The 144179-nt window shown below is 41.4% G+C and overlaps 5 protein-coding genes and 1 non-coding gene across 6 annotated transcripts; 4 read left to right on the top strand and 2 right to left on the bottom strand.

Moving 5' to 3' along the window:
* Positions 1–26367: 26367 nt before the first annotated feature.
* LOC107385533 (keratin, type II cytoskeletal 8) lies at positions 26368–30418 on the bottom strand. The gene is made up of 9 exons (XM_015959474.3): positions 29900–30418; positions 28811–29019; positions 28594–28654; positions 28401–28496; positions 28149–28313; positions 27222–27347; positions 26871–27091; positions 26745–26785; positions 26368–26656 (listed from the first exon to the last, which is right to left on the bottom strand). The coding sequence occupies exons 1-9, from the start codon at positions 30329–30331 to the stop codon at positions 26415–26417; spliced, it is 1593 nt and encodes a 530-aa protein (XP_015814960.3). The 5' UTR covers positions 30332–30418; the 3' UTR covers positions 26368–26414.
* Positions 30419–37530: 7112 nt separating this feature from the next.
* Positions 37531–42930, top strand: LOC107385534 (keratin, type I cytoskeletal 18). The gene is made up of 7 exons (XM_015959475.3): positions 37531–38076; positions 39120–39202; positions 39339–39495; positions 41766–41930; positions 42007–42132; positions 42328–42548; positions 42698–42930. Exons 1-7 carry the CDS (start codon positions 37615–37617, stop codon positions 42735–42737), a joined length of 1254 nt encoding a protein of 417 aa, XP_015814961.3. The 5' UTR covers positions 37531–37614; the 3' UTR covers positions 42738–42930.
* A 2684-nt stretch (positions 42931–45614) lies between these two features.
* LOC107385914 (eukaryotic translation initiation factor 4B) lies at positions 45615–61583 on the top strand. Its single transcript, XM_054750727.2, has 15 exons — positions 45615–45702; positions 49839–49991; positions 52009–52214; positions 52558–52674; positions 52818–52872; positions 53562–53708; positions 53844–54047; positions 54169–54318; positions 54438–54702; positions 55001–55077; positions 59170–59428; positions 59537–59574; positions 60935–61055; positions 61266–61332; positions 61445–61583. The coding sequence occupies exons 1-15, from the start codon at positions 45690–45692 to the stop codon at positions 61511–61513; spliced, it is 1941 nt and encodes a 646-aa protein (XP_054606702.2). The 5' UTR covers positions 45615–45689; the 3' UTR covers positions 61514–61583.
* Positions 61584–65135: 3552 nt separating this feature from the next.
* On the top strand, positions 65136–95367 carry LOC107385535 (tensin-2). Its single transcript, XM_015959476.3, has 27 exons — positions 65136–65473; positions 72665–72770; positions 72910–72947; positions 81902–81934; positions 82021–82070; positions 82241–82412; positions 82529–82579; positions 82660–82782; positions 82859–82923; positions 83493–83576; positions 83649–83761; positions 83842–83902; positions 84181–84256; positions 85271–85400; positions 85955–86020; positions 86114–86230; positions 87737–89140; positions 89221–89371; positions 89480–90318; positions 90404–90535; positions 90890–90982; positions 91130–91207; positions 91314–91391; positions 91491–91659; positions 92422–92490; positions 92742–92771; positions 94992–95367. The coding sequence occupies exons 1-27, from the start codon at positions 65357–65359 to the stop codon at positions 95134–95136; spliced, it is 4590 nt and encodes a 1529-aa protein (XP_015814962.3). The 5' UTR covers positions 65136–65356; the 3' UTR covers positions 95137–95367.
* A 1775-nt stretch (positions 95368–97142) lies between these two features.
* Positions 97143–97214, bottom strand: trnaq-uug (transfer RNA glutamine (anticodon UUG)). The gene has a single exon. It is a non-coding gene; the product is annotated as a tRNA-Gln (tRNA).
* Positions 97215–105306: 8092 nt separating this feature from the next.
* Positions 105307–136399, top strand: LOC107385536 (vitamin D3 receptor B). The gene is made up of 10 exons (XM_015959480.3): positions 105307–105539; positions 105811–105883; positions 124246–124393; positions 125182–125312; positions 127890–128086; positions 128412–128511; positions 128649–128829; positions 130769–130920; positions 133560–133676; positions 135920–136399. Exons 3-10 carry the CDS (start codon positions 124248–124250, stop codon positions 136171–136173), a joined length of 1278 nt encoding a protein of 425 aa, XP_015814966.1. The 5' UTR covers positions 105307–105539; positions 105811–105883; positions 124246–124247; the 3' UTR covers positions 136174–136399.
* Positions 136400–144179: the final 7780 nt, after the last annotated feature.

Genomic DNA, 144179 nt, shown 5'->3' with positions numbered 1-144179 from the left:
GTCATCCCCAACCAGTTACCAAAGCTGAGTGACAGGTCTCTCTCTCTCTCTCTCTCTCTCTTTCTCTCTCTCTCTCTCTCTCTCTCTCTCTCTCTCACTCTCTCTCTCTCTCTCTCTCTCTCTCTCTCTCTCTGTGTGTGTGTGTGTGGTTATCACATCAAATCCTGAACAGACAAATTTTGAAAGAGACAAATTAATGTGGCGACTTACTGCATAGCCCCTAGTGAAGTTTTGATGCATTCAGTCTATTAAATCTGACAGTTAACACAACTAAAATATCAAACCCTGGGGAGGTTTCATGAGCCATCATGTTGCTCTACTGGAATATGTTATAAATCATTCAATTACAACATAGGGTAATTCACAAATGTTTTTAGTTACGTGAGCTGAGTTAAGGATTAAGACTTCCCCAATATGCTCTCATTTACCTACAGGACCTTTCAAAACATGGCTTGATGGAGACAGTTGTGGAAGAGCCTTCAGTTTAAAGAGAGCAATCATGTAGCTACACTCTTAGCAAACAAGAAATACTCCATATGTCCAAAAGTACAAACAAGTGTATTGTTTATTCTTTCCTGTTTCTCTTGTCTGCAGTTTCTGCTGCTAATGTTTAACTATGTTCAGATTGCATGTAATCTGCCAAATCCTCCTGATTGTGAGTTTAGTGTCTTTAAAAAATACCTCGGGATTATTTAGTGAAGCCTACCGAAAGGCGTTCACTTTTCTTTCTCATTCAGGTGTAAAAGTATTTACTCTGCAGAGACTTCAGTGTACACAGGTTGACAGAGACCTGTTGTGCAGGTCTCATGACTTATAGGTGAAGCCTGTTCATATAACATAACTAGGTTACTTGCATAATCCCAGTTCTTGAGGAGCAGGAGTGAGTAGGAACGCCCTAGGGATGACCTCATCAGGCAAATGTGACCGTAAATACTGGTGGGAATGTCACTCTAGGGTTCTGCGAGTACCCTAAAGTTCTCCTTCATAGCCTTTATTTTAAATCTCACCCTTGAAAAACTATTGAGTCCCAGCTGCAAAGCAGAATTGCACCAGAAGTGGTTGACTGTTTTACAGATTTACACATGCCAGATTGAGTAATCTAGCGATGGTGCTGTGATATCCAGCTCAAGGAAGCTCAAAATAATTCTCAAAAGACCTCATTTTGAGTATTTTTTCATGCATTCATCACATCCAGATTGGACAGTGCAAACTCACTTCTCTTATGTGTTAACAAGTCTGCTCCAGACCATCTGCAGAAAGTCAAAAATGCAACTGCTTGTTTTCTAACCAATAACCCTCCCTGCTAATCCCCTTTTTTGTTTTCAGATCCCTTCATGATGTAACCTTATAAACCAGCTTGTGCACTGAGATCTGCAGAAACCTTCTTTTACAGATAATTAAAGTCCGCTACAAGGTTTGTGGAGTGGTGCATTTTGTTTTCCCTGACTTATGGAACAAACTACATCTGGTGGTGAGCATAACTGTGTTTAACTCACATCTGAGGACCCACTTCTTTAAGCTAGCTTTTAGGAATTGATGCATTTAAACTTTGGAGCATTTTATAGTTGTCTCATCACAATTGAGGCTGTGTTTCAAACGTGCTTTTATGTGTTGCATGTTGATGGGAAGAGGTCAGGTGTTGGTCCTTGGTGATAGTGTCTAAGCCTGCATCCTCCTTGGCACTGACGTGATTATTTCCTGCAAATCCTGACTGACAGTGTGAGATAGGAACTTCTGATGAGACAAAAAACAAAAGCTATAGAAGAGAAAAAGGTTCTCCCAGCCACCAATCAGGAATCAAAGTTTCTTACTTTCTTTTTTGTCCTCCTTTATTTTATTCATCACCTCCCACTTGACTCACACACTCACGTCTGTCATGTCGGGGACTCTTCAGGCACTCCCTACAGAGATTTTATTTGGATAAGACAGTAGGGTGTGCTGGTGGCACTGCTTATTCACAATAACCCGAAGCACTTAGTGAATGTTGTTTCAAGAAACTCTGTATCCAGGTCCAGCTGTGGTTCAGCCAGGGAGGAGTGTGAGTGGAGTAAGTTTAGTTTGTCATTTGCTGTGTAATGTTGTTCCATTCCTTCTTTGGGCAGATCACACAAATGCTGTTTGAGCTACTGAGAATGAATGTTAAATAATTGACTAAGAATCTGTGTTCAAACCCCAGTTTACTGTTCCAGCTGAACAGCACTAGATATAAGTCAGTTGTGTTACAGGTAGATTAAAGTTATTGACGTGCACTGATTTTTTTCTTTTGTTTGTCTTTTATTTATTTATTTATTAGGGGGGGGGGGGGGGGGTCATAAAAATTTAGTAATTACAACTTTCCAAATTTTTGACGTGTTTTCGTCATCGTCGTCATCCTCCGCTTATCCGGGTCCGGGTCACAGGGGCAGCATCCCAACTAGGGAGTGTCACGAACGTGCATGCCTGGTGAGTGGAGCGGTGATCAGATGAGGATCCAAATGCGGGGAGGAAAAAGGCAAACAGGTGAGTCCGTTTAACATATGTTTATTTGAACACACGCGCTGGACACTGAAACAATGACTCGACATGGAACACAGAACAGAAGGGGTTTAAATACACGAGGAGCGGGAGCTATGGTGATTGGGAAACAAGAGACAGGTGGGAGCAATTAACAGAGACACAGACTAAAACCTAAGAGAAGACAGGACAGGGTGTGACCGTACCCCCCTCCCCCCCAAAGGGCGGATCCCAGACGCCCACCAGAACAAGGAGCAGGGCGGGAGGAGGGGGACCCGGAGAGAGGGCCCAGAGGAACCGATGGAGAGAAGGCAGGGAACCGCAGAGTCCGGGGGCCTGCGTCTGCGGCAGATGAGGAGGCGACGGGCCCTTGGAGGCCGGCGCCTGCTGCAGAAGAGGAGGCGACGGGCCCTTGGAGGCCGGCGCCTGCAGAAGAAGAGGAGGCGACGGGCCCTTGGAGGCTGGCGCCTGCGGCAGAAGAGGAGGCGACGGGCCCTTGGAGGCCGGCACCTGCGGCAGATGAGGAGGCAATGGGCCCTTGGAGGCCTGCGTCTGTGGCAGATGAGGAGACGAGGATGGGCCCGTGGAGGCCTGCGTCTGTGACAGAGGAGGAGACGAGGACGGACCCTTGGGGGCCTGCATCTGTGGCAGAGGAGGAGGCGACGACGGGTTCTTGGGGCCCGGCTTCTACGATAGAGGAGCTCTGCAGGCTGGGCCGGTGACAAAGTCTCTGCAGGCTGGGCCGGTGACAAAGTCTCTGCAGGCTGGGCCGGTGACAAAGTCTCTGCAGGCGGGGCCGGTGACAAAGTCTCTGCAGGCTGGGCCGGTGACAAAGTCTCTGCAGGCTGGGCCAGAGCGACCTTCAGAACCACCATTGGAACCGGAGACGGAGGAGACGTCGGACCAGAGGGGACGTCGTCCTCTGGACAGGAGGAAGCATCGACCCCTGGAGTGGAACGAGCGTCGACCCCTGGAGTGGAGCGAGCGTCGACCCCTGGAGTGGAGCGAGCGTCGACCCCTGGAGTGGAGCGAGCGTCGACCCCTGGAGTGGCGCGAGCGTCGACCCCTGGAGTGGAACGAGCGTCGACCTCTAGGGTGAATAAGGCGGCTTCAGACACGTCGACCTCGGAGACGACTTCAGACACGTCGACCTCGGAGACGACTTCAGACACGTCGACCTCGGAGACAACTTCAGACACGTCGACCTCGGAGACTACTTCAGACACGTCGAAGTCGGAGATGACTTCAGACACGTCGACCTCAGAGACAACTTCAGACACGTCGACTTCGGAGACGACTTCAGACATGTCGACTTCGGAGACGACTTCAGACACGTCGACTTCGGAGATGACTTCAGACACGTCGACTTCAGAGACGACTTCAGAGGAGACGTCGACTTCAGAGACGACTTCAGAGGAGACGTCGACTTCAGAGGAGACGTCGAATTCAGAGGAGACGTCGAATTCAGAGACGACTTCAGAGGAGACGTCGACTTCGGGGGAGACGTCGACTTCGGAGGAGACGTGGACTTCGGGGAAGGCGTCGACTTCTGGCCCGGGGGCGTCGACTTCGGGGTAGACGTCGACTTCTGGCCCGGGGCCGTCGACTTCAGAGGAGATGTCGACTTCTGGCCCGGAGGCGTCGACTTCTGGCCTGGGGGCGTCGACTTCGGAACAGGGTGAGGCATCGACCCTTGGAATGGAGGCGTCGACCCTTGGATTGGAGGCGTCGCCCCTTGGACTGGAAGCGTCGCCCCTTGGACTGTAGGCGTCGCCCCTTGGACTGTAGGCGTCGCCCCTTGGACTGGAGGCGTCGACCCTTGGACTGGAGGCGTCGACCCTTGGACTGGAGGTGTCGACCCTTGGACTGGAGGTGTCGACCCTTGAACTGGAGGCGTCGACTTCCATCGGCTTCTGGTACTCCAGCTTCTGGACCGCGGGTCTACGAACCGCCGGCTTCTGGGCTGGTACCGTCTGCTTCTGGGTCGGAACCGGAACCGTCTGCTTCTGGGCTGGTACTGTCTGCTTCTGGGCCCGCGCCGTCTGCTTCTGGACCTGCACCACCTGCCTCTGGACCCCCGCTGGAACAGGCATTGAGTGAACGGGTGGTGCTGGAGACAGGGAGCGCAGAGCGTCCAGTAGGAGCTTATTAGAACTGGAGAGCTGTTGGATCTGGACCAGCTCAGCCCGGAGACTGGCAAGTTCAGTTGGCTGGGTTGTAGGTGTTGCTCCACCTTCTGCAGATGACGGATGAGCCGATCGGACCGGAGGCGGGACAGCTGGTCCGACTGGGGGCAGGTCCACACTGCTGCGTCCAGCCGAAGCAGCGAGCAGATCCTCCAGCTCGAGCCTCTCGAGAACGAGGGTCTGACGCATCTGGACCAACGGAGCTCGGAGATTGGCGAGGTCCGTCAGCTGGACTGCGGGCACAACTCCTCGACCTGCAGACGCCGATTCGGCCGGAGACGGGACCACTGGTCTGACCGGGGGAGTGTCCGAACTGGCGCGCCAAGCACGGCCAGCGGCGGGCTCGCAGCTCCGTCCTGAAGCGCAGGGCTGCGGTGGATTCCGGCGTCTTTCCCCACGCCGTGGACCGACTCCGGGGGAGCAGATAGCCAGCCTCGTGCCCTCAAAGCCGGAGCGATCCAGGAGCATCTCCCCAATCAAACTCCCGTCCGGTTCCGGAAGGGCGGCGAGGAACGCCGAGGCAGAAGGTCGGGGACGCCGTCTGCGGCGAGGCGGAGCTGGAGCTGGGGAAGGAGAAGGAGAAGCCGGTCGATAGTCGGCAGAGAGGAACTGGAATAGATACTTCCATGGGAGGATCTCCCCGCTGGATCCTTCAGAGGGTCGAGTCATTCTGTCACATACGTGCGTGCCTGGTGAGTGGAGTGGTAATCAGATGAGGATCCAAACGTGTGGAGGAAAAAGGCAAACAGGTGAGTCCGTTTAACATATGTTTATTTGAACACAAACGCTGGACACTGAAACAATGACTCGACATGGAACACAGAACAGAAGGGGTTTAAATACACGAGGAGCGGGAGCTATGGTGATTGGGAAACAAGAGGCAGGTGGGAGCAATTAATGGAGACACAGACTAAAACCTAAGAGAAGACAGGACAGGGTGTGACAGGGAGCTCCAGACTGTCCTCTCCCCAGCCACCTCCACCAGCTCCTCCGGCAGGACCCCAAGGCGTTCCCAGACCAGATTGGAGATGTAACCTCTCTAACGTGTCCTGGGTCGACCCGGGGGCCTCCTGCTGGCAGAATATGCCTGAAACACCTCCCCAGAGAGTCGTCCAGGATGTATCCTGACCAGATGCCCAAACCACCTCAATTGACTCCTTTCGATCTGGAGGAGCAGCAGTTCTACTCTGAGTCCCTCCCGAATGTCCGAGCTCCTCACCCTATCTCTAAGGCTGAGCCCGGCTACCCTATGTAGGAAACTCATTTCTGCCGCTTGTATTCACGATCTCGTTCTTTCGGTCATTACCCAAAGCTCATGACCATAGGTGAGGATCGGGACGTAGATCGACCGGTAAATCGGGAGCCTGGCTTTCTGGCTCAGCTCCCTCCTCACCATGACAGATCAGCTCAGCGTCCGCATCACTGCAGACGCTGAACCAATCCGCCTGTTGATCTTCCGATCCCCCCTACCCTCACTCGTGAATGAGACCCCGAGATACTTAAACTCCTGCACTTCAGGTAGGACCTCTCTCCCGACCCGGAGTTGGCAAGCCACCCTTTCCTGGTCGAGAACCATGGTCTCAGATTTGGAGGTGTTGATCCTCATCCCAGCCACTTCACACTCGGCCACGAACCTACCCAGCAAGAGCTGAAGGTCAGAGCTGGATGAAGCTAGGAGGACCACATCATCCACAAAAAGCAGAGACAAGATTCTCCTGCCACCAAACTCGACACACTCCACACCACGGCTGCGCCTAGAAATTCTGTCCATAAAGGTAATGAACAGAACCGGTGACAAAGGGCAGCCCTGGCGGAGTCCAACCCTCACTGGGAACAGGTCCGACTTACTACTGGCTATGCGGACCAAACTCACGCTCTTCTGGTAAAGGGACGGAATGGCCCTTAACAGAAAGCCACCCACCCCATACTCCTGGAGCGTCCCCCACAGGGTGCCCCTGGGGACACGGTCATAAGCCTTCTCCAAATCCACAAAACACATGTGGATTGTTTGGGCAAACTCCCATGCCCCCTAACCCTTGCAAGGATATAGAGCTGGTCCACAGTTCCACGGCCAGGACAAAAACCACATTGCTCCTCCTCAGTCTGAGATTCAACTATCGATCGGACCCTCCTCTCCAGTAACTTGGAGTAGACCTTTCCAGGGAGGCTGAGGATTGTGATCCCCCTATAGTTGGAACACACCCTCAGGTCACCCTTCTTAAAGATGGAGACCAATACCCCGGTCTGTCACTCCACAAGAATTGCCCCCGATGACCACGCAATGTTGCAGAGACGTGTCAAACACGACAGCCCTACCACATCCATAGCCTTAACATACCCAGGACGAATCTCATCTGCCCCCGGGGCTCCACCACTGTGTAGTTGTTTGGCTACCTCAGCAACTTCTGCCCCAGAGATTGGACAGTTCATCCCCAGGACTCCCGGCTCTGGCTCCTCCTCGGAATGTGCGTAAGGATTGAGGAGCTCCTCAAAGTATTCTTTCCACCCCCCCACTATAGCCCCAGTTGATGTCAGCAGCTCCCCATTCCCAGTGTAAACAGTGTGAGCGAGTTGCTGCCTCCCTCTCCTGAGGCGCCGGATAGTTTGCCAGAACCTCTTTGGAGCCGATCAATAATCTTTCTCCATGGTCTCACCAAACTCCTCCCAAGCCTGAGACTTTGCCTCGTCAACTGCCACTGCTGCACCCCGCTTGGCTCTCCGGTACCCATCTGCTGCCTCCAGAGACCCACAGACCAGTCACGCCCTACAGGCCTCCTTCTTCAGCCTGACGGCTCCCTGAACCTCTGGTGTCCACCAGCGGGTACGGGGGTTATCACCACAACTGGCACTGGCCAACTTGCGACCACAGCTAGCAACAGTCGCCTCAACAATCGCAGAGTGGAACAAGGCTCACTCGGAGTTGATGTCCCCCACTGCTCTCGGGACACGGTCAAAGCTCTGCCAGAGGTGGGAGTTGAAGATCGTCTTGACAGGTTCTTCTGCCAAGCGTTCCCAGCAGACCCTCACTATGCGTTTGTGTCTGCCAGGTCCACGCAGCATCGTCCTCTGTCATCTGATCCAACTCACCACCAGGTGGAAATCAGTTGGCAGCTCCGCTCCTCTCCTCACTCGGGTGTCCAAAACATACGGCCGCAGGTCAGATGATTTGACTACAAAGTCTATCACTGACCTGCGACCTAGGCTGCCCTGGTACCAAGTGTACCGATGGGCATCCTTATGTTCGAACATGGTGTTCGTTATGGCCAAACTGCGGCTTGCACAGAAATCCAATAATGAAACACCACTCGAGTTCAGATCAGGCAGGCCGTTCCTCCCAATTACACCCCTCCAGGTCATGCTGTCATTGCCCACGTGAGCATTGAAGTCCCCCAGCAGGACAATGGAGTCCCCTGATGAAGCACTATCTAGCACTCGTCCCAGGGACACCAAAAAGGGTGGGTAATCTGAACTGATATTGGCACATAAGCACAAACAACAGTCAGGACCCGTTCCCCGACCCAAAGGCGCAGGGAAGCTACCCTCTCGTCCCCCGGGGTAAACCCCAACACACAGGCAGAGAGTCTTGGGGCTAACAAAAAGCCAACCCCAGCCCTCTGCCTCTCACCCAGAGCAACTCCAGCAAAGGAGAGTGTCCAACCCCTCTCAAGGACTTGGGTTCCAGAGCCAATGCTATGTGTCAAGGTGAGTCCGACTATATCTAGCTGGTACCGCTAAACCTCTGCCACAAGCTCCTGCTCCTTCACCACCAGTGAGGTGATGTTCCATGTCCCAATAACCAGTTTCCTTGTCGGATTGGACTGCCAAGGCTCCCGCCTCTGTCTGCCACCCGATCCACGCTGCACCAGACCCTTCATGTTCCTCCTGCGGGTGGTGGGTCCACAGCTGGATGAGCCCATGTATCCGGCTCGGGCTGGGCCCGGCCGGGCCCCATGGGCGAAAGCCCGACCACCAGGCGCTCACTCACGGGTCCCAACCCCAGGCCTGGCTCCAGGGTGGGACCCCGGTAACCCTCCGGGCCAGGTACTCCGACTTTTTGTTTTTACATCCATGAAAGATCTTCTGGAGTAGTGCATTTTGTTTTCATTGAGTTATGGAACAAACTACAACTGGTGGTGATCATAACTGTTTGACGTGTTTTATTAACAGGGGAATTGAAACTTTGGAAGTAAAAAAATTCAGATTTTATTTATTTTTCAGATTGGCCATTTATTGATTAAGTAGATCATGTTGGACAGTCACAGAAATCTTCTAATCATTGCAACAACAACAAAAAAAGACATTTTGCAACAAAGGAAGGCTTTGGGTTCCCATCCTTGTAAAACTGCAAGGATTTAATTAAATAGTTAATTTAGAATTAAAAATTTTAACTTTGTTTCATTAAATGAGAGAAATTTTTATTTTTTCCCCAAGCTCAGATCAGACTGAAAAATGTATTCATGCTTACCTAAACTTGCCTTTGTGTACTTTTTTTTTTTTTTTTTTTTTTTTTTTTTGCTAAAGGTCAGCTTTCCTCATTTTAAATAGAACTAGCCGTTATCTGGGTAAAAAAGCTCTGGTGCACCTGTTTGAGGACGTACAATTAAGCTGGAGGAGAAAGTAGCTGACAACTACTGGATTTGTTTTTTTTTTCCTGATATTTGCGCATCTCTCATCTGACTGGATAACAGCAACGTGACTCTACCACTGACTATGATGTTTATCTACATGAATAATACAAGCATGGAGGAGTTCCGCCATGTGGTGGAGTTGCTAATGCTAAAAGTTAGCTTCTACTAGCCAAGACGTTCTCTCCTGTTTCCTTGATGCAAAACCAGCAACAGCCTTTCCCGTCACAAGTCTAGATGGGTGATCCATGAATGTTAAGTGATAGTGTGATGTAGATTGGTCAGGCTTTTCTGAAATGAACACTTTATTGTCTATGTTCTATCAGACGCTAATGCAGGAGATAGGCGTAAGAGACTATTTTTATGTTCGGCCTGTATGAAAAACTCAGAGTGACTAATCATTTTAGAAAATGGTTTCTCATGTCGAACCTTGAGCCAGATGGGCTACAGCAGCAGAAGACAACACCATGTGCCACTCCTGTCAGTTAAGAACAGGAAACTGGTACTACAGTTCACACAGACTCACCAAAATTGGACAATAGAAGATTGTAAAAATGTTACCTGGTCTGATGAGTCTCAGTTTCTGCTGCAAAATTCGGATGGTAGGATCAGAATTTGGCGTTAACAACATGAAAACATGTATCCATCCTGTCTTGCAGGGGTTGTATCAACTAGTTGACTAATCAGCTAGTCGACTTCACTTCTCTGTAGTGACTTTTTATGCCTTTCATCAACTAGTCGCTGTCACGTGATAATGACCGACAAGATGCAGTCCTCGGAAAAGACAGCAGGTGACGAGCCCCAGCGCGTTGGGAGGTGACGCGCTGTGCCAGAGCATCGGTATATATATGCCTGCCGTAAAGCAGACATTTGACCGAATTGTGACCTTTACCCTCTTGCAATTTAACCTTCCCCTCACCCCCATCCTTAACCTTAACCAGCTTGCGCATGCAAAGCTCTGATCGTGGACATGCTCCAGACATCTACGTCCTGAGCACGGCCACAGTAACATTATCAAATTAGGTGTCGCCACCTCAAAAACAAATATAACACGTGATCGTTCATGGCGGCTCATTTCCTTTTATGTTTTCTGTCTTTTATTTGTGCCTGATGCGTGGAGCGGAGGCACATCATCTGCTTTGTCCTCCGGTGACGCACCTCACCGGTGCGGCCGGCGCGCAGCGCACACTCCGCTGTTTTTGCGTTGGGTAGATCTTTTAGAACTGCAGTTCAAAGGTAACTCATAAGGTGAATATATATTAACCCAGGTAGCAGATTTTCTTTAGGATTGAGAGGAGATGCAGGAAGATAATAAACAGACAGGACAGAAAAATAGTCAAATTAAAACTAGTTTTTGTGGTGGTTGCAACAAACAGACACCATTGAAGGTAATCAGAAGTGAGGAACAGAAAATGAAATAATTATTTTAATGTTTAGAGCAGCAGGAGAGGCTGCAGGCGCATCAGTGAGTTTGAGGCCGCTTGCAGGGGGAGGGGGGGGAGGGCTGAAGCAGAAACTACCGTTGTTAAAAGAAATGTGTTTAACTTAGAAAATGTGGGCGCAATTTGTCAAAAACTGTGTGACGTCATCAACGACTAGTCGAAGTCAACTCGATTTTCATTACTTGATGGTCGACTTTAAAAAAAAAATTAAGTCATGCAACCCCTACTGTCTTGTATTAATTGTTGAGGTTCTGCCCTCATGAGAAATTGCTACGCAGCATTTCTACAAAAACGGTGTCATCTGAGCTCTGAAAAAGCCGAAAATAAATTCCAGCGCCAGCAGACTCCATGTCCCATGATTCTTTGCGGCCGGAAGCAACGTGATGACGTCACCAAAGCGACGTCGAACCCCGGAACCTACAGTTTCCTCCCGCCCGCTGAGAGTCTAAAGCCCAACGAGAACAAAACTTAACTCTCTTTCGTCCCAGTTTCAACTGGCGTGAAGAGGAACTCGTTTTGCTACCGCACAGGACAGCGTGCGGAGGCCTGACGGCTGAAAAGCAACGGAACCGCCATCTGGTTCGTTTGAACTCCGAGGGACGCTTCGGGTTCGATAAGACAAGAGTTTTTTTTTTCCTCTCCCTTACTCGTTCTCTTCCGATCTCTCTTTTGTAGTACCGAACAAGCTGTCGACCACGCCACTGCTTTAAAGTAACAACGGTTTCTCTTCCGTACCAAAACACGCTACCGGATCATCTCAAGAGTAAGCCCTTTTTTTTGTCATTGTTTAATATCTTAAGTTTTATGCTGTGGCCAGGCTGACAAACTATTAGATATTTCATTTATGATTGATCTTTTGTTTTCCTTGAGCTTTGTGAAGCGGTTTAAGGTTTTGAAGTGTTTTGGTTAAGTTTTACTGTGATTGAACGTGCTTTGGAAGTTAAAGTGAAAGTTGCTCACGTACACACACACACACACACACACACACACACACACACACACACACACACACACACATTCTGGTTTTCAGTGTTTGGGAGGACACACACATCCCACATACATTTTGGGTCCTTGCTCCCTCAAACAAAGGGATCGGCCATTTTGGGTTTTCAAAACTACCTCCATCTTGGATTACCCCATATCAGATTGTCAAGTCACATTATTATTTCATTTGTTTAATTGTTTGTTGATAAAATAGGTTGGTTGATATTGATTGGCTAAACGCTTTGGAAGGAGCTGAAGTGAATATATTAGTTAATAAATGTTATTGCCAATTCAGTTTTGTCTCAGTTGAATTTGTTTGTGTCGATAAAATACAACTGCTGCTCGTGAAAATAATTTTTACTGACTTTAGACAGATTGATTAGAGGTGTGGATTCATTTTTTCCCCTGTTAGAAAGGGGTGGTGCCCCATAAATCGGTAAATATTTCCATATTTACGAATTTATTGATTAATCCAAAAAAGTAAGTAAAGCTTACAAATTATTTGTTGACTAATAATCACAACATAATGGTTCAGGCTGGTGGTGGTGGTAATGGTGTGGGAGACATTTTCTCAGCACACTTTTGGCCCCTTAGTGCTAACTAATCATTACTGCTAAGCCACAGCCTACCTGACAAATGTTGCTGACCATGTCCATCCCTTTATGACCACAGTGTAGGAAGTAGCCATCTTCTGATGGCTACTTCCAGAAGGATAAAGCACCATGTCATAAAGCTGGAATCATCTCAGACTGGTTTCTTGAACATAATAATATCACTGTACTCAAATGGCCTTCACAGCCATGAGATCTCAATCTAATAGAGTATCTGTGGGATTGAACGACAGATTCACATCATGGATGTGCAGCCGACAAATCTGCAGCAACTGCGTGATGCTATCTTGTCATATGAACCAAAGTCTCCGAGTAATGTTTCCATTACCTTGTTGAATCTATGCCACGAAGGACTAAAGCTTCTTTCCGGAGTATTTCTCTTGACCGATGGCACCATCTAGTGGCTGACAAGCATCTGACAAGCTTATCACACTCCTACCATTTTTTTAAGATGGTGACTTCACGTTTCTGTTTATAAATGTGCTTCTGTAGCCGACAAACAGAGCTAAAACATGCTGTTTTACAAGTATTATTCTCATGTCATGTTGTGTTCTCATACTTTTATATTTTAGAGATTTTCTTGTCCATGAAAAGTTCATCAACTCTGCATCAGCCGAGGTATTCGTTAATTTGAAGCAAGTAAGCGGTAGTCTAACGCTATTGGTTAGTTCTGGTCAGCGCTCAGTTTCTTATGGTACGGAGCTCTGCGGGGCGGGGGCGTGCTTAGCAACAAAGAAATGATGAATCGCTTACACTTTATCACAGTACATGATGAGACAATTGCTTTTATGGATTTCTGACAAATCATACATCATTTCTGAAAGGGGAAAACTCCAGAAAGATAATTTAAGGCAGTCCTGAAGGCAAAAGGGGGTCCAAATTGGTACCAGCAAGGTGTACCTAATAAAGTGACCAATAAGTAGTATGTAAGGTCTTTAAACTTTCCTTTCTTTGTGTGTTTTCAACAGGCCAAGTTCAGTTTTGTTCTGATCTCAATTCCGAATTTGTGTCTTTGGAATTTCTTCATCTGCAGCAACTGTATCCTAACTTTCAAATAAAGTATTTTTTATATTCTTCACCTTGTTCTGTTTCCGTTACAATCATTAGAACCATGCAAAATTACGGAAGAAAATGTTAACAAATGCTGAGATCTAAAACAAAATATTTAATATGCTTGTTTTAATTTAATCCGAGAATTAAGCATTTGCATGTGGAAGGCCCATAGAAGAACAGAAACACTGATGAACAGGAAAGACTCACTGACACTGTTGCCAGAAGCATCAGTAGTTCTTAGCTTGACTATTTTAAACAAAAACATTTCATCATTGTATTTCATCATGAGCCAGTGGTTCCTGTTTGATGGATGCGTCCTTCCTACATGCACTTTGTGTGTTCTCTTCTTGCCTGCATGGTTTACTTTAACAGCTCTGGCTCACTTTCAAACACACTTCAAAGACATGCCTTCTGGGTTACTTGGGGATTTGGAAACAGCGGTGTGTGTCTGTTTCTTTGTGCCAGACGTGTGATCAGCTGGCCCATCAGATGTCAGGTGAATCCCACTGACATCCGCGCTGTGCATGTGTGGAAAAGTTTCACTTCTGAGAGAAAATCCATATTTGCTGCTGTCATTTCAGCTCATCTCTAAGTTTTGTTGTGAACTGATTATGTTTACTGAGCATCCTTTCTCATTTTGTTTCAGTGAAGTAGTCAAGTTTTCCAATCTGGTCCGGCCCAGTGTGTGTGTGTGTGTGTGTGTGTGTGTGTGTGTGTGTGTGTGTGTGTGTGTTTGTGGGTGTGTGTGTGTGTGTGTGTGTGTGTGTGTGTGTGTGTGTGTGTGTGTGTGTGTGTGTGTGTGTCATCAACACATATATATGGGGATGAGCTACGATGTAGTCACAGCTTCCCTGGGGCACACTGACAAAGGCGAGGCTGCAGAGCACTGGCGCCACCGGTCCCTCTGACCACCACCTGCAGGCAAGCAGGGTTAAGTGTCTTGCCCAAGAACACAACAACAGCGTCAGACTGAGCAGGGCTCAAACCTGCAACCTTCCAATTATGGGGCGAGCACTCAACTCCTGTGCCACCGTTGTCCTATACTAGCTGCATTTTTCCATATATGTGTCACCCATGTATTTCTTCACTAGTACATTAGTGACACTAATTAACTGATTAGCTAAGTTAGTGGTGCTTTATGTTGTCTTTTGTTAGATTTAATCAATTCTTTAATCAAAAGAATATCTGATTTATAAGGTTAGATGTTCTAAAAGGCAGGTTTCCTCTTTGAAAGCTGATTCTTGTTTTGTAATAGAACACAACCCAGGGAGAGAACATACAATGGGAGCTGCCATACTCCAATAAAAGAAGAAAAACAAGATGCAGATTATGAAATGTGTTGGAAGGCGGAGCTTCCTGGAAATGTCCTTAGAGCTCCTTTTTATAATTTTCTATAAAAGAATATTCATTCTGAACAAATTATATATTCTGACATATAATAACCAAACAGAAAAAGACTAATTGTCTTGCCTGCCCATCGAAACCAGGTGATCTGAGACATTTTGGGGAGACAGGTGCCATCAATCATGGACGTAATTTTCACTTTAGAAGTGGGGGGGACACGGGGGAAGGGTATCTTTACGGTATGCTCTAATGGGAAACAGACTTCAATACAAACGGTTGTTTTCCGCTTGGTCCTAGAGCTCATCCAGTGTTAATTTAATATAGTGTAATATTGTTTTGGATGGTAAAAAGTGCAGGGGTCAAAACTTGACTTTGGAAAATGTGGGGGGGGGGACATGTCCCCCCTGTGCCCCCCCGAAATTACGTCCATGCCATCAATAAACTAAATGAGGAAAGAACTAAGCAGAGGGGGAGGTAAACCATAACCTCTAAAACACTAAATAACTAAACCTAAAGACTAAGGGCAAAGATAAACAGCTAATGACTAGAGGAGCGAGGAAGACTAAGAAAGTGCAGAACGAACACAAAAGGAGACTAATGCAAACCAATAGGAACTACAAGGGAGTGACGAGGTGGAAACACGAGGGAAGCCTAGAGAAAGCTGGGGAACACAAGGGGACACATGAGGGGAACGCAGAACAGGTCACAGCTGTGGCTTCCACTGGGAGTCCTTTGCCATGTTCGCACTGGCCCCAGGTAAGAGTTTGACTTTCTGCATCAGATAAACATCCAATAATAATCTATTTTACTCACACTTATCAAGTCTCTTTGTAATTTAGCGTTTTCTGCACTAAGAGATCTCAATGGCTGGCGGCACAACGTGACAGTGATTGGAGCATTGCAAAGCATCGCCATCATCTGCTGTGCTCTTCTTCGACCTATCATCATTAGACCCAAAGCGAGCCAAGACACAGAAACTGACACTTTGTCCTCCAAAAAGCTAGAGGCACTGGCGCCACAGGATGCAGCAGAACATGTAATGTTGGAGAACTCTGTGACAAGGATGATATTGATATGGTAACAGTAAAAACAGTTATTGATGGTATTGTAAAACCATTAACATGTATATTCAATTTGTCATATATTGATATGGTAACAGTAAAAACAGTTATTGATGGTATTGTAAAACCATTAACATATATGTTCAATTTGTCATTGCAAAAAAGGTTTTTTCCACAAGATATGAAAGTTGCTAAAGTTATTCCCATTTACAAAACCGGTGAAAGGCATTTTTTTTACAAACCATAGACCAGTGTCGATACTCTCCCAGTTCTCTAAGATACTGGAAAAACTGTTCATAAAAAGATTTGACAGTTTTGTGGGAAAATATTAATTACTGACAAATAGCCAATTTGGGTTCAGAAGCAACAGATCAACAGCTTTAGCATTGATAGATTTAATGGAAAAGATAACGGACTGTATGGATAATAAGATGTATGCACTCTGAGTATTTTTTAGTCCTAAAAAAGGCGTTTGATACTGTTAATCATGAAATTATATTTAAAAAATGGAAAGGTACGGGTTATGGGGAATCAATGGGGACTGGTTAAAAAGCTATGTAGGGAATAGGAAACAATATGTATAAATAAATGAATAGAAATCTAATTTGATGGATATAGCTTGTGGAGTACCTCAAGGTTAAGTACTGGACCAAAATTGTTTATTATGCACTTTAATGATATCTGCAGAGTATCAAAAATTTTAAAGTTTGTAATATTTGCAGATGACACAAATATACTGTGTTCGGGTGTCGAATTTTTTTTATTTTTGTTCTTTTTTTTTAACCGTGTCCTGTCTGGCTGTGAAGCAAACAGAATTGATGTCCGAATGCTGGTAACAAGCCTTACAGATTTACTCTCGGGGGGGGGGGGGGGGGGGTTCCACAAAAATAAACAATAATGAACATGAGTCTGCTCCTAGACCTGCAGAAAAAGACAAAAAAAAGCAAAAGAACAAAAAAAGTGGGACGCAACAACAATAAAACTAGATCAAGCTATCACTGTGTCAACTTGATGAAGAAATATATAATCAACATTGTTTAACTGAAGAATCACACGATAATAAATCACAGCGCTTTAAGTGCCCACCATAGTCTTAAGACCTGTGTTTAACGTGCCCAAGCCCATACTTTTGAGAGCACCATGTGAGCACCTGTGTGTGTACACGCGCTTGCTTATGTAAGGTTTCTCTATAGGAGCGTCCAAGAGAGAGTGTGAGGGACCACAGATCTGCCCCCCAAAGATACACATGCACATACAACCCAAGACTTACAAAAATGCACGCCGGACACCCACTCATGCTCCACATACACACCCTATTCACTCTGGTCCCGGTACTGCTGCACTGCTGCACATTGGGTACAACCATCACCGGTAACCAGAGTTTGACCCTTTCTGCTGGGGTGCTGATGAGCAGGCTCCCCCGCCCAACGCTGAGCACAGCAACCCACCACCCCAGACCCCAACCAGACGGCCAGATCTCCCTCCTAGCCTCCAGCCCCAGGAAGCCAAGCGACAACAGAGGTGTGCTAAGACCCCTAGTCTCCCTCCGCCTGCTCCAATATAGTGTTGTGTGATCATGAGGTGTATTCCATGGCTGTGGTGAGCGGGCAGTGCGGGCATCATCCGACCTATGCCAGCTGATGCCACCACACCACCCCACTTACACCCTCAGCCCTCGGTGTCTAAGTGCGGTTTAAAATTGGAAGTGGGCACCGGCACCCGGGAGGAGGCTGAGATTTCCCCCTGCCAAATGCCGTTGAATGTGCTCACTCCCAAGGCCCTAAGTGTGTGTTTGTGTGGAATTTCATCAGTGGAAGTGTATAAGGTGCAAATAAAATTGGGGGGCAGGTTGCTACAGGAATGCGGAAATGGGGTCCATACCCGCACTCCCTGACTTGCCCACCCCCCAAGGCCCTATGTGTATGTTTGTGTGATGATGTGAGGGAGCAGGAGGAGACAAAATATGCAGGGATGGGGTAGGAATGGCTGGTTGGGCTTAGCCCTCCAGGGAGCCAGCTCCCCTACTGGCCCCAATAGGCACCTCTGTTGTCAACCGTCACCCAGGGCATGGAGACCCCAGCCCATCTTGCCAGGGCCCAAAGCAGCAGCATTACAGAGCCTCACGAAGTCTGAGGGCACCAACCCAGCCCACCCCAGCAGAATATCTATGCCCATCCCTACATTTGCACAACTTCCAGAATATATAAGACATGGGACATCCAGGTAAGGTTGGGTCCTCCACCTCCTGGACCCCCCCCCCCCCCCCCCCCCCCCCCCGTGATGGAACTGCAGAGGAGCCAAGGTCTGCCTGAGGCCCCCGAACCTGGCCAGGCACTGCTGCATGTTCCTGCCTTCTTCCCGGCAGCATACATGTCAGGACCCGACCCCCAAGGCCCCGCCCAGAACCCCACACAGGGCCGGCCACCCCAAACCCTGAGCCCCCAGGCCCCCACCCTGACCTGCCATGGGGCAATGCAGCCGCCAGGCAGTGACCCATGGTCGCCGCCAATATCCCCAAGGGGCCCCACTCACAACTACCAGTAGTCCACCCCCCGAGGCAACCCAAGCACCTCCAGAGGGGGGCAAAGGCCCCCCAGTCCCAGACACCCCCCAGTGAACCCACCTCCAGGGAACATCCGGATACTCCAAACTCAGACCCCCCAGCCCCCACTCACACCATCCCGCAGGACAACATCAACGGTCCCCCACCCTCGCTATGTGACGGAACCGATCAAAGGAGCCCAGAGAGATTGATCTGAAGTGGAAGCAGAGGCTAAATAAAGTGTAATATGATCTAACAAAAGATTTCTATACTGGTTAATGCAGAGAGTTTCTCTATTTTTCCAATTCAAGAGGATAGTTTTCTTAGCGATGCATATGGCAGTCAGAACCACGTGAACCACAGATGTTTCAATCGGGACATCGTCCAGGTTTCCCAGTAAACAAAGAGAGGGGGTGGTTGGGATATGACATTTCAGAGACTTTGACAGGTCTTCACACACTCTACCCCAAAATTCCTGGACAGGTGGACAGGACCACAGTGCATGAATGTAATTGTCAGGAACGTTGTTTTTGCAGTGTGTACAGGTGTCAGACGACACAAACCCCATCTTGAACATCCGATGACCTGTATAGTGTACTCTGTGTAGAATTTTGTACTGAATTAATTGTAAATTGGAGTGTCTGATCATTTTAAAAGTTTTTAAACAAGTTTGGGACCAGAAGTTCTGGTCAAAGCTGACTGATAGATCCACCTCCGATTTTTCAATAGGGATTGCTATTCTATCGTCTATTTTGGACAGTGTCTTATATACTTTAGACAGTAGTTTGGGGGGTTTGAGATTATAGAAGTCTAATACCCTTGGTGGTGTTTGTAATTGTATTTTACTTAGCTTAAATGTTTTGTTTGGCTACAGATTTAATTTGGTGGTATTCTAAAAAGCTATTCTCATCTATTCCAAATTGGGAGACTATTCTATTAAATGGGATGAAGTCCAATCCTTCATATATGTGTTCCAGGTAAAGGATTCCTTTATTTTTCCAGTCCGGAAGGTTCATCATTTTATTATTTTGCAAAATATCAGGATTATTCCAGATAGGTATGCGTCTGCATGGTATTAGTGAAGACTCTGTCATTTTAAGATACTCCCACCATGCTGTCAGAGAGGTGCTGATACTAACACTTTTGAAGCCTTCATGTTTTCTCATGCTTGAGCTAATAAATGGTAAGTCTGAAAGCTCTATTGTATTGCAAAGTGTCTGTTCTATGTCTAACCAAGACTCATCTAGAGGGTTATCTTGCAACCACCTTGGTATATATTGCAGCCTGTTTGCTAAGAAATACTAATAAAAGTTGGGTAGATCCAGTCCTCCTCTATCTTTGGTCTTCTGAAGCTAATTCGTGGAGGTTTATCCTGCCAAAGGAATTTGGTAATTGAGGAGTCCAGAGATCTAAACCAGTCAGCTGGTGGTTTGTTTGGGATCATTGAAAATAAGTAATTTATTCTGGGTAAGACCATCATTTTAATTGTAGCAACTCTCCCCATGAGTGAAATTGGTAAGGATTTCCATCTTGCAAGATCATCTTCCACTTTCTTTAAAAGTGGGATGTAGTTTAGTTTGGTTAGATCTGCTAACTTGGGAGAGACATTAATTCCCAGGTATGTGATATTCCCTGACTCCAATTGTGTATTAAGTAAATTGAGAAATCAGTTGGTAGAACTGTGGATTTTAACCAGTTTATAAAGTAATCTGAAACTTTTGAAAAAGAGTTTATCAGTTCTATTGAATGAGAGAGAGACGATTGAGAATTCTGGAGAAAGAATAAAACATCATCTGCATAAAAACTGATGTTATGTTCTATTTTCTTACACTTTATCCCTTTAATACCTGTTGTTTGCCTAATTGCTGCCGCTAGTGGTTCGATAAAGATAGCAAATAGTGAGGGGGAGAGTGGGCATCCCTGCCTGGTCCCCCTCTGAAGACAGAAGCTAGCTGATATTTGGTCGTTTGTCCTGACACGTGCAGTTGGCAAACTGTATAATGTTTGTAGCCAGTTTATGATGAAGTTCCCAAAACCAAATTTATGTAAAGTGGCAAATAAGAACTTAAGTTAACTCTATCAAAAGCCTTTTCTGCATCTAGAGATAATATACTAGTTTCTATGTTTCTACTGTAAGAGAAATCTATCAAATTAGGTAACCTACGTGAGTTTGTGGATGATTGTCTACCCTTAATGAAACCAGTTTGGTCAAGGTGTATTATGAAGGGGGTTACCTTCTCTAATCTTTTTGCCAGGGCTTTACAAATTATTTTGAGATCAACATTAATAAGGGAAATTGGGCGATAGCTGGTAGGAAATGCAGGGTCTTTGCCTGGTTTTAACAAGAGACTAATATTGGCTGAGTCAGGGCTGGACTGGGACAAAAATTCAGCCTGCGCATTTTGACTGGAGACTGGACCATCACCTGGTTTTTTTGGAAAAGACATTAAGCCTTACGCTGTTTCTGACACACACCAAAGTACACTTTCTCGTTGGTAATATTTATGTATCAATCTAATAAACATAAACCTACACCATCCTTCCTGTCCTGGTATTCTAAAAAGTACTTAGTAAAAGTTTTACTATACATTTAAAGTTTTACTATACATTTAAAAAAGAAAGGAGACAGAGAAAGGTGAGATAAAATAACTTAATTGACCATTTGAGGTTTTTTTAGAGATCGTACTGGTGCAGTATCCAGAAAATGTGGGGAAAATGCTGACATCATATTCAGTATTTACTTCTGTAACTATTTGTTAATAGCATAAATCCTCAAATATTGGCCTGCATTCAATTAACGGCCGGGTATCACATTTTGGCCAGTTTCGGAGTCGGCGGAGGTGAATAATGGCCGTTTTTTTATTGTGGCCAGGTGGAATGTGGTAACAAGCAAGTACCACAGGGGGGCGGTTGTGTCATCCGTCTCACTTTTGATTTGCTAGTGATAGACCGCGAGGGTAACTTTAACCATGGCAGGTGCTGAGACAAAGAGACAAATTTGATATCAAGTTCAAAGAGAACGTGCTGATTATGCTGCAGAACACTCTGGGGAGCAGTAGCAGGGGTTGTATGAACTAGTCGACTTCACCGCTCTATAGTGACGTTTTATGCCTGTCATCGACTAGTCGCTGTCACATGATAATGACCGGCAAGATGCAGTCCTCGGAAAAGACAGCAGCCTGCTGTCAGCAGGTGACAAGCTCCTGCGCGTCGGGAGGCAACGCGCTGTGCCAGAGCGTCGGTACTGACACCCGCCGTAAAACGGACATTTAACCTAATTGTGACGTTTACCCTCTTGCTATTTAACCTTCCCCTCACCCCCATCCTAACTTTAACAGCTTGCGTATGCAAAGCTCTGATCGTTGACGCGCTCCAGACATCTGCGTCTTGAGCACGGCCACAGTAACATCAAATTAGGTGTTGCCACCTCAAAAACTAATTTAACACGCGATCGTTCATGTCGGCTCATTTCCTTTTATGTTTTCTGTCTTTTATTCTTTTATTTGTGCCTGATGCTTTTCACTGCTGTGGAACGGGGCGCATCACTTTGTCCTCCGCTGACGGACCTCACCGGAGCTGCCGGCGAGCAGCGCGCACCCCGCTGTTTTTGCGGTCGGTAGATCTTTTAGAACTGCAGTTCAAAGGTAACTCATGAGGTGAATATGTATGAACCCAGGTAGCAGTTTTTCTTTAGGACTGAGAGGAGATGCAGGAAGATAATAAACAGGCAGTACAGAAAAATAGTCAAATAAAAACAAGTTAGTTTTTGTACCTGGTGGTTGCAACAAACAGACACCATTGAAGGTAATCAGAAGTGAGGAACAGAAAATGAAATAATTATTTTAATGTTTAGAACAGCAGGAACTCTGAGAGGCTGCAGGCGCATCAGTGAGTTTGCGGCCGCTGCGCAGGGGGAGGGGGGAGAGGGCTGAAGCAGAAACTACTGTTGTTAAAAGAAATGTGTTTAACTTTGAAAATGTGGGCGCAATTTTAATTGTCAAAAACTCCAGTGAACCATTAGTTCATTTTGCTCAAATAGAAATTGAGGCCTGCCTCTAATTCTGGCCTTCCTTCCAATAAAGACCTGGAGCTTGATGAGCTTGAGTAAAATACAGGCCTGTATTAGAGGATTTACGGTATGTTGTTAATACGAGTTGCAGTATTTATAGCTATCCTGTTAGGGTGTGTAATTGTTACACGGAATCTTTAACAAAACACATAATTAATAAATTATTTGTGTATGATTGTGTGCATTTAGAATATCTATATTAAAGTCTCCACAAACACTAACTTATGATTATTTGTATTTAATTCTACGGTACATTTCTTTAAATCTGTTCAGAAAAATAATTCATTATTAATAATTAATTATGAAATATTTTGTTTACAAATGAAATTCTTACCTTCTTAACTAAATATTTAACTTTAAGTTAATATTTATCATCCAAACTCAGTATTTAACTTTTTAACTATATATTTAGCATCCAAACGAAATATTTAACTATTTAACTAAATATTTTGTTTACAAACCAAATATGTATCTTCTTACCAAAATATTTCACTTTTTAACTAAATATTTCACTTGCAAACTAAGTATACATGTTTTTATAAATGTTAAATGTTTTACCAAATAGTTTGAAGTTGAAACATTTCTTAATGAATAAACAATGACTTTGAAATATTAATCCCCTTTTAATTTCTCATATGACAGGCTAAATAACCAACATTATTGTTAATTTTAACTGTGTAACTTTACAAACAGCATCTCATGGAGGACAATATAAATAGAACTTTGAAGTTCTATTCATGTCCAATTTATAGTCAAATCAAATTAGTGTTTATTTGAATAGTCGTAAATCACATCATTGGGAGAAGATTTTCACAATTATTTCATTTTAAGTAGTACTGCTAAAATGCAGAGACATATTTATTCATATGTTACTAGTCTATTAATAGTTTTTTCAATACTTTCTGCATAACCGGCCCTTTAAGAGCATTCATGATCTTTATGTGGCCAAAAATGAAAATGAATTTGACATCCCTGATTTAAGATCTACACATTTAAAATGAAAATAAGAAATAAAAGTATTCTGCCTTATACCTGCCCCCAGGCAAAACTTTTAGAGCCTACCCTGCACAGTCACCAGCCTTCTATCAGCTACGTAAAAAAGAATCCTGGTGACATTTGTTCATAACTTTTCTTCAAGTCATTCATGTAATCTAAAATGTAAACAGTTTCTCCAGTAACTGTTCAGCTGCTCGGGTGATTGAGTCTGGACATCTTCTATTTCTTCTCGATGTTTCTCTCTCATCAGATGCAAACTGACATCATAGCCAGCAGTGTGTGTGTGTGTGTGTGTGTGTGTGTGTGTGTGTGTGTGTGTGTGTGTGTGTGTGTGTGTGTGTGTGTGTGTGTGTGTGTGTGTGTGTGTGTGTGTGTGTGTGTGTGTGTGTGTGTGTGTGTGTGTGTGTGTGTGTGTGTGTGTGTGAGCAGAACAGTGGGTGGGATGTGGATTTGGGAAGTTTTCTGTTCCTGACTACAGGATGGTTTATGTGTCCGTGGGTGGGGTGGCGCCACCCTTTATTCATGTTCAAACCCGTTCTTCAATGGACCTGGGAGGCTTTTTAAGTGATTTCACTGAAAGAGAGAACAGTCATGTCCCTGAGTAGTGGATCACGTTCAGTTTAATAAATACTGCCACAGATTCCAATCCTAGCTTCTGTTTGAGTCGTTTTTTGGCCCTCAGTAAATCTCCTTCTGGATGCACGTTGCACTTTTGAGAACTAGAGTAAATGTTTTGCTACAGTCATGGGTTAAAGGAGTGAAATGCAAAAGTTTTCCAAGAGGTGTGGTGGCGTCAGCGGGTGTAGGCCAGACGACGCCTGACTCTGTCAGGTCTCCAGTGGGGTTGGTCGCCCATGGGTCCCAGGCCGCTGTGTGCCGAGCTCAGCCAGCTCTTGGGTGGGCGTCTGCGGGCGGGCCTGGGGGTTTGCTGTTATCTCCCATGGTTTTGGCGGCTGCTGGTTATGAACCTCGGGGTAATCCTCTGCGCCTCTCAGGAAGGGGGTTGACGCTTCTCCGGCAGCTGTCTCCTTGGGGTTCTTGCACTTCGGCGAGACCCCTTAGATCTCTAGGGCTTGGAACTCCTCCATCTTCCACACGTCTTTGGGGGCAGATCTGTGGCCCCTCACACTCACTATTGAACACTCCTATAGAGAAACATTACATTTACAAGCATGTGTACGCACACAGGTGCTCTCATGGTGCTTTCACAAGGATGGACTTGGGCATTTTCAACACTTCCACTGTGTGGTGGCTGTGGTTGGCACTAAATGCACAATGCTGTAAAGTGTCCTTGTGTCCCTTGAAAGGTGCTTTTAAATAAAATGCATTATTATTATTATGAATAATCACCATGTGTTTCTCAACAAAAAGTGTTACTTTTATATATCCTCATGTTGTTGGTGCAGTAATATTTTGGTTGTTGTATTTTTATGTGCCCCCCCTCTCTCTCTCTCCCTCTCTCTCTCTCCCTCTCTCTCTCTCTCTCTCTCTCTCTCTCTCTCTCTCTCTCTCTCTCTCTCTCTCTCTCTCTCTCTCTCTCTCTCTCTCTCTCTCTCTCTCTCTCTCTGCCGGTCTAGAAGCAGATTATTTTTATCATTTATGTTTAATTTTCTGAACCCCTCCCCCACCTCTTCCTTCTCTCTCCCCCTTTCTCTCACTCTTCTGTCTCCATGTGTGTTGGTATTTTAAACAACCAAAAATATTTCTAATAAAGGTTTGGTATCAGGTGTGGCATTATAGCAGACGTTCTAATGCTCCACCTGTGAGAATAAAACTTCAAGGCTTGTCTTCGGCATTCAGACATCAATTCTGAGAGCTTCACAGCCAGACAGGACAAGGTAAAAAAAATTAATTTTGAAGTTGATGACCAACTGTTAAAGGGGAACTAGGCACTTTGTGCTTGCTTTTAGCACCCCTAGTGTACGTTTGTAGAACTGAAAGCAAAACCAACAATCTTCTTGCGCATTAGTCTTTTTAACACCTTAATCTAACAGCTGAAATGTCTCACAACCTTTATACTTCTACAGGAGTGGTTCATCACTAAACTAAACAAATCAGATGTGTTCATGATCTAAAACATGCAGGAAATGGGCTGGAACCAGACTGCAGCGCCAGGTATGCCAGCTCTAGTGATGTGACGTTCACGAATGAACCAAATCTTTTGAATGGGTTTTCAAAGTGAATGATGAGAGCCGAGTCTCTGAAGAGAGCCATTCATCTTGTCTTCAGGTAACAAACCTCCCTCTGATCACGGGGTAATAAGGGCTGGGTGGCCTTTCATTTACTCTGTGTAAAAAGGGTCGTTTTAGCACATACTGGCTCAAGAAAATGATTTAAATATATGAAGAAGTTGCAAAGTATTCCTTTAACTTTGTCAAAGAGACATCATCTGGGGTAAATGTGCTCCTGGAGCAAGGCAGGGCAAGGCTGAGACTCGTCAAAGGGAGAGACTGACCGTCATCCTCTCCACTGCCAGCTTCCTGTTTCAAATTATGAAAAACAGAATGTGTGTGTGTGTGTGTGTGTGTGTGTGTGTGTGTGTGTGTGTGTGTGTGTGTGTGTGTGTGTGTGTGTGTGTGTGTGTGTGTGTGTGTGTGTGTGTGTGTGTGTGTGTGTTGATGAACTATCCAAACAGGAAGTGTTCTACGGTTGCTCCGTTTGTTACTTTTTTTCAGAAAAATATTTGTAGGTGAAAGTCATTTAGACCCTAAATGTGAATTTAATCAAAATCAAAACCATTGTTGTTTATTATTGTTGAAACAAAATAAAACCAGGAACAAGAAGAAGATGTTTATCGTACATTTCCCTTAAATTACTCCTCATGGGTTTTTAAACTCTGTGAACTACCGGTTCAGATGACAACGGTGCCATCTTCTGGTTATGCAAGTGTAATGCAGCTTGGTTTACCACTGTCAAACACAAGCTGTATTTTTAGAAGACATTAAATAGAAGGACAATAGATAAAGAGAGTGATGTTTTTATTTAATCTCCAAAATCATGAAGAAATTTCACTCTTCAGCCACAGCTTCAGCCTCCACCTTCTCTGGCTCCTTCTTCTCAGCAGCAGGTGCCTCCTCTGGTGTGACCTGCTGCTCCTCCTTCTTCTCCTCAGCCTTGTGTGCCACTACTTCGCTTTTGGTGATCTTTATTGCTCCTCCTTCCAGTGCAGAGGCAAGAGCCCTGTTGGAGGATGAGGTGATGTAGGAGGGGATGCGGGAACTCTCCAGGCTAAAGGCGTTGTAGTTCAAAGCTGTGGATTCACAGGAGGAGTTTCATGAGGATAACACAAGACAATAGTCAAAGGTTTCGTGGCTTATTTTCACACAGCAGGGACTCACAGGTCTGCTTGGTGACACTGGTCTTGATTCCTGCCGCTAACCTGCACAGAAAGCAGAAAACAAAAAAAAACGTTCAAACACTTTGTTCTATTACAACATGAAAGTCACATAATGCTATAAGTTCACCTGGTCTCCTCCCCCTCAAGCAGTTTTTTATAAGTAGCTATTTCAATGTCCAGAGCCAGCTTCACATTCATCAGTTCTTGGTACTGGCGGACTTGCAGGGCCATATCCTGTTTAGCCCTCTGAAGGGCCTCTTCCAGGTCTCTGACGCGGAGCTTAGCATCCTTCACAGCCAGCTCACCCCGTTCCTCAGCCTCTGCAATCTGGGCCTCCAAGCTGTTTCGCTAAAAGGGGAAATGTAGCAGCAAAAATCAGGTGCAGGTTAAAAGGTAATTAAAAACAGAAAACACGGTCTGCTTAAATTATAGAATTATAATTAGGAATTAATGAAGTTAAAGGAAATTGAATCCTTACCTGAGCTTTAACCATATCTATTTCAGATTGGAGCCTCATTATCCTGCGGTTCATGTCAGCAATCTCAGCTCTGGTTGACCTTAGGTCGTCATCAAACTTCCCAGCTGACTGCTGCATCTCTGCATACTGGAACAAAAAGACTAAATATTAACCTGTAGTCATAAATCAACTATGACCTATTCTGACATGTGTACATACTTTAGAGTTTTATTGTCTCCACCTCTTCATTTTTAGGTGTTTTGGTTAGTATTTTTGAACTTTACTCAGTGATGTAGAATATTCTCTGAGTTTGTCCATTAAAAATCATTTAAGTAAAAAAAGTTTAGTCTAGAGTGTAACTGGGCGATAAAGGAAATGAGTGGAGAAATTTGCTACACAAATATGGGAAACAAAACTGAAGAAAAAGAAAGTTTAAAAGTAACAAAAGAGCACAAGACAGTTTATTTGTTTAAAATGAACTGATGCATTTCAAAACCTCCACAAATCCTGAGCTCAAAGGAGAAATTTTATGCAAAACTCACCTTTTGCTAAATTTTGTGCTGCCATGTGGGTCTCTACTGCCCCTATAATCACTCCAAATGGAAAAAATGTATCCATCTGCTTTCAGTCAGTAATTGGTTTAGGGAATTATGTGCCTAAAACAAGTTGTTTCAAAAAGTCCTCATTTGTGATGTCACAAATGGGGAAATTAATATAGAACCACCTCTCGCATGCAAGTGAGAGCTGATGATAAAGGAGCAACAACTCTACTCTGAGCCCCTTCCAGATTTCAGAGCTTCTCAGCCTATAGCAGCCTGAGAAGGCAATGGGTGTGGCCAGCTCTAGCCTGTTTTCCTAAAGTGAAAGAGCCCTGAAAAAGCTCATTTTGGAAGGTGCTGGAAGGTTCAAGCTGTAAAAGTTTGCTTTAAAACATTGTTTGCCACTGACCTTGTTCTGGTACCACGATTCAGCCTCTGCTCTGCTCCTGCTAGCGATCTCTTCATACTGGGCTCTCACTTCGGCAATGATAGCATCCATGTCAAGGTCACGGCTGTTGTCCATCTCCACCACCACAGATACGTCCCTGATCTGACTCTGCAGCTCATTAATTTCCTAAAAAAGTTGAATAAAATACTCCATATTGGGGAAAAATACACAACAATGAACTTTTCATGAGAGTTGAAAACATAAGTTACTTACTGCATCGTAGATCTGCCTCAAGAAGTCAATCTCATCAGAGAGCCCATCCAGTTTGGCCTCAAGCTCCACTTTGACCATGTAGGTTGCGTCTGAGTCCTTCAGTGAAGGGACCAGAGAATATTGTTGAATTTAGCACCCACATGCTAAAATCACTACTGTTCGAGGAATTATAATATAATAAATTTCCACAAACCTTCTTCATGAGGACAAAGTTGTTCTCACACTCATTGCGCTTGTTAATCTCTTCTTCATACCTGGAAAAAAATTAACCTAGTGGAAATTTGGCCTTACATTTCCATATTTTCCTCGCTTCTTTTTACAACTTTGGGTACAAAGGTGAAGATTTATTAAAAGCAAGTTGGGAAAAAGTCAAATTTCATAAAATGTCTCAGGAGCAAAAAGGAGCTCACTTGTTTTTGAAGTCCTCCACTAGGCCCGTTGTGTGTTGCAGCTCTGACTCCAGTTTGACTCTTTGGTGACCCAAGTTGTCCAGTTGCTTGCGAAGACTGGCGATGTAGGCCTCAAACATGGAGTCGATATTGGAGCGAGTCGTGGTCTGCTCCTGCACGAGCTTCCACTTGGTCTCCAGCATTTTGTTTTGTTGTTCAAGGAAACGCACCTGAAGGCAAACCGGTCCATGAGTGTGGCAAGACAGTGAGCGAAGACTAAATGAATTACCAGTACACACGTTTGCTGATGGAGTCTCAGAGAAGACAAAAAAAGTGACGAATATAACAACTTCTTCTTAGAGAGATCTAAAAATGCCACATTGTTCCCTTTTCCTAATCCTCCTGTCCAACACAAAGAGGCACTGTGCCTCAAGTGCCTCTTTACAACCTTTCTCTACAGCATCCCGACTCTGGGTGGGGTCCCACTACCACTCATCAAACACAAGGACATTCAATTGTGTGTGTGTGTGTGTGTGGGGGGGGGGGGGGGGTGGTAAACTGTTTTACAATCTGAAGGATTACGGGAGAGTTTATTTACAATTCCTACTTCATTTCTCATGAAATGTGCAAACCTGCTGCACCGTTTTATGTGCTATGCTGGTACGTCATGGTTAATGTTTTAACGAGGGAGTTAAAACAATCGTCTATTCTTCCTTCAGCTCAGTGGCTTTTGGTTTGCATGGGCAAAAAACTTGTATCATGCATCTTTTTAACAATCCCACTCATTTTAGCTACAGACTCAAAATCTCAGAACACATAAAGATACCTCAATCTTATTCTACTGGATGTGAAATAGATCCATCCTTTGGCTCTTCACTAAAGTCCAGGATTAAAAGTGATTCTCCTATCTGAGCTCCATGATATCTCATTGTTGTATTAGTCCCAAGGATGATCTGCATGATGAAACCATGCTCTAGTCATGTCCTGTAGCATATTAGTTTCATATTAGTGTGTTTGAGCTGCAATAATGTCAACAGATGCTTTAAGTGTTTTTACTGTTTCTGTCTCTGCCGTTTATAAATCTTGAATGTGTGTCTCTTCAGGACTGACCTTGTCAATGAAGGAAGCAAAGCGGTTGTTGAGGGTCTTGATCTGTTCCTTCTCCTGGATGCGGACCGCCTGGATGGTGGGGTCGATCTCCAGGTTCAAGGGAGCCAGCAGGCTCTTGTTCACAGTCACGGCCGTAATGGGGGCCACCACTTCGTTAGCCATGCCTCCACCAAATCCCACAATGCCGAGCTCCATTCCACCTCCTCTGTGTCCCGATCCCCCAAACCCACCGACCTTGTAGCTGCCAATGCCCACAGCAGCCCCGCTGCTGCCCACGCCTCCGTAGGAGCTGCGGACAGCATAGCTCTGCCTGGTACTCCCCAGGCCATGTCCCCCGTAGCCTGAGAAGGAGCGGCTGCTGTAACCTTGGGCGGGGCCCCTGGAGGTTGACACGGTGGACAGGGTGGTGGTCTTCAGGGCTCTTACAGACATGGTCACACGTGGAGTCTGTGGGTGGTGTGAGAGGAGAAGAGACTCTGCTGAGGAGAGAGTCGGGCAGATGGAGCCTCCCTGGTCCTCGGTGGTATTTATCAGAGCAGGGGAGGAACCCTGCAGAGGTGGGACTGGCTGGTGTCCTCGGTGGGGGAGTGAAGGATGAGGGGCAATGAGGCTATCTCAGGGAAGAAGATGACATCATGTTACACATTTACAGCAGAACAAGAGCACAAGAATAACACTGGTAGTCTATAAAATGACTGTAGAAATAAGTGTGTCCACTTTCAGACCAACGTTAAGCTACACAAGGGTGATAACCACGCTCTCAACACGTCAGATCACATACTGTAAAGTCAAAAAGTTCAGCTTTGGATTCGATAAACAAGCTTCTCATTTTACTGCCTTCTACTCTACTTTGCAAGAGTTCTCGTGGGCATGACAAGTGAGGAGGTAAATTATGGTTTTCCCAGTGTGAGGTCCTTCACATGCTGGTGGGCAGTGGCCCAGTGTCTCACAGCTGTGAGGAAAAAAATTGTTTTATTTTATTGTAACAAGAGGAAACAAACACAATAAAATCCCAGCTTGTTTACTGTTTTGGAGGCATGGACGTAATTTTGGGGGGGGGGGACAGGGGGGACATGTCGCCCCACTTTTTCCAAAGTCAACTTTTCACCCCTGCACTTTTTACCATCCAAAAACAAAATTACGCTATATTAAATTGACACTTGTTGAGCTCTAGGACCAAGCAGAATACAACCGTTTGTGTTGAAGCCTGTTTCCCATTAGAGCAGGGGTGTCAAATATGCGGCCCGCGGGCCGGATGCGGCCCGCAAGCGGGTTAAATCCGGCCCGCAAGATGGTTGTGAAAACTTTATTTTCATACTTTACAATGTAGAGTGAAAATAAACTTATCATTGTGAGCAAGTTTTCTCTGTAACGAGTATAAATAAAACAAAGCTGCGCTCAAGGCTCACACAAGAACTTGAATCCCATCCTGAAGTTGGCCGCCACTCAGGATGTGACTTCTGATATTGATGTGCTGGTGAAAGCTAAAAGATGTTAAGTAAAATGAGTCAAATATGCTTTAAGTGCTGCATGAAACTGATCTTGCCATGTGATATGTAAGCTCTTTGAATCACTAAGGAATGTTTTTTTTATTTATTGATTTTTTTATTGTTTTCAAATTTTCAAGTACACTTCAGGTGTTGTACTTGTACTACACTGTCCTCAGGCTCCAGCCTTGTTTCATATTGATTGTATTAAAACAAAGAAAACAATCTGAAGTTTGTTTTTTTTTAAGTTACCGGTCCGGCCCACTTGGGACTAGATTTCCCTCAATGTGGCCCCAGAGCTAAAATGAGTTTGACACCCCTGCAGTAGAGCATACTGTGAAAATAGATAGATAGATAGATAGATAGATAGATAGATAGATAGATAGATAGATAGATAGATAGATAGATAGATAGATAGATAGATAGATAGATAGATAGATAGATAGATAGATAGATAGATAGATAGATAGATAGATAGATAGATAGATAGATAGATAGATAGATAGATAGATAGATAGATAGATAGATAGATAGATAGATAGATAGATAGATAGATAGATAGATAGATAGATAGATAGATAGATAGATAGATAGATAGATAGATAGATAGATAGATAGATAGATATACAGACAGACAGACAGACAGACAGACAGACAGACAGACAGACAGACAGACAGACAGATAGACAGATAGATAGATAGATAGATAGATAGATAGATAGATAGATAGATAGATAGATAGATAGATAGATAGATAGATAGATAGATAGATAGATAGATAGATAGATAGATAGATAGATAGATAGATAGATAGATAGATAGATAGATAGATAGATAGATAGATAGATAGATAGATAGATAGATGTTTATTCACATCTCCATGGTTCATAAACACTTTTTAAGCCCTCAGTAGTTTTTCTCTCATGTGAGACATGAATCTTGTCAAGAGTCTCATGTTGAAATGATCTTTTCAGTCTTAATCAGTTCCTTCTGCTAAGTCAAACCAGATTTATACTCTACTCTTCTGGTGAGCCCTTTTTCACATGAACACCTTCTGTTGTTTTGTATACAGTAAATTTATTTACCTTACAAGAAAATCAGCCCAATCAAAGATACAAGAAGTGTAGCAGCAGATGAGGCATCGTCCATCCATTTTCTGCATAAGGATGCAGGGGACACCCTGATAGGTCGCAAGTCCATCACAGGACCACACAGAGACAAATGACCAGTCAAACACTCGTTTATGCTTTTAGGAACAAGGAGAGCACCTGCCTGCAGATAAACGGAGGTGACACCACCAACATCGGCTGCTTTGACAAAGGCGGCAGTAGAAGTCCAAACATGTCAGCAAAGGTAAAAACGAGTGTGCAAGACAAAAAATAACAAAGACAAAAAAAAATTACATCGTGCATGCACGGCCAGAACATGTAAACCCTGCACATAGACGTCATGCAGGCAGAATTCAAAATAGCAACTTTATTGCTGCAACTGTGCCACCATAGCCAGATGGGTACATCTGTAAACAAATGCATGCCAACCTGTTAGGAGTTCTCAAGTTGATGCAATAAAAACATATATCATGTTTTACTTGGTTGATGTCACACTGCGACATGATTCATCACCTGGAAGCTCTCGTGCTGAACGCAAAGGCAACCATACATGTAGCTTAAAGCAACAGACAAATTCCCAAGTTTGATTCTCCGAAGAGGCCAAGGATGCGGGTTTGGGTGAAGCTGCTAACTGACACGTCGAGGCAGGAATGTGCTGAGGGAGACACGTATGTGCGACATGTCAGAGAGAGTGGACGTGAGACGGGAAGCAGGTGGAGGTTCACAAAGACAATTAGCAAAGATTAGAGACACATCTGTTGCAAAACCGCTGAGTGACTCACAGTGCTGTTCAGTAGAAGCTGGGTGGGGTGGGAAGCATCAACCAGCACACCACTGTCAACCAATAAAACTGCGTTTCACGTGGTGCCTTGGAATTGTGAATCTCTGCAGAGTTTAATTAACAAGGATGGACTAATATTAAACTGAATTATGTGTGGTTTTATGAATAATATGAACGATACATGAAAATAAACACAAATATAACAACTCAACAAGTCCTAGGAAAAGGTTTCAAGTCAGAAAAACTAATAAATGTCTAAATGATATTGGACATTGCCGTTTTAAGGAGGTTCTCGCCAAGTTTTTAGACCTTTTAGAGGGATTTGGAGTAAAGGTTAACTTCCTGCTTCACCCTGCTCACGCCAAACACACATACAGAACACCGACAACAGACATGAACGACATGCTCACCACGCTCACAGCTTTGCACACACAGAAAATATAAAATGACTTTTACAATGTGAAGTATTTAGACTTTAACCTTGTGTTGGGGTTTTAACTGTGAGACTTACTCCCCCTTGTGACAGGATCGTGCTGGTGAATGTTTTCAGCAGAGACCAGAGTCATGAGCAGAACTTTATATGAATGTTATTCAATGATACATCAGCTCAGATAAAACAAAATATATCAAAATATAAAAAAAGTCCTCATGAAAAAATCCTGATTTTCCTAAAACATCATCATGAAACTGAACTTTGTTGCACATTTCTGCAAGGCTAGTTTGTCTATAACAAAACTAAAGGAGTGGTTCCAGACCGCAAAACTTCACAAAATTCAATTAAATAAATGCAGATTTATAAATTGAGATAAATGAACAAAACTGAATATATTTTTAATTGTTTTATTCCAGTCTGACTGTAAGTTTTTACGCAAAGGCTCACTGGTCATCAAACAGTAAACACAGCTGGAGCTAACATCACTTTAAATTCGTGGTCACCATCTTATCCACGTTTTTAACTTTGTAAATTAAAATTTGATTTAAAAAATCTGAAACAATAAGAAAAAAAAACTAGAAATGTCGTGAAAAGTGTTTTTCTTTTTTTTTATTTTCAAAAGAAGAACAATTCCCTGAATGTGTGGAAGATGTTTATTTGTTTATTTAGTTTTTACAAATTTTGAACAAATACATAAAAAAGTTTTACAACTGGGGGTTTGGAGAGGCTGTATGACTCACTTATTATTAAAAAAATGACTGATTTAGCTTTCATTTGCATTTATTTTGCAAGAAAATTTAAATTTAATCTCTTATTTGCCTTTTGCTCAGGTATACTCTTAAAACATAAGTTCAGTTTTAATATTTTCATTTAACTTGCACCAGCACTATCTCTAAATAAATCATTAGTTTTTTTTCTTTTCAAATCAACTATCTCTGTTCATCAGAGTCAGATATGTGACTCCTCGTGGCCACAACTCGCTCCTTTTATGTCTTTCTGTGAAATGTCTTTGAGCTCAATTTGGACATGACATCTGACGGAGAAAATGTCTCTTAGACGACACATTTCACCAGCCTCTGAGGTGTGACCCCTCAGTCGACTGGCTGTAATCTAAAACTGATGAGAGATTTTAATGAGTAAAAGGAGTAAAAGTGTTTAAATAACTGATTAAATGAAAAAGGGATTTGTTTTTATTTTTCAGGGTTTTCTAAGAAGGAAACGTGGGAATGAGCATAAGAGAGAGAATGCAGAGAGGTGAATGAGTAAGAATGTGTCACACACACACACACACACACACACACTCACACACACACACACACACACACACACACACACACACAAAGCATGCAGAAACATAAATTAGCCAAGAGAAGTAGTAAACTACAGAAATAATTTAAAAGTGCTTCTACTAGATTATCAATCACTCAGCGGCATGAGGCCGTTACATGTTGGATCTCCTTGCAGTATACATCCAGCAGAGCTCTGAGACCCTTATGGAGCAGTCAGCTGGTAGAACCCGGGTCAGAACTAGCCTGGTCTGCCAGACTCATCCTCTGTACAATGGTCTTCCCATTGCCTCCCATAAGTAAGCATGGTGCTGGCTGGTCAGGCTAGGTGACAACCAAACAGGGTGAAGCTGCTTTTAGCTACTATGTTGCACATACATTAGATGGAATCAGGTTCCCCATTACCTCAAATGTGCCCCAACTTCAGTAACTTTTAAATTAAAATTGAAAACGTTCATATATTTATCAGCTCGTGAATGACTGATTCTGTTATGGTCGGCCATTGTATCGGAAGGTGACACAAATAGTCATAATTCCTTTCCAAGCTTTGTGCAAACTTGAGTCCCATGTAGCAGTCTAGCAGACATCCATCTTAACTTTTTCATTGCTCTCAAGCACTTCTTCTCATCTACTGCCCCCTAGTGGTAGACACAACAGATTCTTATGCTGCACCTTCTGCACTGTACTTGCTCAGCCTTTCATTTTGTCTATTTTTTTATTCTTAAACCTGAAATTAATTTGTGTATTTAATCTGGTCTAAATTTATTTGCGTATTTTATTTGTGCTGTCATGTTTTTTTAATGTTGGGCTATTCTCGCTAATGGAAGCACATCAAGTTGCCTCTTTGTATAAAATGTGCTCTACAAATAAAGCTGCCATGTTTTCCGTTAGCATTCTTTTAGAGAACTTCTATCATGTCACACAGAACATGTGACTGTTCATATATTTATTAGCTCAGTGCTAAAATAAAAAGAAATGGAAGAAAATTGAAATTTGCTTCAAGGTCACATGAGGCCGAGACCAACATGGCAGCTGTCCAAATATCATGAAACACACAAACGTCTGTGAGTCTGTGACTCACATGATCTGTCTCATGGTGGTTCTCTCCTTCACACTTCCTGTCCTCAAATTCTCTGTTTCCTGTTTAAATGAATATCTCCACATGGCAACGAGTGAAGCAGAAATCAACCTTTCCTTACTTTAGTACAGATGAAGTGGTCAAACCTGTGTTAAATTGTGTTAAACACTTAAGTCATGTTTTCTTTTTTATATCGGTTTTGACTCTCGCTGTGAGGTTGCCAAAGCACACTCGGACAAACAAGGACGGCGGTCATGAGATCTGAGTCATGCTGTTTAATTCATCCTTCCTGTGAGCTGCTATTTATTGCTTTCTTCAGCATAAAAGACAAAAAATATTCTCAGTGTGCTGCTGAGGGTGTGTGGGAGGAGATGCGATGGAAATGGATCAGTTGGGAAGGTCGTTGTTCATGTGGAAGCTCAGCAGGGCGTTGTGGAGTCTCTGGAGTTTCCCCCTGTGGGAGGATCGTTTCTGATTTACGCTCCAAGGCTCCGTTTAAATACCTTCTGGACGCTGCTCACATCTCATTTAACATGTCCTAAATGAATCATGCTGGAGGGAGTTTTTCCTTTTATTGATGCTGACTCCATCTCTGAGATTTTAAGTTGGTCACCAAACACTTCAAAACTCCATCAGTTATGATGAAACTAACAGTATTATCACTGAAAAAAAGGCCACCATTCATTTTGCTGCACTTCAAAGGTAACTCTCATGAGAGGCTCAATAACAGTTCAACATCCTCAAAGACTGATTTGTGCAGAGAACTATCTATATTGTGTCTGCTGAACGAGGTCGTCTTTAGTTTCCTCTGAGCTTGATATCAGCTAACCTTTGTTTGTTTGTTTTTTCATGCTTCTTCTGCTGAGCCTGCAGGCATAGCTGAAGCCTGAATGGCATTTGGTTTGCTTTTAAACATATCACATTTTCCTATTTTGTCACTGACGGTGTTGAAATGTGACGTGTTTATGAGTTTGGTCTGGTTTCTAATATCCACTGCTGTTATAACCGAGTGTGGATCAGGAAAAGCTGTTTATTTTAGGACGCTGCTGACCACAAACATAACAACTATGCAGCATCTGGTACACAAGGCCTTTTATGGGCAAACCACAAGAATTTCATTGCATGCTTAGAACCCATTATTCCCCAGAGCTCTTAGAGTTTACATTTTTAATTCAACTTCAAAGTGATAGAAGAATTTTTAACAGACAAAACAAAGAAGCGCTTTGTTTTATTTGCTTCAGCAATTATTATTGTCTTTAGTTTAGTTTGATCCGATCATTTTACAACAAAAGATGTTTGACTGGTCTCCATGGTGATAGACAATACATTTAGGTTAAAAACAGGAACATGAGAGTGAAAAGGACCAGGAAACAAAGAGTGAATGACGCTGAAGTGGGCGGGCTCTGAGAGACCAGCTGTTCCTGGAGACAGCCCTATAAGTTCCCCACCTCCCCCTCCCAGCATTACTTTCTAAGTCACTCAGCACTGAGTCCCCACATCTCACTTTTTAGTTTAATTTCAGCGGACCAAACTTCTCCAGAATGAGCTTCAGAACCCCCAGCATGCAGCAGGCGCCTTCTGCCAGGATCTCCTTCAGCCGCTCCACACCTCAGTACCGTGCTGCCAGCATTTATGGTGGTGCTGGTGGTCATGGAGCTCGCATTTCCTCTGCTTCTGCATCTGGACTGCGTTCTGGTCCTCCGATCTCATCCGCTAACACCTTCAAGCTGATGGGTGGTGGCATGAGCGGTGGCATGAGCAGTGGCTTTGGTGGTGCGAGCACATCTGGGGGAACTGGGTCTAGTGCTGAGATCCTGGGCAACCAGAAGGGAGCCATGCAGAACCTAAACGATCGCCTGGCTAGTTATCTGGATACGGTGAGGAACCTGGAGCAGGCCAACAAGGAACTGGAGATTAACATCAGGGAGGCCTTGGAGAAAGGAGGACCTGACACCAGAGACTATAGCAAGTATGAGGCCATCGTGGAGGACTTACGCAAACAGGTAAATATTACTAATGGAAAAGGTGGAAATTGACATGTGTAAAGTAAAAGGGGATAGCTGTTTATTGATGCCTCTTCATGACTCAACAAATGAAAGATCAGAGGATTACTGTGTTATCTGAGGATTCGTCACACTCACCACTCTCACCCATCAGCGTATTTGTAGCTACACATGAATGAGATTTTCTCTTCTTTCTTTCTAAGCGATCACATTTCCAGCTAGAGAATAAAGGGTGTGGTTGCCAAGCTCCGGTTCTGCCTACACACAATTTCTCAGAACTTCCTCTGATGAACAACCAGCATGCGTTTTTTTTTTATCACGAGTCTGAATGAAAAACTCTCAAAGAGATTTTCCAAGCGGTTCTGCTCATTAGATCAGGGAATCTGCAGGCATGCTCTGGTGCAGATGGAGAGCCTTGATAGGAAACATATGTGTAGAAAAGACACACACACACACACACACACACACACACACACATACACACACACACACACACACACACACACACACACACACACACACACAGCAGTGGCTGTGATACAATCAGCTCCAGTCCAAAGAGTCAAATGTCACATTCTTCTCCAGAGCCCAGAACTTCAGCATCTTAAGCTGACACACTGATGGAGGCACTTTGTGCTTCTGCACACATAAAGGGGGTGAGTATTTACGCTTTTACTGCAGCGGGAGACATGACCACAAAAGCTCTGAAACAGCCATAAAGAATTCCTCCATCTGGACACACACTGACTCCTTCAGTGACTGACAGCAGCAGGAGTGCGAGTTTTCTGTTTCAGTGCAGGGAACCCACTTCTACGCAAAAACAGACCAGAATCTGTTTTGGCACAGGAACATCCCTTCTTCCTGTTCTTCAATTAACAGTTCCTCTTTTATGACCAAGTGTTGCCATGGATTCAGTCATGCTTCCCTGTTGTGCAACTGAATTTAGGGGCTTTTTTATTCCCAATTATTTCAAGATTATTTTATCTGCACCAATTAAGTAATTATAACCCTGCATTAATAACAACTGTGGTTTTCTTGTCCAGATCTTTGATAAGATAGTGGAGAAGGCCGGCTTTGAGCTCCAGATTGACAACGCCCGTCTTGCTGCTGATGACTTCAAATTAAAGTATGTTTAAGTATGATTCTGTTTTGTTGAGGTCATTATCGGAAGCATCCATTGTGCTGCTTTGTGACTTATAATAGTGATGTGGGCATGAGCAGATGGCGTCTGTAGCGGAGCTGATGTCTGTGCATTCCTGCAGGTTTGAGAATGAGCTGGCTATCCGCCAGTCTGTGGAGGCCGACACCGCCGGGCTGAAGAGAGTCATTGAAGAAACCAACGTGACCCGAATAAACATTGAGAACGAGATGGAAGCTGTGAAAGAAGAGCTGCTGTTCCTGAAGCGGAACCATGAGAATGTGAGTATCTACTTTTTTGGTGATACGATGATGCTAAAAAGTTGCAACATTTTCATAACTTTCTCAATATATTTAAGATTTAATTCAAGAACTGATAAATAATGATGACTGACAAGGCTTTGGGCTTTGATCCACAAGGGAAAGGACCTAACTAATGATGCACCGATATGAAATTTTTGGGCTGATACCGATATCCGATATTAATATCACTGTTTTGGCCGATAACCGATATTTGCCGGTACCGATATACTGACATTAATGCTTCTAAAATCAGCAGATTTTGTATAGAATGAAATTTATTAAAGCTGAATTTACGTTATGCACACACACCACACACATTCACGCTTCTGAGACGATTACAATCACTGTCACATGACTAAACAAATACACATCACCCCCCCACCCCCACCCTCCGAAACAGATAAACAAATGGAGACAAGATGGAAAAAATATCAGTTGTTAATATCGACCCGGTATTATTTATTGGACCGATACTGATCTGTTAAAAGATGACTAACATCGGCCGATACTGATATTGATGCCAATATATTGTCTATCCCTAGAACTAACGTTAGTTATGGTTGTTCATCCTTCTGATGATGAACTTTGGACATGCAGGCATGAGTCTGAATCATGAAGTAAGAAGAAAATCTAGTTTTTTTTAAACTGAACTACAATGGCTAATGTTAATATAACTAGCTATAACTATTATTCAAGACCAAGCACGCTGAGAAATCATTTTTTATTTGTTATATTTAAATTTGATCAGTCACTCAGAGTTCCACCCATTTCCTGCATTAGACACCAGCAGAAAATAGATGGAAATACTCTCAGATTAGAAACGTTAGTGACATTACAAATTAGCATTCATGGACTCACCCATCTTGACTCTCGACAAGGAAAGCTGTTGTTGTTGCTTTAGCGTCCAGAAAACAACAGAGAACATCTCGGCTAATAGAAGCTAACTGTTAGCATTAGCAACTCCACAACATAGCAGGACTCCTTCAGGCTTATGTTATTTGAGGAGATAAAACATCAACGTTGCAAAGCTTTCAGAGTCAGTGGTAGAGTCCCATTGGTGTTATCCAATCAGAGATGAGATGTCCAAATATCAGGAAATAAGAGTCCAAATCCTGTCCCACTGCTCTGGCTAACTTCTAGTTCATGAAGCAGGAGCGCCAGAGCTTTTTTCTTACAGAGATCAACTCACAAGATATTAATTTATACTAGAGACCACTGTAAATGCACTGGGAAAAAGTAAGGGAACTTGGTCTTTAATAATGTGTTTTATTTATATAGAAGTACAATAATAATAAAAACAGAGAATTTACATTGCCGTATATACATCCTCCACCAGAGGGCAATTGACTGGATGCCAGAAGTTGTTTGTTTGGATTTTATTGACTATAATCACATGCTGATCACTTTTAAAATGCAAACAAGTTATATGCTTTCTAATACACCTGGTTTCTAGTGTGCGTCTCAAAGACAAATTTCTGTCACCTACAGGAGAGAGAGATGAAGTCTATCTAATCTAGTCTAAACTACACACCAACAATAAATCTAAACATTATTTTCATTCAGACGTAGATTATTAGAAACACAAGAAAACTTCAAATTAAAAGCTTTTTCAGCCTTGCAGACCATCACATTAAACTATCAAGAATTTAAAATAATTTCCAGTTTGCATGGCATCTGTCTGACTTTATTTAAAATCCAAACTCTTTGGAAACAATTTTTTAAACCTTTTGCAGTCTCATCAAGATGAATAGATCTTTGTTTTTCATCTGTTACAGTTCAGCTCCACAAACATGCTGTGAAGGTCAGAGTTGAATCAATTTCTTTTGCTTAAACTTAAACAAAGCCACCATTATCGAATCACGTCAAATATATTTAACTCTAATTTGTGTTTACACTCATGATGTTAGAAATCTTTATCTACATCGAGACAAAGCGGGTCTTATGAACACCTGTGCAGATCCATTTTCTTTCCCTCTCCTCCAAGCAGGGTAAGACTGAAGCGACCTTCGAGTCAACATTCTGAAACTATCTTTGTTTTGCTCATCTCTAGTTTTTCCTCATTTTTGTATCAAAGAGCAAAATGATAAGAGTCTCTCAGGGACATGAACACATTTTAGCTGACTGAAGGTCAGAGTGATGCAACACACAAAGTGCTGTAAATGTCACAAAAAGCAATAAAAGAAATTAAAATAATAGTGATGATCAGCGTTAACTCTTAGCTTATTCTTGATCCTGTCACAACCAAACAGGAAGTGATGGAGCTGAGGAGCCAGATCTCTCAGTCAGGCGTGCAGGTGGATGTGGATGCCCCCAAAGGTCAGGACCTGTCTCAGATCATGCAGGATGTGAGATCAACCTACGAGAAGATCGCTCTGAAGAATGCAGAGGACCTCAAACGCTGGCATGAAAATCAGGTAACGAAGAGATATCAAAAAGACAACGGCACACCGGTGTCCTAACGTGTTTGGTTAACGTGGTTTTTCCTGTCAGATTGCAGACGTGCAGGTGCAGGTATCTGCGAACACGGAAGCTCTCCAGGGAGCTCAGATGGAGAAGAGCGACCTCACCAGGCAGATACAGACTTTGGAAATTGAACTTGCATCTCAACAAAGCTTAGTAAGCATTTAAAACCTTTAGTGTGTTTTTAATAATTCTAACAAACATTTTATTTATTCTCTTGTAATTGAAACTAGGTGTCTAGTTCATTTTACAGCACTGTTGGAAATATTCAAAATGATATATTTAGGCAGTTTAGTCACTTTTTTATGACATCTTGCTTCTTATTTCCTTTTTTTTCAACTTCTTTATCAGAAAGCCTCTTTAGAGGACACTCTCCACAACACAGAGCTTCGTAACAACATGGAGATGGAGAAGTACAACACTCTTATTTTACGCCTGGAGGAAGAACTCACTAACCTGCGTGCAAACATCCAGCAACAGACACAGGAGTATGAGGTGCTGCTCAACATGAAGATGAAACTGGAGGCCGAGATCAGCACTTATAAGACTCTGCTAGATGGAGGAGACTTTAAGTAAGAATTGTGAAGAAGGGGGTTTCCAATAAAATGGAATAAAAAATTGTTTGTCTTTTATTATTAGGGTTAAGTGCATCATGAAGGGAAACAGTAGAGTCCACTTCATTATCAGGAGAGCAAAAACGTGTCTTTTGTGTTTTGTACAGGCTGCAAGATGCACTGGATGAGCTGGAGTCTGCAAGTTAATTTGAAACAAAATAAAAGAAAATCTACTGTTTCAAATGAAGAGAAGATGCCCACAACTGTCAATCATGGATTAAAACAGTAGTCTAGTTAATTACACAATGCCAGTTTTGCTACTGGAAGAATAAAGAGTACTTCAATAACAACGTGTTATGAAACATTTGGCCCCTGAAACAAATAAAAACTGTTGCTGACATACCTGTTTTCATGGTTTGCTGTATTTGAAAACTTAAGCTCTTGCAAGTGATCATTTAACCCTCCCACTGTCCTCATGGGTGACCCCACCAGGAAAGTTGACCATTGAGCAGGGTTGATGGTTTATTTCTTGAGGTCCACGTGGCAGGGGTGAGGTGGTGCTCACTCCTCACGCCTGCCACGTGGACCTCAAGGGATAAACCATCAACCCTGCTCAATGGTCAACTTTCCTGGTGGGGTCACCCATGAGGACAGTGGGAGGGTTAAAACAATGGAATGTGTAAAAGACTTGATTGGCACATGATGCATGGACTTCGATGACAGAACAAAGTTAAAAGTTACAGAAGAAACATCAAATAAAGCAAATATCTTTGCAATTTTCTGCTAATCACAACTAGTTTTTGCAGGACAGGCTAGTTAGGTTCTCCATTTTTTAAAGAAGAAGCTAGAAAGTCCAGAGGTCTAGTTGGCTGTCACTTTTATCTTGAGAGGCGCTATAGAAATGATATTTTCTTCTTCTTCTTCACTCTCCTGATGCAAATGGGTACCACCCATCCTTTGCATCAGCCATGCATTTGTTAAAAAAAACACACACAGTCTGTCAAATTCCAAAATAACAGGGGAAAAAAGACAAATCAGCTTTTTTGTTGCTGTTTTTGCTGTTGCATGAGTATACGACTGATGGTGCCAAATAAATTAATGCAAAACCTTTTAGAAGATTTAGATTTGATGTGCATCTATTAGCGTTTGGCCAGCAGGAGGCAGCATAAATCAGCCAAGAGCCTTGCTGTCTTGACAGATTCTGAGACATGCGTGCATTTTTAGTCTGAACACAACTAAACCTTTCAGGTTCACTTTCAAATGATCTCAAGTCACTGATAAAAGATGCAAAATCTGTTTTTTCTGATCCTTAGTAATTCACTATGTCTTGTATGTCTGTATGTCTTGTTGTGGCAGAATTTTCAGTTTTTCAGATTCAGAGTGTTGCCTTAAACCCCAAAACAATCGTAGGGAGGATGAGAGGATGTGCAGCATCTGGACTCCTCCTTCTATGATCCATGCTGAAATGCTCAAAAACCTCCCTGAATAACAGGTGTCAGCCGCAGATGCTGCTTTAATATGGATTACTGATCCCCTCTCACCATCAGGTGTTGACTTTGAACTCTGTGATGATGACTGACAAATCTTCAGCTTTCACCTAGTCCATCTGCTGGGTTTTGGTCCTGCTAATTTAGCAGGTATTTATAGATATTTCAGTTTTGGTTAAATGGGGGGAAATACCTTTCATTGTCATTTTAATATTTTAAACATTTTCTGAGCAATTTTGTGATTTCCATCACAGACAAATGGGATGCAGCCCCATCAGAAAACTTTTTTATATATTAAGATATTAGAAAACACAACAGCATAAATAATGCTGAACTTTTTTTTTTAATTTCACAATAAAACCCACAGCCCAAAATGAGTCCTTGCTGTTACCTCATTCATAACAGCTGGAATTAATATTGCATATATTCTCAGAAAATGATTTAATTCTGTTTAATTTGCAATGTAATTTATCGTATTTTGCTTGTTAAATGATGATTATACTTCACTCTAATAGGTCAGTTTAAATAAGGTATGGAGGACATTAATGTTGCATTATTTCTTATATCAGGTAAGGTTTTGAGACTACATGGGCGAAGTTTTATTGGGGGGGCCAAAGAGGACATGTCTCCCTCACTTTTTCCAAAGCAAGTTTTTGTCCCCTGCACGTTTTACCGTCCAATAAACAATATTACACCATATTAAATAGACACTAGTTGAGCTCTAAGTCCGAGCGGAAAACAGCCGCTTGTGTTGAAGCCCCTTCCCATTAGAACTGTCCACAAGCACATCTATTGGCTCTACTGATACTTGCTAACGAGTGATTGGCCGTTCCTGCCACCTGTGTACTTGACAGTTCTGCATCTCTGCATAAAGGAGCCTCTAGGTTGTAGTTTTTTATATATATTTTTTGCATACTTACTGTAAAGACCCCACCAGAACTCATGCCAGTTGTGCCCCCCCCCCCCCCCCCCACACACACACTTCTAAAGTCAAAACTACGTCCATGGACTGCAATATGACTACAATCATACATTTATTTTTTGAATAAAATCCCCAAAGTGAACATTATGATAACGTTTTTACTTATTGCTGTAAAACTGTTATTTCTGGGCTTGTGATTAAACACTTAGCAACACTTTGGTAAAACTCTCTGATCGTTTTTATAAAAGTGAAACACATCGTGGCTGGTGGCAGAAACACCAGGAAGCATCAGCAGATGTGGGTATTTTATTTATTTATTGTAATAACTTTATTGAACATATTTAGATACAACTTCATTTCAAAACATGTGAGAAAATAACATGTTATAAAGGAGCTCAAAAGTCCATGTTCTGGCAATCCTGGGTTTATCAATTCAGAAATGAAAAACAATGAAGTATGAACAGAAAATGAAAGAATAGGAGATATCAGTAAGATAACATGAAGGGCAAATAATATGTGTATATACAAACTGGGAGTTTGTCAAGAGGATAGCTAGTAATAAAGCAAGGCATTCTGCCATATTATTAAATTATCTACAAGAGGGTTAAAAATTTGTTTGCAGATGTGGGTCAGGTCAGGAAGTAAACAAGGGTGGAGGCGCGCGCAGGCACGTGAACGGCCATTGCGCGCTCCCGATCATAAAACCTCTGACGCCTTCATCCGGGAACCTCAACGAACTCGTTCTCCAACATGGCGGCGTCAGGTGAGGTTTATGTAGAGTGATCGATCTGAGTCGATTATTGGGAATTTCTCTCGTTTATGGTTTCGGACAGCTTAGAATAATAAATGTGAGGAATACCGGTTCGCCCCCTTTCGAGTCTGTGTCGTTGTCTCGCGCCTGTTCGTCATTTATTGATTGTTTTTGCCCGCTAAAACGGCGAAGCTGGTGGTGGAAGGCGGAATGAACGAAGCAACGAGCGTTTTTAAGCTAACCTAATCAAACTAACTTGCTTATGGAACTAACGTTATGTCGGTGTGTGGTGCGTCTGCTTCCCTGCTTATTTTGGTAAAAGGTGTACGAGGTGCTGGTCGACCTGCGGCTCAATGTTCCCAACTGCGTGAATGGCTGCTGGCACATTTTAAGTCAGCGGTGGAGCTACGCCGTGGCGCTCAGGGCAAACAGGCATCGGGCGCAAGCGCGATTTGTGGAGGAGGGGTTGGGCCGAGAGGGATCCGGAGCCGCCTGAAGAGTCCCCACGTGTGCGGAGATGCTCTCCGGTGTCTGCGTTTGATTAAGCGGGGCAGCTGGGCCTGTGGGGTCGCATCCTAAACTCTTCGCTGTCAGCTTCCCAACTTTGAGCTGGCTTTTCCGGCCGGCTAAGTATTGCAGCGTTGATGGCGCACTTGGATCCTGACGCTGCGACGTGCGCTAGGCCCTAAACGTAGCCAGCTAAAGAGCAGAGACTTCCCCCGTCAGCAGTCCTCCGCTGACTAAGCCAGCAAAGACATTGAGACAAAAGCGATCATCAAGCCTGCTAACTGCGAGCCCTCAGGCTTCAAACGCAGCCTTAAAGAGTCCGGAGAAGTGCTCTTGCTTTTTATGTTTCGCAGATCTCGATGAATGTGGAAAAAATAACATAACGGAAAAGCATTCGTGTTTACTCTTTAGTGAAAATTTTAAAATATACTGAAAAGTGTTTTCTCAGACTAACAAGATATCATTAAAATGGACATTATGACATTTTTAAGGCTGAGAAACCTCACAGGCATACAGGTTACTACACCTCTACAGGGTTCATTGACAGGCGTTGATCATGTGACCGACCAGGTTGACTCCTGTGATATTTTAAGGCAATAAACTCATTAGGAACAGAGGTGTCAACTATATTTTAGAAGTCTGTCTAGATGTATTATTTGAAAAAACCAAAATCGGCTAGAAATAGAAAACATGTCTGAAAACGTTTACGTTTCAGAAACTAGTCAACATAACCACAGTTTTCCCATATGAATACAGATGCACTATTTGGGTGTTTTTTAGATCTGATATTTGACTCGTGCTCTTCTGACCTGCTACTGAACAATGGTTAACATAATGCAATTTATCTTTTCTGATTAAGTTTGAAAATTATGATCCTGGTCCACATGTCTGTTATTGCTAGCTTGAACTAGTACTTAGCAGTGGTGAGTTAACAAACCAGGAGTGTAGTATGTTTTTTTTTTTAATTTATTTAATCTTTTTTTTTGCTGTGCTAGGGAATTATGTTAATAGACACACACTTTCCACAAAAAATTAAATAAAAACGTATCTGAGTTAATAAGTAGGTAATTTCTGATTTAACTTCCAATGCTCGATATAGGGAGCCCAAGTCTGCCGTAGTCCCTGGATCACACATGTTGTACTGCAATTTAAATAAAAAGTAATGATGGGTGTTATGACTACACCAGTCACATACTTTGAGATTTATTAGCTTGTAAACGTTTGTAATTAGCATGACTATAAACGAGAAATCGGCACGTCGCATATGTGAATCTCCTCTCCCCAAAGTAGCTGCTACTTACCAAATGACCAGATTTGTGGTTGTTCTTTCCTCCTGTGGGAAGTTTGCTGTATTAATGCTCTTTTCCCTCAGTTTTCTCCATGTCTGGTTTGATGTCACTTTCGTGAAGCGCATTTATAGTCCTGGACTTATTTTCACACAAAATCTAAAACAGTGTTTCCCCCTGTTCGAAAATAAGCGTGTCATTGTTATCAAAATGTGTCTTTAAAATTCACAGACATCATATGTGAAATCCATGGCACAAAACAAGCGGAATTAGAAAATAGTCTTTTAGCTTCATTGACTTGCATTCATTTTTTCGTTCTTCCGGGGACCCATGGTCCGGAAGTAGATGGGTGTGATTTAGGCTCCTTGTAGGATAACTGATCCAAAACAAATTTAAGTGCATTTTGATATTTTAGCTTTTACAGAAAGGGAAAATTAGTCCTAATCCAGCTCCGTAGAATCAGATTAGTGCAGATCAAAGAGCAGGCTGCATGGTGGGTTATTACAAGAGTACCAGCCGTTAAAGTGGGCATATGCTTTTTTTATCATCACTTTTTTGCAAATATTTTAGAGTGTGAAACTTACCTTCACTGTTACCATGTGTGATTATTAGGGCTGCACGATATTAGGAAAACCTGCGATATTCGATAATAATGATTAATATTGCGATGACGATATTACTTACGATAAATAAAAACTTAACTCAGGAACAAAATTAATCAAAAACAAAGAAATAAAAAATTTATAAAAATGAGAAAAGCTAAAGATGTGAAGGAAGGGAAAAAGGGAATGAACAAGAAAAGGCAATCAGTGGCTCCCGGGAAAAGCAGAATCAGCGAAAAGAACAGACCAAAGCTAACTCAGGTGTATGCTAACCATCAAAATGAAGTGCCGCCCGCCTCGGGGGCGGGCATCTGACCTATGAGAACCCACCCAATTGGCCAAATGGGTGAAGAGCTCTATTTGATTTGTTAAAAAACATAATGCTTTCATTTGATTGACAGAATGCATTATGTGTAGCAAACATTTGAGCTGAACATTCAATGCAATATTTATCTGTTCTTTGCTATATGCATATTGTGTATGCTGATATCACGATAACGATATATTTACGATATATTGTACAGCCCTAGTGATAATGTAATTTCATGTATGAGTAGTTCACTGACAGTTGGGATTAAAACAAATCTAACCTGTTTCCAGAGCAGAGTGAAGCCCCCTGGGCAGCTGTTGCTGGCTGCACACAATCTGGAATGTTTCGTTGTGGGAAAGAAACGTCACCGCCTTGTGAATGTAGACAAATGATTTCCTTCCAGTTGGTTATGATTATTAATTCTTTATTTTATTGCTTAATTAATTTCTTTATCTAGTCGTAAAGACATGAGCTCCTGCTGTCTTTAAACCAAGTGAGAGGTTTCAGAAATTTGGAATATATTATTATTTATTTAGGCTCTTTAAGAAGTTTGACTATTTTAAAAAGGCCTCACAGCTTTCTTCTAACTGGCAGCCCAGTGACCGTTGGATATAAGTGTGTGCTTTTATCACTCATGCGCTTTAGCCTCTCTTATCTGCTGAAGCTGGACAGCATGTCACAGCTTGGCTACAATGACACTGGCGAGCACAGGCGGGCAAAGTTATGAACCCCTTACAGGGGTGTAACTGTGTTGTCCGTATGTTTACAATAAAGACAGATTGAAACGTAAAATAGACGTTTAAATGTGTACCCATAAACCTTTCATTAGGGCTGCACAATATTAGGAAAACCTGCGACAACAGTGATCAATATTGCAATGACAATATGACTTGCAGTAAATAAAAACAACTCAGGAACAAAAACAATCAAAGATGTAAAAAAAATATATATTTTTTTTTAAATTAAAAAATGGGTGAGGCAAAAGTTTAGATCAAGAGATGTGAGGAAAGGGGAAAAGAAACTGAACAAGAAAAGGCGATCAGTGGATCCCGGGAAAAGCAGAAAGAGCAGAATGAAGCTAACTCCCGGTGTTTGCTAACCATCCAAATTAAGTGATGTCATAAGATAGATGGCGGCAGGCATCTAACTTATGAGAACCCACCCGATTGGCCAACTGGCTGAAGAGCTTTATTTTATTAGTCACTAACTTCTTGCTTCCGTTTGACAAAATACTTGATGTGTAGCAAACATTTGAGCTGACCATTCATTGCGATTTATTTTTTCTGTTTACGATATGCGTATTGTGCATGCTTATATTGTGATGACGATACATTTAAGATATATTGTGCAGCTCTACCTTTCACGTTTTCTGCTGTTTTAACGCACTTATTCATGTGTTTAGTGTTGTAACAAAGCCAACTGTGTTCTGCGTCTTTCATCCAGCTAAGAAGAAGAATAAGAAGGGGAAGACCCTAACTCTCAATGACTTTCTGGCCGAAGACGGTGCCGGCAGCGGCGGCAATCCTAATGTAGCCCCAAGCTACCCGTCTAAGTCTACCAGCTGGGCTGATGAGACGGACGACTTGGATGGAGATGGTGAGACCAACACAGAAATCTGTCTATCTGAGGCAGAACTCTGAAATACATTTTAACTGTATGTGAATAAAGTTTAAACAAATGCAAAGTGAATTTCAAATTGAGTCATTGATTGTAGCCTGGTTCATTTAGCTGACGACCATTCAAACGCTCTGAATGAGAAAACAATAAACCCAATAAAGTTTATATTTAAATGATTCATTTACAGTTTTAGCCCGCCAAAGTTCACTTCCTGTTCAGAACAGACAAAAGAAAACATGGAATACAGCTGTGCCAGACGTGTAGGAATGGATTCTTTTGTGTGTGTATGCCTTGGTTCTGCATGACGAGTTGTTTTTGTATCCACTCTGCAGAATGTTGATGCAAAAGCAAAATCTCCATCATGTGTGTGCGTGCCCATGTGTGTATGGGTTAACCGTTAGAGTTCAAGGCGTTGGAACTGTTGTAGTGAAATATTGTTTGTAATTATAATTTGAATGTGTGTTTGAGAGCTAAACACATTTAGCACTGTGGTGAATCAGTCAGCATGTGTGGTCAAACACACGAGTGGCTGGTGAGGTTTTGAGTTTAGGGGAAACCTCTTTAGTTTCATTAACTGTAGGAACTAGTTGGTCTAGCTTTTATAATGCTGATCTCACTTTCAGCGTTTCTGTGAGGTTGATGTTTATTCAGCTGTGACCTTTCAAATGTTCGTTTGTGCAGTGTTCAGTGTCAATAATGGCATCAAAAAGACTTGATCAAGAAGATAACGATCACTTTGCTGCGTTTTGTAAACTAAAGTACGGCTTAGGTTTAAATCTGACAACATTCGTTCTCTCAGATGTTTTGGATCTAAAGCAGATCTGCAGCTCTGGGGTCGTGTGGCTCTGCAGCTTTGACCATAAGGAAAGATAGTTTTAATCATTTTTATCTCTTTATTTTTGCAATAAATCAAATTTTATAACAAGACACTGATACTAAAAGGATTGCATGCCAGTGTGGAGGTCCATTTCAACATTGAGCCAATTATTTGCATATTATCATTCTACTTGGTTTATGCAAACTTCACAGATCCATCTAAAAATGACTATTTTCAATATATTTGACCCAATTTACTACAATTAAAGAAACTATTGTCCAGATATTAATGTCTTACTAAACATGACATTGTAATAGCATGCAGGATGTAATCTTTGTAACACAAATATAAATTAGCCTAATAAAAAATAACCCAATTTTGTTTACTATTCTTCTACATGGAAGAATTGAAACCTCTCAGAATGGTCCAGAACAGGAACATAAAAATAGTTTACTGGATTTATTTCTGTCACACATTTAAAATTTAACCAGAAAATGAAATTATAATTTGGATTCATTAAAGTGAATGTGTAGGTTTTTGGGAGGGGGGCTCTATTATAATAATAATTATATTTACTAGGAAAGATGGTGACAATATCTGTGAGTTGTGATTGTTGCAGTGACCATTAACATTGTAATGTTGTGTTGTTCTCCGTTTTGTGGCAGTTGTTTTTTTGCTGCTGCTTCTAGTTTAACAATAAGTGGAAAAATAAAAGAACTGCAGCAGCTGCTTTTCTTTTGTCTGACACACGAAGTGTGTCACTTCAAATCAGCAATAACAAAGTATTATTTACACCTCTGTTATATTTGACAGATAATATATGTATCTGATTTGTGTCTTTACATTGTATTTATTACTGGTTCTTAATTATCTGTATGTTGTACAATTTTGTAATTTACTTTGAATATTTGAAGACCTGAGCCGACACTTTTGATTTTTAACACTCAGCTGAGCAAAATGTAAAGAGCTTCAAATGAAAAAGTTTCTCCCTTAATCGTCACTCTAACCTTTTAGAAAATCTAAGTTTAATTCATTTATATTTTTTTATTAAATTATTTTGAACACTTTGAAATCCCCAAATTTTTCCTATTTAGATGCTTTCAAGTCTTTCTGATGAGTCGGTCTTAATGAAAACCTGATGTCTTTTCTCTAAAGAGCTTCTGCTTCTTGTCTCTTCAGTCTCGACATCGTGGCACACGGAGGAGGATATGTACAGGGCCCCGCCCATCGACCGCTCCACCCTGCCCACGGCCCCGCGCTCTGCTCGTGAGCCAAACATCGACCGGTCCAAACTGCCCCGCAGTCCGCCTTACACGGCCTTCCTGGGCAACCTGCCTTACGAAGTCACCGAAGAATCCATTAAAGATTTCTTCCGCGGCTTGGCAGTAGGTGTTCCTCTACTTCAGCGGGGTGTAAAACACATCGACACATGGGTTGTGATCTAGTGGTTGTTTACGTTTATAAAAGCTTTTTCAAGGTCGTGAAATGCGTGCAGGCATTTAAATTTGGCGTGATCTTACAACGGTATCATTTTTTATTTTAGGATATGTGTTGTGAAACTTCTGTTTACTGTTTTGACAGGATCCCATAACACACACACACACACACACACACACATATATATATATATATATATATATATATATATATATATATATTTGTATTCATGTTTACTAGGTTTTCAAGTTTCTGTGGCTCAGGTATTTTTTTCTTCTGCTTTCTCTGCAGATCAGTGCAGTGCGCCTGCCGCGAGAGCCCAACAACCCAGAGAGGCTGAAAGGATTCGGCTACGCTGAGTTTGATGACCTGGAGTCTCTTCTGAGTGCCCTCAGCCTGAATGAAGAGGTGAATCTCAGACATTAACTCAACCTTATAACTAATACCTCGCCTTAAAATTATGTTGTGGAATTTATTTTATTTTCATATATTTGAAGTCTTTTGTTTAAATAAACGAGTCAGGGTTCACCAGCTTCTTTTTATGTCAACAGAACCTGGGGAATCGAAGGATTCGTGTTGATATTGCAGGCCAATCTAACGATAAAGGTGCGTGTCGGCTGCTGCTTTTAGCCTAAAAAAATGTGGTTTTTAAATTAAAGATTACATGAAAAATACAAGAAAAAAGATTTCATGAAATGTCCCACTGTCCAGTTTCTGGAGCCAAAATGTGACATTCGTCACGTGTCGGTGTCTTACTTTATTTCTTTAGTTGGGACGTTTTAGAATCTTGTATGAGACTGTGTGAGACTGGTGTTACTGGTTTCTGTAATGCTGGTTCTGGTGTGCAGCCCAGTCGGAGTCTTACGTTGAAGTCTGCAACTTTATTAGCAGGAGCAGTGTTTACAACCCAACTAGATTGGTATGGCCAATGAAAAAAGTTGCTGCTAATGCAAAATGGTAAATGGCCTGTGTTTGATTGAGTGCCTTCTAGAATTCTAGAACCCCCCCCCCCCAAGGTGCTTTACAACACAATCATTCACACACTGGTGGTGATGAGCTACACTGTAGCCACAGCTGCCCTGTGGCACAGGGACAAAGGCGAGGCTGCTGAGCACTGGCGCCACCAGTCCCTCCGATCACCACCTGCAGGCAGCGCGAGTCGAGTGTTTTGCCCAAGGACACAATGACAGCAACAGACTGATCGGTGTTCGAACCTGCAACCTTCTGATTACAGAGTGCACACTTAACAACTCTGCCACTGTTACAGTAAAACACATTTCATCTTTCCATCATAGAACGAGACGGTGGGTCCATGGGAGGCAGGGACAGGGGTGGACGCATGGCAGACATGGGTCCTGACAAGACGGACAGTGACTGGAGGGCTCGACCCAGTGCAGACGCTGATGACGGACCTCCAAGGAGAGATGATCCGTTTGGAGAAAGTAAGTCCAGAGGTTTTGTTTGATCTTTGTTTCCGTTCAGATATTCCTGCTTGAACCTGATGAGAAAATCCTGTTTTACTCATCTAAGATCCTCTCTAGTTTTCATCTGATGGAATACTTGTCGGCTGTTTGCAGAATCACGGGACCGCTACGAGTCCGATCGTTACAGAGATGGCCCGCGGCGAGATAATGATCGCTATGACAGTGGGAGAGACCGCTACCGGGATCGCTATGACGACAGGGACCGTAAGGATCGCTATGATGACAGGGAGCGCTATGATGACAGGGACCGTAGGGATCGCTACGACAACAAGGACCGCAGGGACTTCAGTCAAGGGGGTGAGCTGGTTTAGACGTGTGTTGGTTTTCTCCTGACTTCCTGTTTTTCTCAGGTTTTCTTTTTCCAGCAGGATGTTTTCAGGTTTCCCTGTTTCTTATCGGCCCTAATTTTTCATTTCAGGCTACGACTCTCGTGGTGGAGGAAGTCGTCGTGCCTTTGGTAGCGGCTTCCGCCGAGATTACGAGGATGGTCGGGGGAGCAGCGATCGTTACGGTGAGCGGGATCATTATGGGGACCGGGAGGACCGGTATGAGCGACGGGAGGAGAGAGGTAAGTTTTTTTTTGTTTTGTTTTTTTAAATCTGACTACATGATTGTTTCTTCAGACCGGGTCTCTGCAGCGTTCAGTCCTTCTAATCTGGTTTCGTTACCTCCACATTTTCCCTCAAGCTCCTCAGCAAAGACCCAAGCTGAACTTGAAGCCCCGCAGCGTACCGAAGGAGGAGGAAGGTACCGGCAGCAGCGGGAGCACATCTCCAGCCGTCGCCCCCAGCTCCGGCAGCAGGGCCTCCTCCATATTTGGGGGAGCAAAACCAGTTGACACAGCGGCCAAGGAAAGAGAGGTGGAGGAAAGGCTGAAGAAAGAAGAAGAAAGGCTGCAGAGGCAGCTAGAAGAGGACAAAACCAGAGGACCTGAAAGAAAGATGAGGGACAGGTCAGAGATGACTGTTTTTCTGCTTTTTATGCCAAAACATGTGTCTCTAAAACATCTGCTTAGGATTTTTGCTGGAGTTTGTGATTAAACATGTCAGGTTGTCATCAAGTATGTAGCAATCTGTCACTCGACAGCAAGTTATTTCGTTACAAGTAAAAGTGCAGTGAAATAATTGACAGTTTTGTACTGGTTTCCAGCGAGTTTTTTGATTTAATAAAAGTGTTGTACCAACTTTAGTTCTGCTTTGAAGCTAAAACAATATCCAATGTTTTGAGAAGTAAACGGTTGTTGTTTTCAGGGACCCTAGCTGGCGTAATGAGGAAACTTATGGTGAACGATCCCGCACAGGAAGTGAATCTTCACAGCAAGGAAGAGGTAAAATGCTGCTCGGTTTGTTTCTGACCAAACCTGCATTCAGAATAAAAACATGTTCTTTACTGTTTTACATAAACATTCCCTTAAAGGTGTGGTTCACTGAAAAAACATTTTTTTAAATGATTATTCCTGATTATAATCGGTCACTCTTGAGTTTTTCGTGCAGGCTGAACATGAAAATAGTCTCCTACACCTATCTCCTGATGATTAGAAAAGCCTGACAGATCTACGTCACACATGGACTCACCCATCTTGACTCACGACAAGGAAGGCTGTTCTTGTTTTAGCGTCCAGGAAACGGTAGAGAACGTCTTAGCTAGCAGAAGCTAACTGTTAGCATTAGCAACTCCACCATAGGGTTGTCACGGTGTGAAAATTTAACCTCCCGGTTATTGTGACCAAAATTATCACGGTTTTCGGTATTATCGCGGTATTTTTTAAACGTGTTACATTTTCAGACAACTAAATAAACCCTGTATGTCAGGAAAATATTTTCCTCAGTTTGTGTCTAGATTTAGCCTAAAATTTGTTATTTTGTAATTATGTTGTTTATTTGTTTACATTTTTCCCCTTTAGTCTTTACAATATAAATATTTGCCCATAACTTCTTATTTTTTGTCTGTTTGATGTCATCATTCTAAAAATATTAGATCAGATGACACTCGGTACTCAAGTAGCCTTCTAATCAGATACTTTTTTTACCCTTTCTTGAGTAATAAACCCTATACCAGGAAAATATTGTCCTCGGTCTGTGTCCTTCCAGTGAGCTTTGCAGATTTGAGAATAGGCAGTAATCATTGTTTCCTCCCGGCTTGTGATAAAAAGATCAGTGTTGTAAATCAGTGGTAGACGAGATGTCATAGAGCTGGGTCAGGGGTCGGCTACCTGTTCCCATTAAAGAGCCATTATTACCTAGGGCTGTAGCGAAGCCTCGACGAAGTCGACGGCTCGATTCTAAAAATTTGTCGACGTCAGATCCGGAAGTCGACGCACCGCGCCCACTTGTTGCATCCCCAGGAGTTTGTAAATAGAGGAGGAATCTGCCTGTTTTTCCTCTAGTTCGCCCTCTTCTCCGCCTTCACTAACATCTCCGCCAAATACCGAAGACTCGGAACAATGTCCGTCCACTACTAGATTATTTTCCTGTTTTGCCCCTTCGTCTCCCGGCAACGGACAACAACTTCCGGGGTCAGATGCGCTGCTTCGTGTCTACCGCAGATGTAGAAAATCACCGGGAGCGCTTCTCCCTTCATTAAGGAGCTTCTTTCAGACATGAGGAGAGCTGTTTTGGTGGTAGCAGTCTCTCCTCCATGCTGGTCTGTTTGCTGCCGGGTGTTTTTGGTTTATTTAAACTTGGTAACTTGGACTTAATGTTGGTAAAGCTACTGTTAGCATCTTCGCTAACAGCTTCTTGCGTTGGGATAAGCTGTTACGTTTTGGTTTAGAGTTCATCTTTTTTGTGGTGTAGATCTCCCTTTTATTACATTTAGAGTGTTGTGGGTTTTCGGTTTAGTTTAAAATATCACCTGAGTTTGGTTTAACCCGTAAGACCACTCGCCTCACGCACATAAGTGACCAAAACAAAGCAGCATGGAGACACTCCATCTTCTACCACCTCTCAGGCAGCAGCCTGCACTCCCAAGTTCTACATGTCACCAGAACATAACCAACCAACACAATAAACGCAGTGTTATACAAAATGGAAGGCCTGTAGTGTTTATTCTCTTACAGTAAGAATTTATCAATTTTTTTGAGGAATTTATTTGAGATTTTCTGGTTTTTGTTAATTGTGCAATAGAAAAATAATCTTTAGATTAATTTTCTAAATAGTCATTAGAATAGTCGACTATTCGATAAAATAATCGTCAGAATAATCGTTTTAAAAATAATCGTTTACCCCCAGCCCTATTATTACCCGTTTCCCACAGTAAAGAAAACTCTGGGAGCCACAGCAGCCGCGGCGTTGTGGGCGGGGCCTACCCTCAGACAGCAGAGAGCTGCTTTAACCAATCACAACAGGTGACAGTAGCCAGTACCGGTCGCTCGTGTACGTCAGTTATCTTTCATAAGACGATAATCAATAAAACGATTTATATAAAATGGATCCAGAAGTTGTAGCCCGTCTCTGCCTACAATATTTTGATATTTTTCACCCTGTTGGTGGTTTTACTGAGCAGGTGCCACTTTTGTCATACGTTTCTTTTTAAAACATGTTTAGACTGTTCAGAATACAAATCCAGGATCTGTCACGTTTGATTGTTGTAATTAAACTTTGTAGGTGGGGAAGGTCAGAAAAGGATCCGATCAGTTTGTTTTTCCCTCATTTGCAGTGACGGAGATAACGGCGCAGTGTGCCTGGCTCTGGTGTTAATCAAGTTAAATTATATCTCTTTGCAACAATTTTCACAAGAAAACAGAACAGTTAAAAGCAGGGCTTGTGTTGACCGGACAGTTCCCGTATTTGACCGTTTATTTTGACGGAGAAAGAATAGAAAGCATTACCCCGACGCATGCAGACAAACTGACATTATATTCATTATGCACATCGCAGATGTAGCTAAATCACTCAAGAAAAGATTCCCATCTGAACATCTGAGCTGGACACTGCTCAGCGCAGCTCGCTGTCAGCGCATACGTATGGTGCACAGCGAGCTGAAGATGTGGAGAGGGGCTTGGAGCGCCTCGCAGAACCAGAGCGCTTGCAGGAAGATTCCTCCCACTGAAGCGAGACTTGTCACTTAGAAAATGTTCCCTGATAATGGAACTTTGGCTGAATAGTGCTTGTTCCTGTCTCCAATGTGGCGACACATCCAGGAGCCATCTGAGGAGAAGCCCAGAATCTCACGTCCACTTCAGCTCAGAAAGCGCCGATATGATTACGCACAAGCGTGACGCGTCAACCCGGTCTCACAGTAAGACCGGGTTGGAACTGTTCAGGTTTACGCAGACAATCTTTACATTTAGAATTGGCACACAGATGTAAAATTAATTCAGTAAAATATAAAGCATTTCATTTAAATATCCATTCATTATTTTACAAGCACAGAGAGCCGCATCAGATGGATGGAAGAGCCGCGGGTTGCCGACCCCCTGGGCTGGGTGATGTGGCCTAAAATCAATATCACGATATATTCAAGGTTTCACCTCGATAACGATAAATGGACGATAACTAAAGGTATGCGCAGAAACAAAAGTTGTCCACTAGATGGGCCTGTCACATGTATTACTTTGGGTCACATTTTCATCTTAATATAATCAGCTTATAATTTTACGCCTAAAAAACCAGCATGTTTACCTTTTCTAGCTTCAACGTAGGATGTTGTGGATCGACTTCTTTGTTCTAAAAACCCACTTAGATGAGTGTGTAGCGCAGACACACGGGTGCTTTGGGTCTAGCCGTGACATCTGGGAAAGACTGGCAGCATATTTCCACCAGAAAAGTGAATTGTCACCTTTTTTAATAACAGGATTCAAACAGGCGGCTGCTTTTTTAAACTCCGGCTCCCTCCTGTGCAGACGTTGCATGCGCCTTTCGCAATCATCTTTTGTTTGCACAAATGACCTCATCAGTGTTTGTTTGCTTTGAAATGCTCACAAACAGCAGAAGTTTTTTTTTTTACACCAAGTCGGTTGGTGTGCAACCTGCCATTTTTTCTTGCTCGGTGTGTCTCTTCGGTGCTGTGACGGGATGACATGTTCATAAACTTTCTGGAATGTCTCCAAAAGTTGAACAAAATGTTTGAAACTAAAAACTGAAAATTTAACCATGCATCCTCTAAACATTAAAGGACTTATTTATCTGTCTTTTTCATCGTGTCTCCTATCTGGACTGCTTTGTCATGATGGTAATGGAACTGGTATTTTTAAACACCGGCTGTATACGTTATTGCTGTAATATTGCCCAAGCCTAGTGTACCGGTGTATACCCCCCACCACCACCCCACCTCCTGAGTATGACTTACAAGGCGTCCTACTACAGACCACTGCTAATGACTACATTAGTGAACCACACTTTTAAATGCTGATTAAAGAGCTCTTGTAGCTTAACTTTAGAGGTTTCCTCTTCTGAATCCAAACCGTCTCATCCACCAGGATCAAGGTGTCGAGACAGCGAGCGCCCTGGGGACAATGAAGTTTTCTCTGGGAGAGAAGAGAGTTCCTCTCCTGGTTCCTCACCGCTGCCCCCCTCCACCAGCTCCTCAAAGGAGCCTCTGAAAGTGATGCCTGCTCCTCCTCCTAAGGAGAACGTGTGGGCCAAGAGAAGTGCGGTGAGCACAGGCTCCGTTGATGGCGACCCGCGACAGCCAGCCTCTCCAGTCTCACCAGGGGGTTCGACCCCCCCCAAGTTTAGGTGAGAATGGAGCGGATGGTCGCTGAGCGTTATGAATGCGATGCTCAGAAAAGAGTCTGTTTTTATAAAATGCACGTTTTCATTTGTTTTTGTACTTTTGTCTTTTAGTTCCTCGAGTTCTGCAGATGAAAGAGGATCTGGAAAGGGTAAGTCCTGTCAGTAAGCGCTGAACACCAACCTTACTGTGGACTGCAAGAAAAACAGAACATTACAACACATTCATTCATGTGTTAGGACTGTATTCTGTCGTCACATCAACAGTTTTATTCAAAAAAAAAACAATTATGGACTTAAAAAACATTTTATTCTTAGGAAAGCATTGTTGCTCTAATCACACTCGAGAAGAGTGGGATCTTTTTAATTTTTGAAATGTAAAATCCATTCCCGACTCTGAAATTAAATTTTTTTTAAACCCTTCCCGTAAACATTTTTGCTGCTTTTGTGTCCTGTTGTGTAAAGACTGTCGAAGCCTACATCGTGCATGTCATTTGCTTCTGTTCTGACTTCATTCTTTGCAACATAAAATGCCACAGTTATTGTTACACAAGCCAACAAGACACACAAGAGGACAGTCGAGTGTTCGGGTAGACCATGTAATAAAAACAATAGACCAGTCGAGCCAACGGATCTGCCACCACGTCACTTAAAATCTCTTCAACACATGTTCACACTTCCATCTAGTGTATTCTGATTTTCTGTAAAGACAGATCACTGTTGGTCCCATCTTTCATGCAAGCCGATGTTCTAATATTGCTATTCTGATTAATAAAAGCTGTTAAAAACTACTGTTTGTGTTTGTGAATGCTCATTGCACTCTGACCGACGTTTCTGAATACTTACTGGTGTCTCTGAACACAAACGGGCTCTGCAAGGATTCTGAATCCAGCTGTGTGTGTGTGTGTGTGTGTGTGTGTGTGTGTGTGTGTGTGTGTGTGTGTGTGTGTGTGTGTGTGTGTGTGTGTGTGTGTGTGTGTGTGTGTGTGTGTGTGTGTGTGTGTGTGTGTGTGTGTGTGTGTGTGTGTGTGTGTGTGTGGTGCATTAAACGGCATTCACAAATGCAAGATCTCAGTTTTGGGGGTTTAATTAAAAATTATATTCAGGGATTCTGGAAAGATTAAGTTTTCACACCAAATGAGTGCTTTTCCTAAAAACAGGAGCTCAGCGGGACTAGGGACTGCATTCTATTACATATGTTTTAATTCAAATATGGTTTCTTTGGTCTCATGCTGACCACATTATCTAATTACTGTTATCTGATGGGGAACAATTTAGTCAAATTACGCAGAATGCATTGGGATGGAGCGAGTCTAGCTAATATCTTGATTTCAAACTTAAAATTGGTAAATCCATAAGCTACGTATTTTACAATAGAGCTGATTAGAATTGAGAATTTTATCAACACATTTTGAAACTTGAATGTGTCTCAAGCTCCACACAGTTTAACCCCCACCGGTGTCTGAAGGCCTCCAGCCTCCCTTCACTCAACTCTCTGACTCCTTCCTTCAGATGAGAACAAAGCTGACGGTGTGCGTCGGGACCGGGGGATTCCGCGGGGACGAGGGGGGCTCGGAGCTGGGCGAGGCCGAGGTGAAGTCCCCAGCAAAGACCGAAGAAAGGAGGCAGACAGGTCAGCCACGTAAAACGTGTCGTCTTGCATTCATACCGGACTATAAGGACAGTCTGGGGGACGTCTGTAATGCTCTTACTGTGTAGCTGTATTTTATCCCTCTGGTCTCTGAATTTAACAGTTTGAGCCAACTTGTACATGATGGAAATAAAAAGGTATTTGTTTTGTTTTTATGTTTTTTGGGGTTTACTGGTTTGTTTTACTTTATAGAAAGGACAACAAAAAAGACTCCAGACCACCTCCAGAGCCAAAGAAACACGAAGACACCCCCACCCCTGTAAGTATGCATCCTTATGAGTTTGTAGTGGAGAAACGGCTCAGATTAACTTCTTTTCCTGTTAGTCTGTGGAGTCTTCTTCCAGTGATTTGTTTTTGTTAACTATCAACAGAAGTTCAGCTCAGCCAGCAAGTACGCCGCCTTGCTAATGGATGGAGACGATGCCGAGGATGTTGAGTAAACGACGAACGAGGAGAGAAGAAATTTACAAACTCAAAAAATAAATAAATAAATACATTTAAAAAATCTCAGTTTATGGTTGAAAACCCGCATCTGTGGGCGAGGTACAACCTCCTTATCGTTTTCCTTTTTGCTTCCTTCTACCAATGACCTGCCCTTTTAATTTCAGACACCCCCCTCCCCGCCCTGCCCTGCCTTCAGGACTTGTCAGGTTCTAGCGACTAGTCACTTACATGACTTGTTTTAAATGGAGAAGAGGAATGGCTGACACATTGAAAAAGTGATGGCAAACATTGAATTGATTGTAATAAATGGAACAAAGTGAGGAAAAGGTGAATCTGTATGTTTGTGGTTTGCAGGTGTGGTGAGTCGGAGCATGTAGATGTAGCTTATTTGGGTTTGACTTGATTCATTCTGGCAAACGCACACGTTTAGTCCCAACCCTCGTCTACGGCCTGGTAACGGTTAGGGGTTTAAAAATCGTAGCCTGAACCCTGTCTTCCAGTATTAACACACCTGAATGTTGACTTGCTAATTTTAAAACCTCTGCCAATCACAAATATGGATTAAAAAGATGATTAGATATTTGAATTTGTTCTGAAATGATCCAGCCCAGTATTAAAAGAACTGAAGCCACCAGGAGATTCTTAGAGAATCCAAGTGCCATTACTCTTCCCCATCAGCAAACCTCAGCTAAAGGCCCCTAGAGGTCTCATTTCCAGCTGTGTGGAATCCCTACAGCTCATCTTCCTTCGTACCTCTGATGCTGATTTGCAGGAATAACAAAAGTTCTTGATTTTTGCCAAAGGAGAGTTTGGGGATTTTCCATGAAATGACACAAGCTTGTCTTCCGGTTTGCAATAAATTGGAGTGATGTACTTTCCAATAGTTTGTGGTCATTGCTTAAGCAGCAGCAGTGTCGAGCTAATTCAGGCTGGAACACTTCAGTTCTTCCTGTACGAACCGTGGAGCACAACTGTGAAGGGTGGTGAGCCACAACAACATAAAGGTGTTCCAGCTCTTCTAGTGTGGTCTAAAGCAGCCGGTCTGTTTTTTCAGGCTTGCTCCCCTGCTGATAGACTTCTGGTAGCAGCTGAGGGTTACTGCACACAGGTGTTCGCTTTTCCAAACAAGTTTTCTGTCCACCGACAAGTAGTTTTAAATAGTGTGTGTGCGTGCCCGCCCTGGGGCACACTGACAGAAGCGAGGGTGCTGAACACAGGTACCACCGGTTCCTCCGACCACTACCAGCAGGCAGCGCAGGTGTGTCTTGCCCAAGGACACCTGCTGATAGGGATTCAACCCCACAACCTGGAACAGGCACTTAACTCTTCATTTTTTGATCAGAACCAGCTCCAGAAGATGTCTGTCGTTAGTTCTAACTGGCACATGAGTGTAATTTAGTGGAGTTTGTTAATGGCTGACTCCAGATCACATCAGTAGGCAGATATATGAACAACTTTTTATGTATGATCAATTTAAGTTTTCTGATTAGAATTTCTCTTAAATTCTCCCAAATTTCATATAAATGTCAGTAATGAACGTGCATTCAGGGGGATTTTCTATGGCTTAGAGAGGAAATCTGAAAAAGACAACAGTGATCAGTTATGTGAAATAATAAATGTGAATGGGCAGACTGGTTTGAGATTATATAACATTAGGAACCACTGGTCCCTAACGGGGTCTACAGAACAGCATTATTGAACTTCAACATATCGAAGTATGAAGCAGATGGACTGCAGTAGCACAAGCCCACATCGGGGGTCCCTCCTAAGCCATCAGGAAACTGAGGCTTCAATTTACACACGATCACCAGAAGAGACTGGAAAACCTTTCCTGGTCGGATGAGTGGATTTCAGCTGCAACATTCAGATGGTCGAGTCAGAATCTGGTGATACCAACCTGAAATCATGGATCCATCAAGCCTTGTGTCAAATGCTTCAGGCTGCTGGTGGTATGATGGTAGCGGGGAGATGTTCTTGTCCAACTTCAGACTCCTTTATTCTGAGCCTGGTTTAAACACCTGAGTAGTGTTGCTGACCATGTCCATCCCTTTATGACCACAGGGGACCCTTTTGCGGCTACAATATCACAAAGGTCAGATCATCTCTAACTGGTTTCTTCAAGAAGTTCACTGAACCCCAGCAAACCTCCACAGTCATCAGGTCTTGGTCCAGTTAAGAGAATATTCTCATAACTGTGATGCTGTCGTGTCAACATGGACCAGAACTTCTGAGGAACGTTTCCAAACCATTGTAGAATCCACGATGTGAAGAATTACGGCACTTCCAAAGACAAAATGAGTCCAACCTGGTTTTGCTAAGGTGCACCTAATAAAGCGGCCAGTAACTGTATTAAACTGTGATGTTTTTTTACATGGCCCTTAATGGAAACTTTACCAGCTGCACAATGATCAAATTCTTATTTCACAGATGTATACGTTTTAAATCTCAGATGCAGTTTGCTGCTCTTACAACCCCAACGCTCTTTTGGTGTAAAGCTGCATCTTGTACCCCCTGTCAGCCATCACCAAGCAACCCCACCCTAACCATCCCTGTTGCGATGCTTTCCAGCAGCTGATCCACTCCATCTTCATCACACCACATTAATCTGTCATAAAACAAGACTTTGAGAATTAATTTTTATTCTGTTTTTATATAAAAGAAACTTAAAGCTAACCTGTTGATACCTACACTTGATTCATTTTGATGTTTCTTTGGATTACAGTTTCTGCAAAATGCACACACTATAAGAGAAACACATGTTGGTGGTTTTCCTCCTAATTTAGCTCTCAATTGTGGATTTGTTTCAGTGTCCCTCCAAAGACTGCTTTGTATGGATTGACTAGAGGCTAAAAGCATGCTCGTAGAAGGAGCTTATTGTTGGGTGTTTTTCCCCTTGTAACCTTAAAAAACCTCCAACTTACAGCAGTATTCTGTCTGCAGGGGAACTCACTCAGAGGAACTGTGTGAGCTACAGAGAAGCATGCAGCAGCTTGAGGGAAATCATGGAGCAGGCGGAGTCCAGATCTCTGATTTAAGCACAGAGCCTGCCATTGTTTTCATTTCTGTGGAGAGCAAGCAGATTGAAGAGGGAATCAAGGACGTTAATGTTGATGTCATGTTCTCTATCAAACAATGTGGTGGACCTAATTGCATCCAGAATTTCTGCAGCCACAAGGATGTAAGAAACATTTTATTCCTCTTTGCAGAATGCTCACTGAGAGCTGAGAGGAGTGAGAGGTGAGATCACTGGTATCAAGTGTGCAAAGTCTGTGAAAGGAGTTCTATCTAATCGCGTCTCTGTGAGGAAGATGAGCACGAGAGGCCCTGGCATGAGGCCAAAGGAAAGGGGAAGGGCCTGACATCAGCAAGCCAAAACAGCTGCCCCTTCTCCTCGGAAGAGAGACAGCAAGAGGAGCCTGATGGAGTGAGACAGGTAGGGGAAGACCAGAGGGTCTCTCAGAGAGAGGGAGGTTGTTATGAGGTTTGGAGGGGAAGAGAAGGGAGGTACTGGCAAGTGTGAAGAAGGAGGAGGAGGGTGGGTGGAGGGTCGTGTCTCAGTGACACTTATTGAGGGTGAGAAAGCAGAGTTGTAAGAGGAGAGTCCAGAGGGCTGCAAGTCATCTGGGGTTGGTTTCAAGACGGAAAGGGTGGCCAAAGTAAAGGGCAGAGGTGTGAGGAGTCACTGTGAGGGGGAGAAGAGAGATGTTAGGAGTGGACGGAAACCTAACAGGACTCAAAACATGACGTGACATGAGAAGTGGGACCTCTCAGTGTGAAGCCTTGGACCGGACACGACGGATGAAGGACTGAAGACGTTAAAAGGTGAAAGAGTAGGAAGAATGGGTTGCATCTACAGCAGTGGGAGGATGAAGGAGCAGGGACTGGGTACAGAGCCAGGAGGAATCCCCGTGGAGGCAGGACCTCAGGAACATCCTGAGATCCTTCAGCTTTCTGAGGTAAGTAAAAGCTGCTTCTTTACTTCAACTGAACTGTGCATTAAAATGAGTAACAGCTCTTTTTTGAACCATGCTTGATGTGCCTTGGTGGGAGTCAGCCACACACACACACACACACACACACACACACACACACACACACCAGTCATAAACAACCACCAAAGAAATCCTAGGAATCATCACTATGCCTCCAGAATAGATTACTTCAAAGCAGGTTAGCCCTCTTGTAGGAAACATTTCATCAACTTGTCTTTAATTCAGCACAATTAGAGGAGCAAAGCTATTTTTTCCTCTTGCACAAATGATTTACAGGAGGGGAAAAATGTACACACAACAGCTGATTCACTTCATCAACTGTTAGTGATGTCCCTCAGGCGTCGAGGATCAAGAGGAAGTGGTGTATGTTACTGTCTGGTTCTGACCCACAGCCCTCTTGTCTCCTGGTTCTATTTAGAAGTGTGTGTATGGATTTAGGAGCCAGCCACACTCCTACGCAAATAAAAGCCTCTAAAGGACTTTTATAGAAAAGCAATAAGATGTTGATTTAACGCCGAGGCTGCTCACACCAGTATTTGTGTTCTCACATGTCGGAGTAAATCACACTGTGGCATGTTGCTGCTGGTCAGTGTCACACAGCAAAGAGGAGGAGGGGGAGTTTACTTAGTTTGTGTTTTGAAAAGAAAAAACTGTTTTTGTGCAGAAAACTATTTGTAAAACAGGTAAATGTGTGGTTGTGTGTGTGAAGTTTTACTTTTTGGAGGTTTTTAGGTAATTCCTAAACAAATTTTCATATAATAAATTATAAAAATATTAAATATATGTATGATAGTTAACACATTTCACTTCTGTAAAGTCAGATTATGTGTTATTAAAGATTAAAATTCAGATTAAAAAGATGGATGAACACCAGTGGGTTGCATCAAATCTTTTTTTTTTCCAATTTAATCCCTCACATGTGGATTCAAGTCTCGCAACAGCCCTGAGTGTGTGTGTGTGTGTGTGTGTGTGTGTGTGTGTGTGTGTGTGTGTGTGTGTGTGTGTGTGTGTGTGTGGTGTGTGTGTGTGTGTGTGTGTGTGTGTGTGTGTGTGTGTGTGTGTGAGTGTGTGTGTGATTGTATGACAATGCCAGAGTATGATAGCATGGTCCCCTCTGAATGGGTGGACGTGAAACAGTGGAGAGTAATGAAATTGGTCTTTCATGCAAGGAGGTTTTCATTTCCAGTGTTTTCTTTCCCTTGCTCACACACACACACACACACACACACACACACACACACACACACACACACACACACACACACACACACACACACACACACACACACACGTATCTACATTCTCATGCTTACACCTATTTTCAGCATTTTCATGGCTGTTCAGGGTGACGACCTCGACTTACACAAGTTATAAATACCCAGGCAGAACCAGAGCGTACCCACTGGCTCACCACCTGCTCCTGTCTCTTCCTGGGATGATTGTGTGTGTGTGTGTGTGTGCGCGTGTGTGTGTGTGTGTGTGTGTGTGCGCGCGTGCACGTGTGTGTGTGTGTGTGTGTGTGTGTGTGTGTGTGTGTGTGTGTGTGTGTGTGTGTGTGTGCGTGTGTGTGTGTGTGTGTGCACATGTGTGTGTGTGTGTGTGTGTGTGTGTGTGTGTGTGTGTGTGTGTGTGTGTGTGTGTGTGTTCTTGAGGCTGTGACTCTCAGGCTCCTGCATGTCATCACTTGTGAGGTGAGGTGCCACTGAAAAAGAGCAATGAGGCATTTATTGCCAAAGGTGTGTATGTGTGTGTGCACGCATGCATGCATGCTTGCGTGTGTGTGTGTGTGTGTGTGTGTGTGTGTGTGTGTGTGTGTGTACACTACTGTACAGTGCTCTTCGATATGTTCGTGTTTCAATTCAAGGACATGCTGAGTACATTTCTGTTGGTGTTTGTACATACATTATAATTTACTGACATGCACAGCTGGATCAGCTTGATCAGTTTCAGTATAGATGAATCAGAAGGCTGAAATGTAAAAGATATTTCAGCTAAAGAAACTGTCTTTTTCCTATTTTTGCAGCCAGTCCCTGTTTCTTTCTCTCCGCCCTAGATGTGGAAGGGCTTCATGCTCGTATTAGTGGTCAGAGATGTTTGGAGAATGACATAGGCTTTTGGCTGCAAAAAAACAAAAAAACTAGTGGGGTGGGGCTCTATTATTCTGCAATGCAATACCACAACTGTGCTGGAGACTGAATGTCCACTCAACGAGAGATCCTTTTTATTGGTAACAAAAAAGTTTTTCACAGAGCGGAAATTAACTAAGAATGCGTCTGCTGTTTACGTTCTCTATACTCAAATGTAGCATTAACTAGATAAATTGCATTTCTTGCAGAAATGCTGTTTGAATGCTGGATAGCTTAAACTGTTAGCTGAATCAGCTTAATAGCTGGACTGAAGCTGAAACAAAGCAAAACTGTCAAAATGAGCCAAATGTATTGAAAGATGTAGAAGCGAAAAGCACCAACCAAGTAAAGCACAAAAAGTAAGTGAATAATAGAGAAAAATAATCCTAAACAGCAGAAAAGTGAAATCTGTGAACATTGTATAAAAATCTGGACAGCTAAAATGTCTAAACACCTGTTATTTCAGCAGGACACGTTTAACAGTTTAATATTTATATTTAGCTGAACTGTGAAATTAGCAGCATATGCTAAATTTGGAAACTGATTGCTGAAGCTGCTGAATAGCTTAAGTGAAGCTGAAACTAAGCTAAACTGTCAAAACGAGCTGAACATATAAAGATTTAGAAGCAAAAATCACCAACAAGTGTAATAAAGCTCAGAATATAGGTGGAGAATGGACAAAAAATTCTAAACTGCAGAAAACAGCAAATCCTTGAACACTGATTAAAAACTCAAAAGTTGAAATGTTTAAACAGCTGGCATTTGAATGAGAATAGTTTAATAGGTAGATTTTTAGGTAAATTAATAGGTAAAAAAAAATTTCCCCCGGCTGTTGGGGGCGCTGTACTCCTGTTAATGAGAGAAGCCTTTAAATCTGTCCTTCAGAAGTGGAATTGGACGTGTCAAACTTCTCATTACCATTCGAAAAGTACTGCACCGATTTGAAAATTTCAAAAAGCGTGGGCGGCAGAAGGCTTTGGTGGTCGTGTGTGAAGTATTGTGTGCCTACCACAAATGTTCTAGAAGATATGAGGAGAAAATTTCTGCTGTCGGCCACAGGTGCCTTTTTTAAAGGGATTTAAATGTAGGAAAGCTGGCACAGTTCTCCTTCTGGGGCTTATAGCACAAAAAATGTAAAGCCAACAGTAAAACTGAAGACATCACTTTGAAGCTGACAAAAAAGCCTACTAAATTTGAGAAAATCATTAGTGTACTATAAAAGATGTGGTCGGTGGAAATTTTTGTTTCAAGATTTCATAAATCATGCATTTAACAGAGCTCAGCTGCTCAGATGTCATTTCAGACCTCTGACACGTCTCATCGCCATTCAAAAACCACTGCACCTATTGGAAAAATTCAAAATGCGTGAGCGGCAGAAGGCTTTGATGGTCATCTGTGTGAGTTTTATGTGCCTACCATGAATTGTCTAGAAGCTATGACGAGAACATGTTAGCTGTCTGAAGCCGATCGGAGGAGAAAATCTCTGTTCCTTTAACATGGGTTTCAATGAGACAGAATCAGGGTCTCTCCTCCTTCTGAGGCTTGTAGAGAAAGAAATGTAACACTTAAGGACAAAATGAAACCCATTCTGAAAAGTTGACAAAAATTCCTACTTTTTGAGATATAATTTATTTCGGTACTCCAAACGGTCTGGGTGTTGGAAAGAGTTCTTTCCAGAAAATGTGAAGGTCAAAAGTTAGAGTGCAGAATTTTCATTTTAGAGTGGTTGAAAGAATTTTTTAAATTTAAATATTCTCAAAGAAATGAACTGTACGACCACAATGTTTGGAGTATGTTCATGAATTACAGCTCAAAACAAAAGTATATTCATAAGCTGTAAGCCAGCATGCATCTCATTTCAATCAGACCTACGGTTCTCTCGGGACAATGGCAGAAATGGAGCAAGGGAGGGTCACTGCTCCTATCTTTCCCCATTATAATTTTTGTGATTTTTTCTGAAAATCTCAAGCCGTAACTCAGCTTCTACCTGTGATTTTAGAAAAACTGTAATAGATATCAAAATGATTTTTTATCCAGTAATAGCTGAAAAACCTGTGAGTTTGTTGATACTTGAATGAAGTCCCTAGGTTAAAGTTAAACCAAAAGAGTAAGAGTTCAAAAAAGTGATAGGATTTAGCTGAAAATTGAGCAATCCCATTCATTTCAATGGGACCAAAAATCACAGAAAAAGCTCAATATCTGAAAAAGTATAAAATATTTTAATACCAAAAGTCATTGCCGGCATAAGCTGAACAAGCTGAATGTTTTTATACCAAAATTGTGTAAATAGTTGAAGAATTGTGGAAGTAGTTAAATGCCAAAAAATGTACGGAAGCAGAATAATAAACCGACTATAAAGAGAAACAGGATCACTATAGTTTGATTACTTTACAGCATTCAAACAACAGGTCACTGGAACAAATAACAAAAATACACCTGATCTGTAATTGCCTGCTTTTCCCCCATGCTCATTTTATTATGGTCAAATCTGCTTCTCACATAAGGATCTAATTGTGAGGTAGCTTGTTTTTGATTGTTTTTAGGTACAGAAATCGTCAAATGCAATCTTTATTAAACTTGTTTAATATGATTAGTGTTTTAATAAAATCTAAAGCTTCAGAGAATTTTGAATCCACCAGCCAGCTGTTACACATGTAAGCCTTTGGCTGGTTCTTATGTGGATTTTTGTTTTAAAGTACAAGTCAACCCTTTTCCACTAGGTGACAGTGTTGATTCACTTATTCAAATGTGTGATCAGGTCCACCTGATGAAGTGAGATTGATGGACTCCTGAAATTATTTCAAATAATGATTGCGCGAATAATCTCTATTAATCTCTATTAAAGCTGTTAGATCTGAAGTTTCTTGAAAAATCACACTTTTATCTAGTGCAGCTTCACCTCTGTCATTGTCTAAAACTTTGACGATAAAAAAATCATGTAATCCATTTTGGAACAAGGCTGTAACATAACAAAGTGTGAAAAAAGGAAAGTGCTGTGAATACTTTCTGGTTGACTATATACAGAAACAGAAATGTCACAGTCAAAATTGACAATTGATAATTTACATTAACTGCAGTAAGCATCTAATAATTTGTATCATGAACACATAATGTGAAAAAGCAAGATGTTTAGATAAATAGTGATTTATTGGTTTTCAGTGAACTTTTCCTTTCTTACCCTTTGAATTTAAATAGATTTAGGGACATTTTAACCAAATATTGCATGCATTTTAAAATAAAGTTTATTATTTCTGTAATTAATAAGTATAAATGTTCAAATTTAAAATCCTTATCATCAAAAATAAAACTGCAAACTGTCATTTTGTTTTTTGAGCAAAATTTTTATTTTTTTAATCAGCTATTTGAATGTTGCTACTTAATAAACAACAGCAATCAGTCTAAATACATTTTAAATCATACAAAACAGCAACAAAACATCACCATCTTCTGCTGTTGAAAAATGAAGCAATAATGTCCTTTTTACAGATCCTGCTTTATGCAAACACTGGGACAATTTAGCTGAGGTGTATTTTTTTAACTATGAAATTCTCCTATTTGTTTAGATGGAGGGGGCAGGGCTTACATTTTATTCTGAAACCAGCCAGGGGGTGTTCAGTTGTATCTTAAACTTCCAGGCTATATCCAAATCTTCAGTTTCTATTTAATTTGGTGGATTTTATCAAAACATTTTATTTTAATGGAGTCACTTTCAGTTTTGGTGCAGCAGTATTTATAAAGATTGATGAATGTGGTTAAATTATGTAATCCTGCAAGGCTCAAGGTAGGGGCACATTAGTTATTAATTACACAAAAGAAAATCTGCACATAAGAAACCCATCTGATTTATTATACATACCAAATTCGGTTGTTATTTGGAAAACCCAAATATCATTTAGAGTTAAAACACCTCTACTGAGAGTTTGTACCAAGCCCAAGCACATGCATGAATCTGTACTGGTCCAGAAAAGTTACGTCTCTGTGTTTGTGTTAGTGGTGGGTGGATACTGTACAACGCTTCACTCCATCATACAAACCACACATTCATCTCTCTGCAGACACCTCCTCCCTTCTAATGTTTTCAGGTCCCTTCTCTGTCGCTGCTCAGGGAAAATAAAATGCCACGGTTTCATGTGCTTCACTTGCTGTCAAATGGCTTTGCTTTGGGAGGACATCAGCAGAACTTTATACAAACGCTGCTCTTGTCTCTGGGACGGTTGAGTATTTGGTTTATGAATAAAAAAAATAATCCACAGACTCAGGGTGGAGCAATTATTTGCCTTTAGAATTCACACTTTTAACAAGAGTGGACGATTTCCAAAAATGAGAACATTTTTCGTTTGCTTTCATTTCCTTTAGTTAATTTACTTTAAATTTGCTCCAATATTCAACCAGTTACGTCAGTTTGTTGCAAGAATATTAAAATGCTGTATTTTCAGTGACTGTACATTTCCGTTTGTGCCCACAGAAGTCTGATATTTACACAGCTGCCATGTCTGCCTGGTGTTTTACCACCTCACAGTGATGAAAGAAGAAACCACATAAGAATAAAACCAACTGCATCAGAAAAAAACATGAGCAGAAACAATAAACACATGTGACTATAATATATTCCTATCTGCTCTGTTATACCTTGAAAAAAAAATCAAACTGGAACCAGCATCACAAAAAGCTCCTTAATTCCATCCTCAGATGCTCCCGCAGTCCGAGGAAAAACTATTTAAAAGACAATGAGATATGACAGGAATGTGTTTGTAGAGGATGGGGTTTGCAGTGTGCTCATGCTGGTGTGTCACCAAACCAGCGCACATCTGTACTGACAGCAGCAACGTGTGGGACAGCGAGAACCCAAATGCCTGAGGAAACAAGAAAACTGCTGAACCTTAGCACGTGCCAACCATGCACACTCACAGTGCATGTCAAGAGAGTGTTCATGCTCTTTTCACAAGCACCAATCTGCTAAATTTATTGTTATTTTTTCTTCTTCGAGTGTTGCACATACATGCATTGACTGCTCTGTGTGTCTCTGCAGATATCCAAAGCAGGGAGTCACACCTTCACAGTGAAGAGTTTTAACAAAAGTCGTGTGTGTGATGTGTGTGAGCAGAACATCAACAACCCTGGAGTTTTCTGCAAAGGTGAGACCATGTCTCAGTCGGGTCAGGTGTGATGGATCGCGGTCAAGCCTGTCCCAGACAAGCTCACCCAGTCTGTCTTCTTCTCTGTGTCCTAAAGCTAAATCCCAGAGTTAAACATGTTTGACTCTGTTGTTTTCAGCGTGCAAGTCTGCAGTTCACAAGATGTGTGAAGCCAAGGTGAGTCAGGCATGCCTTCTTGCCTGATGTATGTCTAGTTCTCTAACATATTTTCTGAGTTTAAACAAAATGGGGCATATTTTTAGGATATAGTTTTAATCTTGATTGCAATTTTATCAGAGTACCTGAAATGCATTTATCTTTGTCTGGCGTTAAATCTAATTATTATGGCTTTATATGAGCTTCATTACCAAAAGCTGCAATGGTTGGGCATGTACTTACAGCCTTAATATGATACAGTAGTGAGTTGTCAGATTTGACGCTAATTTCTGAAGCACCCAGCTGTTTTTACCTTAAATAAACAATGTGGAAAAAAATCCACAGAGCACGCTAGACGTCTCAGTGTGGAAACTGTGCAGGAAACCTGGTTAACGGGCAAAGAAGAGACTGTTTCATTTAAAGATGTGATGTTTCCACTATGTGAGACAGGCAGTCTCTCTGTCCATGTCCTCTGCCCTTATGTAACATCAGCTCAGTATCACACTCACCAGAGTTCCCGACCCTGCCATACCGGAGCTGTCAAACCTTGCTGTTTATGTGCACAAATCATAAATACTCCAAAAAAGAATGGCCACACCTGTTCTCTGACACACAGAAACCAAACGGATTTATTTCTGTGATTTTGCAGTCTTTAAGGTGGTTTTACTCACTGTGTAATTCAAAACACAACAAGGTTATGCTTAAACCACGTCTGGAACCCAGAAGTGGTTTGCCTGGTTCAGACCACGATTTAGTCCCCATAAACACTGTTGTCCTAAAAAGGTTGGAATGTCTAAACAAGAGAGTCCCAAAAGATCACAAAAGTGAGAATACACACACACACACACACACACACACACACACACACACACACACACACACACACACACACACACACACACACACACACATTTTGGTATATTTATACTTGTGAGGGCCCTACATTGACTTCTGTTCATTTTTGTGACTTTACTATGCCTAACCCATACCCTAACCATAACCAACGTTGCTGTATTCCTAACTCTGACCTCAACTAAAAGTTATTCACACCATACCATTAAAACTAACTGTTAGGGATGTTCCATTGTGAGGACCTGACAAATGTCCTCTCAATTTCAAAATGTCCCCATGTTAAAGGTGAAAAGTCAAAAATGTGTCCTCACAGTGGATGTAATGAATGTGCACACACACACACGCACGCACACATGCACATGCACACGCACACACACACACACACACACACACACACACACACACACACACACACACACACACACACACACACACACACACACACACACACACACACACACACTCACACACACACACACAATCACGTTTGGTAAGACTTCAAGAGAAATTATAAAATTTAACATTATTTTAATAATTCATATTATGAAAATGCTTTCTCGGTAAAGCGGCAGATCTGCTGCAAGTTACCACAACATGGAAAGACACAAACCGTCATCTCACACACTGTGATAGCGCACCACTGAGCACTGCCAGCTGTTGTGCCTAAGCAGCACACATTGAAAAAGAATGTTGTTTTTATCATAGTCAGCCGTTTGATCATTACGGCGATAGCTAAAAACGTTTTTCTGAGGCTGCAACAGAGCAGGCACCACAGATGAGAGAGGACGTTGGTGATCAGTCTGGACGGGAAATGTTAAGGTGGGTAAATATAGAAAATAACAAGAGTGCCGTAGATGCTTGTCAGCAAGTGATCACGGGGTACACAAATAAGTGTCAGGCAGCTGTGTGCATGTGTAATAGCTCCCATTTGGGATGTTATTCCTGCATAAAGGGGAACATTGGGTCAAGGCTGCAGACGGATGTCTGCTTGTCACCTTCTGTTTTATCTTTGTAGGAGCGTTGATGTCGCTGTTGAAGCACTTCTGGGTTATTTTAGTCACCTTTGCACATGTTCAACTCAGTTTCATCTGTTTCATCCCTCCTGCATCTCCTTGTCTCTGTTTCACATCAGTTCACGGTGCAGGGATGCACACAGTCTGCAGGGGGCGTACTGAAAGGGAGGCAAAAAGGTTTACACAGACGAATTTAGAAGGGTTAATGTTACAGTGTATGTGCTGCTGACACACTCTGAGTGTGTGTGTATTATTGTAACGGAGAAAGAAAAGTGAGTTGGTTAGAGTGTGCAGAGTTTAAGTGTGTGAGTGTGTGACAGAGGGACGAGGGAGGGGGACGTAGTGCATCACCGTACTTCACACACAGGACTGCTTGGAGGCAGAGGGAAAGACTGAAGCTCCTTAACAAAAGGTAAAAACACTCCGCACTGTGTTGTTTTTCATGCTGATGTCATCATTTTTAACTTTTCTTTATGGTTTTTGATCATTCATCAAGTAACAATCTGCCTTCTTCAAAGAGTTTCCATGGTTGCTCTTAGATCATACATAAACATTGCTCTGGTTTAGATGGAACCTGGGTTTTGCTCAAGGCAGAGAATGGATTTTGCACAGGAATTGAAGCAGATATTTCTGCTGTGACCTATAATAGTACACAGATTTTAATTATTTATTCTCAAGAACAAATTCATGACATTTATTTTTTATGAGGTAGTTGTGAAGTGAATGGTAGCAGATTATGGACAATGTGTTTTCACTCCATCATGTCTTTTTACTATAAATGCTTTTCCAAACTAAAAAAGCAAAGGACGTGTGGTAATAATAGAATTTTCTGCACATATTTCTTTGCTTGTGTTTTGAATATCTGCGAGTGCCAGTAAGATTTTAATTACATAACTTTCATTTACTAACTGGAATGTGTTGAGCAATGCCACTGCAGCTACTGTCTGAAATTCCATCATCAGCTTTGTAAACATCTGATCAGATTGTAAGAGAGAACCAAGATCTACAGAAATGTTAAAGCTTCTGCCAGTAGCTCACTCAAATCACCATGGTAACAGCTGCTGTGTGAAAACTAGAAACTGGATTGACAAAATATTTAATTCTGACCACCATGAGGTACTGGTTGGCCCACTTTAGTAGGATATACATTTGAGGAGAATAATTATGCTACAACATAACTGAAGCTATGTTGTCTGAGTGCATACTTTCTGAACTCTGAGGAGATTTCAAAGAAAACTACAATTCCCATGTCCATGGGAATTACAGCAGATGAAAGAAGACAAAAATGTTTACTTTTTGATGTATAGTTTACATATGTACCAATAAAGCTGAGGGAGTTTGAACAGGGGTTTTACACAATATTTGAATCTTTTAGAGCATGAAAAGAATGCATTTCATCACTGATGCATTAATTTGATGGTTTAAGCTTAGTATAGGACATCTCTGTTATTGTGTTGTCTTAATATAGTTTCAGTACTGCATAAGACCATTTTTATTATTAATTCAGTTTTCCAACCAGGGACAGGAGTTGTAAATTAGCGCTAGCTATAAACTCTGAATGCGTCACATCAGTTACATCTTGCTGGACAGCAATGTCCCTTTCAAATTAGGATTGAAAGGAAATGAAATTATTTTGTTGAAAATTAATTTGAAAAATTTCCATACTGTCAGTTGAGGTTGTGTAAAAGCCTATAAAAGTATCAAAATGCTAGTGTAGTCAGGGAAAATCTAACTTTCACTTGATGGTTTAAACTCAATATTACCTTCTAACTGTGTAGTTTATATGAGCTGAAGTGCCCAAAGAGGGACAGGCTTGCTAATCTTGCGGCCCCAAATCCTGCTATTGTCTATGGGGAACTATCCCCGTTTGTCTTGCTAATTTTTGTCAACTTCACACGACATATTTCAGCCACAATTCACACTATTTCCATTTGAACCATTATGCTACATTACAATGCATCTAATTTTTCTAAGCTGTGGCATATATTAGCCAACAAAAATCATGCCAGGACTGAAAACAAAACAGTGATAAGGGTGCTTGAATCATTGTGCACATGCCCCATTAACAATAGAACAATGTACAACTTTCTGGTTTTACTGACTGTTTGTCGTAGCTTCATCTTCAGCTCAGAGGTGGTCAGCATTGTTGGATGATAAACAGTCACTCTGGACCAAAGGACACCTGACAGACAGGTGGTGGAGATCCAGGCAGGCAGCTCACCTGTCACCAGCTGATGGATCCTAATGTTAGATTGCAGCATTGTCCTCTCACACGAAACAGCTGCTCAGCTAATGTTTCGTGTTGATTTGTGAATTGATATTCTTCTTACTCAATGCATCGTTGTTGGCTTTTGTGTTTATTAGTTTGAGTGTGGATTAAAAAATATTCCCTGCAAAGATAAATTTGTTTCTCAATAATTCTCCCTACATGAGAGCCTGGTTAAAGCAGATGTGAGTCATTAGACAAGCTCTGGTCCAATTCTGTATGTTTTAAGGCCCTTGTTGTAGGGAGACACATTTTCCAGCCTTTTGTGAGTCGCCGCCGGAGACCAGGTAAACATGTTGTCTAGTGGGAGCAGAACCTGTCGCCATCAGCGGAAAGTCCAAGACTGAAGTGGATGTCATAGAGCGGAAAATAAATTCTCATTAGATGAATTTCTTTGTAAATAGAATCGGCAGCTTTTCAGAGGCCGTTTGTTATTACTATCTGTGGTCATGATGAGCAGAGCACGGATAATTATCGCGGCTAATTTAATTTTACTGCTATCTTCACCTTAGCAACGTTCAAGTGTGGCACAGGAGGCATGCATGTATGCACACACACACACACACACACACACACACACACACACACACACACACACACACACACACACACACACACGCGACTCCATGCTTTTAATTTCCTGGGAAAAGGTGCACAGCAAGCTTGGTTTAATATTCCTGGAATTGTTTTTGTATTTTATTGTTTTATTATTTGCAATGCCTGTAAATATAACATAAAAATGGTGCTGTGTAGGCTAACTGAATGCTTGGATGCAACCAACAAATCCACTGCTCAGACTCCTCAGGGAGATCCCTAAAACTCATCGTAATTTCAATGGATTTGTGAGATGAGTGAAACAGGAATAGATAAAATGAGCCTTTGAGTGTTCAGACAGAGTTTCTGTTTCATCTAAAATAAGGAGCCATATCAAAATAGCTGTGTTAAACCTCTCTACTCTGAGAGAGTAGTCAGGAGGCATGTTCAGCTGTTGACATCTTTCTCCCAGCCAGGACTCTCCCTCGATGTTTTGTTTCTGTTTGTCTCTCTCTCTCTTTCCTCTTCCTGTCATCCTGTCCTTTTCCTCCTGTCGTTCTACTCCCTGGATGATTTGCTTCAGCTTTGAGCTCCTGCTTCCTCCTCCTTGAGGCCGGTCAGTTGGTGACGTCCCCTGGCTTTGTGTGGCGATGCTTATCTAGCTGCCATTTACTTGTGTTTGCTCGGGGGGAGGAGGGGGTGTATGCTTGGATCTCATGGTGAGGTACATGTTTTTGTGCTTCTGTAGGCAGTTGGGGGGGGGGGGGGGGGGGGGGGGTTAAAGGGGACATGCTGTTTTCTAGAAATGCCTTCAGCCCCCCCCCCCCCATAATTATTTCAGCTTTCCACATGGAACATAAAATGTCTGAAAATATATTTTTGAGCTTTTTCCAAGCTTGTGGAATTTTGGATAAACTGTGGCCGCCTAGCTTGTTTTCCACTTTCACAGAGGACGTCTTACTCACTTCTCCCTCTCCAGAGTGTGATGTCAGCTCAGAATGAAGCCTGCTCCTCCTGGATACCGCCGACCATGTCTGCAGCGCTCACACGTCTCTCCTGGTTCCACTACTCAGATCTGTGTGCTGGATTTCTGTTTTCTTGGAAAATAAATCTAAACGTGGCAGTTCACCCATGCTGTGTTGTAAAGGAGGTTAGCCGCCAGCTCCAGGTTAAATGTTTGAGTGTGATCAATGCTGACTTATTTCTAATGATCAGGTTGGCTTTAAATGTCAGAAAATATTGAAAAGTATTGTTGACATTTTCACAGATTCCAGAGCTAATGTCTCAAAGGAACAGTTGAGCATTTTCTGTAGGAAATGAGAGCAGGACCCATTGGAGTTGGATCATAGAACTCCTTTAAAGATACAGACTAGAAGCAAAGAGGAAGCAGCTCTGTTTGCTCCATTTGGAAGAAAAACAAAGTTGTAAACATATCTTGCTGTGATACAGATGTTTCCTGGAGAGTTCATTAATGTTTTCGGCTTGCTGTAAGTTAACTGGCTTCTTCTGGACATCACTTTACCTTTATCCATCAAATACCAGAGGCAAAATGTACCCAAATCAGACAATTTAAGCAGTTTGAAAAGCTTAGCAAAAATAAAACCAGCCATTTGGGATTAGTGGGACGTTAACAAAGAAATTAAAAAAATTGTAAAAAGAATGCTTTTGTTTACCTAAAAGGTTGGCTATTTCCAACTGTAGCCAGGTCTCTGAGAATAACAAGCAAAGTAAAAGCAAAAAGACAATATTCTCATCTGAGCAGGATTTCATGAGGTCAAAAACAGTGTTCGACCAGCCGGAAGAGACCTAAAGCACAGAATGCAGGCGTCAGCCACCAGGAAGGGATGGAGTGATGTCACTGGCACCTCAGTAAATACTAACTGATGAACAAGACAAACTGAACCAGATGGCCTGCTTCCCAGTGGCCCAAGCCTGCATTAAAGAAGACCCTCAGGCTGGCAGAGCCACACCTGTGTGTGTGTGTGTGTGTGTGTGTGTGTGTGTGTGTGTGTGTGTGTGTGTGTGTGTGTGTGTGTGTGTGTGTGTGTACCGTTCCTCCTGGATTTGCACATCATCAGCTATTTAAACATTTTAGAAAGTTTTAGACTATGATATATTTTTTTTTGTTACTTGCCTGAAAATTGCTGCATGGTGGAGCAGCTGGTAGCACCACGGCCTTGCAGCAAGAAGTTAAACACTCAGTTGCAGCCTTTCTGTGCTGAGTTTGCATTTTCTCTCAATGCGTAAGTCGGTGTCCTCCACCACTGAGCATGTCTTCCTCAGCTGTTTAAGGGCCAAAGACACAGCATCTGCTTAAATTTAATTCAAGAAAAATTCATTTAATTCACATGATGGTCTTTTGAAGAAAAATGAACACATTGTGAGATTATGAGACAATTTGCTTCTAAAGCAGGGATTCCCAAACTTTTTAAGACAAGGGCTATAATCAGGGTAATCGTCCTGAAAAATGTTGGAAAATATTGATATTCCTTAACAGCCCACTGAAGAAACAAAATTCATCCTTTATGAGTTCTAGTGATGGCCACACAAAATCACTATGGACATGCCCGTTTTAAAGCATCCAAACTACTTCTGGACAAAGACTAAAGCAGTCCTGCATCTGCTGCCAGTAGGAACCAACATTTCTTTGGTACCCATATAGCAAGAGCTAGATGTTATCATTAAACAAGCAAAAAGAAAATAATTTTCAGAGTTTGTCGGGAAAACATTTAACATTGTTGGCATTCATCATCTATTCTAAAATCGATGCTAAAATGTTTTCATCGTGTATGATTTTATTTCTGAACACATCCATCCATCCATTTTCTGAACCCGCTTTGTCCATACAGGGTTGGGGGGGGGGGGGTTTAGCCAGCCAGGTTAGTCTGCCAAATGGCTGAAAGTAAAAAGCTGACAGTTTCTGTAATGTTAAAGACGTGGAACACAGAAAAAAATATTTGTTATTGTTATTTCTGATTATAATCGGCCACTCTGAGTTTTTCATGCAGGCTGATCATGACAATAGTCTCCTACACCTATCTCCTGCATTAGCTTCTGATAGAAAATAGATGGTGAAACTCTAGGATTTGAAAATCCTGACAGATCTACGCCACACTGTTACTTAACATTCATGGACTCGCCCATCTTGACCTGTGACAGGGAAGGCTGTTGTTGGTTTAGTGTCCAGAAAACAACAGAGGACGCCATGACTAGTAGAAGCTAAATGTTAGCATTGGCAACTGCACCACACAGCAGAACTCCTCCCGGCTTGTGTTGTCTGCGGAGATAAAACATAAACATCGCAAAGAAAATGGAATCGGTGAAAGAGTTGCTGTACGCCAATCAGAGGTGAGATGTTCAAATATCAGGAAATATGACTCCAGATCCTGCCGTCTTAAGCTCTCCTCTGATGTGGTATTTTTCTGGTTCCTGAAACTGGTGCACCAGAGCTTTTTTTCCCCAGAGTACAACTTACAAGGCATTCATTCCTACTAGAGACCATTGCAAATGTATTGATTAAATGAGTTTTCCACACCTTTAATTATATTTCTTCCCTAGTTGTCTTTGATATAATTCGATGCATCTTCTCAAATACTTTTTTATGTGAATTTTATAGTTAAGTAACTATATTGTCAAACCATCTTATCTACAGAGGCTGTGGTGAGGAATTTATTATATTTTGGCTGTTGGATGACCTCGACTTAGCTCTGTATGTGTTTGGGGCTTTGGCAAGTAGCTGTTGAACCATCAGCAGAGTACAAAGTCTGCACAACACATGCAGGATAATAAATTATACTATCCTTCTGTTCAAGAGAACAAAACTAACAAATTAATCATTATTTATTTCTACTCTTCACACCCTGAGCCTTGTAACTTTGTTTTTTTAACCATTAGGATGATTATAATGCCCAATTCTCTATGATTACACAGAATGATAAAAGTCACGTTTGCACTATTATCTCCAGAATTCTGCCTCTTGTGGGGATTTCTGTGATCTAATTCATCTTTGTTGATGTCATTTGTCATGATATGTTTATGTGGAAATGCCAAATCCTTGCCTGTGTGCTTCTTGAAAGCAGCTGCTGCAGATGACAACAGGAGAGGAAGAATGAATTTCACTGCCCTCTCCATCAGCTTTCTCCTCCTCTTCCTCTTCCCACAGCCTTCAGTTCCTTCATCTGCTGGAGTGGGACTAAGAGCATTAAATCAAGCACATGACTAGACATGAGTTGGTTCTGTCCCAGTCGTGCAGAGGACCGAGTGTTTATGCTGCGGCTGAAATCTAACCACATGCTTCTCTTTCTCGTCAGGTGTCTGCCACCTGCACCCCGGTGCCTGACCTGGTGAGTTTGTGTGTTTGTTGTTTGAGAAGTGTTACATCACAAGTGTCACTGCAGCACTGCGCTGCTGTCTTCTGTTTGTTCCTCAGCACAGTTCCACCAAATCCACATTGCCGAAGAAGAGAGGCTCTATGCCAAGGTATTACCAAACCTGAGCTGAACATCTTCTAACAAGCATATGCCACTTTATGAAAGATATTTGTATATGTGTATATATTTACATAAACATATATGGTACAGTTAGAGTGAAACCAGGTGTAGAGTTGAGTATTATAGACTATTTTGGCTGAATGGATTTTTTTCGTGCAGAAGTAAAAGTCTGGAGCAAGTGATGGAGTGCCACTACGACTTTGACCTAATCTACATCACAGAGAGGATCATCTCCGTGTTCTTCCCGCCAGAGCTGGAGGAGCCATGTTACCGCAGGAACCTGCAGGAAGTGGCCTCCATGCTCAAATCCAAACACCAAGACAAGTTTCTGGTGAGTCTGTGAAACCGACCTCTAACAGTACACCTGGCTAGTGGGTGATATGTATTTTAGGTAGTTCTTCATTTATGGCCTGTTTATTTTCATAATGGGTGTGTCGTCTTTTTCAGCTTCTAAATTTATCCGAAAAAAGACACGACATCAAGAGACTTAACCCAAAGGTACATGACACCTTTCAGGGCACTTTTAAACAATACGCTGCTGAATAAACCACGACTAAGAATCCACCTCTGTGGTCCAGGTGCAGGAGTATTGCTGGCCCGATCTTCACTCCCCTCCTCTGGACAGGATCTGTGCCATCTGTAAAGCCATGGAGACTTGGCTGACCTCTGACCCCAACAATGTTGTGGTCCTTCAGTGTAAAGTTAGTAGAACATTAATATACATGCTTGGTTTTATGTAAAAAAATAAAAATAAAATCTTAATGTTTTTCCTGACAGGGAAACAAAGGAAAGATGGGGGTGATTGTGGCAGCGTACATGCACTACAGCAAGATCTCATCTGGGTAATGTGCATCTTTACATGGAAATAAGGTCGTAAATATTCCAGTGTGTGTAGGAATTTACTGCATAATGTATTAACATGCTGCTCACTGTACTTCACAACAGTCTTTTATGCTTATCTTTTGATTGAGGAGGGAAGTGACAAATAACATTTTTGTTTATTTATATATTTTTTAAGTCATATTTAAAGCATCTAATTGAATTTTTAAGTTTTTTATGTAGCTGCATTTTCAGTCATGTTGGTATGTTGGTATACATGTTGGTATGGTACACATTTATGGGCCTATAATAATTAAAATATATTGAGCTTTAACAAAAAAAAAAAAAAACAATGTCCGCACAGAATGTGACACCAGGAAGGGGCAACAGTGTGGATTTAAGATTCATATCCCGTTGTGCTTTTGCTCTACTCAGAGGAGGCCATCCTCACGCTGTCAAAAAAGTAACTTTTAATTGAGTACAATTTTATCAAAGTATTTGTTTGTACTTTAACTTACTTTCCACTCCTGTCTTTTGGTAAATCGTCGCACGTGTGTAGAAAGTATTATGAAACTTGTGCTTGTGTCCACAGAGCAGACCAGGCTCTCACCACACTGGCCATGAGGAAGTTCTGCGAGGACAAAGTCTCTTCTTTTCTCCAGCCATCTCAAAACAGGTCAGACACACTCTTGCTCCTATCATTTTTCTTTTCATCATCACATCACTGATGTCATTTCCTCCTCCGCAGGTACATCTACTACTTCAGCGGTTTGTTGTCCGGTTCCATCAAAATGAACAACAGTCCTCTGTTCCTTCATCAGATACTTATTCCCTCTCTGCCAAACTTCCAAACAGGGGGAGGTGAGTATAATGATACGGGTGAGGGTGGAACAGTGAACAGAATGTGTTTTAAACATCTTTTCTTTGTGTTCCTTTTGCAGGATTTTATCCTTTCTTGAAAATCTACCAGTCTTTAAAACTGGTTTACACCTCAGGCATCTAGTAAGCAGCTCTTAACTTTTCAGCGTGTGTGGCTGTGTGTGCATCTGTGTGTGGTCTGAGCTCATCTCCTGTGGCGGTGGCTGCTTTTCCTTCTCTCGTCCCTTTGACAGATGTCGTCCCAACAGACCACTGTCTGAGTTTAAGTGAAGATTTCTTTGTGCTTACATTAAAGTGGAAGTTGTTTATCAGTGGTTTACCCTGAAGAGACAAGATTCACCTTGTTTAATGTATGTGTGAAGCAAGTGAGGCAGTTTCCTTTATTTCCTGTCTCCATGCAGTGATCCTCAGAGCTCCAGGGCAAGAAAGCTGAGTGTGACTATGGAGCCGGCTCTGCAGTTAAAGGGGGACATCATGGTGAGATATGAATTATCAGTCATTTAATGTTACTGGTGCAAAACTTTGACTTGAATCTAGTCTGTTCCCACGCATCTAAATGCACGTAAGTAAATTATGACTTAAAGCAGACCATACTGGCCCACACTGAGTAAACGGCCCACCGGGACATGCCCGGTATTCCAGATGGCTAGTCCACCCCAGGTTGGGGCATAACAATTGAGCGTGAAGTAGTAGTGTTAAAGCTAGTTTATACTCTAACTAGAGGTGGGGAGAATGATCGATTCTAAGATGCATCGCGATTCAGCCGTGATTCCGCATCGATGCAGCAAAGTGACATAATGAGATTTTCTCCCTATGTCTATGCGAGGACAATAAAGTTTTGAGGTTTTCCAATTACTTCTGGGGGCAGAGTTGCAATGACATGCGCACTGCGTTGCCCTAGCGCCAACTTAAAACAGAAAAGGCGGACAGGGATACAGGGCCAACATTACCAGTAATCAAATATGTACCCGTTACATTTAAATCGGATGTCTGGGCTAATTTCGGTTATTAGTTATTAGTATTTGTTTACTATTTTTAAGTTCAGTAATATTCTATCTTAAAGCTATACCGAAAACATTATTTCTTATATTATTTAAGTAATTATAGGCAGCACCCTTTGAACATTTTTGCTCACTATAGTGAATAGATGAATGTTCTGTTTTTCAGGGATTTTGAAATCAAAAAGAAATTGAAAACTATTCTACTGCTTTTATTAGGTAATTAAAATTTTTGTGTGAAGAATTGTGATGCATTTCAGACTCAAATCGAATCTTTAGGCAGATAATCGGAATCGGATCGAATCGTGAGGCAGGTAGAGATGCACACCACTAACTCTAACCCTAACCCTAGCAACCCTTAGAGCCAGAACATACCTGAACCAAAATTATTTGGAAAAAATCTGTGAAAGGACAGACAAATCTCTGTGCAAAATAGGTTTTACTGTTAATTGTGTGACATTCCAACTGAAATCCACCCCGATGCTCTTTGTAGGTGAAGTGCTATCACCGGAGCAGCAGAGCAGCAGAGCGGGAGGTGGTGTTTAGAGCCCAGTTCCATACCTGCACTGTCCATGGTGCTCAGCTGTGGTTTGGCAAGACAGAGCTGGACATAGCCTGCACGGGTATGAATAACACACAGTCATCAGGATAGACACAAAAGTTACATCAGGAGTTTAAGAGTTTTACCAGTATACTGAGAATATCTCAATGCTTTATGGACTACAATGTGAATAAATGAACAAATAAGCTGCTCTTTGTTGCTTCATTGTATGTATGAATCAAGACCCACTTTTTCCTCAGACCTCTGTGGTGTGAGTGTGTATTTTGAGACAAATAGTACATGACAGAGTCAGGTTAGATGACACAGAAACGTTTGCACATGGCCCAGTAGGCAGCAGTCTGACTGCAGTTGCTCTAAGTGCTGCGTGCTGACGTATGCATACAGTATGATTTATAAATAATCTTACTTGCACTGAACATCACAAAAGACAGCATCTTTCAAATAATTTGAAATGTTCTTTTTGTTTTACTAAAGCTGTTTCTATTTGGACCATTTGCTTTTAGGAAATCACAACGTTTTTCTTCTAGTTTACACCTTATAGTGGACGTTTGTCTCACTCTGCATGATTGTGCTTTGGATATTGTAGTCCCTGCTTTTACACTTGTCTCTCTGTAGAAGACAGATTCCCTCCAGATGCCACAGTGGAGTTGATCTTTGAGAACGGAGCAGAGAAAATTAAAGGTATGCGTCATCATCTGTCTGTCACTGTACTCTTTTGTGTATTTTATCGTTGAATCTGATTTTGTTATTTATCACATTTTCATGCTTCTTAAGGTCGAGAATTCTGCAAAAATGACGCTTCCATCAAAGTAGACTACGACACCTCAGACCCTGTGGTCCGATGGGATTCCTATGAAAACTTCAATCTCCACCACCAAGACAGCATGGAAAGTATGTTTTAAACTAAGATCCTCTTACGTTAAGAACTGATGGAGTTACAGACAGGTTTATCAGTTCTTTAAAAAGCAGCTCTGCACAATGTCAAAAAACATTGCCAAATTTGCACTAATTTTGATCTCAAAGATTTTGTGTGTAATTTGTGAATTACTCTCAGCTACTATCACATGGAAATGTAAGTTGATGTCTGTAAAATCGACTGCCATGTTGTTCTGGTTCATGAGCTTTTTTGTTAACAGGTGATGACTTGACTCCAGTAGGTATTAGCAACATTGTAAACAATGATGCTATGTGATCGATTAGTTTAGATGGAGCATCAAAGGGGTTCAAATGAAGGCAACTGGACTTATTTGATATTTTGAAGACATTTTGCTTCTCCTCTGAGAATTCTAACTGGAATATGGGAGAGTCAAGCTTACAAGCTGTAGCTGTCTGTTGTTATTTAACGAGCAGGAACTACTCTGGGTACCCCCCCTCTCCATCCCCTGTTGAGTCGCTGGCCTCTGTTGACGGGGGGTTGTTGCGTTGATTAGATGCAGGAAGGTGTGGCCTGGACTGAAACTGCTTTGGAATGAGCTTCAAAGCGGCATTATTGGTGCTGGAAAGGTGAAATCTAAGCCCTCCACCCCTATTTAAAGTGGGGTTTTCACGTTTGACATAGCTTCTTTTACCCCTCTCTTAAATCATCTATCTTCTCTGTCCAGAATGTGTACTTTGTCATCTTCAAAGGTGTGTCCCTTGTCCTTCAGGTGCAGGTGTACTGCAGAGCCTTGACCTGAAGAGGTGGCTCTCCTGTGTTGTGCCATGCGCTTGTGTAATTGTTGTTTAGTTTCCCCGATGTAAAGATCTGGACAGTCCTCACCTCATTGGACTGCAAAAACGACGCCACTAAGCTTCTGGTTGGGTGTTTTATCTTTTGGATGGACCAGGTTCTGTCTGAGGGTGTTGTTGGGTTTAAAGTTTACTGGGATGTTGTGTTTGGAGAAGATTCTTCTAAGTTTCTCTGAGACTCCTGCCACGTATGGGATGACGGTAGCCTGTGCGCCTGATGGCCTTTTCTTTGCTATTTGCAGCTGTGGATGCTTTTCCAGACTTTTTTGTAGATTTCACAAAAGCCCAGTTAGGCCGCTCGATTCCCTCAGAGACACGCTGACTGCAGGAAGCAGCAGAACAGCAGAAATAATTAATAAGATGTGCAGACGGTTGAAAGTTGTTGTTGTGTTTTCTTTTTATGAACTCAAAGTCAGTGCTGTGGCAGCCCCCAACCACCACAGTGACAAACTGCCTTTTTGATTTGTGTAGGCTACCAAAGAGGCAATGCCTATTCTGGGTGGCATTAAAGAGTCAAATTTATTCACACTCTGGGCCTTTAACAAATAAACACTGGCAGATAAAACATTGTGACTTACCTGTTATTTATCAGCGGTGGGGTGATAATAGAAAATAAATCTTAAAAATCAGATCAAATATGCAATCAAACTTTCTTTACTTTTCCATCAGATATCGCTCATACACGAGGCCCTATCGATGGCAGCTTGTATGCACAAGTGAGGAAGCGTCGTGGACCAGGTTCCCCAGCCTCACCCAATGGATGTCTCAATACAAGCCCAACTGTGAAACCTCAGTCCGCCTCCAAGTCCCGGTCTCTTACCTTCAACTCCAAGTCCAGTGATTCTACAGTCCCCTTGGGTCATCTGACGGAAGCCTCTCCAACCAGAAACTGTCATGAAAGAGAAAACAATGACTGTCCACAGAGGAGAGGGGATGTTGAAGACAAAGCAAAGGAAAAGATGAGAGGGAAAGAAAGTGATAGAGAAACAGCTATTTTGGATGATGGAGACCCTTCAAGTCCTGGAGTTTTAAGGCGAGAGCACTCTTGTTGCAATCCAGTGGCCACAAAATGTAGTGATATTGGATGGGAATGGGACAGAGAGCTCTGTCTTCCCAGTAGTCACTGTCTTGGACATTGCAACAGTATTAAAAAGCATCCAAAAAGTCAAACACTGCCAGCTTTGCCATTAAAGTCTTTTTCACCTACTCATCATTCAGCTCACATGGAAATCTGCCACCGCCATAGCACCCAACCTTTACCTGAGTTACCATGGGAACGTCCGCTTAATCCTCCATCCTTGCCCTGTCTCCAAAGGCCATACTATCCCTATCCAACTCCTGAACACAGCGTCAGACACAGCCACACACTACCGGCCTCAAACAGACACTGCACTGGAGAAGAATGTCCCCTCCTTCACTATTCGAGCCATGGACCACGGTCTAACCCCTCCCAGCAGCTAAAACGCAGTAGTCCTTACAGAGAAATATTTCTCAGCCCTCCAACATCATCCTCTTATTGCTCCTGTCAGGACTGCTCCAGCAGGCGGGAGCAACAATCAGCCTCATTCAGAATATTTCACCAACCACACCCAGACCAATCAGGAAACCCACACTGGTCCCAAGGTTTTGGGCTACAACAAACGAGAGAAGAGCCTCCAATATGGGAAACTGAAAAACCATGGGGCGTGAAAAGAGAGGCTGAATTCTGGCAGTGTAAACCATCTATGTCGGTATTTCACCTCTGCCACTCTACTCTGGATCAGGATCCAAACCCAGAGCTACCTAGATTGGCCATTGCACCTCATCAGAACTACCCCACCCCTCAATCACTGATAGATGTAAGAGATGGGGCAAGCAGTGGATACCACTCTCCTCCTCAGCCGCGAAACTCCTGCCTCTGCTCTTCATATCAGTCATCCCCATCCGAAGGCCGTGAAAGCCGAGGTTATGCCTCAGGATATCACTCTGGATCAGCCTCACCTATGCTTGCAAGCAGTCCATCTCCTGCCAGAGGAGGGTTGCCTGACGTGCCTTTGGGACCAGGGAACCCGGCACATACTGATCAGCACAAAGGTGAGCTTTATCAATAACTTTTCTTTAGAGCTTGTTTGCTGTTTTCTTATTTTTACTCCTTTCTATCTCCCCTGTTCAAGTGGATAACACGAAGACATATGCTGTAGATGAGATATCTCAACGATCAGAGGGTAAATCTGACTCTCGTGGTCAGCCAAGCACCCCTGGAGTGGACTCTGATCATGACTACACTCTCATTGGTAGCAACAGCCCAACTCACACAGAGGACCGGTGGGTGAAGTTGTCTTATATATGTATGCTAATGTTGGCAGTACAAGTAAATGTATCCAGATTTTTTAAATATATTCGAATTTTCCTCTGACTTTGATTTTTCATCAGCCTAACTGCTGACAGCGCCATTCAAAGCCGAGGATTTGCTACACATCTGGAGTTCAACACAAGCAGCAGCAAGTCTATCACACCAGTGCCATCAGAGGCACAAACACAATCTCCAACATCTGCAGACTCCACACAACTGTCAAACGAGTCCTCTCTATGTGCTAATGATAAGTTCGAAGCAGCTGAGATCACATCAAGTACAGGTGGACATTACCAACCAAAACCTTCAAGCTATGCTACCGTCATCATCACTCCAGTTCAAGTGCAACTTAACGGGTCAGCCCTTCCAATCGATGTCCCATCTGATTGTTCCAGAGCTAAAGACATGACACCTTCTGCCAATCTAACGTCTTGCTCCTCAGTCACTCTGCCAAGTTCTCCAGCTGGCTCTCCAGATCTTCAGTCATCTGCTGCTGACACAGCAGGACATAGATTGACCCCAGACAGAGATACCGCCACCAAACCTCCATCCCCTGTACCTGATGGATACCACACCCCCACCTTTCCTTTAGCATCCTCCTACTACTCATTACTAAACGTTCCTCATGTACCATACACTGGATACACGGCCGTAACGATCCCCACCATCCAGCCGCCGCTTCCAGAGAAGAAACGATTTTCCTCTAATGCAGCATCTCTGAATGGACACAACGCTTTGCTCCAGGCCTCCTCAGGTCCTTCCCCGATGCACCATGTAACTTTCTCTATCAGTGCAGCCGAAGAACGGAGGGGCTCTGCACTGCACAACTGTGCAGAGGAGGCAGATATCAGGGTGAATGCTAAGTTTGTCCAAGACAGCTCCAAGTACTGGTACAGGCCAGGAATTACCAGAGACCAAGGTGAGATACGTAAGAAGGTTAATCAGTATTTATTATTCCATATTTATCATTGCATATCCACCCTAATTTGTCATCTCTGCCTTAGCCATAGCTGTGTTGAAGGACAAGGAGCCAGGAACTTTTCTTATTAGAGACAGTAACTCATTCCAAGGAGCTTATGGCTTGGCTCTCAAAGTGGCCACCCCTCCGCCTAACGCCAACACCACTGGAAACACAGGTACACATTAAGTACTTTGTCCCGAGTTACTTTCTGATTAGTTTGTTTAAATTACTACACATTTCAGAGGACACCAATCCCTCTCCAGAGAATCAAACTTCAAACCTGAAGATAAAAAGAAAAATACAATGAAACGTCTTGGTACATACCTTTTAATGCACCACGTATATCCCAAATGGGTGTCAGTACACTTATTCTGGTCCCCAGCAATACATCATCCAGATATGAAGTGAATCTAACATCTGGTGAAGAACAGACAGATGGACACTCTGAGAGACATCCTCGATTTATTACTGAGATGTGTGACAGCATGACTGTCTGCCTCATTTTTCATCCCCCTCTCCTGTTTCCCAGGGGATCCTCAGGAACAGCTGGTGAGACACTTCCTCATTGAGACAGGGCCACGGGGAGTGAAGATCAAGGGCTGTCAGAATGAGTCCTACTTCGGTCAGTGTTTTGGCTGACAAAACCAAGATATTTTGTCATGAAAACCTTGAGAATTTTTCTTTTTATTTACAACATGTAAATCTCTCTTATGTTTGTTTGGTATAGTTTTAATCTGTCAAAGTTATAACCTTTGTTTTTTTCATCCAGGGAGTTTATCTGCCTTGGTGTACCAGCATTCAATCACTCCCATTTCTCTGCCATGTGCCCTTCAAATTCCAGAAAATGGTAATTTTAGCATTCCTGGTGGCACATTTTAAAAGTAGCATATTGTATATGTTAAAATGTTGTCAATTTCACAGTTTTGTTAAATAACAAATCCATCATGTTTCAGATCTGGTTGGGGAGCTTCAGGACATGCAGAGTGCAACAAATACCAGTACAGCAGCTGAACTCCTTAAACAAGGAGCAGGTGTTATTCATTTTTTTATATGGCCAAACGTGTTCTTATAACGTTTGATACCATGATTTAATTCAAATGCCTGACTCTTGGATCTCCCCAATAATCCAGCCTGCAGTGTGCTCTACCTGAACTCTGTAGAAACAGAGTTGTTAACGGGACCGGAGGCTGTTTCCAAGGCAACTAAATGTACATTGGCCCTGAGTCCACGTCCAGTGCCAACGGTGGTCCACTTCAAAGTGTCCTCCCAAGGGATCACGCTAACTGACAGTAAAAGAAGGTACTTCCTCTGAAGCATGTTCATCAGTGACCAATAATTTTGCTGTTAGGTGGATGATGTGTACTTATACACTGTTTGCTACTGCAGCCACAAACTGCAAACTGTTAAAAATTTGCTCTAAGTGACAATGTGTCTGGTCTCTGCAGCTGCTTGCAGAAGTGCTTCTTCTTAGTTGATCTGGCTGCTGAAAGCTTTCAGCAGCTGTAGTACAAAAGCAAAGAAGTTTAGGATAAATTCTTATTATTGTATTTGTACATTTGTACAGAACAAAAACAGCAGCCAGTATGATATTTAGCCCTTATTAGAGAAGTCCAACAAAGAACTGAGCTTAACCGCATCTCCAATCTTCAACTGACGTCTCTTAAAGGAACAGTAACAGTAGGCTACAACAGCAAACACAATCACCTCTTATGGATCCGTTTTCTGAACAATTCTGTTGGTTTATTTTTTCTGAGCACTGGGTGGTAGAAAATCTTTAGCATTTAGCAGAAAATCACATTGAGGTTTTTTTTTTTCAAATAATTTCATATTGTCACAATAAAAATATGTATAATGTGTAAATAATAGAGGTCACTACAAAACCCACCATTAAATAGATACCAGTCTGAAGTCCAAGTTGTCCTGGTTAAAAAATGTCCTCCAGTAGACACTCCCACATCTGCCAGTTTGGAAGGTCTGGCTCAAATTGTTTTCACAAACACTGCTTATGCATTATGAGCAGCAAATCATTGTGATGTTTTTTATTTTTTGTTTCCAACACAGACTGTTTTTTAGGCGTCACTACCCAATCAACAGTGTTACTTTCAGCAGTCTTGACCCCCAAGATCAGAGGTGAGTCAATAAGCCAGAATTTCCAGTGAATCTAACATTAATGTGCGTTTTCTTCTGCTGTCCAAATCTTTGCTTTGCATTCACATTTTTATGAAATATATGTTCTCTTTGTGAGCTGCTTGTCTGCCTTTTTTGCTCAGAGGTGTGGTGCAGATCGCTCACGAGTGCCTAGTTTATTTAAATGGCCTCCGCATCTTTGTAATTTATGCCTTCCTACATTTTGTCCCTGTCTCTGCGTGTCCATGCTTCAGGTGGACTAATTCTGATAGCACATCAAGCAAGTAAGTGCTTGTGTTACCGTGAGTTTGTCAGTTTGTGTGACGTGCCCTTTGCATGGCAGCTGATAATCTGGAGTCTGTTAGTTACAAAGGAGATAATACAAAACTCTAATTTAATATTTTCAATATTTTCTTTCTCATTACTAACTTCAGTGGTCTGACATTTTCAGATGGCATTAGTAGAAGGCTGCAATAAACAAATAAATACCATAAGGAGGGTGTTTTAGGTTTGGATAATGTAGAACCTGAACATGTTATGTGTGGTTTTCCACATAATAGATGAGTGCAGTGATAAAAATTGGCATTGTACGATAAAAGTTGAGACAAAATATGGAATTTTGACCAACGCATGCTACAAACATTTCATTAAAACTGCAGAATGTGCACAAAAAGGTTGGCATATGGAACAGGAACACCAAAGCGACATCTAGTGTGTGAAGGTTGTAGTTATGTGACATTTTTTATTTGGGTCCAGTTGAGGAGCCAGTTGAGGTGTCTCGGGCATCCAGTTAGGATGCCTCCTGGACGCCTCCCTGGTGAGGTTTTCCAGGGACATCCAAATGAGAAGACCTAAAGGAAGACCCAGGACATGCTGGAGGGACTTTAGTCCAATCACTTACACCCTTGCACCCCTCAAATGCGTGTTCCCGGCCAGGGGTGCGAGTGCATAGGGTGTGCCGATTTTCAAGTGCAGAAGTTGACCACGCCCCCATTGCACCCTTAATCTGCACTTCACCCAAGTCTGCAGCGATGCGGACCTCGGGAAAGGGTATTACCCACAAGTCATTGCTCCAGGAGAAAAGGCTCAAGTTCCTTTTCTAAAAATATGTATTTTCTAATGAAATTAGTTAATTTTAGGGCGATTAGTTGGTGCTCTAAAATTTTTAGACAAAGCAGCAATAAATGTAAATTTATTTCATATAACTGTTTGACTGTTTGTTTAAAAGTTGTTGATAAAGGTTTTTGAAAAAAGTATCACAGCAACCAGAATCCCGGCATGCGTTGGTGTTGATCAAGCCCCCACAATGCCAAAAGGATCTGCAGAAATTGGTCTCAACCCGGAAGTACCAAAAATTGCAGTTCCACCCTCATCCGCTGGGGGGCTGGTGTCAGAAGCGAGCAAATCCTCATTGACTCCCATGTTAAAATTACCAATTTCACAGCAGAAATAAACATGTTTACAGCCTGGTACCAAAACATGTTTTTTGTTTAAATGATCTAGTTTACACTCATGACAACTCTGAGGGGGGTGAATTTTTTCTCACTCTTCTGTTTAAGTGTATTAAAAGCCTAAAATTCTGAATAATTAATGAGCATCCGACCCACGTGACCACAGAGCTAGCTCCGTGGAAAGGCCTCAGTAGAGGCCTCTGAGACCTCTGTGTTCCACCCGGTTTTACCCAGCGGTCAGCCCCGCGTATCTTTGACTCAGAAGCTCTGGTGTTGTGCACAGTTAACTCCGGTTGTAGCTAGGTTGATACCTCCGTTAGCTTAGCTCCCACCTCCACATTAGCTTTGGGTTAGCTTCAGGTTAGCTTGTAGCTAGTTCGACCGGGTGTCATCAGTTGATCCCAGCCTTACAGCCCCACCCTCAGCTCCACCTCTCTTCCCTTTTATGGAATTGTCTGGGCTTGACGGAACCTGTGACATGGTCAAAATGGCGGTGGTGGCCACCACCCAATTTTAGTACAAAAACTTATTATTGGAGTCTATGGAAACCCATTGTCCATATATGTATGTCGATGGTTGTGATCGATGATGCAATGCACCCTGTCTCAATTCTGCATTTATTTGCACACTTGTGTACTACGCACTCGAAGCCTACTGCACACTTTTTCGAAGTGCACTTTGCTGAAGTCCACAGAGCACAGAGTGAGTACTGAGATTGGGCCTTTGTCTGTCGGCTGGCCAGGGTGTGCCTTAGGATTCCCCCAGAGGAGCTGGCCCCAAGTAGCTGGGGAGAGGGACGTTTGGGCCTCCCTGCTTAGGCTGCTGCCCCAACAACCCGACCTCGGATAAATGGCCGAAAATGGATGGATGGAGTGTACCTTCATTCTGCACACCTCTAAACACCCTGTGGATATGTCATTTTTTTAATACAGCTTTATAACAAATTGTTCCATATTCAACCTTTAACTTATGGAAAAAATTACAAATAATGTCTTTTTTATTCATATTTTGCTTAACAGTCTTTTGACTTCTTGTGTCTCCTCTCTTTTGCAGGATGTTTGGTTTTGTGGCGCGGCGGACCGGAACGACTTCAGAGAACGTGTGCCACCTGTTTGCTGAGATGGACCCTGAGCAGCCAGCTGTGGCAATTGTCAACTTTATCAATAAAGTAATGCTGGGACCACAGCTACGAAGATGAAGAACAAATTGAAACTATGCATTATAACGCATCAGGAGGCTGTAGCAGGATTTTTACATAATTTTTATGAAATTTTAATATTCAGTTAAAGCCTTTTTGTTTGTTTTAATGTGAGTGGCAGCTTTACATGTAACTTTATGGCTGTTTGTTTATTAAAGGTCAAGGGGACAATGGATTGTTTAGAAGTCAGTGTGAAAAGTAAAGAGTTACAGATTAATAGTGTGAAATGCCAAAGTGTGACTTAACATTGCCAAATGAGATTGTAACCTGAGTTTAATTTGGTTTCTGTGTTGTTGTTGATTTTGTATTATTATTATTATGTATGTTTCTGAATCCTGCACAAAATGTAAAACTAACTTCACAAAATGCATGTGGGAAAATCTGTTCACCACTTCATAAAGGTTTCAGTATTTACAGTAAAAGAGATAAAAGGGGAAATGAGTTACAAATGCAGCTGAGTTTTTACAATAGTTTGAGACAAAAAACGTAAGTGAAAAAAAAGACGCAAGTGATTGAGTTTAAAGTGTTATGATATTGACAAAAATGATTTTTGGCTCCCGATAAATAGGGGTTGCATGTATTGGCAGCAGTATTTTTAAAGATGTGGTTCACTTGTTTAATCAATACATTTGCAGTGGTATCTGAAGCGGTGTGGAGAGCACTGATGCTCTTGTTTCAGGAAGTAGAAGTGAGCCACATCAGAGCTGAGCTTCAGACGGCAGATTTTGGAGTCTTATTTCCTGATATTTGACATCTTGCCTCAGATTGAAGAACACGAATGTGGCTCTACTACTGACTCTGTTTCCTTTGAAACATTGATGTTTTATCTCCACAAATAACACAAGACTGGAAGAGTTCTGCCATGTTGTGTAGTAGCTAATGCTAACAGTTAGCTTCTAATAGCCGAGACATTAGCTGTGTCTCAATTCAGGGTCTGCACCCTTCGAAGGACCCAGTCTACTCGGCCGATGTGGGCTGGGTCCTCTGCTGTTCTTCTGCTTTCTTCTGTATTCTGCTGTTTCCTGGACACTAAACCAACAACAGCCCTTTCCTGTTGCGAGTCAAAATGGATGAGTCCATAAACGTTAAGTGACAGTTTGACATAGATATGTCAGGGTTTTCAAATCCTAGCGTTTCACTGTTTCTCTCAGAAGCTCATGCAGGAGATAGGTGTAGGAGACTATTTTCATGTCACTATGGGTGAGCAATTAATTAAAAAGTGTTAATTTTTTTCAGTTAATCACACCTTTATTAATTATACATAACTTTAAATATACACGGGTTTTAACAGTTGGTTTATTAATTTCTTTGTTAAAGCAAAATGGAAACAGTTTACAGCACAGACAGCTTCATATTTTCTACATGGATGGTATTTTTTTCTTCATATTCAAGAAAAACTAACACTCTTTCTGAAACATTCTAACCAAATTCACATCCAATTAAAATAAAATTATTTACATTAGAATTCATAGAAACTGGAAAAGCAAAGGTGAAACTCTGCATTGTTTATTACGAATAAACCTCATTTTTGTGAAGAAAATGTAACATTTTGATGTCACAAAACAAATACCCTGACTGTAAACGAGTGCAATTCAAGTATTACAAAACGCTTTAATAGAAAAAAAATCACTTAGAACCAAAGTTGTGTTGTGTAAAGGATTTTCAGATATATTAGATTTTTTTTGTATCCTTATATTTATGTTATATGTCATTTTCTATACACTGAGGCAGTATTTAGATTATTTCAGCACAATCACAATTTTTCATAAAGGTTTTCATGTAAAAGAAGTAATATATTTGAAGTCTTTGAAGAGTTGAAAAAAAATAAAACAATTGTAATTGACTTGTAAGAAAAATAATTAAACAGATATATGCAAACCAAAATAATATGTATGCTTCGTCATTTAAAGGCTTATGAAATGTTTGAGTATGCTTCTTGCAACTTTTAAATGTAGCATGCCTGCTTACACAAACGCTCAAATGAAATGAAGAGGAACAAAAAGACGAGGTCCCACCGAGATTTGAACTCGGATCGCTGGATTCAAAGTCCAGAGTGCTAACCATTACACCATGGGACCAATCGCGTCATCTCTTCTTTCATTTTCACAAATAACCTAACCATCCAAAGACGCGCACCCTTAAAATTAAATTTGTCGTTGGTGTTTTTAGCTGGTAGTCATTTACCAATATACAACCACTATAAACACAGGACATATGGCCAAGTAGCACTTGCACATCGGGGTGCAATGCTTGCTTGCTATCTACAGCTAACCTAGCAGACTCAATACTAAGGAAGCTAGCTAGTGTTTAACTGCGGCTTTAAGATATTTTACAACTACACGCGTTGGCGAACAGATGGAGGTTATTTTTTCACATTGTTCTGAACGACAAAAGTGCAATAAGCACAACAAACCAGAAGCTTTCTATAGGATAAGTCTCGCTAATCGCTAACAAGCTACAAACAACACAGACGGATCGCGCTTAAATCTGACAAAATAAAAGCGTCATTTTCAAAATAAAAGCACGTGAGATCCATTAAATTTGGGCCTGATTGTTCACTTGCAAAACCTTTGGCTTGTTTTAAGTGATGAGGTATGAAACCTCTTGGACTATTACATTTTTTACCGATGGCACAGAAATGTTTTGTATCCGTTTTCTATTTGATTCGCTTGGATAAATGCATCAGCCAAATAAATAAACCGTAAATAATTTCAAGTGATTGAGAGAAGGAATTAATGAATTTTGATTTTCCTTTTAACAGTTTAGTCATTGTACTTTTATTGGTTGTGAATTTGTTAAATACAAATTCATTTGAATGGCTTGAAGCCGAAGCTTCTTTGTTTATACTATCCCAAACATCCTTGTGATTTATAAACATTAAACAATATAAAAATTAAACATGAAAAACAAAATATAAACCAGAAACAAACGAGAAATATATCAAAATGGTAAAATAAAAATGAAGGATAACAGGTAGGAAATGTTTATTTGAACAATACTGCTTAGATCGTTTGTGGTACAAATGTTATAGAGAAATAGATATTGCACCCAGTTAGGAATAAAACTGACTTGCGTAAATGTCCCTATACTGACTAAATGCATATTCAGTGAGTCAAAAACACTATTATAGCCACTGTCATAAACTCTTCGCCTGATGGTGAACCAAAAATAATTGTGACTGTTGATTTTTATTCTTAATACTGGATTAAAATATGAGCCACTCTGCAAAACTGGCAGTACAGCAATTATTTTATATTCATTTTTTAAATCATGATGGGATTGTGCTCTACCTCATTCCCCCAGTAGAGGGAACTAAAGTTATTTTCATTGGCAGAGTTTTAGCAACACATTTTGTGAAAAATTATCTACTTTTTAAACAAAAACAGAACCATAGTGTCATCTAAGGGTTGTGTGTATAAACAATAAAAAACACTTCCTAATAATGTTTAATTTGGGGACTTGATTGCGTAACAGCTCAATTCACCACATTAAACAACTTTTAGGTTTATTCTTCACCAAGTTGAACAGGATGGGTTCAGAAACAGCTTCTACACCATTTTGCCGTCCTTTGAGGAGTTAAAGCAAAAAACCTTTTGGTCTTCCAAGTATACACCTAAAGAATCCCACTAATGTTAAAGAATGAGAGGAACTTAAACAATCTGGTTGTTTGTCACAATGCTCCAAAAGAATTGTGTTGCTTTTGAAGACAAGAAAAAAATCGTTTGAAGCAAACCTCACAACCTTAAAGTGCAAAGACTGTGGGGCATATTGGAACAATGATAATGGAATGATTTGAGGTTTGTTTAGGAATGATAAGCGCTTTGATGCAGAGAGTAATGGCAGGATAGGAGCCATCAGATGATTGAAAGAACACTGTCCTGAACCTTCTGGAAATTTCCCTCTGTAATGTTTTCCAACATTACGTCTGCCTGAGTCGTGGCTCACATGATGATTTTGATCCTGCAGGAGCATCTCTGGTGGTAAATGTCCTGATGGGTTGGTCGTTTACTGCCTTTACAAAACTATTTTGTTTACATCACCTGCTTTAACCTCGCGAGGCAGGGAGGTGCAGCCGGCACATGCTGTTACTCTCATTTCAGCACGTGAAAAGAATTCTGAGATTGTTTCGAGTCATACTGGACCTGCACGTTTACATCACCCAGTACTATTGATCTAAAGGGACTTAGAAATGCTGAGTCTTTCTACTTCCACCATATTGATCAGCTTGTTTCCCCCTCGACCTTGTCATTTCCTGAAACCATCATCTCCCTGCACCTCATCCCGTTGCTTTAGGGCTTTTGTCCAGACATGTAGCTGTTTTTATGTGAGCAGAGTGTTTGCAGAGATTTCGGAAAGTGTTGCGCCGATATTCACTGACTACAGAATCAGGCTTCACCCAGTTCTCTGTTTTTAACAATAACGTTCTCTAAAGCACATTGTGTTCCCTGTCTTAGCAAGACAAGTTTTGCGAAATCAAGGTGTCAACAATCACATCATTAAACACTCAGTTCAATTTGCAGAATGCTTGGGGGAACTGACTTTATGTGAGTCTTGCCCAGTTGCCCGAGGCACCAAAATGATGACAGACCAAAGTGGAACAGGGGGGCAGTCCCTGAGGCAGGATTTCCTGACTTTCATAGGCCTGACATGAATTCACATTGTAATACAATGGAAGATAACCAAAGCGGACCAATGGATTTGCCATCTAAAGCCAAAGAGGCCTTCAGGAATGTGAGTAATTGCACCTAAAGGCCTTACTCTTGTAACACTGAGTGCTCTAAAAGCATGCAGATCTTGTGATGATTCTCAGAGCCTGTGTGAAAACAGTTTTTTTTTTCATTTCATCAAAGTACGTGACAGGTATGGTCGAAACACACCTCATTACTTTTCATTTAAATTGAAGTGCAACATATGTTCGATTCAGGGCGTGATGGGTTGAAAGGTGACTCTTTTGGCCTCATTGATTAGCATTTGTCCTTTGATTCTTCGGAGAACCCACTGTCGCTATTGTGATGTGATTTTGTGAAATTTTGGCAGTACGTTTCTAATCACGATGGAGGGGAGACGATACAATATATCATGATATATTGCTATACATTCAGCCAGATGATATTAGCGATTTTTTTAAAGACTGAATTTATTGTAGGAAAATTCAATAAACAGTCTAAACTGATACGTAACATGGTTAACATGAGGTATTTGAACCGTAATAAAGGGATTTACATTTCAGTGGTGGAATCAAAACCCACTGCACACAGCTGCCAACTAGTGGTCGGAGTTTGTTTTGTACCAAAACAAAAGAAAATACACAAATGTTTGCATGTAAATTTTTCCAAATATTCGATACATGGCTTTTGAATCTCGCTATAATATTGCAGGAAAAAATATCATGATACATTGCCAAATCAATATTTTTTTACATCCCTAATTGCAATGCTTGCTTAGTATGAGGATTGCTGTAACAACACGGACGCCTGTCAGTGACTCAAGGCAATCTACTGGGTTCCTTATGTAGACAACTTTTCACTGATTGGCTAAATGAACTGAATTGTATTGGAATGTTTACTATGTGAGGTGGCTTAAGACGACACTTGTTGTGATTTGGCGCTATATAAATAAACTGAATTGAATTGAATCTTTTTTTTTTGTTGTTGTTTGAGAGTAAAGTATATACCTGTAACACAACCAGCAGCCATCCAGCATGTTTTATTACCTTCCCATTTGGCTTAATAACCCATCAACAGTATTTTGTACAAGACGTGTGTATTTACTTCTTGACTCTTTGCTGCAAGCATCACTTTCATGTCTGTCTCGAAGGTTTCATTTCTTCATCTCTGGCTATAAAAGTAAATATTCCAAAATAAAATGGATTATACTTAATGTTTTCAGTTGATGATTATGCACCCTGTACTACTGTTCTCCATTACAGAGTAGCACAAAGATAATCCTGGCTGCACTTTAGATCATATTCCGGTATAAACCCTGTTAGTGCACCAGATATTTACGACTCTGCACCACAAATAATCACTCCCATAGCTTTAGTGGGTCAAGTGTTTCTGATTTATGATTTCCACTCTCCCTGTTTCCAGACAGCAGGCCAGCTTACTGTGAAGAGCCGGAGCATCTGAGGACACACACCAGCTCAGCCAGGATACATGGCTGACATGCATGCTCTGGAGCCAAATAAATCCCCGCAAGCAGAATGGCTTGATCCAGTACTGGTGCCAGACTTGGAAATGAGCCAAGCCACAGGACAAGAATCAACTCTTCATGAACATGAACCTAACACCCACACACTTTATTACTGCACATGATTCAACATAAAAAATATGATGACACATGCCAAAGGTGCTGGCAAGCAAAGTCTTTGCTAGTTCTGAGGTGCAGATAGAATGCAAAGCTGGCGTAAACAAGGCTGTAGCTGACAGTGAACTTTGCACATGTGTCCTTGGGGTTTATGGTGCGAGCCTAATTGTTGAGTGGTCTGTACTCTTTGGCCAAACAGTGGGTACAAAATGTATAACTGTCTAATGTGGAATGGACTAGAATAGTGAGGGAATGTTTGTTGTAAAAATTCTTGCCATTTTGGAGGCTAAGCAGAGCTAGAAGGGGACACAGAGGGCAGAACAAAGTGCGGATTATGCTTTAGTTAACTAAGATGGTGCACATTTGCTTTGTTGATGATTGTAGATGTATTCTGTTGAGTACTGAGCTTTTAAAGCATAACTGAGGTTTTGGTTCTGAACGTTTCATCATAGATCTCACAAACTAAACAGTGATCAGAAATTTTTAAATGGGCAGTGATAAATAACAAAACGTCCTCATCTTGAGTTGTTTCTGGTCTTGTAAACCACCCTAGCTTTTCATGTTTTGTTTGACTCATAGAGTACTAAACCCTTTCTTACTTCTGCAATGGTCTTACTTTTTGGCAATTACTGCATGGTTGTTTAGGACTGGCTCCCTCCTCTCTGCTGTGCTCTCCTTTTAATCTGGGACCGTTGGCGTGCTAGAATGACTTTTTCAAACATGCATTTGGTCTTCACATTCTTAGCCCACTTCCTCCAGCCTTAATACCACACACAAGGATGCATGATTATATATAGTAAAATGGGGAAGCAAAGCCTAATTAGTGGTGGGGTGGATCTGGCCCTTCTGCCTCAGCCTACACTCTCATTTAAAAGCAGACATTTGCCATTCTATATATTAGATTCTGTTTGACAAAATCAAAGAATGCAAACTGATCAAAAGACGGGTGAATCAAAAAATGGTGAGTGGAAAAATAGTGGCTGGAAAAAAGTATCATAGTTAAATGTTATTAGAATTAAAAAAATCTCATACACTAATAAATCAAGTTTTTTCTCAGTACATCATTGCCTACTTTAAAGGTGCAGTTGACAAAAATATTTTTTAATTACTATTTCTGATTGTAATTGGTCACTTTGAGTTTTTCATGCAGGCTGAACATAAAAACAGCCTTCCACTCCTACCTCCTGCATCAACTCCTGATAGAAAATAAATGGTGAAATGCTAGGTTTTGAAAATCCTCACATATCTATGTCACACACATGAATTTGCATTCATGGCCTCTCCTTGGCTCACAGGAAGTCTTTTTTTATGTTTTTCTTTACAGTGAGGAGAGAAAGCAAGAGAGTGTCTTGGTGATAGCAACTTTGCAACATGGCTGAACACGTTCTGTTGGCCAGTCAGAAGCTAGGTGTGTGCATAATATTAATGATAATGAGTAATCCTGCTGTTTTCAGCCCACCTCTGCACCAGCAAACCTCTGCAGCTCAGAACAGGAAAATCATAGCCTTTTCTTTTAATGACTCATAAGGCATTGATTTACACTAGAGAATACTGCAAATATATTGAATAAATGAGTAAACCACACTTTTAAAAAACATGCTACTAAGAGTAGAAATTTTCTTCAAGTGAGACTTACCCAACAATATGAGCCCCACATAGAAATTTGACACAGAATCTAGCCCTATAGTACAAGCTGACATTTTACTATGCAATTCAGAAGGACGATTTAAATGTTTCAGATTTTGTAAAGGAACAGACCTCACTGCTACTGCAGGGCGCAGTGACTGCTCCTTGCAGCATGAAAATCACAAGTTTGAATTGCTGCTTTCAGTGTAGAGTTTGGATGTTCATCCTGTGCATAAACAGTATGCTTTATAAGTTAAAAAACGCACATGTTCTTGGAAGTGGTAATTGTAAATTAATCTGAGACGCACGTTTATGTGACTCTGATAATGGTAAGAAGAGCACATGTATTGTAGGTAAAGATACAGTTTCATCTGATACAGGTTTCTGTTAAAGCTGATGTCTTTGTGTCTACTGATTGGCTTTAAGTAGGATGTCACTCTCTGAAGTCAGACATTTCTGCAGCTGCAATGTCTCATTTCCCAAGACAACAGTCTGCTCAACACTGTTCTTTATAAAGACAACAAGTTGGGTCTTCTTGTCCCCCCTCTGCTGTAAATGATACCAAAGAAATAACCTGTGCAAGAACAAAAATCCTCCTTACACCAAAAAGAAAAAATACATCAACGAGGATATTTTAGTAAATCAGTAGTCAAATAAACATTATTATGATGCTTAAAGATATTGGTACATACTTAATTCCCTTACTAAAATAATCTATTGTTCAGCCAACAACCACACTGTTTCCTCAACTGAGTTTAGTGTTTAATTTAGGTCAATATGACTAATGCCAATTAGCAAATGATCTTCTAGTTCATTCTTGTGTGTTCTACTTACAGCCAGTTAGGACTGTTAAGGCACATTTCTTACCTGTTATGTCACTAGAACAGGTTTGGTGATACTGAAAGAGATCAACACAGCTAACTCAGAGAAAAATAGACTTTGTATTCAGTTTTATATCACTTGATAGAGTAAAATGAGAATTTACCTTAGAAAAAAAATCATCAAACACGAAAATACTTTTCTAATGAGCATAAATTTGTTGTTTTATGTTTTGCATCATTAAACTGTCTATGCACCCCCCCCCACCCCACCCCCCCCCCCGCGCGCGCACACACACACACACACACACACACACACACACACACACACACACACCACCACCACCACCACCACCACCACCTTAACCATATCAGAAATCCTGTGCGCATAACAATCAATAGTCAAAATTCACAAGTTAATAGGTTGATGGACAGATAATTTAATCTACCGAGGATGTGTCCTACCAATAGGATGTGGGATTAGAATAAAAGTCTCTTTGAAGATTATCGGTCACTTCTCATGCTGTGTACATGCAACGGCATCGCCTTTTTCCTACCTACCACCGTACCGCAGAGCAGACACACCCCTGAAATACGCACGCCACGCTGCACACATCTGAATAGCGTCAAAGAAAACGTGAAGCAAAATGCATATTTTTTTAGATTTAAACCTCTGCAGTGTAGATTGTAAAGTTTCAGCTGTGTGATGTCGACGGTAGCTGGTTCAGTTTTTTTACACTGTGAGCTGCGCTTGCAGATGCGAACAAAGACATTTCAGGCTGGTGCAGGTGGAAACCAGGGCTTCACGAAGCAGGTTCCCACCGACTGAGACACCGAATGTGATGTGAGTACACGTTAAGCCTCGCTCACAAGCCCTACATCGACAGTGGCAAAACGAGGTTGCTTTAAACCTCACGCGGTCAAAGTTGTTTACCTCTTCGTTACCTCTGACGTCACGACACACCCCTGTTTGAATGGGTGGTACTGTGAGTTACGAGCACCGGAACAGACCAAGCAGAATAGAGGCAAGCAAAAAATTCATCCAATCAGAATGCAGGACATGCGCCAAGCCTAGTTCTGATTGGCTATCGTAGGGGTTGAGGGGGAAATCCCTTTTTCCCCGTAGAGATCCAAGGAAGGGGGCGGTACATAACAAAAAGTAATGGCCATCTATTTGGGTCCCGAAGAAGGAAGCGTAGCTTATTTGTCGTCGTACTACTGTAGGTGCGTTTGAGTTTTTCGAATGTTAGCTTGAGTATTTGGTCGTTAGAGGTGCTTAGTTTGCGTTTTCCTTTTGTAGGTTCGTGCCTCGCGGCCACAGAACTGTTCATTTGTTACAACTCTCTGCCGCGTTTAGAGTTAAAGCAGCCAGCTAAGCCACGCTAATGCTAGCTACTACGACCGATGCTGTGTGTGTGTGTATGTGTGTATCAGCGTCTGAAAGGGCGTATGAGTTTGGCGTTTTTTAGCAAGTCTCCTAGCGTTTATTTCTGAGTTTAGCGTAGCGCGGCTGTGAGTCTTTGAAGCTAATTCACACTTGGTCGACTTGACGAGGACACACTTTGCACGAGCATGAGGACGACGACGATTGACTACTAAAGGAGGATTAAAAGCTACTCGGACTCCGTCTTCATGGGGAAAAGTTGAGCTGAGGTATGAAACTCGCAGCCACTGGAGGAATGCTGAAGTCGTGATTTGAAATATTGGGATTTTTGTTGCTTAAGAGCCAAAGATGAGCATATCAGACACAGATGATCTCTGATGTTTTATCAGCTTGTTTACCTATGTACTTGCTGCATGATTACTTCTGAGTGTGTGTTGCTGTTGAAAATAGTTCAGTGTTACATAAACAGAGCAACTGCAGGTCAGGTCCTAGGGTAAAGGCACACTTGCGACATACCATTTTTGCTTCTCTATTGAACAGGATTAACAACCTGGGAAAACTCAAGAAAGCCTTTGAGTCTTACATATTGTGCAAGGACATGCTAAATCTCCAGGTAAGCTATTTTTTCTTTCATACATGATTAAATTGACCTTTAGGTTGGAACTCTGTGATATCACGTTACTAATAATGTAACTTAAAGTCATTTTGATAATTGGTATAAATTGTTCTGGGGTTTTTGCAGTCTGATGACCTTTGACCATTTCTTTGGTCTATGTAAATTAAGTCACTCATGCAGTGTGAGCATGAATGTCAGACAAGTAAACAAGTGTCAGGGTGAATTGATGATGTGACATTCCCAAAACTTGCTTGGTCTACGGCTTGATTGTTGTATAATGCAACCATCAATGTGAATTGAAATATGTTAAATATATTAAATCAGTTTAAGCTAATTTTAAGTTTTTCCATGTAACACAATTATTTTTATGAATTTTAAGTAACTTAAATAACCTAACATGTGTGTACTTATTTGTTTAAATACATGAGATCATGTTTTTTTTGGAGATCCTCTATCCAAGTACAAACATTAGATTATAGTATAACGAGCAGGTTAGGGCTTTTTGTCACGTCACAAACACATCCTACATTTCTGTTAATATGTTTTATATACCATCAACTTGTCTGCAATTATATAATTTGCACAAAGAACTTTGCCACAGTTCACCACAGTAAATAAATCAGAATTATTATGAATTTTACCTTAGTAGCCTGAAATTAAAAGCACATTTGGTGATCCCAAAATCATATTTTTATTAGTTTCGTGAATGAACTTCAAACATTTTCTCGCAACAGTATTGACTCATTCATAAACCAGCTGAATAAATGATTCAGGAAAAATGTATTTCCTGCCTCAGAATGTATTTTGAATATTTAATGATGCATTTGCAAAACTTTTTATCAGAATTTCAACTTTTAAAGGCCACAGGGATTTGGGGTTCAGTTAACAGGTTTCTGTCTTTTTGAGTCCATCCTTTGAAGGTTGGTGATGTTATAGCTCAAAAGACTTACCGTATTTTCCGGAGTATAAGTTGCACCAGCCATAAAATGTATAATGAAGAAAAAAGCATTCGCCGCACTGGACTATAAGTCGTATTTTGGGGGGAAATTTTATTATTTTTCTTACAAAATCTGTGACCAAGCATTTCACATTGCAAGACAAGTACCGGTAACAATAACAGAATAAAGAGCGCAGGCGCAGCAGCACGCCACTGTCTCCAGCAGGTGATGGCGGGGCAGAGGAGCTTATTCGTGGTCCGGAGCCAGTCCGCAGCAGCGCGGTATACATAATTTGGTATATGTCGCAGGATCAGCCAGACTATGAAAAAAGTGTGACTTATAGTCCGGAAAATACGGTACACACACCTTTGTAAGAGTTGTGATTGATTGCATACACAAAATAAAGTTCCATTAGTCACCAATTCTTGTCATGTGTCTTGCCCGTGTATGTCTGATCTCTGAATTGTGTGTACTGAAACTCTAATTTCCCTCTGGGATTAATAAAGTTTTGATTGATTGATTGATTGATTGATCATCACACACTGGTGAAATTACATCTCTGCATTTGACCAGTCCCTGTGTGGAGTGGGGAGCTGCATTAGTGGCTATGCTCAGGAACTATTTGGTGGTTTAACCCCCTAATCCAACCGCTTAAAACTGAAGCCCTTTTTAGAAGACACAATGCTGGCAAATCAGTGTAATACTACCTCCACAGTGTGTCTTATGAACGCGCTGTGGTGGCATGCTGCCGCGCTTGGTAGCATTATTACCGCAATGCCAGACTTGTGAATGCATATTACTCCTTGGTGCAACAGAGGGAGATGCCATGATCACTTGGAAGTTACTGCCACGCTCCAGCCTAAACTATTAAAAATGAAAGTAAAAATGGGCCCTAAGTTTCACTTTTGTTAACAGAATAAGCTGAGATGATAAACTGGACTGATCCAGAGCTCCAAGAGCATCTCTCCGTTAGAGCAGGAGGTCAGATCACCAGAAACTGCATGGGGACAGACACATTTTAGCACCACATTACAGCCGCGGTCTGACCACTTATAAATTACCTAAGGCTCCATGATGCCGCTACAATGTTGCAGCAAATTGGTGGCATTGTTTTCTAAAAGAGGCCTTAGTGTCAAGCTAGGAGGCATAGGGTCCCATTTTTAAAGTCTTTGATATGACCCAGCTGTGGATTTGAACCCCGATTTCCCAGTCCCAGGGCAAACAGTCATACCTCTAGGCCTCTGAGAAGGACATGCCATGACATCCCATTTAAAGTGGATGTCATGTATTTTTGAAAGCAGTGTCTGCACACTCGGGATGCTGGACCCAAAGCCCCACCTACACCTACAATCAAGGTAGCTTTGTTGTTGTTTTTTACTCCGAATAACCAATTACACAAATTGGAATAAGCTTCCTCGGAGAGACTTAAAAGTTTTACTGGATCCAGGCAGTAGGGGGCGGATGTTTGTTTGGCTTTATCTTTCGTGTTGCATTCTTATGTGTAGTTTCAGTTCATACATTTAGTGGCTCACACACATTTTTGTCATAACTGTGACTGGTTGCTTCCTTCATTGTGTGACCTTGCAAAAAAGAAGGCAGCTATTGTTTTGTGAAGACCCTCCTTCATGTATGGTTTTTGCAAAAATAATGACATCTTCCAGTCTCACATATGTCTTTGATGACCTCCCTCATTTGGCGGTTCCTACTCAGAAATCGCACACACAATATTAGGTCAAGGTTATGCTGAAAATACTAATGTACAGAGTGTTCAAAGCAGAAAATGTCCCTCTAAAGTTTAAAAAAAAAATTTGTACTACGTCAGTGTCACAGTTTGTTTTTAATAAAAGTATTTCCTGAAAGAGAGAGACAGTGTTGAATAGAAAGTTATGTAACTTGACTTGTGGACTAAATGTGTTTCACACACCTGCCACATGTTAAAATGTCTGTCTGTCCATTTCTGTCCACCTCGCCTTCAGTGTTCACCAATCTCTGTATGTTATGAAAATGAGCATTCATTAAATTCAGGGTAGCCGTAAACAGGACCTTTGGGGTGTGTGTGTGAGGGAGAGAGAGACAGACAGACTCTCCCTGCCTTGTCTCTTTCCCCTCTCTAGAGTCCAGCAAGGGGCCCAGCAGAAAGGGGCAGCTTGCCGTTACTGCCTCCCTCTCCTCTTGCTGGCCAGCAGTGAGGCCTGGGTGTTGGGGGGGATAGACAAACGGCTGCAGAGAACATAGGGCTGGACACGGGACATGGGACCCACCCCCCACCCCAGTTTAGCCCATCCTGTGTGGGGCACAGGTCACCTTGTCATGGGCCTATTACCGCTGCTCTGACATGTTCTCTGTGATCGTAGGAAAAGAGCATGAGATAGACCTGTGGAGGCGGAGGGAGGGAGAACGTAAGCGAAGTAAATAGGCAGGACTGGACTAGTCTGCTTGACCAGTTGTTTAGCTGCATTACAGAGTCAGTTTGCACACTCTGTTGTTGTTGTTTGGTCTGTATTGTCTCTGTCTGTTTTTTTTTTGTTTGTTTTAGTTATTTTTCCACATTGTTGATATTAACCCTATAGACGCTAAACCTAATATGCCTCGGGTCTTCTTATTAGTAATGTCTGTATGTATTTATTTATCTATGCCTTAACCCTTGTTTAAATTAACTTTGGCCTTCCTGATTGTAGTCACATTTTGGCTAGGATGGGTGTTAAAAAGCCATGTGTTTCCGCTGTTCTCTGTTCTCGTTGCAATATTGCTCATTCTTGCTCAGGTTTGTTTCTGTCTTCTCTGACCCAGCCCAAAGTGTGCTGTAAAACAAGTTGCTTCGTGTTTTCACCGTTTTATTCTCTCAACAATTTTTGTTTTTTGTTCCGTTCCAGTTTTATTCTCAAAATGTTCTCCTTTTTTATATTTCTTCTGGAGAAACTTTTGGAGTCAAGGAACACTTGCAGAACCATTTGTGAGATTGTGTCATGTGATGTAGATGGAAGATGTTTGCTAGATGTCACGAAGGGCCTCCTTTTCTCAGGCATTACACAGCAGTCCCTATTTTTACTCCCAATACCGCTATAGGTCTGGATGTGATTCTGACTCTTGTGTTGGGATGTGGTCTACTCGCTCATTGCTGACATTCTTGAGATGTGATGCCAGAGGGTTATTTTTATTTTTTATTTTTTGGTGCTTTTCCATGTCTCTTCTGCTTGTGTGCTTGTATTTGAAATGTCGTTTATAGAGTCTCCTCTTTACTCTGTGATACCTGTTCTTGTCATCAGTATCCTTTCACCTCAGACCTAATTGTTGTGCCATGGTCTCATTGGATTCTTTAATCGCTTCACATGGAAGTTGCTGAAAAATGTGGTCATCTGTGCTGTAGCCCAAGTGTTGTGCATGTGTCTTCTGTGAGTGACACTTGTCAGTGGAAGCCTGTGGTCTTTCACTCTTTCTCTCTCGCTCCATTTTGAGAATGCAGCTGAACAGAATGAAATAAATTTCCTTATGGGACTGAAGCGATGCTGTGGTCCACATTGGGATCTACACCTGCTTGAGTAACTCACAGCAGCCCCAACTCAGCTGATGTAATAGCATGAATGTGCATAATTAAAATGTCCAAGAAAGATGCATCTCTTTTGGCATGCGGAGTTGCAGATGGTGGTGCAAGGAATATACTTAAATTAAGTAAAACTGGATTGAATTACATTTTGGTCAAAAATACTATGCAGAATCTGGTGAGGTACTATAACATAACACTACTGAGTTCAAACTGTAACAAATGGACATTTGACATTGTGCAGAAATAAAATTGATTTTAACAATATATATTTTTTAAATTAACTATTTTAAAAACATGTTATGTCAGGAGCTGTCAACTTTTAAAAAAATGTTTTGTAAAAACTCAAGAGTGCATTCTTTAAACGCCCCAAGAGATGTATTTTTAGTTACTATTAATATTTTTGTCAGCAGACAACACTGACATATAGTTTACATTCAACACATACTTGACCAGCCTCAATGGAAAACCAGATTGGGAACCAGAAGAAAATGCTATTGTGGGTCAGCTGTTCAGACTCGCAGGATTTCCAAGCAGTGCTGACCTACACTTTTATAGTCTTGCATTTTTCACTGTTACAGCTAGGGCTGTAGCGAAGCCTCGACGAAGTCGACGGCTCGATTCTAAAAATTTGTCGACGTCAGATCCGGAAGTCGACGCACCACGCCCACTTGTTGCATCCCCAGGAGTTTGTAAATAGAGGAGGAATCGGCCTGTTTTCCCTCTAGTTCGCCCTCTTCTCCGCCTTCACTAACGTCTCTGCCAAATACCGAAGACCCGGAACAATGTCCATCCACTACTAGATTATTTTCCTGTTTTGCTCGCCTTTGTCTCCCGGCAACGGACAACAACTTCCGGGGTCAGATGCGCTGCTTCGTCTCTACCGCAGATGTAGAAAATCACCGGGAGCGCTTCTCCCTTCATTAAGGAGCTTCTTTCAGACATCAGGAGAGCTGTTTTGGTGGTAGCAGTCTCTCCTCCGTGCTGGTCTGTTTGCTGCTGGGTGTTTTTGGTTTATTTAAACTTGGTAACTTGAACTTAATGTTGGTAAAGCTACTGTTAGCATCTTCGCTAACAGCTTCTTGCGTTTGGATAAGCTGTTACGTTTTGGTTTAGAGTTCATCTTTTTTGTGGTGTAGATCTCCCTTTTATTACATTTAGAGTGTTGTGGGTTTTCGGTTTAGTGTAAAATATCACCTGAGTTTGGTTTAACCCGTAAGACCACTCGCCTCACGCACATAAGTGACCAAAACAAAGCAGCATGGAGACACTCCATCTTCTACCACCTCTCAGGCAGCAGCCTGCACTCCCAAGATCTACACGTCACCAGAACATAACCAACCAACACAATAAAAGCAGTGTTATACAAAATGGAAGGCCTGTAGTGTTTATTCTCTTACAGTAAGAATTTATCAATTTTTTTGAGGAATTTATTTGAGATTTTTTGGTTTTTATTAATTGTGCAATAGAAAAATAATCATTAGATTAATTTTCTAAATAGTCATTAGAATAGTCGACTATTCGATAAAATAATCGTCAGAATAATCCTTTTAAAAATAATTGTTTACCCCCAGCCCTAGTTACAGCACCACATTCAGGCCAGGCTTACTTTCTAGAGCTTTGGAGGGTTTTTGTGTGGATGAAGATGTTCTAGAGACCATGCCATTCTTAACAGGATATCTTTAGATGCCTAAATGATAAGATTATTTTGGTAAAGCCATCTTTCCATGTGGAAATCTATGGTCAAAATCTACATTTGCCCCTTTCTTTGTACGTGTGTGTGTGTGTGTGTGTGTGTGTGTGCGCGCGCTCCAGTTGATATTGAAACTGATGTTAAGCAAAGGTGAAGGGATGTTGCTGCTGCATAGTAATAACAAGATATAAAAATAAATAAATATATATATTTAAAACCACGTCATGGGTTATACAACCATGACTGTCATTTTACCTACAAAAAAAAGAGGAAACGAGTCACATCGAAGCTGCACTTGTTCTTCTTCATCTAGTCAGTCGGGTTAAAAACAAGGGTAACTCCCTATCCTCACCAAGGACACAGCCAAAGTTGGGGTTACGTCTTTCCTCTACAGCTCTCACCACCCACTTAAAATGACATGCTACAGCCGTTTTGTGGTGCATTGAATAATTACAGCAGGCTTCATCTCTTGCTCATCGGCCACTGCCGCTGTCTTACTGAGACCTCCAGACACCACTTCATTTTTGCCTTCTTTTATAAATCCTCAGATAGTCCTTTAACGACTTTTAAAGTGGGGATATTTAGGAAAAATGGTGCTGTCTGTGCAAGAAGATTCCTTTACTCTGCACAATGAAGACTTTTATTAACTCTAAGCCAATTGGATTAAAACAAGTAGCAGATTTAGATCATATAAAGATTATCTCCATGATCTGCTTTTATGATTTTATAGTTGTGGCTTTTTATCCAGGTTAGTTTTGACATTTATTTTCCTTTTAACTTAACTTTTTTTTGTGATTAAAAGGGAGGGTTCAGTTTTTAAGTCTAGTTGGGTAAAAAAAAAACACGATTTGTTGGTCAAACCTTTAACGAACATGTTTACTTAAAGGGGTTTCTAGAATTCAAAGCCACATTTACCTTGTTGCATATAGGCTTACTTGAGGTGTATCATACCAAAAACTGTGCTGTCTCCGATCTGCTTTCCAATGCACATTAGTAATGTAATGGCCATAGAGAAAGGGTTAAGTTGTAAAAAAAAGCTGGTATAACACATCATAGGCATAGACACACACCCTTTAATTTGCATGTCCCAACCCACTTCAATGTTGTCAATATTTAATTTTTGGTCTCTGTAATGCAGAACAATGCTAGTTTGAGCTACTGTTATCATCCTTGTTAGATGAGAGCAAAACAATGAAGATGAATGTCTGAGCATATATGTAACATCCCATGATGTACTAGGAATATCCAGACTGAATGAGTGCCTGAATTATCCATAGCTTGCCAATGAGTTATTTGTATAATTTACGCACTTGCAGCCTATTTAATAATCATGTTCTGGCTGAGTGGGCGAGGTTAGCCAGTCTTTACTTTGTAAGGCTTTAATGGATCATACTTGGCCATTCATCACGACTCCTGGGCTATTTTAAGGCCCAAAAAGATTCCTGCGCTGTGTAAATGGTAAATGGTAAATGGCCTGTATTTGATATAGCGCCTTCTAGAGTCCTGGAACCCCCCAAGGCGCTTTTACAACACAATCAGTCATTCACCCATTCACACACACATTCACACACTGGTGGGGATGAGCTACAATGTAGCCACAGCTTCCCTGGGGCGCACTGACAGAGGCGAGGCTGCCAAGCACTGGCGCCACCAGTCCCTCCGACCACCACCTGCAGGCAACGTGGGTTAAGTGTCTTGCCCAAGGACACAGCGACAGACTGAGCGGGACTTAAACCTGCAACCTTCCGATTACGGGGTGAGCACTTAACTCCTGTGCCACCGTCGCCCCAAGAGGCTTAGAGAAAAATTTCCTATTGTAAAAAAAAATTGTTCAAGGACCCCTTTAAGAAATAGCGAAAGCATTTTTGACAGATGCTCATATAGGAGCTACAAAATGAGCTAATTTTTCTTCATTTAAAACACCTATTTAACAAATTGTCTAAAGACTATAATGTGATTTTCTTTTTTTATTTGATTAAGTTGGAAGGGAACTACGATATAGATAATTTGATACAAAGCTAACGGTGGTGTGTGATGCCAACCAACAAAATTGTTTTATGTGAATGGTTTAGTGTCTGTGATTTTGTTAAGAGATTTTACTTTCCAAGTTGTCCTATAACCAGCCTGGTATTTTTTTCCTTTGTTGCACATTTATCTCGTCAACGATTAATGAGGCAATAAACCTTGACCAGACTTACTAATCGTTGCTGTTCTCCTTGCTTTGATTTTTCTCTTTTGGATTAACTAGACTTGAGTTGAATGCCATAGTGAGAGGGAAAAGCATACATTTGGGGCCTCATGCAGTTAACACAGTTGTAGCTTTTTATATTTAACATGTGTTATCAGTTACTTTACATAAAGTCTTTTTACACTGAAAAAATGCAGACAGTCCCTTTAACTCCCTCAGTGATTGGTTTGGTGGTTCTCTCTGTCTTCTCGAGCCAGGAAAGAATCTTGGCAGTGTGGGTTTTTTTTTTGTCTTTTCTGGAAATTGCATGTTCGCCCATGTGCCTGCGTGGGTTTTCTTGGGTATTTTGGCTACCTCAACTTCCTCAGAAACAAATTTGCCTCCTTTTTTGTCTGTAAAAGCTGTGCCAACTTATTTATGACATACCCTAAGTATTGCCCAGTAAGAACTAGAATAAGCTTCAAATGCATTTGGCTCTTAATAATATTCTTTTAATGTTGTTATACATTAAGTAATTGATTAATCAATAATCCTAATGATTAATTATTTAACATTTTCTCCAATTGTTACAGCATTCTTGTTGTAATGTTTTGTTCCAACCCTTACAAAATATTCCAGACCCTTCCCAAACACAGGTCTGGCTTGCCAATCATGTTCATCATTTGCTGTCTCCTACGTCCAAGGTTTTAGTCTCGAACTCAAATCCGTTTAAGGTTTGTTTGACAAAGAAATATGAGTGGAAAGGATATGTGTTGCCTTTGTTCTTTTATTTTTATCATGACTTTTTGTGATGGTGATTATGTGCATTCACATTTATCAGCGTAACCCTGTCAATGTCCACAAGTAGATTATCTCTCACTGCGCGAAGAGAAGAATCAAGGGTGTGGAGTTTATAACGCTTGGCTTAATTCTACTTAAAACATCAAGCATACTGATGCCTCAATCCTAGAAGGTCTGCAGCCCTAAAGGGACTTGTATTCAGGTAGTAAGTCTGGGCTTTGTCTAATACAGTTGTCTAGAAGATGTAACAATCTAATTAGCATTCACATGACTATGCTTGATTTCCACAGTGAAGAAAATTTAGCTTTTTCCCTTGAACCGTCTTAAGATGATGGGATGTCAGAGATTATACTAGTTATATTTAGCCAGCAGTAGATGGTGTATTTTTAGAATGCTTTTGAAATGACAAAACAGGATATTTGTGTTGACTGTCTTCTTTAGGCTCATCGATGCCCAGTTGTTATGTTTTCCACTTCTTCTAGAGTAGATTGGGTCACAATAATAGACATTCACCCGGAAAACGATCGGCCCTCCGTACTTGGATAAATTGAAGTACTTCTATATCTGCTCATTCTTCATCTCCTTAGCCTTTTTTCTCTATGACCCACTTTACTCGTGTATCCCTTCCTCCTCCTACACCACTCACTACAGGCTTATACATCCTTTCTATGAATGCAAAATGCCAATCACAGGGAAAACGAGTTCATTTGAAGTCTTTGTTGACCAGTGAAATCAACACTGAAGTGAAAATTACTTCAACCCATTGATGGGATGCTGTGCAAGTAAGTTATAATTGCAACTGCAGTTTAGGTTTTGAAAGATAATCATGATATAAACAGCTGTTCATTCAATATCAGGAAATTTATTTTAAATGGAACTTATTATGCAAAACTCACATTTTGCAACCTTTTGTGCTGCAATGTGAGTCTCTACTGCTTCCATAAACACTGCAAAGTGTTTGGTTCAGTTCAAGTTACAGTTGAAAAGAGTAAAGTCTTATTTCATTTTGGAAATAACCCTAATACGTGTAGGTTCTAATTTTATTTTGTTCTGTATAAAGCACATTAAGACGTTTGCATGAAAACATCTTTGTATCTGAGAACAACTTATTACATCAAAGAACTGTGTGATGTTGGCTAAATGGAAGAAAACCAGAGAATACTTGGTATAGTCTTTGGTAAAGGGTGAGCATCCTCTTCAAACTGTTATTAACCATATGGTGTTTCTCCACACTGGTACAGTTTGTTCACGTTTAAATATGATTTCATGCTTACATTTAGAGCAGGAATTACATTTACCAGGTTGCAAACTCAGGTACTGTGTGGTACACAGAGTGCAATATTTAGCTTCTCTTTAGAGTTGGTGGTAATTGCAAACTGGGAGAATAGTTAAAGAGGAGCAACTTGTGAATTGGTGCCTTTAGAGAGAAATAAGCAGCTGTAGCGTAAGCACATTTCTAAGTGGGCTATTGAGACAAAATGTGCACCAGATGTTGCCATCAAACCAAATATTGAATTCATACAAAGAAATCAGAACATGTAGGTATACATGTTCAGTCATAATAAACAAAGTAAAACACAGGAAATAAGTATTGAACACACTTTATTTAAGCCTTTTGTTGGAGATTACAGCTTTAGACGCATCTTGTATGGAGAGACCAGTCATCAGCATTGCTCAAGAGTGATTCTGACCCATTCTTCTACACAGACACTTTTTTTTTTAAATCTTGAAGGTTTTTTTGGGCCTCTTTTGTGAACTTTGATCTTCAGTTCTCTCCATTGATTTTCTATGGGATTTAGGTCATGTGATTGACTAGGCCATTCAAGCAGTTTCATTTTCTTACTTTCAAACCAATTAATTGTTTCCTTGGCCTTGTGTTGGGTATCATTGTCTTGCTAAAATGTCCACCCTCTTATCATTTTCATCTTTCTGGTAGATGGCAACAGATTTTCATCAAGAATATCCAGAATGTACATTTGTCCATTCATCCTGCCTTCAATTAAATAAAGTTTGCCAGTATTGTTAGAAAGCAGCCACACACCATGATGCTTCCACCCCCAAACTTAACTGTTGGTTTGGTGTTTTTGAGGTGATTGATAGTGCTATATTTTCTCCAAACATGGTGTGTAGAATGACAACCAAAATGTTAAATTTAGGTTTCATCTGACCATACTATAGTCTCTAAGATAAAGTCCCATTAGTTGTCACAGTAGTATGTGAATTTTGTTCTCCGCATTTGACCCATCCTGTGGGGAACCAGTGAACTTCAGGCACATCTGCACTTGGAAACCAAATCAAATCCCTTTAATGCTGAGTGTCAAGCGGGGAAGCATTGGTTGCCATTTTTAAAGTCTTTGGTATGACTCAACTGTGTATTTGAACCAAGCCCCCAGAATGTGGCTCAAAAATTGAGGCCAACCCGGAAGTACCAAAAATTGCAGTTCCACCCTCATCCGCTGGGGGCTGGTGTCAGAAGCGAGCAAATCCTCATTGACTCCCATGTTAAAAATACCAATTTCACAGCAGAAATAAACATGTTTACAGCCTGGTACCAAAACATGTTTTTGGTTTAAATTATCTAGTTTACACTCATGACAACTCTGAGGGGGGTGCATTTTTTTTCTCACTCTTCTGTTTAAGTGTATTAAAAGGAATTTGTGGAATTGTCTGGGCTTGACGGAACCTGTGACACGGTCAAAATGGCGGTGGTGGCCACCTCCCATTTGGCCTCAAAAACGTGTTATTGGAGCTTATGGAAACCCATTGTTGTCCAATATTTATATGTCGATGATTTGAACCCACAATCTCCCATTCTCTGGGTGGACACTCGCACCACTAGTCCACTGTGCTGGGGTAATCGACAGGCTTCTCCTAATGCTGTTTCACAAACTTTAATCAAGCCTCAACTTACTTTCCTTCTTCTTTTTTTTTCCAACAATGGAGTCTTGCGTAGTGAGTGTGCATGGATGCCATGGCAGTTCAGTTCATTGCTTATAGTTTTTCTTTGAAACAACAGTAGCTGCTGATTCAAAGTCTTCCTGAAGGTATGCCCGAGTGGTCCTGGTTATTCTTTGGACTTCTTTACACAACTCTATGAATCGTTAGTTGACCCAGTTTTATTTTATGCTGCAGGAGTTTGGGGTTCCAAAGAAATATTTGAATGTAATTCTGTTCAACACCAAGCATTAAGATGCTTTCTGGGTGTGCAAAAATTTGCAGCAAAGTTAGCTGTGGAGGGGGACACAGGATGGGTTCCATGTATAGTTAAACAGAGTTGTGAAATGGTGCGTTTATGGAACCGCCTTGTTAGTCTTCCGGAGGAAAGGCTAACCAAGAAAATATTTAACTGGGATAAAACAAATTTTCATCCATGGTTTAGAGATATTTCAGTTATTTTAGCAAATTTGGATATGGGCATAATTCTTCAAAATAACTTAAAATGTGATATTAATTGTGTCAGACAGGAGTTGGATGTAAAATACAGGGAACAATGGAAGAAGGATATTTGGAATAAACCAAAACTTAGAAATTATGTACAATTTAAAAGGGATTATAATTCAGAATTATATCTCAAATGTAAGTTAACAAGAAGACAAAGATCTCTCTGTGCTCAAATAAGAACGGGCACCCTCCCTTTGGCAGTGGAAGTGGGAAGATTTAAAGGAATACTTTGGAATTCTTGTCTATGCGAGTTTTGTGATTCCAATGTGGTTGAGAATAAATTCCATTTTATCTTTCATTGTTCCTTGTATTGTGATTTGAGAGAGCCCTTATTTGAAATTATCCAGTCGAAAAAAATCCAGATTTATTTTGGAAGCAGGAAGCTGAAATTATGTATTGGTTGTTTGAAAATAATACTTTTGATTTAGCTAAATTTGTGGAAAAGGCATGGTATAGACCCCAAAGTATTCTATACCCCATATGGGAAATATGCGGTCATATTTTTGTTTGTTTAGCAATGTTGTGTATTACTCTGTATCACGCAGTCATGTTATGATTTATTAAATGTTGTAGTGTCTAAGGCCCTGTCCACACGTAGCCGGGGATCTGCCAAAACGTAGATATTTTTCTATGTTTTGGCCTGTCATCCACACGAAAACTGAGTTTTTTCACACGAAAACGGATCTTTTTAAAAACTCCGGCCAAAGTGAAGATCTGCGTTTTCTCCGTTTTGGGTGTCTGCGTGTGGACAGACAAAACCAGAGTTTTATAGTCCGCAACGTCACTTTCCGCGACAAAAAATGCTGACATCACGTGTGCGACCTGTGTTTACACTAGCCGACAGCATGGATGCCCTCAGAGCTGCGCTCGCTTTATCAATCGTCCAAGCGCTTTTTGCTTGTTTGTTTTTGCAAGCGGAATTACTGCTCCTTGCAGAAGACCACAGACGAAGGACTAGGTTAAGAACGGGGGAAGTACTGCCGTCTACAGGTCTGGCATGTCCTTAACGTATTTATCCGGGTACGTGTGGACAGTTTTATTTTTATTTTTAAACGAGGTGGTGTGGATGCAAGTTTTTGGAGGGGCGGATATTCGTTTTAAAAAAAACTGACTTCGTGTGGGCTGGGCACCTTTATGGTGTATGACACTTAAATAAATTAAATCAATCAATCTTGGACAGGATTCTTACACGGAGCAGCTGATTGTGGCACCAATAATGGCCCTCACAGTCCTCACAGGAACAGTCAGCATTCTGGAAATGTGCCTTTAACCATTCCCACTAGAATGCTTTTCGACGATAAGATTACGAAGATCTTGGGAGAGTTCTTTTAATTTTATCCATCATGAAGTCTTTCTTTTGTGCCTCTTGTGTAATGAGAAGCCTTTATTGGCCATCAATTAGGACCAAAGCAGCTGATATCAATTAGTACTGATAAGGGACAGAGTTCCTCTCTGCTGACAGATTTCAGAAGATCTGGCTTTCTATGCCCCTTGTTGCATTTTGTACATTTCACGTTTTAAATATTTTATCGCTGTGGCTATTCTCTTCACTGGACATAACTCATTTTATGGACTGAATGTTTAAATGTTTGTGCAAGACTTAACTACTTGAGTTGATATTGACGTGGTGGAAATTTAGTTTCAATCGCTCATTTAGAAAATTCCTTACTGATAAAACAGTTGATGTGTCAAATATGTCCCCCACTGTATATTGCATATGGGATCATTTTGATGTCTCATGTAAATATGTGTACAAATTATCTATAATCAAGAAGTCGATTAATTACAAAGTCATAGTTGCAGCTGTTTTACATTCAGAATGCCAAGCCATATAGTACATAGTGATAATTACACTTTCCAAGAGATACTCTTTTAGATTAAAAGGGTAGTGAACAAAGTAATTGACTTTTTTTTTTTTCATTTGGTCAGACTTGGGTCTCGTGGTGACAAAACATTATCCTCACTCTATTTCATAGCCTTGTTTATTTGCCAAAAAGAGTGCAAAGTACTCCCAGCTAATGAAGCTGATGGATCACTTTGTGCTATCATATCAATGGCATCATTTGCTTCATGAACTGGACCCTAAAATAGCAAAGAATGATGACAAATGAAATGTAATGTTTCACTTTTTCCAAACTTTTCAATTCATACAATACCCTCTAGCTAGCTAATATTGCCAGTTATTTGTGCTGTAAATTTATTGTGTATTTTTTTAATTTCATTCAGAAATACACCTTTCCTTAGTGACAGATTTTACTAAACAACCTGTGAGTATGCAAAGAAAAAAAATCTTTATTTTTCCTCCAAAAAGTGAAATCGATACAAAGGTTTCAGATTCTCTGACCAACTTAAATGAATATTCAACCTCCTGGTAAACTCCAAATCTTACAGCACCCCCTGACAAAAACTTATTTAACCACCAAATGAAACAGCCAATCAGAAGCTAAACTGTGTTTGCTGTCCAGTTCAGTCCAGGCGTTTAAAATAGGGAAATTAAACTCACGAGACCTGATTTCTGTGGTCAAGACTCGGCTGTCCACCTACATTCCAACTCCTTTTTGAGGTCTTTATTACATATTTTTTCCAAACTATCCTATGGTTTCAGAGATTATTCAACTCATGTAAGTTTTTGTTGAGACAGAGTTGGAACTAGGTTCTATTCTTCCAACACATTCATTTCAGCATTTAGTCCAACCCCCAGACAGTTTCACACCGTCATGCTTGTGACCGAAACATCCCAGGTTAACAAAACCTTTACGGTCCTAAGGGGATGCAGAAAGACAGTTTTCAAAACAATTTTATGTTCAGATCTTTACTAGTTTGAGTAAATTTTACTAAAGGGAATGTGACACACATTCCATTCATCTTGTTTAACGGACTGAGATTTTATTTTCAAGACCAAGAAACCGCAAAACAAACGATAAATTCCACAGAATGTAATGCACTTGACTATTTTTATGTCTCTTATTTCCAGATGGGTATTTTGGGGGTGGGGTTGGGGTGGGGTGGGGGGGACAAAAAATCTTTTGATGTACTGTTGTGTGTTTAACGTAGGTACAACAAAATAAAATTTCTGTGGTTTTAAATTTAAAAAAATCAAGTAAACTTTTACCATCACTGGTCATGACTGATAAGTTTCCTTCTCTGTGATATTCGCAAAGTGTGATTGCACCCGTTTGGCCTAGTTTAATATCTCCCAAGATGACCGTCGTAATGTGGACCGTGAGATGAAATCTCATGTGTCGGACTTATTCTTTACATCTTTTCTGCTTTCATTTAGTGTATTTTTTTTAATTGCATTACTAGGTTCTTTTTCCAACACAGCTATGTTGGAAAATGAACCTAGTAATGCAGTTATTTTTACATGATTACCCGACAAGTTCCCATAATGTGGTAAAGCGTTTGTGGATTCTCAGGTGGATAAAAACGCAATTTTTTTAAACGGGGTATGCAGAATTCACTTCCAGTTAACCTTGTTTATGCTGTAAAAAGGAAGCCTGGATTATCACTACAGCAACCACAAACACTTGATTGAACAACATATGAGTGATAGTTCTATCAGTCTAGAGTGAGATCTTCAATCACTGCCCAGAGCTGAAAACCAGTTCCTTTGCTCCTCGTGTCCCAGACTGGAATGAGTACAGATCTGCTCTAATAACCTGATGCATTATTTAGAGCTCTCTCAATTCTTCTGCACATTTAGTGTAATGGCCTGTCAAGGCAGGATGCAATCACAGAGGACTGACTTCAGCAGTCACTCAGTAATAAACTAAGGTAAATGGGTGTTTTGTTCCCAGTGAGTGATGAGTTGTAGTGCTTGCTGGGAGTAGTTTGCATACTGTATTAGTTGAACTAATACAACTAAGCAGTATGCTTCATTGATTCTACACAAGTCAGAAATGTATAACATGACGGACTTCTATTACCGTTTGTGTGTTAAAGTTGACCACGTCTACAGACTTTAGAAAAACTCTCAAAAGCTGTGAAGATCAATCTGAAAGTGGCAAACTGGCCAGATAGGTGACTACCACAGAAGGTGTCAACCACAAATATATGAAACTTGCGCTTTTGTGATTTGACCATTTTTAAAATATCAGTGGAATTAATTGCATGTTGGTTGTTTTGCTGGATGAAGGTACTTGTTTAGCCACATGGAGTCCTGACTTTTAAAGAAATTACCTTTAAAAACTCTAAAAAGGTAGAATACCTTCTCTGGGTCAGGGATGAGGTTATGCCTCAAGTGGAGGAGTTTAAATATCTCAGGGGTCTTGTTCACGAGTGAGGGAAAGCTGGAGCGCGAGATCGATAGGCGGATTGGTGCTGCGTCTGCAGGGATGTAGGCATTGTCATTGTACCGGTCTGTCGTGGTGAAGAGGGAGCTGAGCCAGAAAGCAAAGCTCATGATTTACCGGTTGATCTACGTTCCTACCCTCACTTACGGTCACGAGCTTTGGGTAGAAACCAGAAGAATAAGATCGCAGATACAAGTGGCTGAAATTAGTTTTCTCCACAGAGTGGCTGGGCTCTTAGAGATGGGTGAGAAGCTCAGTCATCCCGGAGGGGCTCGGAGTAGATCTGCTGACCCTCCACATGGAGAGGAGCCAGTTGAGGTGGCTCTGGCATCTAGTTAGGATGCCTCCTAGATGCCTTCCTGGTGAGGGTTTCTGGACACATCCAGTTGGGAGAAGACCTATAGGAAGACCCAGGACACGCTAGAGAGACTATGTATCTCGGCTGGCCAGGGAACGCCCTAGGATTCCCCCGGAGGAGCTGGCCCAAGTGGAGGGAATTCTGGGCCTCCCTGTTTAGGCTACTGCCCCCGCGACCCTACTCCGGATAAGTGGCCAAAAATGGATGGATGGATAAAACACCACTTACTTGAAATGTAATGTAACATATTTTTAGGTTTGTCATTAAGACAAAATATGTAGTTAATGTGATTGTTGTCACTTTTATGTCACGCTGAGGGACTTTAGAGTGTACTTTGAGCTCAGAAGTAAGAGGATGTGAGAAAACCACAAAATGTGCATTTAGACAAATGGAAAGAAGAGCTTAGGGCACATCCTTCCCTATTCAATAAATAATGACTAGTTGATCACTCTACAGTGTTCACGTTGGCTTTTTACATACCTTTTTGACTTGTTATCATTTAGATGTAATCTTGAAAAAAACGTTGTTCTCCTGCTTGAGTTTGAGTTTTCATGTCTGGAACACATGATCTCAGTAGCAAGAGCCATACGTCTAAACAGTTACTCTGTGGTCTGATGTTAATCAGAACTGTCTGATTGACCCATCAGCTGGATTCCCTTAACACATATTTGCAGACATGTGTTCTACAGCCTCGGATGTATTGGAGATTCCTGTTTGGTTTAACCATTGGGCTCAAACCACTGAAATTCAAAAGAAAAGAAGTGTCAACCTGTTTAATTAAATAATATAAATGCTACTCATAATTGACCAAGACCAGAAAATTTGTTTTTAAAGCAGTAAAAGAAGTGACTAGACTTCAAAACAACTAAAAAAAAACTTTCCCAGATGCTCATCTTGAGCTTTTCTTCCTAATATTTGAAGTGAGTGATTTAGAGTCGTGTCAAATTATCCTAAATTATTCAGTTGACTCCTTTTTGTTTGTCCCCAAAAGTAGAAAAGGACGTCGTCTCCCACACCGTTTGTTCGACAAGTGACATAGAAAAACAGAAAATACAACTATGTACACATTTGCTTTTGATATTAGTGGTTTGGCAGGCACATTCATGGTTTTCTCTTCCCCCCATTCAGTGATGGAGCCTACTGTTGTGAGTACGTCCAATCCTTCCCCTGATGAGTTTGATAGGAATGTGCCACGGATCTGCGGTGTGTGCGGTGACAAAGCCACGGGCTTCCACTTCAATGCCATGACCTGTGAAGGATGCAAGGGCTTTTTCAGGTATACTAACACACTCATTAGTATGTGAGATGAGACTCTGGCATAAATTCCAATGCATACGTAGATTTGCATGCATTAGTACGTAAGTACAGGTTGTGTAAACTGTTAATGGTTTGCATGCCCAGAACAAGGCAGACATCTACCACATCAATAGCATGTGTACATGTTGGCACACTTGCACCTAAATGCACGTCTAATGTCACACATTTTTAGTTTCCAACATGATCAAAAGCAAACTGGAGCAGTTTTGTTTTTCTTTGTTTCTTTGGGTATGTTTGTGTTGAACATATCTGTCCGTTTGCATCTGTTCCTTCCACCAGTGTTGATATTCACAGGGAGAGCAGAGAAAATACGGATGTTTAATAATCCCCTTTCCTCGTCTCTCAGATGGCTCGTGTTTGAACTCTCACAAAGCATGCACGAGTGTTTGTTCACACAGAAACGTTCGTAAATTCACGTGACAAAATCACTACAGCTGATGTTGCTGAATGACGAGACTTCCATTTTACCTTTGGATTTCTTGGCACATGTCCACGTTTATGCTGTTTCACATTTTTCCTGCCATCCCAGGCTCAACGGAGGAAACTGCCTTGATTAATATTTCTGCTAAAGACACGTCTTTATGAAATTGCACTGACAAATGATTCTGAAGTGATAATTTAAACGGAAATGTTCTGACACTTAGCCTTAAATCTGTAACTCTTATAACGCTGCTAACGTTCTGTGTGCTGAAATAACTTCTTGTTTTTGTATTTTAATGTATTTCACAGTATATGCCCTTTGTTTAGGCGCAGTATGAAGCGTAAGGCCTCCTTCACATGTCCCTTTAACGGCAGTTGCACCATCACCAAGGACAACAGGCGCCACTGCCAGGCATGCAGACTCAAACGCTGTGTGGACATTGGCATGATGAAAGAGTGTAAGTAAAACATGGGACCTATCGGCCTTATGCTACAAAGCCCAGAGTTCATGCCATAAATATCTTTTAAAGAGGACACTGCTCATTTGATACAGCTTCATATTTCTTGCTTAGTAGGATGTTTTGGACACCCATAAGTGAGCCCGGCATGATGTTTATTTTTTATTGTTAGGCCATCATTTGACCTATGTGGTTTAATTTGTGCCTCTAAAAAAATATTTTTTAATTACTTTTAAAACTGAACTGGTTGAAAGACCTGGAATGCAGAATTAAAGGGATGGTTCTGGTCTGAAGCTGGTTTCTGTGGAAAGTTTTAGATTTAATTCTGTCAACGCAGATGAGTTAACAATCACAGTGGACCCAGTCACAAAGTGGATTTCTGTTGTATTCAAACGACTCTACCCTCAAAAACATTGTTTTAAACATTGACCCTGCTGTCATTTTCATACAACTTGATTATTTAGTTGGAAAAATGAAAGCTTGACCAAATGTTTTACAGATCATTTACTAATTTCAGCTGTAAAATTATTACTATAGAATTTGTAGGTTTTATGACAGTTTTATGATCGTGGCTGTGTCCAAATGTAGGGACATGTAAGGGTAAGGACGTTTAAGGATGGTCCTATCTGGTCCACGTAGGTCAGGTCCTTCGAATACATAAAGAAATACAAGCCAACCTTACAGGCTCTTGTACAAAGATTTTTAAAATATTTTATTTAAACATCTTTATTTTTCAAAGACTGAACGATTTCAAGAGAAGATTGAGTTATGATCATTTTTCTGGCAGCGATTGAGATTTAGGTCTGATTCATGATTTTTTTTCTCCCAATTTTGAATTTTTTATGTTCTTGTGATCTTTATCTAAAGAGGCGCTGTATAAGAAAAATCCTTGCTTCTTGTTCTACTCTAACAATGCAAGAACAGCTGAAGGTAAAAAAAAATGCTTTCAAATGAAATAAATAAACACAAAATAACCAAATGTGCAGCTCTGGTAGCTGAAAAGTTGGGTTAAGCCCCCAAAACAATTTTAGCAAACGACTTTAAAAACAAAAAAAATCCTTTTTGGGAGACTTTCCTCCGCCTCTCCTTGCTGCCACGTCTTGTTTAAGTCGCGTGCTGTCTGCTTAGGTTTGAGAGGGGAGGGCTTGGTGACGGCGCGTGCCTGGATCTGTGTTGTCGATTGGTTGGGTGAAAGTAATGAGTCTAGTATTAAGCTATCTGACAGGCTATAATAAACCAATGAGGATACACAAGATCTGTCCTTGGATTTCTGGGAAAACAAGGACTCATTTGGGGATTCAGTTGAGTTTCCTTGGAATTAGGACAGCCTTGTTGCTATGCCGTGACATAAATCAGCCTTTAAATGACAACTCGAAAGGATGGAGCCCATGAATTTGGACACGGCCTGTAAAGATATGTAAAATATTAGCATAAACTGCTTTGACATTTATGAGATTCAAAGTCTCTTTTACTGATAGTAATTCACCTTGGAACAGGCGTATCATTATCAGAGCTAGCCTCTTTCTCCAAACTGAGGCTGCTCAAAGAGCATTCTACAGTAGAGAAGCTGTCCATAACCTTTTTACAGGAACACCCTTCAGAAAGTACCATAATATCTGAAACTGACGGCGCTGCTTACTACCAAAAGAAAAAATAAATCACATTTTCTCCTGAGACCCTGTGAAATGATAACATCACCTTTTGTTTTTAGCTGTACGACTGGTGTTTGCTGTCTGGGGGGACCTTCAGTCCCTCCTGAAAATTTTATGTAATATTTGGACTGGGGTCAGGTGTCTGTGGGTCTTTGCCCCTTTACAGTGTTTATGTGGTCTGTTTAAACAACTGTATCCTGCCTGTTGTGTATAAAGTATAACCCATCTGGAGTTTAAACACCTAACAAACTCAGCCACAGATTTGTGTTTGTTTTCACTGTCTGCAAATAGCAGGTACATCTCTTTTTTTTTTGCCCTGTTTTCTGATAATATCTGGATGTTGTCCACAGGATTCTTTTCATTCAGAACGTCTCACCCTGCCATCTTAACCCCCCACCCCAAAGTGTCTCTGGGAGTGTTGGCAACAGCACTGCGGTTCACTGTATGTAAACAGGAGCCATTGATGTTGCTGTTACTGTTTCAGGAACAGCAGCTTGTTGTCCAGACTCGTCTCTCTCTCTCTGTTTCTGTGAGCTAATTCAGCGGCTAGAACAACAAGAAGCAAACAGAACAAAGACAATGTGTTCAGTTGTTCGGTGCAGCGGGGGTCTCCATATGGACCCATCCCCTCCCATTCTCTTCCTCCAGAGAATAACAACCTCTTTTCAACCAACACAACATAGACATGGCTGTCATCACAGTGTTTAACCCAAGTACATGGTGTACCTTAGAACAGCTTTGATGATCTGGATGGATTCCACCCATTCTGCTCATTTCTAATCTACCATCCTCTGTTTTACATCAAGTGTAATTGTTTTATTTATTGTTTTCTTATGAAACGAGTCATCGCATGAGTTTTTATTCTTCTTCCCCCCCATAAGCAGATTTCTAAAGCTCTCTGTTTCTCTCCGTCTTGCCCTTCCAGTCATTCTGACTGACGAGGAAGTGCAGAGAAAGAAGGACCTGATCCAGCGGAGGAAGGAGGAGGAGGCACAACGAGAAGCAGAAAAGGAAGCACGGCGACCCAGACTCACCGAAGAGCAGAGCCAGGTCATCGCCACGCTGGTGGAGGCACACCACAAAACATATGACGACTCCTACTCTGATTTCTGCCGTTTCAGGGTTTGTGTCTGAGCATTCTTGGAAAAATGACAGTATGAATGACGGTGTGATTGTCCCACTCAAAGGAACACTCACAGGTTTGCTTTTCCACAAGGAGCCACCCTGAAGCATACCATTACATCACTTCACCTGAGTTCTTGTAGTTTAAACCTCCCTCTAGTTTATTCAGAATTACTGAAAAGCTTATGTACACAGTTCAGAATTTGTCACGTTTTACTCAGTCAAAAGGGTGATTTATAAAATCAGGAGCCGTGCTGTAGCAGAATAAATAGAAAACGATTTGCTGTTCTCAAGGTAAACAAGCATTCCCGGTTCTCTGTTGTAGCCTCCTGTGCGTGAAGGTCCAGTGACACGAAGTGCCAGCAGAGCTGCCTCTCTCCACTCCTTCTCTGATGCCTCTTCTGACTCATTCAGTCACTCTCCAGGTGACACTCGCACACTACAAAGGCTTCTTAAAAGTTCAAATAGGAACAATGACACTTTTATTTATATCATCTCAGCAATTTCTCTACATTTCCATGTTTTTATGTCTGGTATTTCCTTTTGCTTCCCATGCCTGCAGAGTCCGTTGACACAAAAATGAACTTCTACAACAATCTGATGATGTACCAGGAGCATGGCAACAGCCCCGACTCCAGCGAGGAGGAAGGATCAAGCTTCTCGATGCTTCCCCACCTGGCTGACCTGGTCTCCTACAGCATTCAGAAGGTCATCGGTTTTGCCAAGATGATTCCTGGATTCAGGTATGTTTATCTTTTTCTGTTGTCGCTGCATTTATAGTTAAGTGTGGAACTAAAAATGTCATTAAAGCAGAAATCACGTGTAACAAAAACCCTGGCTGATGTACGGTTTTGTTTTTGACCTTATGCAGTTCTCTTTGACTTTACTTTTCATTCAGCGCATGACTCATGACTCGCATAACCCGTAGAGATAAGAGGCCAGGTACAATCTGGGCTTCTTTGGATTATTTTTGACAACTTTCAGAATATTTTGTAGCTTTGATTTCATCATTTTCATGAGATCGGTCAGGAAGAGTCTGATTGCTGCCTCGCTGAACGTACGAAACTGCATTTCACGTTTTCATAATTGTTTGCCTCAGCGTGACTTTTGACCCAAATGTCTTCGGAAGACTTTGTACACCTGCTGTATGAATTGATCTTGTGCCATGTGAATAACACGTGCCCAAGGTATAAAGATCATAGTTTATTGATGGGCACAGTTTAGATCAAATATCGCTCCTAAACAGAAGATTATTGCTCGCTTAGTGTGTCAAAGTTGACCTGTCTGATAAAATTAATACCAGGGATGTTCCAATCAAGTTCTTTTCCTTCTGATCCGATTCCAAATCCCGATCCGATACTTTAGAAATGCATGAAAAAAAACACAATAGAGTTGTCCTAAGATTTTTTTTAATCATTAATGTGTTTCTTTAGTTAACATGCCATAAAACATCACTTGTTTAGGAACTACATTAATAAGAAACATGTTAATATTAAGAATAAATGTAAAAGTAGCCTTGTTGCTCATATTTGTATTAGTTCACTCAGTGTGCAGCTGTTTTCAGCGACAGGGATGTCACATGACTGTCAGCAACAGAGTCACTCTTTTCTACAAAACACCTGTAGAGCTGCTGCGTCTGTAAAGTTAGGAAGATTACGCAGATCGTACCACGACTCAAGGAGACTGCAGAACCTGACGTTTGCCACCACAGACACTCATCCAGTATGATAAATATACTGCCATCTGGTATTTTATATGGTATTTTTGTTCTCCATACATATTTCATTTCTCTTAACACATCATTATTTCAGGTCAGCTGGCTTATCCCATTTGTTGCAGTGTCCCTCATTTTCTCTCTTGAGGCGATAAGTATGCTCTGTGCTAGCTAACAGCTACATGTTATGCTGTGTGAATTCCTGGACTACCTTAAATTGTGGGATTTTGTGGTTGTCTGTGGAACAAAAAACACTGATGTAGAGGACCTTGTTAAATTTAAAACTAAGCCATTGTTGTTCCCTTTGAAATTCTCTTTCTCAGGATGAATTTTAAAAGTAATGTTAGTTGTTTTTATGGTTAAATCCAATTTTTCCCACCTGATTTCCGATCACGTGATTGGATCGGAGCATCCCTAATTAATACTGGTTTTGTTCTCTTCACACAAGGGTGTGTGTGTGTGTGTGCGTGTGCGTGTGTGTGTGTGTGTGTGTGTGTGTGTGTGTGTGTGTGTGTGTGTGTGTGTGTGTGTGTGTGTGTGTGTGTGTGTGTGTGTGTGTGTGTGTGTTGACAGGGACAAACGCACAGTGTGTTGTGGGGTCAATCCAAAGTCAAAGTAGAAATGAGTTTGAGCCTGTGTTTTTCTAAAGGTTTCATAATGACTGACAACAGGTGATGAAAATGATGGCTTACCTTTGGAATGTTTACCCACTTTCAATCTGCTTTCTAATCCCTGAAAAATAAATCAGACCCCTCCTTGACGTCGGTGGGCTTTGGTTCACCACTCCCGCTGGTTGATCAGTTTGTCATATTCTACATTTGAGCATGAGAGTTTTAGCAGCTGATGGGGAAAACGGCGTCACTTGGACAAAGGTTTTTGTCCTACATGTCATTGTTATGCGACTCCATTACCTGGTTTGACACAAATCAACACTGGATTGAGCATAGTTCATGTTTTGCTGCCCGTAGAGAACTGACTGCCGAGGACCAGATTGCCCTTCTCAAGTCTAGCGCCATCGAGGTGATCATGCTGCGCTCAAATCAGAGTTTCAACTTGGAAGACATGACCTGGAGCTGCGGTGGGCCCGACTTTAAATACCAGATCAGTGATGTCACCAAAGGTTAGTGTAATGGCACAACTTTAATATACTACAATTATTTAGTATTAAAGAAAACGTGTCTGTCGTTAACAAGCTAATAACGCTAACACAAGTGCTTCAGCATAACCTGTCTTACATCTCTGTGGAAGCCCTACAGGCATGGCTTTCATTTATGTTCTAAACAAGACCCCTTTTTCTCTGGGAGCAAGAGAAGAATGTCACTTCTGACCTGCTCGCCGTGCAAAACAACAACCGTGTGAACCCAGAGGAGCTTTGTTGTGCTCTTAAAGCTGTCACTGAATAGTCTCTCTGTTATTGACTGTGTGACACAAACATGGCTGGAATAGATCTTTCTCTCTGTGTAATAACAAAATGCTCAGAACATCCTGAACTTGTTTTTCACAACGTTCATCAAAACAGCTGTATTGAAAAATATCTTCCAGTGAAGTTATTCACTTAAAAAAAAAGGAAAAAGTTAATAGGTTTTTTTAAGATAACAAGGTCATTGTACAAAAAAAGTTAAAAGTAAAAAATGTTCTGTTCTTCAGGGCAGAAAACAATCAATGAAAAATTGTAAGTATTTTACGAGTTTTACTGAAATATTCCATCTTTCAGTTCTTTTTAAAACACAGAAAAGGTTTATTTACCTGCAACGTTTCGTTTGCGGCTGCAAACATCATCAGGCTGACGCCGATGGTGGCGTCACTTCCTTCGTTTATCCGCTCATCAGCTCTCCCCTCTCCGATGATGCAGTCCCATGCGCGATCCAACGAGAAAACTCCATCGTCTCTGTTCATGGTCCCACATCCACGTCTCCTTATCTTGATAGCTTCTTTTATCCATCTTTTGTATTTCTGTTGTTCGGTGTTTATGATCCTTGTGTTATCCCAGTCCATTGTATGGTTTTCTCATGTGCAGTGATCTATTACGGCTGACTTTTTTATTGTGCTTTCTGCTTCTTGTTTTGCTGCTCTTGTGTGTTTTCGACTTGCCTCTTTCTCGCACTCCTTTCTATGTTCTATTGTTCGTGTGTTGAGTTGGCGTCCGGTTTCTCCTACGTATGTTTTATTGCAGAGTTTGCATGGGATTTCATAAATGACTCCACGTTTAAGTCCTGCTGGTATCTTGTCATTTGGGTGTACTAGTCTGTTTCTAACTGTTGTGTATGGTTTTGTTGGTGTGTTTATGTTGTTTTTTTCGTTGTTGCTCTTATTTTTTCTGTTATGCCTTTGATGTATGGTAGGGTTATCACTGGTTTTGGTTCTTGTCTTTCTGGGTTTCTGGTTCTTTGCTTTGGTTGTTTTTTCTTTCTGTTTTTGTTTGTTGTTTTCCTTTGTTTATTGCCCATGTCAGGTATCCGCAGGTCTTTAAAGCATGTTGTATGTGTTTGTCCTCTTGTGATAACCCTACCATACATCAATTAAACCTTTTCTGTGTTTTAAAAAGAACTGAAAGATGGAATGTGAAACTAAACACAGCCAGAACACACCAAAGATGTTTACTGAAATATTCTAAAAGAAAACATGTAACGTTGAATTTCTGTGATCATGCATTAGTCTACTCATACCACATGTTGAGTCAGCCTGATATTTTTTGCATTTAGACATATTCCATAATATTTATGCCATTTTCCATTTAAGAAGGCAGCTTCATTGTTAAATGTTGTTTTATTAAGTAAGATAAAAAAACAGCCCAACTTCAGCCAATTAACACATGCTATCAGTGATTGAATCACTTCCAATCAGCTGTAAGCGTCTTGATGAGTTCAGCTTGAACGATAACAACATGAAAGGATTACAGTACCTAAGATAACGGAGACGCTGCCGTTGATTTCCTGGACGTTGCCCCCTTGTTGTTTTCTACACCGTGTAATCTATTACACACACAGTCGGGGTTTGTTTTGTGCGTGGTCTTTGTGTGCCGTTACAGACAAGATGTGCCCCAATTACAAGTAAAATTGTAAAATAGGGTTTTAAGTTTAACACTGGGTCCGATAGCAGTGTCCTCAGCAGCTCTGCTATGCAGAAGGAAAAAGAAAACAAACCTTTGTTAATAAGTTACCTAAAGTTTTTACAATCACCACGGGAAGAAAAAAGCCAAGTCCTTTCTTTTGCACTTTGACATTTGCCGGTCTTTGTTCCTTTTCACCAAAGTGACCAAGTAAATATTTAGAAATACGTGCAGAAGATTTTTAGACTCAGTCTCTACCTCTTTTACTTTAACATCAAACAGATTAAATTAAAAGCATAAATGAGTGTTTAATCCGATGACGCTTGTTCACTTTGTCTCCTGGTGATTCAGTGATGCTCCCGTTTTTGTGTTTCAGCAGTAATTTAAATTTTGCCTTCCTGTATGAACTAAGCTGTTGTTAATGTAAGATACCAGAGATTGGTCATTGAGGCCAAGAAACCCTTTGATATGGAGCCCAATCCAGTATTTGAGATCCAATAGATTGGATTGGGACATTGCTGATGCATTCACTTGCTTTTGTCTCGTAGTTTTTTTTTAACTGCAGTAAAAGGAGATTGTCTAATCACATTAACAAACACTGATTAAATTAATGTTCAGCTGAGATGATTGAATCAGGAAAGATTACATTAGAGTTGAGGAGATGTTGGAGCTTGTTTAAGTGTTTCACGGTAAACTTTGATCTCCTTTAGCGGGTCACACTCTGGAGCTGCTGGAACCACTGGTGAAGTTCCAGGTGGGCTTGAAAAAACTGGGCCTGCATGAGGAGGAACACGTACTGCTGATGGCCATCTGTCTGCTCTCTCCAGGTACTGTGACAGTGAGGGAGAGGGTCATTGTTCTTTTGTTGACAGCCCTTCTTTCTCTTTCTTTTCAGAAAATGCAACCTGTAAGACTTCAGTAGCTGCAAAGATGATTTAAAACTGATGCACCTATAAGAAGTTTTGAGCCAATACTGATAAATTGTGTACATTGAGTTATAGGAACAGCAGTAGCTCAGGAGGTAGAGCAGTTTGTCCAGTAATCGAAAGGTTGCAGGTTCAATCTCCGCTCTGACCAGAGAATGCTGCTGTTGTCTCCTTAGGCAAGACACTTAACCCACCTTGCTGGTAGGGATGGGTACCTTTGACATTTGAATCGATTCGGTACTATTTCCGGTACTTAGGAATCGATACCGGTACTTAACGGTACCAATTTTCGATATTTTTGAGTGTTTAATATTTTAATTCTCTTTTATGATTAAATATATGTTTTTCTCAATACATAACCATATTTGATAAATATCACGATAAATAACATACAACTGTTTGTATTTTAACATCGTCCTTGTAGTTTTATAAGCTGATAATTAAACTGAAGCAAACATCTTTACTGTGAACTAAATTACTGTGTATCTTCATTCCTTTTGCCGTCTTTTTTCATTCTATTTTTCCTACTGGGAAGTTAGAATTTCCGAGGAGAAAGCGAACGCACCATTAGCTGATAACAACGGTGGCAATGGAAGCTAACATATCAAGCTAACGTTATCTTAAACAGTTTATTTAGCTGCTGGAGCAGATTTAAATGATGATGCCTCACACTTAGATCGTTGTAACTGGTTTCATCTTCACCCAATCACCCGTCGCATTTAGTAAAGTGAAGCCAAACTTTAGAGCGCGTTCATGTTCTAGTCGGAAATTCGGAGTTCCGAGGAGAAAGCGAACGCACCATTAGCGAAACGGAAGCTAACATATCAAGCTAACGTTATCTTAAACATTTTATTTACCTACCGGAACAGATTAAGATGAGGATGTCTCACTTAGATCGTTGTCTGTCGCTGGTTTCATCATCACCCAGTTACCCATCACATTTAGTGAAGTGGACCCAAGCTTTAGCGTGCGTTCTTTCTACCATGCTGCTCTGTTTACAACTGGCTCGCAGCGAGCGATGACATAACACTCTTGCGCATGCGCAGCTGTCTTGGCAAGTTCTCGTTATGAAGGACGGGTACCAAAACGAGGCACCGTTTCAAATGACGTGAATCGGTGCTCGGTCGGTACTATGGAATTCGGTCGGTACCTTAAAAAGTACCAAATTCGGTACTCATCCCTACTTGCTGGTGGTGGTCGGAGAGACTAGTGTTTGGCAGGCCTCGTCTGTGTGTGCCCCAGGGCAGCTGTGGCTACATCGTAGCTCATCACCACCAGCTTGTGAATGGGTGGATGACTGATTGTGTTGTGAAGCACCTTGGGGGGGGGGGGGGGGGGGGGGTAGAACTCTTAAGAAGGCGCTATGTGAACACAAGCCATTTACCCAATCTTTACCACCCAATGTGAATGGCGTACATTTCCTGCGCACGAGCCATGATGTAAAATTAGCAAGTCAGCTGACCAAAGGGTGCGTCTGAACGATCTAGATGCCAGTTCTCTGGCAGAATTTTTTTGCAATTTCATTGCGGTTTAAATTTTTCTTCAAATCAAGCTGCAGCATGACATTTCTGATGTACAGTTACATTTCAAAACATGACAAGAAATGACATCAAAGCATTAAAATTTATGTCCCCGGATTTCCAATGGATGAGTAATCTTCACGGTGCATCTAAGAAACATAATGTGTAGCTAGTAGCTGTGTGTTTCCATGGGCCTTTTGAATACTTGCTGTCGTCTTTCTCCTTACTTGATACCGCGTGAACTGGCAAAATCGCAGCTGATTTTGCAGTTCTCTTCTGATCTCACGGAACACATTTGCAGCTTATGCAAAATGCTCCCAGCAGGAAGGGACGCACCGCTGAGGTCGCAGGGATAATGCGTCAATTACGTTACACGTGGTGGAAAGCCATACACACAAACTCTTGCCGGCAGTTGCTGCTACCGCCATAACACTTTTAAATACCCCTGGATGTATAAAATAGTTGGCACAACAAATTATGTCTGAAATCACAGTTTTGATAAGGAGACAACAGAATGTTCAGCCTTACCAAAGGGCTGTATTCTAGAGTTTGCAACTGTTGTTCAGTTTTTGCAACAACCACAAATATCCTGACCTGTCTCTGTCCAACCTGTCTCTGCTGCAGACCGCCCAGGTGTGCAAGACCACACCAGGATTGAAGCCCTTCAAGACCGGCTGTCCGAGATCCTACAGGCCTACATCGGCCTCCACCACCCCAGTGGACAGCTGCTCTACGCCAAGATGATCCAGAAGCTGGCGGACCTGCGCAGCCTCAATGAGGAGCACTCCAAACAGTACCGCTCCCTGTCCTTCCGGCCAGAACACAGCATGCAGCTCACTCCGCTGGTGTTGGAAGTGTTCGGCAGCGAGGTCTCCTAGAAACCACGATGGAAGTTTGGCTGTGGAGACGAGATTCTGCTGGGTAAAAGCGAAAGAACAGAGCCGAGAATGTGCTGGATGGACTACAGGCAGGTGTGGAGTATGGAGCTAGCAGAACACAGAAAGTATAGTGTGCGTGCATGTGAGTGTGTATGTGAGTGAGTGTGTGCGCGCATGTTCACGTATGTAACATATAAAGTTTGTGCAAAGGCCACGTGTATCGAGAGCAAGCAGATGTTAACACAGCAAACAAGGGAATGTCATGTAGTCCAAATTAAGCTATCCATAGGACATCTGCCTATATATACAGTGTTTTTATACCTATTTAATTCAAACAGCTGCTTTAAATGCCTGGACATTATGTATGTGTGTGTGCACACACACGCATACATACACCAACACAACAAACATCCTCAGTTGTTCTTTTAGCCATTCAGTTGAGCTACCTCGGGTTGTTTTATATTTACATCATCACGAATGTGAAAAGGTAACTTTTACACAGATCAAATTAGGTGCAGCACATGTGTGTGTAAAAGCATTGCCTGCACACTATGAATAATTCTCAAATCATGTCTTCTTTGATATATTTTATTTCTTTTTAAACTGTGTCTGTTTCTGGTATCTAGTTCTCTCCAGGGTCACATATGTTTAGGACTGTGTACAATTCAAACACATGCCTTTTACGTTTCACCAAAGGTGTGGTCAGCTAATCATTAAAACCGACCTAAAATAATAACCTTGCTACGCCATGGCTGCTTCCCTTGTGCAGCCACTCTGCAAGTTATCCCACCGTATATGAAGGAAAATGTCGTTATCTTCATTTTTGCCGCAGAGTACAAAAACTTAGATGTTTTAATTGACTTTAATAGGTTGCCCTGGTTTCAGACGAGAATTAGCCGCTAAATGTATTAGCTGATTTCAGTGTGCTAATGATCGATCAAACCAGGGTGGAGATGTGGCGTGGAACTCTCTTGAACCCATCTTTGATTACATATTTTTCTTTTTTCTTTTTGTTGATTTGATTGATGTTTTTTTTATTGATTAGCATTCAAATATCTCAATGAATATCACAAAGCAAGAAACACGAAACAAGGCTAATCAAAAGGTATTGGCTGAAGCATTTGCTTATTACGCCAACCCTTTTAACAAAGATCTTTTTGCATTGATTTCCATGATTATAATTACTGACTTGTATTCCTAGCACTGTAAAACAACCTCCAAGTCAACTGCAGGGGTTGGTATACAGTGTCTTTACTACCACAGATTTTCAAAGGGCTAAAACGCCAAATATAACTGGAAAAATGAGTGGAGGCCAAAGCAAGAGGCCCATCGAATTCTTTTTTGTTTTGTTTTGTTTTTTAATACAAATGCAAACAATACTTGGACTTAGACATGGATAAAATTGCAATAGATCTTTTTGTATGGGGTTTTATTTTATATGTCATTTCACCTTTATATAAACAATTCCATGAATTGTTCCTCCTCAGTATACCGTGAGCTCGGTGGGCGGAGAGCTTGGGAAGCTGCTTCAGACCTCCACAGATATCTCACCCCTTTCGTTTCTGACTGGGAAGTGGATTTTCTAGAATGTCCGAGGGCCTGTGGTGGTGGTGGTGCTGTGCACCTCCACGCCCCGGCCCTCCTGTTTGATGATGTATGCTGCGCAGCCCTCTAGTGGCTGCATTGTGTAAATATCAGGTTATATATATACTTATATATAAATATGTCTGCCGCTGTACATAGGGCTACAAAGATCCTCAAGGCTTTTTTTCTTTTCTTCTCCCCAGTAAGATATATGCAAAAACAATATACCTTTATTTGTTTCTGATCTGTTAACACTTTATTCAGAAAAACACACTCGTTTCTTGGTAGAGGTGACACACGGAAAGTGGTTGCGTGTGTGTTTTTGTCACGGTCTAATTATAATTTTAGAGGCGGGTTAATGTTAATTTCCAAAGTTCATTTTCTGAAGAGGACAAGCTGCTCTCAACTATAAGCCATATGAAGCTAGTTATAGACGTACAATATATTACTTAAAAATGAGCCTTGGGAGTTTTCATTTCTAATTTAAAACTAAAGTGGTGTTTGTGTGTGGCGTTAGGAACACGAGCTTGTGTGTTGCTAGAACTAGCCTTCTCTCTGTCATCCTGGGCTTCTGCTTCATCAGACAGCTTCTAAAAAGCAAATATGCCAAGCTGCTAAAAACAAACCGAACCTTTAAGTGCTTGGGTTTCCAGCCAGTGTTGTGTGACTAAATGCAGGATTCAGGTAAAACTAACACAAGGTGGTGTGTTCTTCGTGTTGAAGCAATTCTCCAAAGAAGTGCTTGGTCAATTTTCTTCCAATCGCAGTTGATTCGACTGAAAAATATTTGCAGAGGTTCCTTTTTTGTTTATTATATCAAATCCCTTTGTTTCTACAAAAAAAGAGCTACAAACATGTGATGAGTCATTTTCACACCACTGAGATTCAACCTATATGTTTTTCTATTTTTTTTTTTTATTTTTTTCCCCAAACCTTATTAGAAGACCGCTCTATGTCACTGTGACTTCCCTCTATCTCTGCACAGTCACTGTGACACTCTGCAGGCTGACAGTCAGGATAATCTCCATAGCACAAAAGAATTAAGCCCTTTTTATCACTATTCCCATTTCTAGTTTTATTTTAATTTTTTTTTTTTTTTGTGTGTGTGTTTTTGGGGATTTTAGATTTAATGACCACGCCCCACAAACGGCCCTGCTGTGATTGAACTTTAAAGAGTTAGAAGCTCGAGTGTATTTAGGCAGTACCACTTGTATGTATAGTATGTCAGTTTGATGAGGGAGATGATGTGCTTGGTTACTGAACACTGACTTTAGAAGTTTTTTTATTTTTTGTCCTGAATACAGACACGTGTTTTGTAGATATGGGTTTGATTTAGAGCTGCTTCCCTTTGAGGTGCAGTGATGATTCATGTATGTGTGAAACAGCGGGAGGTTTGGTGAACATGTAAGTGCCACAGGGAGCGTTCCCTCCACACAAGAACAGGGTAACGGAGGAGTTTTAATGGGCGGGGGAAAACCGAACAGGAAAGGTCTCAGATGTATTCTAGCCACTGACTGAACACAGATTTCTTCTCTACATATCTAATTAGATATCTTTTGTTTTGATCGTTTTCCTAAAGAAATCTTTTCCGCCAGGAAATGTGAATCATTAGCATCATCGGATCATCCTGTTTGGGTTTTATCGTGGTAGGCTGCTCTTTTAACAACGTAACAGTAACGATGCCTGCAATATTTCCACCTCATGGTACACTATCACCAGCAAGCTTCACAGTTTCTCATGTTCGTCGGACATTTTTGAAGTTTTTCTACACCAATTGCCATTACAGATCCTGTCTGGAGGAAAATAACTAAATAAATAAATGAAACGTGTGACTCACAGGAGACCTGGCCATCTCCCATGAGATGGATTTTTTTCTTGTTCTTCCCTTCAGGAACAGGCATTGTAATGGAATCAGTTTAATGTAGTTCTTACAAAACGGAGTGTCCACAGTGGATGTATACCATAATCTACCTAAAACACCTACCTCTTTTAGCTCATGTTTTTGCTTTAGCATTAAGAATTTGCCTCTGTTTTTACTTTTTTTAAATATTTGTATTCATGTTTGTATTTATTGTTGTCTAATGCGTCATACATCAATGATTACCTCAAAGATTTCTCGCAGATTTGGGAGAGTCTAGTTAATGAAGTTAGTCGAAGGTTGTTATTTTTTTTTTTATTTTTTTTTTTTTTTTAGCAATGCCCCCCTCCCCTCCCTAACACATAAATTATCAGGAGTGTGTTTTTGATACAGTGCCTGCAATCTGACCCTCTGGCTATGATGAAGCTGCATTTAATCAACAACTATCATACTTTTCTGCATCTTAGTGCTTCAGTCTGTCCTGGTGACCATGTCGTTTTCATCAGTGCAAAGTTAATCTTGCTGCTATGTTGCTGATATCGGCTGCATCTTCTCCATGAATGCGACTCTAAAGACGCTTTGCAACAGAAGAAGCGGGAGGTTTCTGTGCTCCACCTAACGTTGTGGCTGCACTTATTCTGAGACTTTTATTATTAATATAATCTTTTTTCATTACTGCTTCTGTTAAGTCTTTTCCTTGGCAGTTTTTTGATGAATTAGGGGGAATTAGAAGGGTTGTAATCTTCAGCATTCATGCATCGCTGCTTATGTCTGCAGGTTGTGTGATACTAGCGTCTTCCACAGGTCCTCAGCAGAGTGACCTTCTTTACCGGAGGACCTTTTTAAAATCACACACAACTTACTGGGGCTTATTCGGGTTTTAAATTAGAACCATGTGACGTGTAAAAGTGGGTAGACTAAATTTTTTTTATTTGTATTGAACAGTTTCAGGTGAATGAAATTAGTTTTTTTTTTCTTTTTTTTTCTTTTAACCGTTGACAGATTCTGAGGAGCAGCGTCGCCTTTGTCACATCTGCCCCTCGCTGTGTGCCATAATGTTTAACGTAGGGAGAGTGTTAACAGCTGGCATCACGTATTCCTCAAGGAAATCTGTCAGGAGAAGTCGGATCACATTTATTATCCCTCCCTCCATTTCTCTTTAAATAAAGCAAATACATTTTTGGACTCAATTCCTATACTGCTTTAAATTTAAAACGCAAACTACATTAAACTGAAACACCAGGAACAGTGGAGTACTTATTATAGTGTTTGTAACCTGTAGACTGATCAAGCTACTAGCCATAAACTGCCTGTGTTGGTCAGCATGTCATGGCTTCATTTATCAAGACTGTTATGTCTCCTAAATTCTATTGTAATTGCAATTTATCTTGTTTCTTTGTTTTCTCTCTTATAAATTGGTTTTAATGTAATGTTATTTTTGTCGGATGTTTTGCAAATCAAGAATAAACAGTTGTACATAGTACAAGGCTTCTGGGTCATTTTTGAAGGGAAAAAAAAGATTTTCTTGTGTTGTTGTTGTCTAAACCTGAACTGAATCATCTTTGGGTCACTTTTAAATGTTTTTATTTTGAGCAAATGAATTAATCTGGGAGTTTGAAATCATGTAAGTTTTGGGTTAAAATAAACCCTTTACACTGTGAAGGAAAACATCACATGTAAAAAGCTCTCTACAGTCCGGACTCTGCAGTCTTTGAATGATCCTCAGAGTCAACATTTAAACATAATTTCTAGTTTAATTAGCTAGTTAGCTGTGTTTGTAGGTCAACTAGTGCTACAGCCCCTGACGTTGGGAGCGCCTGACAGTTTGCCATTTTGGTGAGGCCTTTCAAGGCTGTTTTGAAAAAAAAAAAAAACTTAAACTCCCAAATGTGGTTGAAACGGTTATTAGTTCTCATGTTACAGTCCTACGAGCTGGGCCATAACATAAATGGGGGCTTGTCCGGGATCCTCGCCCAGGACAATCAGTGGTCTACATCAAAAAGCTAACTTTTGCAAAACCATCACTACCCTCTCCTTATTCAGCTCTTTCTAGCAATTCTGCCTTTCCCAGGATCCACTGACGTTCTTATTTATTTTCTCTCTTTTCTTTTTTTATCACAATTTTTTCACTTTTCTTGTTTTTACAATATTCTTTAATCTTTTTTTTTTTTGCCTCCTGATTTTTAACGAGAGGCGTTGCATAAAAGATTGTTTTGTTTTCTTTTTTCTTCCTCTTACCCAAAGAAAGACATACTCCTAGACCCCTCAAACAAAACAGCCTCACTACAATGACAAACTACCAGTAGCTCATTGTCAGCTCTATGATCATTCTGACCTCTTGAATTTGCAAAAAGCTGTTTTTTTTTATCCTCCTTTCAAAGGTGCAGCCTCTCAGTGCAATTACAGGCTGCACACAGCCAGGCCAATGAAGAGGCAGAGGGGCATATGCAGGCATGTCCCTTACAGCCCATCACTGACCGGTACAGAGACATTCATTTGCCCGAATGATGCATGTTTTTTTTTATCCCAATTTCAGCCGTAGCAACTAGCAAGTGTTTACTGTTGATATTTTTGGGCTTTGGAGCTGAAAAGTCTTCTCATTGTATTTGATTGTCCTTCAGAGGAAGAATTATTTTTCTATACAGTAACACAACCAAGTCTCTTCAGGAGCAGGTATCTCTATCCTGAAGGAAGACTTTTCTATAAAATCTGTCCTGTTTGTTTTGGAGAGCTCTACTGTAAACACGCATTTCTCTAGCAATAATTACTATTTTAGAAAGATGGCTTGTTTTTTATTAGAAGAAAAGAAAATTACTTTTATTAATCAAAGGATTTGGCCCAAATGAAAACATCTGCACAGTCTTTATGACTTGCAGCCATGTTCTGATCATTGCTCAGATGCTTAACAATCCAGTAGGTCTCAGATTTCGCCAAAGATTACTGATTGAGGAGTTTGAAAGTCGTTTCCAAAATCTACAATTAATCTTGGAACGGTTAAAACTCAGATGAACCTTGTCTGGAAAGATGACAAGAGCTAAAGTTAGGAAAATGTCAAGGATGATTCAGGACCTGAAGGAAACTCACCAGAAAAAAAAATTATATTGATTAATTTAAAACATGGAAACATCCAATAAATTAGTTTAAAGTTAAGTTTTCAGTTGACAGAAAACGAGACAATAAAGACACAATGTGAGCAAATATTTTAAACATTGGAATCCCCATGGCTGTGTCCTCTCCTCTCTACTTCTGCTCCCTCTGCACCAACTGCTAGTTTTGTGTCTCTGCTAAGATATTTTAGGACATAATTTCATTTGCATTTAGTTTTAATGGACAAAACATCACAAGATCATCAGTAAAATAAAAGAAAATGTAACCAAAATGTTTAATGGTAATATCGAAACATGATTAAATATTCTTACAGAAAATAAATTGTGTGCTATATATGCAATTTAAATCTCAGCCTGAGAAGGCAGAACGTGTTAGAACTAATTTGGAATCAAAACTTCCATGAACATGTTTATGGATATTAGGAATTTCATATTTAATCCAAGACATATTTTTATTGATATGCATTTATATTCTTTTGATCAATCAAATGCATGATTTTAAATCATTTTTGCATCATCCAGAACAATATATAGCAGATTTCATGTCAGTAGAGGCAGATATTCTGGTTTTAATCCTAATCTGGATGTTTACTCCTTTAAAATGTCCTTCCTGCTGTCCATCAGCCGCTAGAGGGCACTGTTTCTCTCCCTATGTGTCCCTGCCAGTCCCAGTTGGCCTCTTGACCTTTCTGATTTAAAGTTGCACTGAGCCAGAAACCGTTGGGGTGATTCAGGTCGAACCAAGCAGCCGAGCAGCAGTAATCATGTTGTGATTACTGAGGCTTGCGTGTACAGATTAACACCCACAGCAGACATTTTATCAAAATGCTTTCGACGCTCATGCAATATGTCCGAAGAGATTTGAGCTCACCTCAAATCATATCTCCCTGTCCGGACATGTATGGGGTGAGATTGTGAGAGTTGGGGGACCAAATAAAAGGTTATCAGAGAGATCCAGTCATTGTGCGACAGTTAATTGTCAGCTCTGGTACCGAGCTGGGGCACTTCTTTTGCCTGCTGATAAGGTTGAGCTGGTGCGGTCTGCTGAGCCGTTGCATTTGTGCACGAGGTTAGATGAAGGAAAGAGGGGCTCTGGTTGCAGCGACATCCATCAGGTCAGGTCTCTTTGACTGCGCTGTACAGGCTGTACTCGCGTGTCTCACCATGGGTCACCGGCGTTTTCAAAAAATATGAGTTCAAGAACTTCATTTGAAACATAATCTTAGCTTTAATATCATTGAAAATCTCTAATCAACTATTATTTTTTTATTATTTGCGTCCTTTAAATACCTGATCACTGCTGAAGACAACTACTGTAGTTCACTTTCATTTGCAAGCTGCATGAACGAGCTCTTCAAAACCTGTAAAAGAGCATTTTTTAAAATTCTAATTCAAAAATACTTTATTTATCCCAGAGGGAAATTGATTAAAGTGTCACAATGTGCCTGCTTACAGTG

This window comes from Nothobranchius furzeri, chromosome 3, assembly GCF_043380555.1.
Source record: "Nothobranchius furzeri strain GRZ-AD chromosome 3, NfurGRZ-RIMD1, whole genome shotgun sequence".
NCBI classification, from domain to species: Eukaryota; Metazoa; Chordata; class Actinopteri; order Cyprinodontiformes; family Nothobranchiidae; genus Nothobranchius; species Nothobranchius furzeri.
The sequence above is the reverse complement of the archived record's forward strand: the minus strand, read 5'-3'. Positions and strand labels throughout refer to the sequence as shown.

Bases quoted from the DNA above. Each gene is read 5' to 3' on its own strand.
- LOC107385536 (XM_015959480.3), top strand. From the start codon at position 124,248: ATGGAGCCTACTGTTGTGAGTACGTCCAATCCTTCCCCTGATGAGTTT. The intron at 128,087-128,411 runs GTTTGTGTCTGA...TCTCTGTTGTAG, and splicing joins CTGATTTCTGCCGTTTCAGG to CCTCCTGTGCGTGAAGGTCC. The intron at 128,512-128,648 runs GTGACACTCGCA...CCATGCCTGCAG, and splicing joins CTCATTCAGTCACTCTCCAG to AGTCCGTTGACACAAAAATG.
- LOC107385914 (XM_054750727.2), top strand. The intron at 49,992-52,008 runs GTGAGACCAACA...TTGTCTCTTCAG, and splicing joins GGACGACTTGGATGGAGATG to TCTCGACATCGTGGCACACG. The intron at 52,873-53,561 runs GTGCGTGTCGGC...TTTCCATCATAG, and splicing joins AGGCCAATCTAACGATAAAG to AACGAGACGGTGGGTCCATG.
- LOC107385533 (XM_015959474.3), bottom strand. From the start codon at position 30,331: ATGTCTGTAAGAGCCCTGAAGACCACCACCCTGTCCACCGTGTCAACC. The intron at 29,020-29,899 runs GTCAGTCCTGAA...GTTTGCCTTCAG, and splicing joins TTGCTTCCTTCATTGACAAG to GTGCGTTTCCTTGAACAACA. The intron at 28,655-28,810 runs GTGAGCTCCTTT...ATTTTTTTCCAG, and splicing joins GTGGAGGACTTCAAAAACAA to GTATGAAGAAGAGATTAACA.
- LOC107385534 (XM_015959475.3), top strand. From the start codon at position 37,615: ATGAGCTTCAGAACCCCCAGCATGCAGCAGGCGCCTTCTGCCAGGATC. The intron at 39,496-41,765 runs GTGAGTATCTAC...ACAACCAAACAG, and splicing joins TGAAGCGGAACCATGAGAAT to GAAGTGATGGAGCTGAGGAG. The intron at 42,133-42,327 runs GTAAGCATTTAA...CTTCTTTATCAG, and splicing joins TTGCATCTCAACAAAGCTTA to AAAGCCTCTTTAGAGGACAC.
- LOC107385535 (XM_015959476.3), top strand. From the start codon at position 65,357: ATGGGTTGCATCTACAGCAGTGGGAGGATGAAGGAGCAGGGACTGGGT. The intron at 91,660-92,421 runs GTACTTCCTCTG...TTTCCAACACAG, and splicing joins CTAACTGACAGTAAAAGAAG to ACTGTTTTTTAGGCGTCACT. The intron at 92,491-92,741 runs GTGAGTCAATAA...TCCATGCTTCAG, and splicing joins CTTGACCCCCAAGATCAGAG to GTGGACTAATTCTGATAGCA.